Source organism: Ranitomeya variabilis, chromosome 5 (genome assembly GCF_051348905.1).
Source record: "Ranitomeya variabilis isolate aRanVar5 chromosome 5, aRanVar5.hap1, whole genome shotgun sequence".
NCBI classification, from domain to species: domain Eukaryota; kingdom Metazoa; phylum Chordata; class Amphibia; order Anura; family Dendrobatidae; genus Ranitomeya; species Ranitomeya variabilis.
Genome location: NC_135236.1, coordinates 343,765,334 through 343,909,512, shown reverse-complemented (window position 1 = coordinate 343,909,512; position 144,179 = coordinate 343,765,334). Strand labels below are relative to the sequence as shown.

At 44.3% G+C, this 144,179-nt stretch overlaps 1 protein-coding gene across 1 annotated transcript; it reads right to left on the bottom strand.

The window, feature by feature from the left end:
* Window positions 1-37,733: 37,733 nt before the first annotated feature.
* On the bottom strand, window positions 37,734-122,624 carry LOC143775011 (protein kinase C delta type-like). The gene is made up of 6 exons (XM_077262827.1): window positions 122,390-122,624; window positions 89,703-89,962; window positions 38,992-39,242; window positions 38,735-38,797; window positions 38,016-38,567; window positions 37,734-37,889 (listed from the first exon to the last, which is right to left on the bottom strand). The coding sequence occupies exons 1-6, from the start codon at window positions 122,622-122,624 to the stop codon at window positions 37,865-37,867; spliced, it is 1,386 nt and encodes a 461-aa protein (XP_077118942.1). The 3' UTR covers window positions 37,734-37,864.
* Window positions 122,625-144,179: the final 21,555 nt, after the last annotated feature.

The window sequence follows — 144,179 nt, the reverse complement described above, 5'->3', positions numbered from 1 at the left end:
TGTACCCAATTGGGACAGTAACTACACTCTCTAATGTTAAAACCTACCTAGTATGATTAGTGGCAGAGAGTCACAGGGTAATATACCAAAAAAAGAACATGGACCGCACCTCCAAAAATTCATAAGTTGATCTAATGCCACCAGGCAAAATATGCATTACTGAACATGAGGTTCTTACTTTAACATTCTGATCAGACTATATGAAGCCGACTGCCATATTATGGTGAACCTCTCAGTGGGTCCCTATCGCCTAAAAAGAGCAGCTGACAACCGCCGCAGCAACAATGCACCAGCAGGGTGGACAGCCTGGTGCCTCACAGCGCCCAAGCTGCAAGACTGAGTCCCCATGATTCCAGACCATATCGCCCCACCAATACAAAACCACAGCTCCCTCACCTTCCTCAAGCTAACAAGTGAGAGCAAAACTAGGCTGGACCCCTTTCTTTGGAGTCTCCTGCTAATTTAAAATCACTTGTGCCAAATGGGAGGAGTGCTGGTCCAAGATAGGAGAAAGAACATGCTATACACCAAAAAAAAGAACATGGACCGCACCTCCAAAAATTCATACGTTGATCTAATGCCACTAAGCAAAATATATATTACTGATCATGAGCTTCTTAGTTTAACACTCTGATCAAACTGCATGAAGCCCACTGCCACATCACGGCGAATCTCTCAGTGGGTCCCTATCGCCTTAACGGAGTGGCGGCGTGTGCTGACCACAGCGACAATACAACAACAGGGCGGACAGTCTGGAGCACAAGTAACCTAATTTATCTACCGTATTTTTCTGACCATAAGACGCACTTTTTTCCCTCCAAATTTGGGAGGAAAGTGTGGGTGCGTCTTATGGTAGGGATGTAGCATGTGGGGAGGGGGGCAGCAGCGAGTGGGATCGCACTGTTATCCCACTTCAGGAGGCAGAAAAATGTCCCCACTGCCCGGAATCAGCGCTGGGGAAACCGTGTGGTCCTGATGATTAAGTGCAGTGAATATTCATTAGCTACTCCCCGCCCACAGCTGAGGGAGCAGCAAATGAATACTGCACTTAAGCAGAGACACACATGGTTTCCTCAGCGTTGATTGCTGCAGCAGCTGGGGAGATCCGTGTGTCCGGGGGAGGAGGAGGAGGAGGCAGCAGCAGCAGGGTCCGGGGGAGAGGAGATCGCTGGTACCTTCCTGGGCTGGAGCTGAGTGCTGTGCAGTGTGCACAAGGAGGACCTGTGATGATGTCAGAAGTGGGTGGGCTGGAGCATCACATGGCAGCACAGAGCCCTCCCTCTTCTTGACATCATCACAGGTCCTTCAGACTCCAACACTAGAATCTGCTGGCTTCCATTACCTGTGCTGTGGAAAGGCAACAAGAGGGAGGGCTCTGTGTGTGCAGCCATGGGATGCTTTTACCTCACTACAGGCTGGCTGCCACAATTAAGAGGTTAGTCTTTCCAAAACACAATAAAGCACTCTGCCACTCCTTTAGTGAACTATAACTCCCAGCATGTCATAGGATCTTCAGGACATGCTGCGAGTTATAGTTCTCCCATGGAATTTTAAAGCATCACTCCAGTGTTATTTTGCAGTGCTGGAGTGGTGCTTTCAATATAAGCCCTGCGCCCCCATTCTTATACTCACCCTCCAGTGTCTTCATATAGTACTTCACAGACACCACACTGGTCCCGCAGCTTCCAACATAATAACATACTATTATATATAATAACACCACATATAATAGTATGTTATTAAATATTTTACCACATTTTTTGCTTCAAATATTTTTTTCCCTATTTTCCACCTCTAAAACCTGGGTGCGCCTTATAGTCCGGTGCGTCTTATAGTCTGAAAAATACGGTAATTGGTGCAGAAAAGTTAATTGGTGCAAAAAATCTGCAGCTTTCTAAACTCACCAAATACTCATCAAAGGAACTTAGGCTACATTTATACATCCGTGTGATACATCTGAGTACTGTCCAATGTTTTTTCATCTGACAGCACTTTGTACCATAGAGTACAATGGATGTATTCACTCTTCCGTTAATTCCATACATTTTGTACATAGTTATGTAAGATGCCCAAACCAGATAGTTGTGGGCGAGCTTCAGACCCCACTTACTTTGGCATCCTACAGACAACTTGTGTCCCAATCCTGGTGTGCTACTGTGTATGAGGTGCATCTCACTTACTTCAGGGCCGCAGGCCTCTCCTGACTCCCTGAATCCTTCTTCTGGAACTAGGGCAGCAATCAATCCAGGAAACACAAGACTCTTAACAACAACCAAACTTTTACTTGGTGAATAGCAGTATTTACAGATATAGATATAGAGGATAAGGCCCAATTTGTTATCATCTTTCCCACTGGTACCAGGCACAACTTCAGCCCTGGCTCTTGGTGTAGGTAGAACATCCCTTTTACTATCTCTTCTAGTTCTAGGGGATCTTCTTCTTTTCTAGAAGTTTATTGGATTCCATCTCACTCCACCTCCAGAGGTTTGAGTCCAGTTTCTCCTGCAGTTTCAAAAAAGGAGTATGCCCCTGGGCCCCGACGTCTATCTGGGGGCTCTCAGGCTGGCAAAGGGGACTCATGCAGAGGGGTTCTCTAGCAATTCACTGGTTCTGGGTTCATGCTGTCCCTAGCAGTCCCTGTCCTGGACCTATCTCTTGTCAATACTGAGCACTCACTGACCTGTCACATAATGTCTTTGACACCAACTTTCAGTTTCCCCTCCCAAACTGGGCCAGCAATTATAGTTAACCCTGTCTAAGCTAACTTCAGCCCCAGTGAGAATTATCCTTTTACAACATACATGAACATCAAATACCTTGAACCTCTTTAGAGTGTTAGGGAGCAAACCATCAGTCCCACCACTCCTACCATCCCCCACACTTTAATTATGGTCATACGCAACCATGTCAGACCTTAAAAGAATAATTAGTTTGCAGGTAAGACATTATAGAACTCTATAAAATATTATAAAATATCAGACTGCAGGCTGGTCCTGACATCTTATTCCTTATGTAGCCCCAGCCCTTCTTTGCTATGGGCCCGGAACTGCAAGTGTGAAAGTCCATAACCATAAGACTTTTAATAGCACTAGTCCTTCTCAGTAAGGACCCTGGAAACAAAGTGTCCAAGCTCATTTTTATCAACAGAGATCGCAGATTCATACACTCGTAGTTTTCTTTAAAACACAGCCCAGGAAAGGCACAGTCTCTGCTATTGAGAATATCAAACCCTCAAAAAGCACCAGCAACTGCTATTCCAGCAGAAAAAGGCACAGCAAAATAAAAAATTAAAAAAACACTAGTGACAAACAAACTAGACTGCTTCAGGCCTGCTCGGCCCAAATGGAATTCAGGAAGCAATCTTTAAAACTTCCTATGGTCAACATCAGAAACGGTCAACTAAAATGTCAGGAACAGTCCTCTGTTAGGATGGGGCACTCTGACCCCAGTAGGGAATTTACTACAAATGCCTCCCCAGTCCAGTCTGAGGTAGCTCCCTGTCAAACTTCAAGATTCAGGAAGCAGTGAACATTGAGTCCCGAGTTACTTCTACCTTCAAGGCTTTCCTTCTATCATCCATGAAGGCAGCCCAGGCAGTGGGGATGGTGGTCTTCACCATTTCCAGGGCTGGGTGGGGGTCCTCCTGTCCTATCATAACGCTCCCACAGCCCCCCTGGGTAGGGCTATAGCTAGTGACACTAAACTTCTGCACCATCTGCCCTGCTGTACCCTTGATATTCTTCAGTGACACTGAAGTCATGAGGGCCACACCTCCAGCTCAGGTGTCCAGTAAGCTGAATGTCAGCATCTTGCTAAGAGGCTCAGCTGGTGCACAGCCCATTGAGGAGTTTTGTCTAGCACCTTCCAGGTCTTCTGGTTACCCGTCGGGGGTTACCTTCCCCTAACTAGGATGCCTGGTCCCCAGTACCTGCACCATTTCCAGTCCCTTGGCGGGCCTTTCTCGGGGCCCTTCACTCAAGGACATCATGATCCCTTTCCAGGATGTCCTCATAAGTGTAGGGATGCACCAACCGCATACCAACCTTTTCCTGCTCCACACTTCATGAACTCCACCACCTCAGCTGGACATTGATTATGGAATCTGGAAGGCAGATACTTGTTTTTGATCGTGTTGCGACTCACATACACTTCCTGCCTGTTCACTACTCTTCCAGGAACCCGAATCCCTTCCGGATGCCAAATGCAGTGACCCGTCCCCATGTTTGGACTTGTTCCATTGCCTCCCATTGGGCACTGTTGGATGCCTCTAGCCATCTCCTCAGATACTGGTCCATCCATATCCTGTGAGCCAGCAAATTCCGTCTCTGGCAACTGTATTTTTAGAAACCGCGGGAAATATTAAAGGGGCGACAGTCGGCAGGGTACTAAGGCTATGCTTCTCAGTGTTCCTTCAATTTTTGCAGGGGGCTCGCTCATTAGTCAGTCTTACCTTCAGCCCCTCTCTCTTGGGCCCATGCGCTCTCATCCCTACTTCAGGCACCTCCATGATTGGGACCAAAGTGATCAAGTGGTCAAGGACACTACACTCCTCAGGAAATGTCATGTCCACACCGCCAGCCAGGTTTTCTTCCTCAGCCGAGGGACACTTTCCTTCAGGTATCTGGCTCCAGCAGAGCACCTGAATGCTGTATATCAGCCCTGAAAGGTGATGGCTGCATCTTTTATCGGTCAAACCTGATGACAAGTTCCCTTTAATAAATATCAAGGTTGTGTGCTGTTCCGTGTAAGTTATGCTCTTCAGTTTCTATGTATTATTTTTATGCTGTGTATGGTATGGAATTTGCTGCCACCTAATGGCATTTTTCCGTATGGCAACTTGTTATTCATTTAATTTTATGGGCACGCCTTTCACATCCGGTTCAAGGGTCATGTCTTCTTCTTCCTGCTGGCAGCCATTTCATCTTAGTCTGCTTGTTGTTGTGAGAGGACATGCTTGAACAGGGCTTAGGAAGGCATCAGTCTTTCGACCTCTTGCTGCTCACTCGCTGTCACAAATACACTTGCTGTACTTGGCTCAATTCTGGAGAAGTTACTGTATAACCATCGTATGCTGTATGTCCAGATTTAGATATAAACAAGTCTGGGTTGCACAATCCCTGGTGTGCATCATCTCTCCGGACGCTGAACAGCATTGGTCCTGTCTGCCCTGCATAGAGGAAACGGAAGGTACAAATCTCTCACAACACCTATTAGTCAACCACACCTCTATTTGCCTCATGTGGGGACAGAACAGGTTGACCCCTCGACTTTGTCCAAGTTTATAATTTTGTCCCTCTGTGTATTTGAGTTTGACATCTCTGAACTAAATGAAAAACATACATTTTCTCATCTCAATTGTTTATTTTAATTTGTTAAAGTTAGAAAAATAATTGAACAACTCAAAATGTGCAAAAATACATTTTTAACATTTTAAAAAATTATCATTGACCAATATAGCCATCGTCCATTTCAATAAAAGTCATAAGCTTTCTATCCATGGAGTATGTCAGTTTTTTAGCTGGGTCTGGAGGGTATTTAAGTGTTATAAATACTACCCCAGTGCCCAGTCAGTGGGGGTGGCCTCACTCCAAACACTTGTATCTACCGAGGCCGCACCCCAACTAGAGATGAGGCCATCCAGTGGGCAGGGCAGACTAGAGGGCGTAGCCTCGCTTCAAACAAGCGTATGGAGAAAAGCCATGCCCACTGAATGGGTTCTGGCTGGAAGTATGTATAAAGCATACATACCCTTCGGTCCCAGTTCAGAAGCAGGTGAATCCCCACAGTGCACAGTGCATGCGTTGGAGCGATTCATATGTCTGCATTCACACAGAGTGACTGCAGAATTATCAGTTTGGACCGCGATATAGAAGGGTTAATAGTTTGCCTTTAAGTGCCTTTTGCCTTTAAGTGTTAGAATTACTAAAATCTGGTGATGCAGTAGTCTGATGGTCTCCTCTTCAAGAAGACTATACTTCTTATCATGTATGTTCTCAATAGTCAGCCACAACATGTTCTGGGTGCGTGGTAAATAAAGTATGACCCTGGGTGATGGTGGGGGCTACTTGACTTACATTGAAATGCATTTGTTGTAAATGGTATAAAACATTGCTTTGTTTCTTGATACATCAGATAAAAGTGAATATCACACAGAACAATGTGTGTGATTCTTTTGTCTCCAAGCGCTTGTCAATTAAGGGCGTAATTCCACAATTAGGCCTCACTGGTGATCTGGCTATCTGACTCTGGGTCAGAGAGAAAACAGCTACAACAGTTTGGCGCCCAAAGTGGGGCCGTGGTAACCAGCCTATTCAGAATCTGTATGTGGGAGCTTCCTGAGAGATTGGACACGCAAAACACAGCTGCAGCAAGGTAAGAAATTTTATTCTAACACTGTTTTGCATTTGCAATCTCTTTTGGATTTCTCCATACCTCTGGGTAAAAGGCTGCGAACACGGTTTAAAAGAACCCACATCACCAGTGAGTTTTGTGTTTTGTCTGTTTATGTCCGTATGAGAGTTGAATAATAGAGAAATAAGATCTCATCTGTAATATTTGTCAATATACTAATTGGTTGTGTATTTGTATAAGTGTGAAGTACAGAGCTGGGATAGACTCTGTGCAGTGTTGTTATTTTGGTCATTTTGGATTGGCAGTACGTTATATGAAGCTGTATTTGGTATAGGGCCGCGGTTTTTGTTATTTGGCCTTAAAGTGCTTTCAGAGTGTCAGTAGACACTGCTGCAGGTTTTTATAGAGTTGTGTTAATTCCAAAGTGCAAAATAGGCAGGCTGTGTGAACCTTGTATGTATGTCTATGAGAACCTCTGAATGAGATGAGAGGTGAGTAATTGAGTATAAGGGATAAATAAATAAGTCCCTGATTGATGAGGGGTTCCGTTAGGTGTGGTCCTCTGTATGTGACAAAGGACATTATTCAACTCAATTTGAGCTGAATCAGGTGGAGTGATTGAGATAAGGGATTTTTAATTCTGTTTTGGGAAGAAAAGGAAAGGGAAAAAAAATCCCTGAATGAGCACGTATGAATGAATTAGGAGAACAATTTGGACCATTCTGTCAAGACTGCAGAGGAGTTTTAATTGTACTGAGTCAAGGGGCAGAGCCCTACAGAATTTGTTCATGGACTCCTAATATTGTTACCTTTCCAGTTCTTGTGCAAGGCCCAGGACGGGTGCGTTACAGATTTTTCAATCTACATCTGAGATTAAATGAATCGAGTAATGATATAGCTTGTATTATATGTGGCATGACATTGGAAAGTTTCCTGGATTAATTTGGCCAGAGAAGTGCAAGGCATGGCTTCTCACATTATACAGTTATTTGCCCTTACAGTGAAGTTCTGTGGTTTCCAGAGGAGGATGAGGGTTTGAGGAAACAGATTCTGATTCTGATTAAAAATCTAAGAACTGCTGCATTCTGTTTCTGTGTATAAAAACACCAAGCTTTTTAGATTTTAAGATCTCTACTGAATACCTGATAGGAGGGGTGAGTCGAACCCCTGCGCGATTTGCTTGTGATTTCTCCTCTCTGTCCTTATCAGTCCTGAGTGCCCGAGGAGGGGGGGTGGAGCTGCGCTCAAATATTCTGTCCTTCGTTTAGTACACGCTGAGAGATTTGTACTTTGGAAGCAATAGTACTGTATGTATTGAAGTAGAAAGAAATATTGTAAGTTGAAGTTGGAAGTTGAAAGTGAAAATAACTGTGCCTAGTCTTAGAAGGAAACTTGTAAGTGATTGAAAGATTGGTAAAAGATTCACCTGCTTCAAGTTGAGTGATTGATATATAGCAAATTGAGGATCAACAGAGGAGGTAGCCAACTGCATGGCTGATGTAGTAGGTGAGAGTCTTCCTGCTACAGTCAGCTTACGGCACATAGGCGGTGTAACCTTGCCGTTCCATGGAGCTGTGCTAGCCAGCTGATCTACCGAGTGGTAGGTGGTGTAACCTGCTCGCTAAATCCTTTAAATCTACCGAGTGGTAGGTGGTGTAACCTGCTCGTTGTTGTTTGAGCGGATAAGTTGAAGCCATGGGCAACTTATTCTGTGTGCAGTCAGGGCCCCCAATGGGATCCAGAACCGCTATGCAGATTGTAAAAGACAGAGAAGGAAAGGAAGCAGTGAAAGATGTTGGACCAATATTGAAAAAGGCAAAAATGCCAGAGTGTGGATGTTTGGATGTACAAAAATGGCACAGTTTCAGAGAAGAGAATAGAGGTTGGATAAAAGACAAGGGGAGAGAGCAACAAGTGAATAAATGGTGTCGTGTGGCAGAGGAAATACAACAGTATGGAAGTAGAGAGACTACAGTGGGGCACAAGGTGTATTATGACTGTTTTGATGCACAAAAGTCTATGACTGTTAGCGCCCCACCTCTGTATAACCAGAGACCGAGACAAGAGAGATGGACTTGTAAACACTGTGGTCAGCCAAACCCAGACTGGAGAAACTCTTGTATGACCTGTGCTGCAACCCGACCTAAGCCAATTGCATTAAATCCTGTCCGGACAAGGTCACATGTAGTGACAGAGGAAGCTGACTCAGTAGTGGGAGCATTGACCTTTAGGGAAGAAGCTGACAGTATTTCTGAGGGAGAGGAAAATGTAGAACAGCATGTCACCCCAATAGATCATCATCCAGTCATCTCCTCCACCAGACCCAACACCAGAGAAGCATCCACATCAAGACATAGAAGGGTGACTAGAGTGAGACAGATACAGGAATATTATCCCTGGAGCCCCTCTGACCAGCTGGCTATGCTAAAGCAGTTGCCTAATCCTGAAACCCAACCTTTCCCATTTTACAGACAAATAAAGGAAATACAGCGGGCATATAAGTGCACCTGGGCAGACCTAGAGAGCTTGATGAGTTCAAAAGCAGGTGACGTACTAGGACACATAATTAAGACACATACAGATGTGGCAAAAGATCAAGCATGGTGCATGGATGATAAATCTGCACGGTCTGGGGAGACATACTGTGAATCACTAAAACAATGGGCGACAGTAAAACAATCAGAACAATCTGTACTCCAGACTGACGTAACACAGCAAAAAGGAGAGAGTGTAGAGATGTACTTTGGACGGTTACAGCTAAAATGGGCAGACATGGGGTATAGTCCAATAAATCCACTTCATGTTAGAATACTGGTAAATACATTTATTGACGGCATGACCAAAGGCTTACGAGACGCAGTACAGACAGCTAGACCTGAATGGAGAAATGTAGATCCAAAAGACCTCCTGAAGGTAGCTAAAGGAGTTGAACAAACCAGGACCAAAAAACGACCTGTCATGTATGCTGGAGCACAGGGAAAACAGTGGGGATATAGAAAAGGACCCAGGGACTTAGAAACAGTAAAATGTTACAACTGTGGAGAAAATGGGCACTACGCCAACCATTGTATAAACCCTACAAAGGAAACTAAGCAGACCAATCCTCCACCTCCTTCAGACTAGGAAACTGGCAACCCAGTGACAAGTGTGTGCCCTGTACTTGTCCCCTCCGGACCTGGTCCTGCCTTAATGACCACCATAACAATGCCGGGAGGGAAGGAGGCAGAATTTTTGATTGACACTGGGGCAGCCGGGACTGTGGTACACAAGGACTTGATAATGCCAGACATGATTACTAACGAGACTGTGGAATGTGTGGGGGTGGAAGGACAAGTGACAGAAGCCCTAATGACTAAACAAATGAGACTAAAATTACGGGACAGCCAAGAGGTGCTTACAAAACTTATTGTTAGTGACAATACCCCTATGAACCTGCTGGGAGCAGATGTACTGAGCGCTATCCAGGCCACCATACAGTACTCTCCTGAGGGTATTACAGTCACAAGTCCCCTCTCAGACAAGCACTTATGTAAGATTGCAGCAATGGTGTATATGACAAAAACAGTGAAAGTAACACCTGACACCAAAATGTCTGAGGATGGGGAAATGAATCAGGTACCAGAAACAGTTTGGGCAAAGGAGAAAACTGATGTGGGTCGGCTGCCCATTCCGCCTGTCATGATTAAATTGAAAGAAGGAACCACTCCTCCTTGCTTAAAGCAATACCCCTTGAGCCTAGCTAAATCAATGGCCCTGACCAGTACGTTAAGGCAGGGGTTCTGGTGCAAAGATCTTCCCCCTGCAACACCCCTTTGTATCCCATTAAGAAAAAAGGACCCAAGGGTTCCCCTAGCGCTTACAGAATGGTTCATGACTTAAGAGCTATTAATGAGGTTACAGAGAGCATGACTTCAAATGTCCCTAACCCACACACCTTACTGTCACAGATTCCAGCGACATCAAAATGTTTCACAGTCATTGATTTGGCAAATGCATTCTTCTCTGTACCGCTGCACTCTGACTGTCAGTATGTTTTTTCTATCACTCACGAAGGTAAACAATACTGTTGGACGGTCCTCCCACAAGGGGGAAAGAACTCCCCAACCATCTATTCAACAGCGATGGCAGGGATTCTTGAGCAGTGGCAATCACCTCATCCACAGACTGTACTATTGCAGTACGTGGATGACCTCTTGCTCTGCTGCCCGGATCAGACATCCTGCAAGGAAGCTACTGTTTCCTTGCTGTGTTTTTTGGCAGAGAAGGGTTGCAAGGTCTCACGTGACAAATTACAGTATTGCAACCAAAAGGTGACATTTTTAGGACATTGTATTGCGGAAGGTACAGGACACCTGATGGAAGACAGGAAACAGGCAATACTGAATCTCCCTTTACCCAGGTCACACCAGCATCTACGCACTTTCCTAGGTTTGGTGACCTATTGTAGGCCTTGGATAAGGTCTGCTTCACAAATGATGCAACCACTCTATGACTGTTTGTCATCAGACCCCTACAATCTCACTCAAGAAGCAATTGATTCCTTCTATTCTCTCAAACTGCTCATTGTGTCAGCCCCGGCCCTAGGCATTCCCAACTATGATCAGCCATTTTTCTTGTTTTGCACAGAGCAGGGAGGACATGCTACCGCAGTACTGACACAACAACATGGAGAGAAACAGAGACCGATAGCTTACTACTCAGCACAATTAGACCCTGTGATCAGAGGGTCTCCTACGTGTGTCCGTGCAGTAGGAGCAGCTGCACTACTACTAGGAAAGGCATGTGAGATCACACTGACTTTTCCTTTGACAATTTATTCCCCACATGACATCCATGCCATTCTTGTACAAGTTCAACCAAAACATTTGTCGATGGCTAGACAACTCAGACTTGAATGTGCTCTACTGATTCCTGAATATGTCACCCTCAAAAGATGTAATGTTCTGAATCCAGCCACCCTCCTGCCTGTGGATTCAGAAAAGGGGGAATTGGTGACAGTTTTAGCAAGTGAAGAAGAGTACTTTGACATGACACACGAACATGACTGCATAGAACTGATGAGTCAGGAGACAGTGGGTTTTGCACATGTTCATGAAAGACCTGTTTCTAATGCAGATTTTGAGTTTTTTGTAGATGGCTCCAGATACCACCAGGATGGGCAATTCTACACTGGATATGCAGTAGCATCCTCACATGAGTTAATCCGAGCTGAACCACTCTTTCCTCACATGTCGGCACAGGAGGCAGAGTTGAAGGCACCCACTGAGGCGTGTAGAGCTGCTGCAGGTAAAGTCGCTAATATTTACACAGATTCGAATTATGCATGGGAAATAGCCCATGATTATGGCCCTATCTGGAGAAGCAGACATGGAAGGGCAGCAGGGGCTGACTGGCCCAGGTGGCAAAGAGGCAAATGCCCCCCGGGCCGCTCCCCCAGCTGCTGTTCAGGGCCGGCTGCCTGGTGGTGGCTACAGCCACACCGCAAATTGTGCGCAGCCATGTCTGCTGTACTGTGACGTGGCCGGCAGCAGACACAGCCGCATCACAGTCAGCGCACACGTCTGCGCTGGGGCCAGGAGCTATGCTTGGCTGTCACCTTGACAGCTGTGCAGCTACTGCTCCCTTCATGTTCTCTATACTTCCAGGTTAGGTGTTGGGCATGCGCGATGGCATCCTCACGCACGCGCCGACATGACCCAGATGCTAGAAGCAGAGAGGCACTGCAGGGGAGCGACTGGTGAGGTAAGTATGAAGAACTTTTTTGTTTTCTTTATAAAATAAATTTAATGGTGGGTAACTGCAAGTGATGAAGTGGGAGGTGTAAGGAGACTGCACATGATGGAATTTGGGGGTTAAAGGAGACTGCACATGATGGAGTGAGGGGGTAAGTGGGGCTGCACATGATGAAGGTTGAGTGGGGCTGTACATGATGGAGTGGGGCTGCACATGATAGTTTAGTGGATAAAGGAGACTGCAAATGATGAAGTGGGGAGAGTGGGGCTGTATGATGGAATGGGGCTGCACATGATGATGTGGGGGTAAGGGGGATTGTGCATGATGAAGGGGGAGTGGGGCTGCACATTAAGTGGGGGGTAAGGGGGACTGCACATGATGAAGTGGGGGGTAAGGGGGACTGCACATGCTGAAGTGGGGGTTAAAGGGGGCTGCACATGATGAAGTGGGGGGTAAGGTGATCTGCACATGAAGTGGGGGGTAATGGGGACTGCACATGATAAAGTGGAGTGTAAGATGGACTGCACATGAAGTGGGGGGTAAGGGTGACTGCACATGCTGAAGTGGGGGGTAAGGGGACTGCACATGATGAAGTGGGAGAACGGGACTGCAGGACTGCACATGATGAAGTGTGTCTGATGTGGGACTGCTCATGATGAAATGGAAGGGGGATAGGGGGCTGCAAATGATGAAGGGGCACTGCAGATGAAGTGAGGGGGTGATAGGGGACTGCAATGAATGAAGTAAGGGGACTTCAAATTAAAGTGGGGGGACTGCAAAATGATAAATTCAGTGTGAGGGACAGGGGACAGCAATTTAATTGAAGGTGGGGGTGGGGAGAGCAAATGATCAATTGAAGAGGGGGTGGGGAGAGCAAATGATGATCTAGGGGAAGAACAAATAATTCATTTTAAGGGTGGGGGAGTAAATGATGTATTGAATGTGGGGTAGAGCAGTTGATAATGAATAGAGGGTGAGAGAGAAAGACATGACAATGAATTGGGGCGGGAGGGGCATGTAACTATAATGAATCGGAGTTAGGGTACCGTCTCACTATACGATTTACCAACGATCACGACCTGCGATACGACCTGGCCGTGATCGTTGGAAAGTCGTTGTGTGGGAGCTGTCACACAGACCGCTCTCCAGCGACCAACGATGCCGAAGGCCCCGGGTAACCAGGGTAAACATCGGGTTACTAAGCGCAGGGCCGCGCTTAGTAACCCGATGTTTACCGTGGTTACCAGCGTAAAAGTAAAAAAAAAAAAACCGTACATACTCACCATCTGATGTCCGTCAGGTCCCTTGCCGTCTGCTTCCCGCTCTGACTGAGTGCCGCAGTAAAGTGAAAGCAGATCACAGCGGCGACGTCACCGCTGTGATCTGCTCTCACTTTCCGGTCGTGCTGCGTGTCAGACACTGCGAGATCGTAACTATATCGCTAGAACGTCACAAATCGTGCCGTCGTAGCGATGAAAATGCCACTGTGTGACGGTACCCATAGGGTTAGAGTGGTAGGTACATAGTGGGGGGCGTTGAGGATGAAGTGACTGATAATGAATTGGGGGAAAGAGTACAGGTGCTAATTAATTTATATATTAAATGGGGAAAGTGGCTATTTATAGTTAGTGGGTGCACAGTGGTGGATTATAATTTATATTTGGAATGGTCGGTTAATAATAATAATTATAATAATTTTATTTCTATAGTGCCAACACTTTACATTTTAGAAGGGACTTGTACAGACAATGGACATTAAGCATAACAATAAACACATAGATCAACAGATACCAAAAGGAATGAGGGCCCTGCTCGCAAGCTTACAATCTATGAGGTTGCATAATAACCAATTATATATTGTTTGTGGGTGCTCCTCTGTATTCAGATGTCTAGTGTACACCATGTTCCAAATTATTATGCAAATTGGATTTAAGTGTCATTAAGATTTAATTGTTTTGTTTTTCAAATAAACTCGTGGATGGTATTGTGTCTCAGGGCTCAATGGATCACTAAAATCAATCTTAAACACATGTGATCATTAGTTTTCCAGGTGATTCTAATTAAAGGAAAACTACTTAAAAATGATGTTCCACATTATTAAGCAGACCACAGTTTTCAAAGCAATATGGGAAATAAAAAGGATCTCTCTGCTGCTGAAAAGCATTAAATAGTGCAATGCCTTGGTCAAGGTATGAAAACATTAGATATTTCATGAAAACTTAAGAGTGATCATCATACTGTGAAGAGATTTGTGACTGAAACAGAGCACAGACAGAGTTCATGCAGATAAAGGCATAATGAGGAAGGTTTCTGCCAGACAAATTCATTGGATAAAGAGTGCAGCTGCCAAAATACCATTACAAAGCAGCAAACAGTTATTTGAAGCTGCTGGTGCCTCTGGAGTCCCTCGAACCTCAAGGTGTAGGATCCTTCAAAGGCTTGCTGTGGTGCATAAACCTACTATTCGGCCACCCCTAAACGGTGTTCACAAGCAGAAACAGTTGCAGTGGGCCCAGACACACATGAAGACTGATTTCCAAACAGTCTTGTTTACTGATGAGTGTCGAGCAACCCTGGGTGGTCCAGATGGATAGAGTAGTGGATGGTTGGTGGATGGCCACCATGTCCCAATAAGGCTGCAACGTCAGCAAGGAGATGGAGGAGTCATGTTTTGGGCCAAAATCATGGGGAAACAGCTTGTAGGGCCCTTTAAGGTTCCTGAAGGTGTGAAAAGGACCTCGGCAAAGTATATAGAGTTTCTGACTGACAACTTTCTTCCATGGTATAAAAATCAGAATTGTGCCTTCAGGAGCAAAATCATCTTCATGCATGTCAATGCACCATCTCATGCTGCAAAGAATCCCTCTGAGTCATTGGCTGCTATGGGCATAAAAGGAGATAAACTCATGGTATTGCCACCATCTTCCCCTGACCTCAACCCTATACAGAACCTTTGGAGTATCATCAAGCAAAAGATCTATGAGGGTGGGAGGCAGTTCACATCAAAACAGCAGCTCTGGGAGGCTATTCTGACTTCATGCAAAGAAATACAAGCAGAAACTCTCCAAATACTCACAAGTTCAATGGAGGCGAGAATTGTGAAGGTGATAACAAAGAAGGGTTCCTATGGTAACATGTGACTTGGCCTGTTAGGATGTTTTGGGGTTAAATAGCTTTTTTGTTCAGTGAATGTGACCTCCTCATGCTGCAAATTCCACAAATGAGCATTTTCAGTTCTTTAAAACAGATCAAATATTTAGAAATTCTACTGTGCCTAATAATTTGGAACAGTGCATTTTGAGTTTTTATTCATTTTGGAGATCATACTGTTATCATTGGGAGGTTTCTTCAATAAAATTCGATGTATAATCTAACAGGTGATGACTTTTATTAGACTGTCATTTGCACCGACCATTTAGGAAAATCCGAGAAAAATATAATTTGCATAATAATTTGGAACATGGTGTAGAAGAAAGGGAAAAAGTGGGGAATGTGGTCTGGAGGCCGTGCTCTAGGTAACTGTGTTATTTTATGCAGAGACGAGTCCTGGCTGGAAGAAGTGATGGCAGTCTGAGCTGGATGAAAATGAAACGCAAAGATGAAGGACTTCAGCTAGAGACGTCACTAGTGAGTCAGTGTATTACCTGTACACTGACACTATACACTGTATACTATATACAAAGCTCCTGTGTATAATGTCACTGGCAGTGGTGATCACTGTATTACCTGTACACTGACACCTTATACAGATCTCCTGTGCATAATGTCACCAGTGATCACTGTAGTATCTTTACACTGACCATAAATACAGAGTTCCTGTATACAATGGCACTTAGTATTGTGCTTTTTTAAAATTAATGATCAGTATTGTAGTATACAAGTAGTAAAAGGTGTACACTCCCTGACAGAAGTAATGTCGCTTATCCATGTTATGTAAATAAAAGCTTATAACCAGATGTTAAATTCATCCATTGGTTGTATAAATTATTCTTTTGAAAGCTGAAACCTTCCAAAATGTGGTTTAGGTTAAGAAAATAAATTGACATCAATGCAGAAATATTGATTAGTTAATGGACACAGAATGGTCAGATTTTAGCAAGACAAAAGTTTTGTCGCCTGGTCATATAATGCACCCAATCCTAATTTACATCCTCACCTGTGCTCAGTAAATGATCGGTTATTGTTATGGACCTGGTGGTTAGGTGCACCAGGAATGACCTGATAGTTAAACATGGAATCGGGACGAGCTCTGGGGAAGTGGGAACTCTGCTGACCGCAAACCCTACTCCTATCAACACAACTAGAAATAGCCGTGGAGCGTGCCTGACTCTGCCTAGACGCCTCTTCACAGCCTAAGAGCTAACTACCCCTAAAGAAAGGAAACAAAGCCTCACTTGCCTCAGAGAAATTTCCCCAAAGGTAAAAGCAGCCCCCCACAAGTATTGACTGTGAGTTAAGAGGAAATCACAAACACAGGATGAAATAGGCTTTAGCAAAGGGAGGCCAGTCTAACTAAACAGATTGAGGATAGAAAAAGGGATCTTTGCGGTCAACACAAAAAACTACAAAACCACGCAGCGTGTGAAAAAATTACCCCCGCACCAACTCACGGTGCGGTGGTGCCACTCTGCACCCCCAGATCTTCCAGCTAGCCAGGCAGTTTCATGATAGCAAGCTGGACTAGAACTTAGCAAGAAAAACCATATGTAACAAATGAACAAGCAGGAACTTAGCTTCGCTGGAGTAGACAGGTCCTCAGAAAGATCCAGGAGAGATCTGAACCAGTACTAGAACATTGACAGCTGGCATCAAGTAACGATCTGAGTGGAGTTAAATAGAGCAGCCAGCCTGGGACCAAACGAGGTCAGCTGAGGAAGGAACCTCAGAACCAGCAGCTCCACTCACAGCCACCAGAGGGAGTCCATGGGCCGAACTCGCCGAAGTACCATTCACAACCACAGGAGGGAGTCCGAGAACAGAATTCACAACAGGTTATTTAGTGTGTGTGTATAAAAAGAAACCCAGCACCCCAGACCTTCACTTGAACTGCAACTTAAGCTCTGACAACATGCCAAAAATCCACCCTGCGACCAAAGCCTGGATTATCAAGAGGCTGAAGACCAGATCCACTGCAGAGGTGGTGGGCACCTTTAATGTGTCTCAGCATCAAGTACAAAGAATTTAAAAAAAGATTTGAAGAGACTGGAGAGGTGTTTGACTAGCCCAGGTCCGGCAGACCCCGCAAGACAACTGCTCAGGAGGAACATTTGTTGGTTAGAAAATCCAAAGCAACCCCCTCTTCCACAGCAGCAGAGCTCCAACAGGTCTGGTCACCTCAAGTCCCTGTGTCAACTAGAACAGTTTGTAGGATTCTGTCTCAAAATGGCCTCCATGGTGGAATCAGTGCCCAGAAGCCAGCACTAAACAAGAGGCAAATAAAAAACCGTGTGGCATCTGCAAACTCCCACAGCCTGCTAAATAGATGGACACTGGAAAAGTGGCAGAAGGTGGATTTCTTTTCAGTAGAATTACACCACAGCTGCCACAAACACTGCAGGAGACCTACTGGAGCCCGTATGGATCCAAAATACACCCAGAAGACAGTTAAATTTGGTGGTGGAAAGATCATGGTCTGGGGTTACATTCAGTATGGGATTATGCGAAACATTTGCAAGGGGTTAGGCAATATCAATAGCCTAAAATATCAAGAAGTATTAGCTACCTCTTATATTCCAAATCATAAAAGAGGTCATTCTGCAGCAGGATGGTGCTCCATCTCATACATCCATCTCTACAACAAAGTTCCTCCAGGCAAAAAAGATCAAGGTGCTCAAGGACTGGCCAGCCCAGTCACCAGACATGAACATCATTGAGCATGTTTGGGCTAGGATGAAAGAGGAAGCTTGGAAGACAAAACCAAAGAATCTAGAGGAGCACCACAACTTCATTCACCAATGTTATGCAAAACATATTTGTATTTTAAGTTAATTATTTGTCTGTGGGCAACAAAAATTTTGTCTTGCCAAAATCTGACCATTCTGTGTCCATTAACTGATCAATATTTCTGCTTTAATAACAATTTATTTTCTTAACCTAAACCACATTTTGGAGGGTGTCAGCTTTCAAAAGAATAACTTATACAACCAATGGATGAATTTAACGTCAGGTTATAAGCTTTTATTTACATAACAAGAATAAGCGACATAACTTGTGTCAGGGAGTGTATGGTGGCATCATTGGTCTTTGTATAGAGTTTAGTTTCATGTAGAGGTAATGGTGATATTATAATATTATGTATTCTCTGTGTAGTGGTGATAGTACTAGGCACTGTGTAGCTGAATTGTGTGTATGTTTGTAAGTAAGCTCCGTTATGGCACCATATCTAAGCAGTAAGCTTGGTTCTGGTACTCTATCAATGTAGTAATCTAGATTATGGTACTGTATGTATGTCGTAATCTCAGTTCTGCTCCAGTTTCTATGTAGCAGACTTGGTTCCATGTAGTAGACGTATTAAGCTCGGTTCTGTTCCCTTATCTCTGTAGTAAGCTCGGTTCTGCTCCCTTATCTCTCTAGTAAGCTCGGTTCTGCTCCCTTATCTCTGTAGTATGCTAGGTTCTGCTCCCATATCTCTGTAGTAAGTTTGGTTCTGCTCCCATATCTCTGTAGTAAGCTCAATTCTGTTCCCATATCTCTGCAGTAAGCTCGGTTCTGCTCCCATTTCTCTGCACTAAGCTCGGTTCTGCTCCCATATCTCTGTAGTAAGCTTGGTTCTGCTCCCATATCTTTGCAGTAAGCTCGGTTCTGCTCCCATATCTCTGTATTAAGCTCGGTTCTGTTCACCTATCTCTGTAGTAAGCTTGGTTCTGCTCCCTTATCTCTGTAGTAAGCTCGTTTCTGCTGCCATATCTCTGTAGTAAGCCCTGTTCTGCTCCCATATCTCTGCAGTAAGCTCGGTTCTGCTCCCATATCCTTGCAGTAAGCTTGGTTCTGCTCCCATATCTCTGTAGTAAGCTCGGTTCTGCTCCCATATCTTTGCAGTAAGCTCGGTTCGGCTCCCATATCTCTGAATCTAGTAAGTTCGGTTCTGCTCCCATATCTCTGTAGTAAGCTCCGTTCTGTTCCCATATCTCTGGAGTAAGCTCGATTCTGCTCCTATATCTATGCAGCAAGCTCCGTTCAGTTTCCATATCTGTGTACCAGTCTGTTTTTAAAGCCTGTTACCTCTGCTACTTTAATGCAGTGGCCAGATATAAGCAGGGAAAAGGAGGACCACCGCAACTCGAGGGCCACTGCCTTGTGATTGCCCCCCAGGCTGAAAATTGCCAGCCAGCCCCTGAAGGGCAGAAACCAAAAGACTGTTGGATCTGCACACACAGCCCAGTATCTGCAAGGACTATGCCATACTTAGCCTTACCTCTGGAGCCATGACAGGTACTAACCCCACACTGCATACACAATGAGACTTGGACTCAATCTAGGTTTTGGGGAAAAGATGTGCCCCGTGATATATCTGCCTCATTGGCTATAATCGAATGGACCGCTAATCCCTGGTTCCAGTTTAATATAACACGGCCTAAGGTACAAATGTGGTGGCGGGAGTATGATTCAGACGTTGGAAATGTGGTCGCCAGGAGGAGGACTGAAGTCCCTCATTCAGACCCCATTCCCAACGATGGATTATGATTCAGTCTTCAAAACGCTGGAGCAAATACCTGTGGTGAAGACAATAATTGTCTCCGCATATACACTCATGATCAAACACGAGTTAACAAGACAGTATACCAAGATGGTGTTGAAGGCTGTAAAGCAGCTATGAGTGAAACACTAAGGAAAGAAAGAGGTAAATGTACATATGGTATAAGCAGAAAACAAATGAATAATACTTGGTGTGCCCATAAACCTATGTTGGGACTTTTGAGTTTATACCAATGTATACAGACCCCTGGTCACGTTTGTGTTCTCCCAGAAGGAGTATTCTTAGTGTGCGGACATCATGCATACAGATGGGTGAGCCCAGACATAAGAGGGATTTGCACTCTTGCCAAACTAACACCAGCCACCTTCATAGTTCCGCATAGTAAAATAGACACAGCAGCCGTCCCAATTCACACCTTGTACAGAAGGGCTGCAGACAATAAGCCCCGCTCAAGCGGTAGACCGCATTTAGTAGAAATGGGAATAACAAATAAAATATTCAGTAGTATACTAATATACCCCTTCATAACACAAATGTGGGATAAATTAGTGGAGGCTACTGACTACCTGGACGATCAGATTTTCCAGATTCTTGAGGTTCTTAATGAAACTAATACAATACAATTAATCATAGTTACTAACCAACATACTATAGTACTCGATTACCTGACAGCAAAGGAAGGAGGAATGTGTCAAATAATTGGTCCCACCTGTTGCAATTATATTGACCCTGCTGGCAATCTCCAGATCAGGGCCAGTATAGATAAAATAAGTGAACTTAGAGACCAATGGTTAAACCAACACAGTGCAAACAGAGACTCCTGGTGGGGGAACACATTTTCCTTTTTAAATCCAGCAAATTGGTTTAATGGCCTAGCAGGATGGATTTCTGGCATTATACAGACTTGTATGCAAATTTTGTTGCTTTGCTTATTGTTTTATGTTGCCGTAAAAGCGCTAATATATGTATTACCTAAGCTATGGAATAATGTATGTGTAGAAAAAAAATCTAAGGCTGAACCTTCTGTAGTGTATCATAGGCCCCGTATAGCCACTGCTGACGGGGGAGTTGAGTGTCCACACTGAGGGTGGATGGGCGAAGCAGGTAGGTAGTCCCCTTGTGGGTACTAGACCCATGAGACAGTAGCTCCTTTGTGGACATCAGCTAACCCCGTAGCAAAGGTTATACCATTTACAAAAGGGGAAAATTGATATAGAAGGGTTAATAGTTAGCCTTTAAGTGCCTTTTGCCTTTAAGTGTTAGAATTACTAGAATCTGTTGACGCAGTAGTCTGATGGTCTCCTCTTCAAGGAGACTATACTTCTTATCATGTATGTTCTCAATAGTCAGCCACAACATGTTCTGGGTGCGTGGTAAATAAAGTATGACCCTGGGTGATGGTGGGGGCTACTTGACTTACATTGAAATGCAGTTGTTGTAAATGGTATAAAACATTGCTTTGTTTCTTGATACATCAGATAAAAGTGAATATCACACAGAACAACGTGTGTGATTCTTTTGTCTCCAAGCGCTTGTCAATTAAGGGCGTAATTCCACAATTAGGCCTCACTGGTGATCTGGTTATCTGACTCTGGGTCAGAGCGAAAACAGCTACAACAACCGGACAACCACTTTGAAACCTTTGCAGGCTAGCCAAGCAGCAGAGTACTTCAATGCATGTGATGGAGAATTGTCCTGCACAAAAAAATCATGGTTTTCTTGAACTAGCTCATCTGTAATAATACCAACCCATAGCACCTCCACCATGCTGGTATCTGACTTGAAGTTGAGGTCTGTGACCGTTTTTAATCCAGTCCATCCATCTTGTCGGTCGGAGTCACTTTCTTTTCATCAGTCCATAAAACCTTAGAAAATTTGTTTTCAGATGTTTTTGAGCCCAGTCTTGACATTGCAACGTATGTGTCTTGTTCAGTGGTGGTGAGTTTTCAGCCTTCTCTACCCATGCCTCTGAGCACTGAACGTCTTGTACTTCTGTGCACTTCAGGCATGTTGCTGTTCTGGAATATCACAGCACTGGAGGATAATGGGTTTCATTCTATTCAAATCTTTGGCAGACAATGTTTGTTTTTTTTCTCAACAAATATTGTGCAACCCTATTGACTCTTCACAACAAAACTTTTGATTGTTCTATGATCACGCCACAATATCCTGACAATTTCAAGAGCGCTGCATCCCTCTGTAAGACGTTTAAACATTTTTCATTTTCCAAAGTGAGTTAAATCTTTTTTTGGCTCATATACTGGAAGATAACAATTCTGCACACACTGATAAAGGGTGTTGCTATCCTTACGCCATATCATCCCTCATTGCGCAAATACACATCACCTGGTATGCATCAAACCAATAAGCATTCAAGTTAATAAAGCTCGGAGGTTGGAAAATCTGCATAAAATGATGATATGATCAAAATACTCACTTGCCTAATAATTGTGCACACTGGTTAGACTATCACCACTGTGCTTTCCTGCCTCGTATTGGGTAAACTAGTTTGAATTCAACCTTGCTATGTCTGTGGAACGCAGAAGCACTACTCTTTCACATGATGTACAAAAAAACAGGATTTATCAGATTAAGGCTACCTTTTTCCATTACACTGTAGTATTGATTTGTTGCTAATTTGTCAAGTAGATGTGCTTCAGTAGTTGACGGGGATCGGAATGGGCACTTTAGCTGGACTGTGCAGCCCTTTACACAGCAAGTTGTGATGACCTGTGTTTTCTAGCACCTCTTTATCATAGTGCAATTGTAACAAAATAATATTATTCACGTTTTAATATTTTGGCTGATTATTGTAGATGCAGTAATTTATTCATTTTAGTTAACAATAATCTTGAACAAATTTTGGTTTTGGTAAAAATTTGTGAAATGTATGCCAAAATGCTACTTTTTTAGAGGTGTGCATTTCACATACAATGGCTTGCAAAAGTATTTTCTCTCTTTGGCATTTTTTCTTGTTTTACTACCTCACAACCTGGAATTTCACTGTGTCTTTTAGGGTTTGCATCACTTCATGTAAAGAATAACTTTGAACATTTGGTTTTCTTTTTATTGTGAAGCAAACAACAAATAGGACAAAATAATTGAGTATAAGTATTCTCCTCCCTAAAGTCAGTACTTTGTAGTGCCTAATTTTGCTGCAATTACAGCTGCAAGTCTCTTTGGATAAGTCTGTATCAGCTTTCCACATTTTGATACTGTCATTTTTGCCCTTTCCTCAAGGCAAAACTGCTCCAGGTCCTTCAAGTCCATCAAGTTAGATGGTTTCCTCAGGTGAATAGCAATCTTCAAGCCTGACCACAGATTCTCAACTGGATTAAGGTTTGGGATTTGACTAGGCCTGTCATGACTCTGTTGTCGGGTGTCCATGAACCAGGGGCTCCTTCCCTGTCCCTAACGCTAAGGGCGCCCTAGCTCAACACTGTTCCCCAGGTTACTTCTTATGGTGATAATCCTGGGGCCATATACCTTGCCTTAGCTCCTGAATCCGCTCTCAGTCTGTACCATTCTCCCACCCAGGGAACAGGGGACTAGTAGACTAGTACTATACCATGGTACACCAACCAGACTAACAAAGTAATATGAACAGAGGTAACAAAAATACCAAACATACAAATATACTCAAACATATAACAGAAGAATGCACCGGTGAGTGAAGGATGGGGTTAATCCAAAGTAGAAAAAGATAGGGAATTATCACACACTCAAAACCTAGCAACAGTGACTGATAAACCCAACAATAGCCTTCTAAAATAACCAACAACAACCTCCAGCCATACAGCACAAGCTTGTTCTGACAATGAGTGCTAACCAGGGCCCAGATTATATAGGAAATGGGAGTGCCTAACAATACACAGCTGAAAGTCTTAGCTCCAGGAGCTCTCAACAGAGCAGATTAACCTCTGTACTGCCAAAAGAAATTTACATAGTTTAATAATAAGGTGAAATGCTTCTAAACAGTGCAGGGGTAGGAGAAATCGGACGCTGTGGTCTTCTGGCTCCTCTATGTCATGGTAAACCTGTGACAAGGCCACTCCAAAACATTTACACATTTCCCCTAGAGTATTGCTGTATGCTTTGGGTCATTGTCTTGTTCGAAAGTGAACTTGCATCACAGTCTCAAATCACTGACAGACTGAAACAGGTTCTGGTCAAGATATCACTATATTTCACAACACCCATCTTCCCCCTGACTTGAACCATTTTTCCTGTTCCTGCTGCTGAAAACATCCCCACAGCATGATGCTGCCACCACCATGTTTCACTTTGGAAATAGTGTTGCTGGTGTGAGGAGCTATTTTGGTTTGGCATGTTAACCTTGGCACATTATGGTGCCAGTTTTTCGAATCGTTTTTGGCAGAATTTTGACTTAAAACATTTTTAAAAAATAGCAAAAAATTTAAGCAACTCATGGTTGAGCAAAAAACGATGCAATATTTGGTGTTATTGCAACAGTCCTGGTGGGCTCTATCAACTAGTGATGAGTGAGCACTAAAATGCTTGGGTACTCATTACTCGAGTTGCGCAAATTGTAATGCTCGGGTGCTCGACCTGAGTGACAGGTATAATGGAAGTCAATGGGAAACGCAAGCATTTTTCCGGTGCCACTCCGGAGATCTGGAGGGGGTCTAAAAATTGCTGACAATGATGGAAACAGTGCTGAAATGGTATGGGAAAAAACACTGGAAGTCTCTCTGAATTCCAGGTCTATTTGTAGAGGGCTATGAGGCGATGAAAAAATAATTTTTTATATAAAATTGTTTTTATTGTATAAAATCGCCAAAACATAAAAAAGATATGAATGAGGTATCGCTGTAATTGTACTAACTCGAAGAATAAAACTGCTTTATCAATTTTAACAAATGCAGAATAAAGTATAAACGTCCCCCCCAAAAGAAATTCATGAATTGCTGGTTTTTGTTCATTGTGCCTAACAAAAATGGGAATAAAAAGCGATCAAAAAATGTAATGTGCTCGAAAATAGTACCAATAAAAATCTCAACTCGTCCTGCAAAAAACAACACCTCACATGACTCTGTGGATGAAAATATGGAAAAATTATAGCTCTCAAAATGTGGTGATGCAAAAACTATTTTTTGCAATAAAAAGCGTCTATTAGCGTGTGACAGCTGCTAAACATAAAAACCCGCTATAAAATCCCACTATAAATAGTAAATCAAACCCCCCCTTATCATCGCCTTAGTTAGGGAAAAATAATAAAATAAAAAAAGTATTTATTTCCATTTTCTCATTAGGGTTAGGGTTGGGGCTAAAGTTAGGGTTAGGGTTGGGGCTAAAGTTAGAGTTGGGGCTAAAGTTAGGGTTAGGGTTGGTGCTAAAGTTAGGGTTAGGGTTGGGACTAGAGTTGAGGTTAGGGTTTGGATTACGTTTACAGCTGGGTTAGGGGTGTGTCAGGATTAGGGGTGTGGTTAGGGTTATGGTTAGGGTTGTGATTAGGGTTAGGGGTGTGTTGGGGTTAGGGGTGTCTTGGGGTTGGTATTAAGGTTAGGGGTGTGTTTGGGTTAGGGGTGTGGTCAGGGTTAGGGGTATGGTTAGGGTTATGGTTAGGGTTGTGATTAGGGTTAGGGGTGTGTTGGAGTTAGGGGTGTGTTTTGTTTAGGAGTGTGGTTAGGGTTATGGTTAGGGTTGGGATTAGGGTTTGGGGTGTGTTGGGTTAGAGTTTTTTGGGAGTTAGGGGTGTGGTTAGGGTTGGGATTAGGGTTAGGGGTGTGTTTGGGTTAGGGTTGGAGTTAGAATTAGGGGGTTTCCACTGTTTAGGCACATCAGGGGCTCTGCAAATGCAATGTGATGCCTGCAGATATTCCACCAAAGTCTGCATTCCAAAATGCCACTTCTTCCCTTCCGAGCCCCGACTTGTGCCCAAAAAGTATTTTTCTCCCACATATGGGGTATCAGCGAACTCAGGACAAATTGGACAACTTTTGGGGTCTAATTTCTCCTGTTACCATTGAGAAAATACAAAACTGGGAGCTAAAAAAATCATTTTTGTGGAAAAAAAAGATTTTTGATTTTCACGGCTCTGCGTTATAAATTGTAGTGAAACACTGGGGGTTCAAGGTGCTCACCACACATCTAGATAAGTTCTTTAGGTGGTCTAGTTTCCAAAATAGGGTCACTTGTGGGGGGTTTCCACTGTTCAGGCACATCAGGGGCTCTCCAAACACAACATGGCATCTGATCTCAATTCCAGCCAATTCTGCGTTGAAAAAGTCAAACGGTGCTCCTTCCCTTCCGAGCTCTGCCATGCACCCAAACAGTTGTTTACCCCCACACATATGGGGTATCAGTGTACTCAGGACAAATGGCACAACAACTTGTGGGGTCAAATTTCTCCTGTTACCCTTAGGGAAAAAAATTGGGGGCGAAAAAATCATTTTTGTGAAAAAAATATGATTTTTTATTTTTACGGCTCTACATTATAAACTTCTGTGAGCATAGTGCTCACCACACATCTACATAAGTTCTTTAGGTGGTCTAGTTTCCAAAATGGGGTCACTTGTAGGGGTTTCCACTGTTTAGGCACATCCGAGTTCTCCAAACATGACATGGTGTCCTATCTCAATTCCAGTCAATTTTGCATTGAAAAGTCAAATGGGGCTCCCTCCCTTCCGAGCTCTGCCATGTGCCCAAACAGTTGTTTACCTCCACATATCGGGTATCGGTGTACTCAGGACAAATTGTACAACAACTTTTGTTGTCCAATTTCACCTATTACTCTTGGTAAAATAAAACAAATTGGATACGAAATAATGTTTTTGTAAAAAAAAGTTAAATGTTCAATTTTTAAAAAAATTTCAAAAATTCCTGTGAAGCACCTGAAGGGTTAATAAACTTCTTAAATGTGGTTTTGAGCACCTTGAGGGGTGCAGTTTTTAGAATGGTGTAACTTTTTGGTATTTTCTATCATATAGACCCCTCAAAGTGACTTCAAATGTGATGTGGTCCCTAAAAAAATGGAGTTGTTAAAATGAAAAATCGCTGGTCAACTTTTAACCCTTATAACTCCCTAACAAAAAAAAATGTTGTTCCAAAATCATGCTGATGTAAAGAAGACATGTGGGAAATGTTACTTATTAAGTATTTTGTGTAACATACAGTTATATGAAAAAGTTTGGGCACCCCTATTAATCTTAAGCTTAATGTTTTATTTTAAAAAAAATTTTTGCAACAGCTATTTCAGTTTCATATATCTAATAACTGTTGGACACAGTAATGTTTCTGCCTTGAAATAAGGTTCATTGTACTAACAGAAAATGTGCAATCTGCATTCAAACAAAATTTGACAGGTGCATAAGTATGGGCACCCTTATCATTTTCTTGTTTTAAATACTCCTACCTAGTTTTTACTGACTTACTAAAGCACTTTTTTCGGTTTTGTAACCTCATTGAGCTTTGAACTTCATAGCCAGGTGTATGCAATCATGAGAAAAGCTACTTAAAGTGGCCACTTGCAAGTTGTTCTCCTGTTTGAATCTCCTCTGAAGAGTGGCATCATGGGCTCCTCAAAACAACTGTCAAATGATCTGAAAACAAAGATTATTCAACATAGTTGTTCAGGGGGAGGACACAAAAAGCTGTCTAAGAGATTTAACCTGTCAATTTCCACTGTGAGGAACATCGTAAGGAAATGGAAGAACACAGGTACAGTTCTTGTTAAGGCCAGAAGTGGCAGGCCAAAAAAACATCAGAAAGGCAGAGAAGAAGAATGGTGAGATCAGTCAAGGAGAATCCTCAGACCACCTCCAGAGAGCTGCAGCATCAACTTGCTGCAGATGGTATCACTGTGCATCGGTCAACTATACAACGCACTTTGCACAAGGAGAAGCTGTATGGGAGAGTGATGCGAAATAAGTCGTTTCTGCAAGCACGCCACAAACAGAGTCGGCTGAGGTATGCAAAAGCACATTTGGAGAAGCCAATTTCTTTTTGGAAGAAGGTCCTGTGGACTGATGAAACCAAGATTGAGTTGTTTGGTCATACAAAAAGGCGTTATGCATGGCGGCAAAAAAAACACAGCATTCCAAGAAAAACACTTGCTACCCACAGTAAAATTTGGTGGAGGTTCCATCATGCTTTGGGGCTGTGTGGCCAATGCCGGCACCGGGAATCTTGTTAAAGTTGAGGGACGCATGGATTCCTCTCAGTATCAGCAGATTCTTGACAATAATGTTCATGAATCAGTGACAAAGTTGAAGTTACGCAGGGGATGGATCTTTCAGCAAGACAATGATCCAAAACACTGCTCCAAATCTACTCAGGCATTCATGCAGAGGAACAATTGCACTGTTCTGGAATGGCCATCCCAGTCCTCAGACCTGAATATCATTGAACATCTGTGGGATCATTTGAAGAGGACTGTCCATGCTCGGCGACCATCAAACTTAACTGAACTGGAATTGTTTTGTAAAGAGGAATGGTCAAAAATACCTTCATCCAGGATCCAGGAACTCATTAAAAGCTACAGGAAGCGACTAGAGGCTGTTATGCTTGCAAAAGGAGGATCTACTAAATATTAATGTCACTTTTCTGGTGAGGTGCCCATACTTATGCACCTGTCAAATTTTGTTTGAATGCAGATTGCACATTTTCTGTTAGTACAATAAACCTCGTTTCAAGGCACAAACATTACTGTGTCCAACAGTTATTAGATATATGAAACTGAAATAGCTGTTGCAAAAAAACCTATTTTTATAAAACATTACGCTTAAGATTAATGGGGTGCCCAAACTTTTTCATATAACTGTATCTCTGTGATTTAAGGACATGAAAATCCAAAGTTGGAAAATTGCAAAATTTTTGCCAAATTTCCGTATTTTTCACAAACAAAATGCAAGTAATATTAAAGAAAATGTACCACTATCATGAAGTGCAGTATGTCATGAGAAAACAATGGATCCAATGAAGAGTTCCAGAGTTATAACCTCATAAAGGGACAGTGGTCAGAATTGTTAAAATTTGCCCGGTCATTAACATGCAAACCACTCTTGTGGGTTAAGGGGTTAATGTAGCAGTATCAAGAACTGTTACTTAATCAATCCTGCTGGGGAATATAGTGGCAATCAAGGGACTGTAAGAGAGAACAACGCAAATAGGGTCTTATCCGATATACACAATAAGGTATTAGTTTAGATTAGACTAACCTGATGTATCCATAGAAAAGGAATGGAATGTGAGCATCAACTGCAGCGGATCTACGGGTCAGTCAGTAACCATTAGACATGAAATAAAGAGATATTTTTGGATGGTTTCCGTGCTGCTTGATGAAGTTGAGACATATAATCCTGTGAAATAAGTGAAAGGTAGTGGTTTATTCAAGTAGCTAAGGAAGATCTGGGTAGGTTCTGAGAAACCGCTGAACCACGAACTTGACCATGTCCAAGCTTGGTACATGTGGAAGGTTGCCAAGTTACAGAGTTGCCACCTGGTTATGGCCATTGTCACACACGAGCATACCAAATTGTAGGTTCAGGGGTGAGAGCCACAGATCAGTCTGGTCTGTTAAACCTTTCAACAATATCCCTTCGCAGTATGCGGTTTAAGCAGATTAACTCAGCAGAGCTTATTGCCGTTTGGCCGCGGCAATGCTCCAATGCTTTCAGCTTGAGACTGATGTTGACGTTTCTGAGATGGAGGGTAAGGAGGAGGGTAAATGGATGCAGGAATTGCTGTAGAAGGTGGGAGAAACCCTGACTGAACCAGGGCCCGCAACCTTTGGTGTCAGTAGCACGTGTACCGTCCCAGGGTTCGACTGGGTCCCTGCTTCCACAATGTTCACCCAGTGTGCTGTCAGGCAAAGGTAGAGTCCCTGGCCACAAGCACTTGTCCAGGTGTCCTTGGTTAAGCGGACTTTCCCAGTAACAGCATTAGTCAGGCAATAGCTGCTGATATGGGACACATGCTTGTGTAAGGTTGGGGCGGCATACCGGGAGAAATAGTGGCGGCTGGAGACCGAGTAGCAAGGGATGGCCACCGCCATGACATTGCAGAAAGCTTGCATCTACACAAGCCTAAATGGTAACATTTCCAGGGCAAGCAGTTTGAAAATGTGGCCATTTAGTATTATAGCCTGTTGGTGGATGGCCAACCATTTACGCTTGCATTCCAAGGACTGGGGTATGGACAACTGAATGCTGGACTAGGATGAGGACATGGACGTGGTTGCTGACGGTGGTGGCAACTGTGCAATGACAGCTGCACAGTGGGAGGTATCTTCGTCTACGTCATGGGCAGTGGATTAGTGTGCCCTTGTCACCCGCAGACACTGTGTCTGGACTCTGGTGTTCAGCCAAGTAGTCAGGTGCTTTGCTTGCATGTGCTTGATCATGCTGGTGGTGGTCAGGTTGATAGTTGTGCTTTCCCTGCCATTCCTTGCATGGATGATGATGCAAATGGCCCTTTTTGGGTTAACTGGACTGTCTATAAAAAAAACACCAGACTCGGGAAACACCTAACCCTTGGATTGGTAACTTCATCCATGTTGGTGCACTGTGGAACAGTCGCCCACCTTGTGTCTCTGGCCACCCCACTCCCTATTCCTGCTTGTAGTTGTGCTGCAGATCCCTCCCCCTGTGCACTACTTTCCTCGCTCTGCATGTCACCTTCACAGGTTGGGTCAGTAACTTAATTGTCCACCACCTCGTCTTCCACTTCTGCACCCTGGTCCACCTCTTGTGACATTAATTGCATTTTCCCAATATTGCCTTCCTGTGAGTGTGGCTGCTCCAATATTTTGGCATCACTACATGCGACCTCATCATGGCCTGCTTGAAATGGGCAGGTCAAGAGGCCAGAATCTATAAATGGAAATGTGAAAAGCTCTTTGGAATATCCAAGTGTGGGATCACTTGTCTCCGGGCACTCGGCATGGGAGGAAGGAGGATCATGGTAAGGATTATGAGTTTGAGTCTGGACCATGTGAAAGACAAGGGTGGTGCTGACAAAGTGCCTGGAAGCATTATTTTCTTTCCATCAAACAACTTTTTCACACTAATCTGGCTTCAAGAGTGGTGTTCCGCGCCCCACTTCAAATTGGGACAGGAAGCTAGATCGACATGATGTGTGTGTGTTTATTGTGCTCCCGCAGCAGGCACAGTTTCACCTTGCCCACGGCCTCAGCCTCTGCTCTCACCATTAGCATCATGTCCACTTCCCCTTCACTTACCACACGCCTTGCCCATTTTAAATTACTTATGATATTTCCCTGTTGAGAAAACGTTGCAGTATTACAATGACAGGAAAATTTGCCCACTTTAGATGGACCTCTGAGACTGCAGTATCAAAATAGTGATGCTGTTTCTAACCAAACAAGTATCGTTTTTGTGTTTTGAGGCACAACTGGAGCTCGATGAATGCCATATACAATTTCACTGCTGAAAAAAATTGCAGTACTACAATCACAGGAAAATTAGCCCACCTTAGATGGACTCTTAAGCTGCAGGTTTAATATAACAATGCTATTTCTAACCAAACAATTTTTTTGTGTGTTTTGAGACACAACTAGAGCACTATAAATGCCATATAAAAATTAACTGCTGGATAAAATTGCAGTATTACAATTACAGGAAAATTAGCCCACTTCAGATGGACTTCTTAGACTGCAGCATCAATATAGCAATGCTATTTCTAACCAAACAAGCTTTTTGTGTATTTTGAGGCACAACTGGAGCACAATAAATGACATATAATATTTCACTGCTGAAAAAAATTGCAGTATTACAATCACAGGAAAATTTGCCCACTTGAGACGGACTTCTTAAGCTGCAGTATAACTAAAACAAGGCTATTTCTAACCATGCAGGTTTTTTGTGTATTTTGAGGCACAACTGGAGCATGATAAATGTCGTACAAAATTTCAATGCTGAAAAAATTCCAGTATTACATTGGCAGAAAAATTAGCCTACTACATAGCAATGCTATTTCTATCCAAGCAAGAATTTTTTTGTTTTGAGGAACAACTGGAGCATACTAAATGCTGCATAAAATTTAACTGCTGAAAAATTGCTATATTACAATCGCACGAAAATTGGCCCATCTCATATGGACTTCTCAAGCTGCTGTATCAATATAGCAATGCCATTTCTAAACAAGCTATTTTTTCTTTGTTTTGAGGCACAACTGGAGCACGATAAAAGCCGTATAAAATTTAAATGCTGAAAAATATTTCAGTATTCTATTGCAAGATAATTTGCACACCTCAGATCTACTGGTTACACTGCAGGAGCAATATAGGGATACTATTGAGATCCAAGCAAGTCTGGCTGTATGCTTTTGATGCATAACTGCTGCAGTAAAAACGGTGTATAATATTTCACTGCTCGGGATAATTTGTGGGATTAGGAGCAAAAAGAATAATATTAGCCCTGAGAAGGGGTTTTGGTATGAGTTGCAGGCTGCAGCATAAAGGATGTACAATTCACCCTATCTTGTCCTACATGATCTCTTCAGCACAATCTCTCCCTTAGTGCTGCTGAAAACAGTATTACTATTGATTATTATTAGCCCTAAGAAGGGCTGTTGTACTTGAAAGAAATGTAAATGTGGTTGAATCCCTGGCTAAGATGGAGCTATAATTCTGTCCCTCTTTCACCAGAACCTCTCCATGCTCTGCTTATTTCCGTGGTAAAGTTTGAAAAGCATAGCATCACAGGTCTTAAATAGATCTGATGGTGCTATGCAGCCAGGCAATCACAGTAATGTCACAACAAAGATGGCTACAGCATTATAGTGACTGGAAGGCAATCCCCACATGATTTTTGGCTGTCTAGAAAGCGCCAAACATGCAGGGCATGGACTTGAGCTCCCGCTTGAGCATTAAAAAAATAATCGCTGCGTAACAATAATCCGAGCAGACTGATGCTCAAGCGAGTAACGAGTAGTTACAAGGACGCTCATTCATCACTACTACCAACTCATGGGCGGACATACCGCCTGTTCAACCTGTGCAGCTGCACAGGGGCCCGGAGGCTCCAGGGGGCCCATGCAGGCAGGGCCAGCATTAGGGGAAGGCAGCTGCCTAGGTCCTCGCTCCCCCAGGGGCCCCCAGCTAGCGGCACATCACGCAGCTGCTATGGGGCCCCTGTGAGGCAGGGGGGCCCGCCTGCCGCCAGTGCTGACTCCCCCGCCGCATTTAACTATACCGGCGTCTGCCGGTACAGTTCAAAGCAATGATGGAGGAGAGAGCGTCAGCTGATGCTCCCTCTCTCATCATTCTCCGCTCTGCCTCTGACAGACACTGCCGCGCACTCACTGTGTGCCGGCAGGATCAGGAACTGGAAGCAGCGCGGGCACGAGGAGAGGTGAGGAGTGTGCTGTGTTGTTTGTTGTTTTTTTTTACTCTATAACAGTGAGTACTGGACTGTGGGGCCATTCTTGGGGGGAGAGCTGCGCTGTATACTATGAGGCAGTGTGCTGTATACTATGAGGCTGCACTGTATACCATGAGACTGTATGCTGTATACCATGAGGATGTGTGCTGTATACCATGAGGCTGCGCTGTATACTATGAGGCAGTGCTGTATACCATGAGGCTGTGTGCTGTATACTACGAGGCTGCGCTGTATACTATGCGGGCAGTGCTGTATACTATGAGGCTGCACTGTATACTACGAGGCTGCGCTGTATACTATGCGGGCAGTGCTGTATACTATGAGGCTGTGCTGTATACTATGCGGGCAGTGCTGTATACTATGAGGCTGCGCTGTATACTATGAGGCTGTTATGTATACTATGAGGCTGCGCTTTATACTATGCGGGCAGTGCTGTATACTATGCGGGCTATGCTGTATACTATGTGGGCTGTGTTGTATACTAAGGTGGGTACATTATGCGTTATATGCTATGGGGGAGGCTGTGTTATATACTATGGGGGGTGCATTATATTCTATGGGGAAGGCTGTGTTACATACTATGGGGGGCTGCATTATATTCTATGGGGCTACATTATATTCTATGGGGAGGTGGACTGTATTATATTCTATGGGGGGCTACATTATATTCTATGGGGGGCTGTATTAGATTTTATGAGGGAGGATTGCATCATACTCTTTGATGGGGCTACATTATATTCTATGGGGAGGTGGGCTGTATTATATTCTATGGGGGGGTTGTATGTTTGGTATTTTTCATTACCCCTGTTCGTATTGGTTGGTATATTACGGTACACTATTAATCACCTCCTTCCTGGGTGCGGTAAGGGTGCAGACTGAGGGTGGAGCTAAGGCAAGGTATGTGGCCACAGCATCTTCATCATCAGAAGTAACCTGGGGAACAGGACAAGCTATGGGCCCCTAGTGTTAGGGACAGGGAATGAGCCCCTGGTCCCAGGACACCCGACAACAGAGTTGTGACAAATACACTCCTCAGTCCTCCAAATAGTATAGTACACTAATTTTAGTCCTCAATATTGTATAATGCACCCCCCATAGTCCTTCATGTAGTACAATCGACCCCATAGTTCTTCATATAGTATAATGCATTCCCCATAGCCTTCCATACAGTATAATGCAGGTTCCATATAGTGCATATAGTATAATGCACTCCCCATAGTACGATAGAGTGTAATGCAGCCCCCATAAAGGATAATGCACTCCATAGTCATTGATAGAGTATGATGGAGCCCCCTCAGAGTATAATGCATCCCCCCTCAGAGTATAATGCAGCCACTACATAGAGTATAATGTAGGCACCCCATAGAGCAGTGTTCCCCAACTCTGGTCCTCAAGAGCCACCAACAGGTCATGTTTTCAGGATTTCCTTAATATTGAAGAGGTAATAATTGCATCACCTGCACAGGCAATAATTCCATCACTTGTGCAATACTAAGGAAAACCTGAAAACATGACCTGTTGGTGGCTCTTGAGGACCGGAGTTGGGGAACACTGCCATAGCGTATAATGCAGCCACCCCATAGAGTATCATGTAGCCCAACTGTCCTGCAGTATTATGGCTGCACGTACTCACTAATATATGAAAAAAAATACAATACTCACCTCTCCTCCTAGTTCCCCCGCTGCTGCAGAGCGTCTCAGCAGCTCCACTGCCCGGCATAGCATGGTGCGCGATTAATTGACGTCATCACATACCCACTGCGTCAGACATAGAGGGGAATGATGGGAGAGGGAGCTTCAGATGACGCTCTCTCCTCTATCATTGCTTTCAACTGTATCGGCATCCCCTGACCCACAGATCCCTTAGTGGCCTCATGGTGTGCCGGTATTAGCGGCTGCGTGGTATGCCGCTATTAACGGTATACCACTGGCTGGGGGCCCCTGGAGGAGTGAGGGTACTAGGCAGATGCCAAGTCTGCCTACCCCTAATGCTGACCATGGATCTATGAGAGCTTTATGGCACCTCTGTAACAGTGGTAATGTGAGGGGATGTGTCATTACACCATGTACTGTTCAGGGTGTATGAAAACTTAGTGATGTCCCCTGTAGGAGCGATAATGGCGGCCATTTTGATTGTCATCCTTAATTTCCAGATACAGATCACTAGGAAATGACACAAAAGCTGTTACTATCACATCTCTTGCTGTGGACGCCTCTCTGCAGGGGATTCTCCTTCTTCATTAATCTTTTCTGGAGGATGTAATCAGACTGGCTGTCTATGATATGGGGGTCTGGTTTAGGAAACCCATTCTTCTCTGTCCAGTTAGGAAGTTCTGAGGTAATAGAGGACGGAGCGGCTCAGTGTTCTCATTTATTAGCGGAAATGGAGAAAGGCCTCAGAGTCTCCTGCTCTGGACCTGACACTCCCAGGAATCAGGGCAATTAGCTGATTTATCCCCATAGGATATAATGATATCGGGGCTCATCCAGCTTTGTCTCATGTGTGATATTGATCCCCAAACTCCAGTCCTCACGGCCCCAACACATCATGGTGTCAGGATTTCCTTCATTTTGCACTGAGGATGGAATTATTATCGAGGCCTCAGAAGCTGCCGCAGGTTCTCTCCCCCGAGAAATACGAAGGAAATCCTGACACCATGATGTGTTGGGGCCGTGAGGCCTGGAGTGTGGGGGACACTGCTGTATGCGCCCACCAGACATAGGGGGCAGTATAATAATGACTACATGGCCGAGCAATGGAGTAAAGACAACACAAAGGTATAGGGGTAAAAAGAAGATTTTATTTATAGATGAGGTTATTATATATTATATATCATGTATGTGTGTAAATTATTCATCTATCACACTAAACCTATCTATGGGCCGTATTGGTCCAGAGGAAGGCGAAAACCCCCTGTGAGGAATCGGCCAATTATCCTCATATCAGGGGGGGAAATTCCTTCCTGACCCCAAATAAAGTACGGTGGTCAGAATAAATCCCAGGATCAAGGGCTGATAGCTAATGTGTATACGTTAGTTTAATTTAAAACATATATATTATTTAAAATTATTATTATATTATTATTATATAAATGTTTATTGTATAAAAATATAAAAGTAATTTCTATTTTTCGGCTAATTTACGTTTATATTTGTGGCGACTATATTATTGTAAATCCAAAATATTATATTATTATTTTACATAAATTATATATTTTTTATTATAAACATAAGAAGCTACTTATTTATTCTATTTTACTAAACCTATCTATGGGGCGTGTTGGTCCAGAGGAAGGCGAAAACCCCCTGTGAGGAATCGGCCAATTATCCTCATATCAGGGGGGAAAATTCCTTCCTGACCCCAAATAAAGTATGGCGGTCAGAATAAATCCCAGGATCAAGGGCTGATAATGAACCGATGAGATTAAAGTAAAAAAATGTGTTGTATTATTTTCTTCCTACTAATCTGGTAGCATGTTTGGACTAATTTATGTCTATATTTGGTTAGGAAACATTTTTTTCAACTAATAATATTTTATTTTGTATCTTTTTTATGCTCTAAAAGTGTACACTTACTTATTAACCTATGACACTAAATATATGTATCGGCCGTGTTGATCCAGAGGAAGGCGAAAACCCCCTGTGAGGAATCGGCCAATTATCCTCATATCAGGGGGAAAAATTCCTTCCTGACCCCAAATATGGCGATCAGAATGAATCCCAAGATCAAAGGCTGATACCTGACCTGTGTAATGTACCTAACCTGTGTAATGTACCTAACCTGTGTAATATACCTGTCATGTAAAATAATATGTATGTTTCTTTACTTGGACTAATTATTATTTATAGGAACTATTTTTTCTTTTAAAGTAAGAACATTTTATTTTATTATAACTTTTTTTGTACTACTAGTGTGTGATTCTACTTATTAATCTATTATACTAAACCTATTTAAGGCCGTGTAGATCCAGAGGAAGGCGAAAACCCCCTATGAGGAATGGGCCAATTGTCCTCATAATAAGGGAAAAAATTCCTTCCTGACCCCAAATATGGCGATCAGATTAAATCCCAGGATCAGAAGCCGATCTATGTCCTACATCTATGTGCTGATATGTACTGTGTGCTATGTGTATGCCTGTAGTGATGATGTAGTGTGGGGACCTGCACTGACCATGTAGTGTGGGTGATGTGTGATGGGTGCGATACTTACCAGGCCTGTGCTAAGGTGAGTTCAGGGATAATGGCCGCTCCTTACATGCTGCTGCTCAGCGGACCCAGGACTGAAAGGTGCGACTATTGTTCCTGAACTCACCAGATGGAAACTTAGCACAGGCCGCTCCTGGGGTAGAAGATCTTTGGGCTGGAGGGATGTTAGATGCCAGCCCAGGAGGTCAAGGGTCTGGGGCAGCAATGGCAGTGGTCCAGCATGAAGATGGTATAGAGAGAGATGATGTTGAAGGGCAGCCGATGTGACATACAGCAGCAGAGACATGAGGCACAGGTCGGGAGGCATGAAGTTCTGGGCAGTTGGCACAGGCTCATCCTGCAAGACATAAGAGGAAGACAGGAAATCTTCTATCTACCGGATCTTCTGTTATAATAGGGGAATGGTCTTTATAATGAACCATTCTGCTATATAACATCAGATACAATGTACTGACATAATATGTGTCCTGTGTGTACATCACATCGGTCACTCACCAGATGGTCGTGAATTCTTTCACAGTCCAGATCTTTTCATCCACCTAAGAAAAATAGAAACATAAAGTCACTGTCAGAAAAAGTGAAAAAAGGTAAGATGGATGATGATGATTATCACAATGGGAGAACAGCACCTGATGAGTGTTATCCCCAGAGGAGGAGATACTTACCGGGTCCAGCTTGGTGACACGTACGTAAATCCGGCCACGGGGTGAAGGACTGTGTGCTCCGGCCACTGCAGATGGTGGTTCTCCAGAACTGGCCTGAATGGTGTAAATGGTGGCTCTACTCTCCTTTCCTCCAGATCCTCCCAGCCGATGGTGGTAAAGAATGGATGCTCTCGGATGTTCCCGCTCACACCCAGGCGTGTCTGAGGGTCTTTGCGCAGCAGCTTCTTGATGAGATGTTTCACGTCAGCATCAAGCCAAGTTGGAAATTTTGGCTTCTCGTTGATGATGGATTTGAAAGCCATTTGCTTGATGGGGCCGTTGTAAAATGGATATCGCCCTGCTGCCATCCTGGACACCACAATCCCCAGGCTCCACCAGTCCACTGCTGCGCCGTACCGCTTTCTACGATGCACCTCAGGGGCCATGTAATGGAAAGTGCCCGTCACTCCAGAGATGTTTTTGGAGGAGGAGACGCCATCTTGGGCAAGCCCAAGGTCGATGATACGGATGTGGCCATCTGCATCCAACATGATGTTATCCGGCTTTATGTCACTGCAATGAAAGAAGAAAACAAAATATGAAATCTGTCCAGTGATACAAGAGATGGAAAATGGGTCACTACAAAATACGGCAGAATAGGCGGCAGGACACCAGGGAAGCCAGGGGCCATATCTACAGCTTGTAAAGGAGACAGAGAGAAGGAGGAAAGTTCTGCTTACCGGTGGACGATGTTGTGTCCGTGGAGGAACTGGAGGCCACTTACCATCTCTGCTGTGTAGAATCTGATGGAGAGAACAGAGTGCAGAATCAATGTCATGAAATCCTTCTCTGGCAATCCCCAAATACCATGGGACCCCACCTCCTGCTTCCAGCACCCTAAATATATGCCCTGCCAGTGCTCCCCTAGCTGCACCCCGACCTCAGGTTTTTTCCCTTTCTCTTAGTTCTCTTTTAGGTACATTCTCTGCTTTCTCACCTCACATTGCCGATGTTCAGGCAGCCGCACATCCTGATCAAATCCTCCAGGCTGCCACCGGACAGGTACTCCATGATGAAATATGCCCTGTGCTGAGACTGGTGTGCGGCATAGAGGTGGCACAGGAATGGGCAGTGTCTGGCCGCCAGGAGTATCCGCCGCTCTCTCAAAATGGTGTCCTCGTTGTCCCTTTTGGTGATCATTTTGATGGCCACGTTGATGTTACTGCCGGGGACAGATGCCAGGACCACCTGAAAAACACAAATGGAGAATACTTAGAAGGTGTCTGCAGGGGTGGAAGGATCTCAATTTTGTAGTCCACAAGGCGCATGAGAAAACTGAGTGATCGCTTAGTCTGCTGGTGACCAGGACCATGTAGAGGAGCAGATCTATCTATCAGAACAATGCACTGCCTGCTCCATGGATGGGCTATGGAGAGGTCTTAATAAATATTCGTCATTTTAATATTTAGTTCATAAAACAATAATACACATGAAAATATTCAACTTTGTAATACATTTTATCAGCCAAATCGGCTTCTTTCTCCGCCAGGACTGATTTTTTATTTTCAAAATTCTATGTACCTGGGTAAACTCTGTATTTAGTGAAGACAGATTGTTACATTACTGAGGGGAGATGACAGTTGGTGCTGATAATATTCTATGCAGAAGGGAGGGGGAGGAGGAGGGAGGAGTTTTGCATTTAGCCCCTCCTCTCCACTACATAGAATATTATCGGCACCAACTGTCATCTCCTCTCAGTAATGTAACAATCTGTCTTCACTAAATACAGAGTTTACCCAGAAATTGAGAATATAGAATATGAAAAATCAGTCTTGGTGGAGAAAGAAGATTTATCTGATTAGAATTATTACAAAGCTGCTTATTTTCATGTTTGCTATTGATTTATGAAATAAAAATTAAAATGACGACTTTTTAAAGGGTTTTCCTCTGTTACCATATGGAAATAAACAGAGTAAGCATTAGTAGAGGCATTGAATTGGCATTAGTATGGTCCAAATATCATTGATTATCTAGATTTAATAAAAACACAGAGACAAATGTATGTACAATATGGCAGCCTGATAGGAGAAAAAAATAATGTCCCCTGCCCTCCACAGCTGTGACCCCTGAGATGAACCCTCCAGTATAGAAGAATACCAGGTTATAGCAGCACTAGCCCTAACTATGGTGATGTCTTATACCTCATCTCACAGAAGGACACTACAATGAGCAATAACAAAGCAAGACATGGCTGATAACAGACAACAATTCATGGGGATATATGACAAATCTCAGATTTCAAATAAATAAATATGTAGGCCTTACTTCGCCAAAGGCGCCTCTACCTAGGACCTGGTGGATGTTGAAGCGGCTGATGTTAAGTCTGGCATAGGGGCCGGATGATCCAGGGTCTCCGCTGCATCCAGGTGTTGGCTCCTCCAATCCGCTGTTGTCTTGTCTCCTTTTCTTCTTTAATCCGGTCACGCTGTCCTCTTCCCTCTTCCTCTTCTCCTCGCGCCACTTCTCCTCGCTCCTCTTCTCGCTCACTTCTCCTCGTCCAGTAGTCGCCATTCTCTGTAATTTCTTCCCGCCTGTAGACCTCGGTCCAATCACTTCAGCCGACAGTTGAAAGTAAACGGCAGTTGGTCGTGTGCAGGTGACCAGAGGTCAGAGGTGACGGAACCCTCAGGTTCTCCTCAGGTGGCTCCTGCCAGGCAGCGGCTCCTGTCCCTGCTCTGCCCTATACACTGTGATGTGGGCATCATGGGTGACAGTTTAGAGTCCAGAGGAATGGCACAGAACTTCATGGCGACTTCCAGTGGTTTATATATTAGATTATTAATCCCTCTATGTGTTTCATCATCGTTCCATTTTATAACTTACATTATTTTTGTATTGTAAAGTTAATATTTTTATTAGTTTTTCTATGTTTCTTATCACATATTTCCTCCATGTCCCATTTCCCTTTAACATTTCTCCCAAGAGTCTATTCCACCAAAGTGGTGCGCACCTATTACCCCCAGTGCCACCCAGCCGGCTCTACTGCACCCCATGGACAGAATACACGGAGCTGTAAACTCTTCCTGAGCTTTTATATTCTCTGTATAACCAACACTTTCTACCAATTATTACCTCTTACCAGGAATATGGTGATATTGGGGCAGTATATAATAAAGCCATCAGTGCTATATATAATACAGGTTGTACCGTTCCAAATAACCCATCACATGTGATTTACAGTAATCCCACCACAACCCATGGGAAGGACGGGTCACTGCTGCTCATCTCTGGGGTCACCGAAATCTTCTTCTTCCTCTTTATAATATCGCTTTATTTACATGTAACACAAAGAAAACAATTAAAACCCCTATAAATGAAAATGACCCTGTTATTACGGCTTCTTTGTGCTATTGTGTCACAGTCACAGGCAGTGAATACACCGTACCATTTACTGCTGCAGTCAGCGATTAGTTATATACTGGCGGATTGTCACCGTTATTGTAATGCAGGTCCTGTCGCCCTAAATCTATAAACATTAATCCCCCAACATGTTTCGCCCGCTCTCAGGCATCATCAGGAGAATGGGGATTAAAGGAGTAAGATGTCACCGCTCACTCCCATATTATTTATGGTGCAGACGACTTATGACGTCACATCCACACAGACATGTGAAGACATAGCACAATCAGCAGGTGTCCTAGTCTCATAAACAGGACAGGACACAATTATTGACAATTATGAACACACCTGAGAGGGCTACCTTCAGGGGAATGTCATTAAATTAGACATATGACATCAGACACCATTTAATGGGTGATCTATCACGCCCGATGTCCAGGTGGGAAAATCTACATTGGTCTCTTTGCTAGAGAACTTCACGTATGTATCAAGGAACATGTAAGAGACATGGACAAATCTAGGACAGAGGATGATCTTGAACAATTTAAAACCCTACTAAGATATTTTCAACAATTACATCATAGGGATTCAAGTCTTCTCAGAGTTCTTTTGGGACCGAGAAGTGGTGATCTCAAGAAAACTCTCGCTTACGGTGAGAGCAAGTGGACTTTTAGATTGGGTACCGACCAGGCTTAATGAAAATCTGGGATTTGGTTCCTTTTTAGAAATATGGAGGCATCTTTTGGGAGGTGGGTTTGTGTTTTTTTATTGATTTTAACTCATATTTGTTTGCTCTGCAGTATACAGCCATGAAGGCTGGATTTTAATCCACCTATCTATATCCATGTATGTGATGATTTCTACTTTGTGAACATTTTTCATCCTATAAAGAGATGGAGAATTGGGGGAGGAAAGTCTTCCTACAAACAAGCTTGTTTTTCTCTGCTATTGTACTCCGTGGATCTGTTGCAGAATATATGAACTCTAGAAATGGTCTCTGGCTAGACTGTGAATTCTTTATTATTTTTTTCTATGAGACATTATGGAGCCTTGATAGACTGTTCAACAGCCGGGATTGTGAACCTCTTTATGGACTTGATTTAATTATGATACAGTAGATGCTTGTGGACAATTAGGTTACGGATTTTATCATTTGATTTAATGAATTGATAATTGATATTATTAGCTTTCTACAAAATTATTTTCTCTATTATATGGCCATATGGTATGTTGACACATTTAGACATATTTTTATCTGTGTTATTGGGGACCATACTTTTCACTTTATACTTTTCCCTATTGTTGCTCTGCCTTTTTCACATCTTTTAACCCTTTGTAACTTACCTCTACATCAATTTCACTTGTGCAATTTAGGCAGGGCCTTATGCTTTGCATACACTTATTATTATATAATTATATATTTTTACCCCTTTTTATACTTTCTCTTATGATCTCCTAACTTTCCTGCTTTGGTAGTGATAATATGCTCAGATTTTTAAGTGTTAATTTCTATTAATAAAATTGATTTTATGGTTGAACATATTCTTTGATCCCCTTTACTTTACTTTAATTACACCTATTGGGGGTTTTTGTGTTCATAATGCTTTTTGAATTTGGACCTGTTATTTTTGATATTTATCTTGGGAAACTTCTTGTTTAACTACTGAAATATGTGATCAGTAAATGCACTCAATACTTGGTCGGGGCTCCTTTTGCATCAATTACTGCATCAATGCGTCGTGGCATGGAGGCGATCAGCCTGTGGCACTGCTGAGGTGTTATGGAAGCCCGGGTTGCTTTGATAGCAGCCTTCATCTCATCTGCATTGTTGGGTCTGGTGTCTCATCTTCCTCTTTACAATACCCCATAAATTCTCTATGGGGTTAAGGTCAGGCGAGTTTGCTGACCAATTAAGCACAGTGATACTGTTGTTTATAAACCAGGTATTGGTACTTTTGGCAGTGTGGACAGGTGCCAAGTCCTGCTGGAGAATGACATTTCCATCTCCAAAGTGCTCTAAAATGTCCTCGTAGATGGATGCGCTGACTTTGGTCTTGATAAAATGCAGTGGACCTACACCAGCAGATGACATGGCTCCCCAAACCATCACTGATTGTAGAAACTTCACACTAGACCTCCATCAGCTTGGATTGTGGCCTCTCCGCTCTCCCTCCAGACTCTGGGACCTTGATTTCCAAATGAAATGCAAAATTTACTTTCATCTGAAAACAACACCTTGGACCACTGACAACAGTCCAGTTCTTCTTCTCCTTGGCCCAGGTAAGACGCTTCTGTCATTATCTATTGGCCATGAGTGGCTTGTCACAAGGAATGCGACACTTGTTGCCCATGTCCTGGATACGTCTGCGTGTGGCGGCTCTTGAAGCAATGACTCCAGCAGCAGTCCACTCCTTGTGAATCTCCCACAAATTTTTAAATGGCCTTTTCTGAACAATCCTTTCAAGGCTGCGGTTATCCCGGTTGCTTGTGCACCTTTTTCTACCACACTTTTTCCTTCCACTCAACCTTCCATTATTATGCTTGGATACAGCACTCTGTGAACATTAGCTTCTATGACAACAGCCTTTAGTGGCTTACCCTCCTTGTGGAGTGTGTCAATGACTGCCTTCTGGACATCTTTCAAGTCAGCAGTCTTCCCCATGATTGTGGAGCTACTGAAACAGACTAAGGGACCTTTTAAAATGCCTTTGCAGGTGTTTTTTTTGTTAATTATTCTAATTTACTGAGATAATGACTCTGTTTTGTAATGACTCTACATAATATATGAGTTTAATTTTTTGTATTGAAGAACTGAAATAAATAAACTTTTTGATGTTGCACATCCCTGGAATCAGGGTTTCTAGCTCTTTATTATGCTGCTCTCAAATTACATAAAAAAAACTACTGAAAAATTCCCTCTACGGGTGCATGTCTTTAAATATGTGTAACTTGTTCTGTGTGTAATATTTAATTTTTTTAGATTTTTACATAGAAAAGCATTTTTGGGGATTTTTTTCCCATATTTTTGTAGATTGGTGATAGAGAGACAGAGGCATGGGCGGACATACCGCCAGTTCAACCTGTGCAGCTGCACAGGGGCCCGAAGGCTCCAGTTGGCCCCTGCAGGCAGGGCCGGCATTAGGGGCAGGCAGCTGCCTAGGTCCTCGCTCCCCCAGGGGCCCCCAGCTAGCGGCACATCACGCAGCTGCTATGGGGCCCCTGTGAGGCAGGGGGGCCCGCCTGCCACCAGCGCCGACTCCCCCGCCGCATTTAACTATACCGGCATCTGCCGGTACAGTTCAAAGCAATGATGGAGGAGAGAGCGTCAGCTGACGCTCCTTCTCTCATCATTCCCCGCTCTGTCTCTGACAGACACTGCCGCGCACTCAGTGTGCCGGCAGGAGCAGGAACTGGAAGCAGCGTGGGCACGAGGAGAGGTGAGGAGTGTGCTGTGTTGTTTGTTGTTTTTTTTACTCTATAACAGTGAGTACTGGACTGTGGGGCCATTCTGGGGGGGAGAGCTGCGCTGTATACTATGAGACAGTGTGCTGTATACTATGAGGCTGCGCTGTATACCATGAGGCTGTGTGCTGTATACCATGAGGCTGTGTGCTGTATACCATGAGGCTGTGCTGTATACTATGAGGCAGTGCTGTACACCATGAGGCTGTGTGCTGTATACCATGAGGCTACACTGTATACTATGAGGCTGCGCTGTATACTATGAGGCTGTGCTGTATACTATGAGGCTGTTCTGTATACTATGAGGCTGCGCTGTATACTTTGCGGGCAGTGCTGTATACTATGAGGCTGCGCTGTATACTATAAGGCTGTTCTGTATACTATTAGGCTGTGCTGTATACTATGCGGGCAGTGCTGTATACTATGCGGGCAGTGCTGTATACTATGCGGGCAGTGCTGTATACTATGCGGGCTGTGTTGTATACTAAGGTGGGTACATTATATATTATATTCTAAGGGGGAGGCTGTGTTATATACTATGGGGGTGCATTATATTCTATGGGGAAGGCTGTGTTATATACTATGGGGGGCTGCATTATATTCTATGGGGGCTACATTATATTCTATGGGGAGGTGGGCTGTATTATATTCTATGGGGGGCTGCATTATATTCTATGGGGGGCTGTATTAGATTTTATGAGGGAGGATTGCATCATACTCTTTGATGGGGCTACATTATATTCTATGGGGAGGTGGGCTGTATTATATTCTATGGGGGGCTGTATTATATTTATATTCTATGAGGGGTGATTGCATCATACTTTATGAGGGGGCTACATTATACTATATGAGGGTGGCTGCATTATATTCCATGGGGGTTACATCATACTCTGTGGGGTGGCTGCATTATGCTCGATGGGGTGGCTGCATTATACTATATGTGGGCTGCATTATACTGTATCAAGGACTATGGGGAATACATTATACTATATGAAGAACTATGGGGTGCATTATACTGTGGGAAGTGAATTATAGGACTGAGGAGTGTATTATACTATATGGAGGATTATGCGGTGTGTATTTTACAATATGGAGGACTGTGGTGCACATTATAATATATTGAGGACTATGAGGTGTATTATACTAAACAAGTAAAATGCTGCCTATTCATCGATTGATTGGATTGGTTATGCCCCAACAGAAATCATTGTTCTCAGCAGCACATCGCCGGTGTAAACTGTAGGTGTGCTGCTGGTAACATGATACTGTATGGTGATCTGTTAGTGATCTATTAATGATTGTTCTGTTCCCATCATTCTTCCTCAGACGGTTTAAAGAGGCTGGGAAACAAGCGTTGAACAACTTCAGTATTGTCGATCACATTCCTTTAGTGGCCTGAACTCAGCGCTTGTAAATACAACAGAAATGCTTCTGTGTGATGTGCAATATGTTAGGATTTGAGGCCCCATTTTAAACTTTGCCTAGGGCCCCACTTTGCCTAAAACCGTCCCTGCCTGCAGGGTGGCTAATAATGAGGGCAATCTGGCCAGTTTATCCGGCTCCGGGGGGCATCATGGGATTGCAGCTCCGCTGCCTGCAAGAAAAAAAGGCAGCGGAGCTGCAGGGAATGGATCCATCCTGCTTCCTGCCACACAGTAGCCGCTGAATGACATCATCATTTAGCGCCACGGCTGTGTGAGACAGGAAGCTGCTGGCGATGGTGTGAGCAGAGGTGAGGTATGTGTGTGCAGAGAGGTGAATGGTGCTGTGTGTGTGTGTAGGTGGTGGAGAGGGCAATGATGGGGGTGACGGGGCCGAAGGCAATGATTGGGTTGATGGAGAGGTCAATGATAGGGGTGGTGGGGCAGGAGGAAATGATGGTGGCAGTGGAAAGGACAATGATGGGGGTGGTGGGGAGGAGGCAATGATGGAGGTGGTGGAATGGGCAATGATATGGGGTGGTGGGGGAGAAAGCAATAATGGAGGTGGTGAAGAGGTCAATCATGGGGGGGAGGAGAGGGCAATAATGGGATGCGGGGGATTTATAATGGGTTTAAGAACAGTGGGAGGTGGAGGAAGACATTATTATCGATTATTATGTCTAACACAGTCCCTTAGTATAAAGTGTACTCACTTATGTATAGCACAGTCCCTTAGCTTTGTCGCCTTAAAAGGAGGGGGGCCCAGGCACATTTCCTGCACAGGGGCCCCAAGCTGTCTGTGTCCGCCCCTGTACCAACTGAAAGTGAGAAGATTTTAGGCAGGAGGGAGCATGACCAAGTTCTGCTCTTAAGTTCATCATAATTTATCCTACAAACGTGTGATAGAAAGGTATTATATTCTCTGACTGAGTACATTTTTGCGGTGAGGCATGGTGGTTGAAATATCTGCCAAATTAAGAGGCAAATCTTATTGAATTTGGTGCATATTATTTCAGCGCATCTTTCTTCCAGATTTAATGGTGTCTATGTTCTTTCACTTGTAGCTGGAGGTGAATTCTAATGTTTGTACAACTCTGCCTGGAAGAATTACTTTGAAGCCTTCATTGTATATTCATTGTTTGTTATATAACAGCCTGTGAATGTTTTTGCTAATAACCTCATTCACACTGATGAAATCACTTTCTCTTTTACTGTAGCTGAGAAATATGATGAGCACCAGTGTAAAGTGCAAAACAGAGAAATATATAATTTAAGGTCATTATTTAAGACCCCCCAAAATAAATGTCAAACCCATATCTGTCATATCATATCTGCATTCCAACTTGACTGTTATGTATACATATACTAAATAATAAAGATAATATTGATTTATTGATTTCAGTTTAAATACATAGAGAGGAGTTTTCTAGGTCAATATATAGTTCAATATATAACAGAAGATTCTGTACATTTTTATTGTCATTTTTGTCTTCCAATTTCTCACCACCCAAACAGCAAATCAGTAATAAAGCTTAATAGAAGTTATAAAAAACATGTGAGCCGACAAGTTCTCAAAAATTAACTGACTACCTTTTCTGCAAATATTGGTTGGTCATGGACAATATTTCACATTAAATTTTGAAACTTGCCAATAAATTGGTTTCAGACACAGCATTTTTTTTTGCATTTTTGCAGCACTTTTTCTGGATTATTTTGCCACTTTTTCCATGGCAAAACTGTTGTAGTCAGGGAATTAGTATATGCCTTCTTTTTTTCTTTTTTTCATAGGCTTTCTATGGAGAAAAATGTATAAACAAAATATATATGTGTCATAGAAAATATTAAAATCTCTATGCCCCTAGTGGAGGGGGCACTCACCCACCCTCCTTACCCCTCACACAGATTTGCAGTGATGAAGCAAATAGCTGACAGTCTGAGTCTCTTGTCATAGACTGTACAATAGATATAAGGAGCTAGGAAATCTAATATACAGTTATATGAAAAAGTTTGGGCACCCCTATTAATCTTAAGCTTAATGTTTTATAAAAATTGGTTTTTTTGCAACAGCTATTTCAGTTTCATATATCTAATAACTGTTGGACACAGTAATGTTTCTGTGTTGAAATGAAGTTTATTGTACTAACAGAAAATGTGCAATCTGCATTCAAACAAAATTTGACAGGTGTATAAGTATGGGCACCCTTATCATTTTCTTGTTTTAAATACTCCTACCTACTTTTTACTGACTTACTAAAGCACTTTTTTTGGTTTTGTAGCCTCATTGAGCTTTGAACTTCATAGCCAGGTGTATGCAATCATGAGAAAAGCTACTTAAGGCCTGTTTCCCATGTCAGTGGCTCTGGTACGTGTGGTGACAGTTTTCTCTCTTACCGGAGACACTGACTCACGTAGACACATTAAAATCACATAGGGGTGGAGCCGCATATTCATCACTGTAATGAGCGGTACCACTCATACAGGACAAGCAGCGGCGCTGAGAGGAAGCATCGAGGGAGCTGGGTGAGTATTTTCATGCCAGCGGGTAGGCGCACAGGGGGTGGGAGGGGGGAGGTGACAAGGAACTTGATTTTAAAGACAAAAATAATAAAAAAACATTTATTTTTCATTCCTTCTCTCCAGCGAAAGCTGCTGGAGAGAAGGCATGAATGGCGGCTTCAGCACCACGCTGGGGACAGCGCTTACAGCCTCAAAATTTTGCACAGTCACAAGTCTGGACCCCGAGAGCGTCATAGGCTATGTTGTGAGGCGAAATTTTAACCCCGCGCTTTCCAATTCACCAAACAATTTTGCCCCTATCTACATAATGGGGAAAAAGTGAAAGGAAAAGTGTTGGAGGCAAATTGACAGCTGCCGGATGTGAACAAGGGGGACAAAGAGTATATACTGTACAGTTGCTAAGGTGGGGCCCCGACATGGGATACTCACCACACACGGGGATATGAACACACACATATACAAAATGCGCCACACACTAACACGTGCTTGAACACATATACCACCCTCAGTACACATTTCACCACACATACACCAACCTCGCTACATAAAAGTCGAAACACAAAAGTCACCACTCAAAACTCGCCACGTGCAAAATTCACCACATGCAAAACTCACCACATGCAAAACTACAAAACTAGGCTCACGCAAAACTCACCACACGTGCAAAACTCACCTCATGGAAAGCTCGTCACATGCAAAACTTGCACACTCGGAAAAATTGCCACATGCACAAAAGTTGCAACACATACAAAAGTTGCCTCACACAAAACATACTCAAAACACACCACACATAAAACTCACCACGCGCAAAACTCGCCATGCGCAAAACTTGCTGCACACAACTTGCTACACTAACCTGTCACATGCAACTCAACACACAAAAAGTTGCTACACGCATGTCGCCACACAAAACTCATCTCACAAAAGTCGCTACATGCATGTCGCCACACGCAACTCAACACACACAACTTGACACATGAAACTCGCCCTAAAACACACACAAGTTTGGTATTATCCTTCAAAAATAAAAATCTGATTAACAAATGTACCATATAGGAAATACGGCAGCTGTCAGTCACATGACCTGTCTATTATGTGTATGTGTGAGCTTTTATAACACTGCCAGGGGGGAGGGCTTCCTGTTGGCTGGGGATTTATCAGGCTGCCAATTTAGCTTACAAATACTGAGGTAAAAATACTGACCAAATAACGTGTGAGCGAGGTCTAATACAGAAGGAGATGACACATAGATATATACTATATTATTATTATTTATTGTTATAGCGCCATTTATTCCATGGCGCTTTACATGTGAGGAGGGGTATACATAATAAAAACAAGTACAATAATCTTAAACAATACAAGTCATAACTGGTACAGGAGGAGAGAGGACCCTGCCCGCGAAGGCTCACAATCTACAAGGGATGGGTGAGAATACAGTATACCACCCTCAGTACACATTTCACCACACATACACCAACCTCGCTACATAAAAGTCGAAACACAAAAGTCGCCACTCAAAACTATACATACACAGGAGGAGATGACATACAGGTAAATACTATATACAGGGGAGATATGTCAAAAAAGAAGAAAGAAAGAACCACTCTCAAAGACTGCACACCACAATATGGTAATAAATATAACAAGGCAAACTTTTATTAATGTACTAATAAAACCATTTAAAACCAGTGAAATACAAAAAATACCCATACTGATCCCTGTAAACAATTGTCAAGAAGGGGAGCACGTACCCAGATGATATAAAGGCAATATGTCATATACAATAAAGAATCAATACAATAATCCGGATACAGTGCAAGAAATATATTCTGCCCTACATGGTATAACCTCTTACAAACCACACAAACCTCCCAAATGAAAAAATCTGAACAATGCTGATTGAGGTCAGAGTGGAAAAAAGACTTTGTCCAAACAAGGGGCTAAGGGTACCGTCACACAGTGCCATTTTCATCGCTACGACGGCACGATCCGTGACGTCGCAGCGTCGTATGATTATCGCTCCAGCGTCGTAGACTGCGGTCACACTTTGCAATCACGGCACTGGAGCGATGCCGAAGTCCCCGGGTAACCAGGGTAAACATCGGGTTACTAAGCGCAGGGCCGCGCTTAGTAACCCGATGTTTACCCTGGTTACCAGCGTAAACGTAAAAAAACCAAACAGTACATACTTACATTCCGGTGTCTGTCCCCGGCGCTGTGCTTCTCTGCACTGTGTAAGCACCATAGCCGGAAAGCAGAGCGGTGACGTCACCGCTGTGCTCGCTTTCCGGCCGGCAGGCGCTCACAGTGCAGAGAAGCTGAGACGCCGGAGGACTGACACCGGAATGTAAGTATGTACTGTTTGTTTTTTTTACGTTTACGCTGGTAACCAGGGTAAACATCGGGTTACTAAGCGCGGCCCTGCGCTTAGTTACCCGATGTTTACCCTGGTTACAAGCGAACACATCGCTGGATCGGTGTCACACACAATGATCCAGCGATGTCAGCGGGTGATCAAGCGACGAAAGAAAGTTCCAAACGATCTGCTACGACGTACGATTCTCAGCAGGGTCCCTGATCGCTGCTGCGTGTCAGACACTGCGATATCGTAACGATATCGCTAGAACGTCACGAATCGTGCCGTCATAGCGATGAAAATTTCACTGTGTGACGGTACCCTAAGTAGTCAATAAAATGCAATCAATATATATGTGCCAACAAGGCTGTGGGACCACTGATGTGAGAAAATGATATGGAACCCAAGGTGCCTGAACGTAGTACACACATGCACTTAGCGTTCTGTGTGTAGGACTATAATTACCGCATACCAGGAACGTACGCAGGAGGTCTCAGATCCAGCCATGAAGACAGCATGAGGCAAACAAGGGTAATGCCACAAGCAGACAAAGTGTGAAGAGGCAGGGATAAGTATAAGTATGGGGAAGAACCCCACGCGTATCGCCGTTACAAGGACGGCTTCATCAGGGGAAGGGTGTTCAAAACGCAATCAATAGAAGTTTAAATACCTTGTAGTAAGATCAGGAATGAGCGAGGCACGCCGGAAAACCGGAACCGGAAATGACACACTGGCAGGGCGGAAGACGTCTCTGCCAGTACTGCACAGTGCGCATGCGCATGAATCCTCTAGCGCAGCACATTGTGCACAAAATGCCAGATCAGAATAGATGAAAGCCAATAAGAATGAAAGAAATGGAACTTGCACTAAAAATACCGGTATACAATGAAAGATGCCCAAAGGCAACAAATGGGACAGGGTGGCAACAATCACACACATACACACACATGAGGATAACGGGGTAGACACAAAACACCCACAATAAAAAAGAACAAAAAGAATATATAGGACAACCTGATTAAATTGATTCAACTGCTTAATGCATTGGTTTATTTGAAAAAAACTAAATGGTTAGAAGAAAACCTGAAAAAATATATATATGTGCGTGAACAAAGAGAAACATACTTAAATCTTCGCTTTCAATTTTAGACCTTTGTTTCTCATTCACTGGTAATGGAGCGAAAGAATATGTATATATTTTTTCAGGTTTTCTTCTAACCATTTAGTTTTTTTCAATTAAAATCCTCATGTTATCCTCATGTGTGTGTGTACATACTCTTCCGCCCTGCCAGTGTGTCATTTCCGGTTCCGGTTTTCCGGCGTGCCTCGCTCATTCCTGATCTTACTACAAGGTATTTAAACTTCTATTGATTGCGTTTTGAACACCCTTCCCCTGATGAAGCCGTCCTTGTAACGGCGATACGCGTGGGGTTCTTCCTCATACTCATCCCTGCCTCTTCACACTTTGTCCGCTTGTGGCATTACCCTTGTTTGCCTCGTGCTGTCTTCATGGCTGGATCTGAGACCTCCTGCGTACGTTCCTGGTATGCGGTAATTATAGTCCTACACACAGAACGCTAAGTGCATGTGTGTACTACATTCAGGCACCTTGGGTTCCATATCATTTTCTCACATCAGTGGTCCCACAGCCTTGTTGGCACATAGATATTGATTGCATATTTTCTTATTGACTACTTAGCCCCTTGTTTGGACAAAGTCTTTTTTCCACTCTGACCTCAATCAGCATTGTTCAGATTTTTTCATTTGGGAGGTTTGTGTGGTTTGTAAGAGGTTATACCATGTAGGGCAGAATATATTTCTTGCACTGTATCCGGATTATTGTATTGATTCTTTATTGTATATGACATATTGCCTTTATATCATCTGGGTACGTGCTCCCCTTCTTGACAATTGTTTACAGGGATCAGTATGGGTATTTTTGTATTTCACTGGTTTTAAATGGTTTTATTAGTACATTAATAAAAGTTTGCCTTGTTATATTTATTACATATTGTGGTGTGCAGTCTTTGAGAGTGGTTCTTTCTTTCTTCTTTTTTGACATATGACGCTACCACTCTTTTTGCACCCCTGTATATCTAATGTTTATGATTAGTAGTGCGCTGGTGTGCTCATTTTGTCATATACAGGGGAGATGACACACAGGTATATACTATATACAGGAGCAGAAGACACACAGGTATATACTATATACAGTAGGAGATGACTTACAGGTATATACTATATATAGGAGGAGATGACATACAGGCATATACTATATACAGGAGGAGATGACATACAGGTATATACTATATACAGGAGGAGATGACACACAGATATATACTATATACAGGAGGAAATGACATACAGGTATATACTATATAAAAGAGGAGATGACACATAGGTATATACAGGAGGAGATGACATACAGCAGGTATATGCTATATACAGGGGAGATGACATACAGGTATATACCATATATAGGAGGAGATGACATACAGGTATATACTATATACAGAAGAGATGACATACAGGTATATACTATATACAGGAGGAGATGACACATAGGTATATACAATATACAGAAGGAGATTACATACAGCAGGTATATACTATATACAGGGGAGATGATATACAGGTATATACTATATACAGGAGGAGATGACATACAGGTATATACTATATACAGGAGATGACATACAGGTGTATACTATATGTAAGGGAGATGACAAACATGTATATACTGAAGGGAAAATGAGAGGTGTGAGGTCAAAATGAGAGGTGTGAGGTGAAAATGACAAGGTGTGAGTGCAAAATGAGAGGAGTGAGGGAAAATAGTGCAGTGATCGGAAAATGACAGATGTGAGGTCGAAATGACAAGTGTTAGGGGGGAATGAGAGGAGTGAGGGGGAAAATAAGAGGAGTGAGGGGGGAAATGAGAGATGTGAGAGGGAAAATGAGAGGCGTGATGGGAAAATGAGAGAAGTGAGGTGCTATAACTAACCACAGATATTTACTATGCCGAGGCAACGCCGGGCTCTTCAGCTGGTTACATATAGTTGTGAAGTGACAATCCTAATTAGAATGCAGGCAGCTCCTTTTTGAAGAAGAGGACCCCTGCAGTACTAACAAGGATGTTAGTACTCTGTGCATAGACAATGAGTTATAGATTGGACAGGAAATTGAGACAGAAAATGTCTTGTCAGAGGGTTGGATAACAAAGGTACATTTGTTTACGAATAGATACAGAAGTGCAAGAAGCTATTGTTCTCACTAGACTTGGGGTCTCCGAAATAAAATTATGAATATGGTGGCTGGTGTAGATCCAATAGTGATGGGACATACATTTTCAGCTTCAGGATATATTGGGGAAGAAAATGCATATTTTTTGATAATTGTAGCCCCTGCCTATAAGCCACAAATCAATTATGAGCAGATCCATGATAACAGCCATGTCATTTTTGGTCTCTGGGGAAAGGTAAAATCCTGACAAAAAAAATATGGCAGCAATCTCAAACTTCTGCAATCAGCAGGAGTGAAGTTGAGCATTTGATAAAATCCTAAAGGTTCGAGGACGTCCCAAAACCTGGTGTTAGTGGGGTAGGAACTCAGGTGCTAATTAAAAATCAAGACAAATTATGATCTGTGTTCATGTAGAGATACATATCAGTGCATGCATGATTACTGTTCGCTGGACATTTTCAATCAAAGAGCTCTCCTTCACTTGGCCATTCTTACTCAAGAGTCTTACTCACTTTATTTTAACTGTAATACTGTATATACTGTATTGTTTTGTACCATTTGTAAAATCTTTTGTATATTTTTCTTATAACACTGACTGTCCTTTGTATTTAATATTAACTTGAATAGTTGTGTTCAGTTTGTACTCTAACCTGTTCTCTAACCTGCGTCCCGAAGCCTTATGCTACCAGAACCAGGCCTCCAGTCAGCATATATAAAACATGAATGGTGGTGGCAGCGAGTTATCATGGAGTTCTCATTGACTGTATTGCCGAGAGGATATAAATATATTCCATAAGCTGGAATTGGAGGTATATACAGTACAGACCAAAAGTTTGGACACACCTTCTCATTTAAAGATTTTTCTGTATTTTCATGACTATGAAAATTGTAAATTCACACTGAAGGCATCAAAACTATGAATTAACACATGTGGAATTATATACTTAACAAAAAAGTGTGAAACAACTGAAAATATGTCTTATATTCTAGGTTCTTCAAAGTAGCCACCTTTTGCTTTGATGACTGCTTTGCACACTCTTGGCATTCTCTTGATCAGCTTCAAGAGGTAGTCCCCGGGAATTGTTTTCACTTCACATGTGTGCCCTGTCAGGTTTAATAAGTGGGATTTCTTGCCTTATAAATGGGGTTGGGACCATCAGTTGTGTTGCGCAGAAGTCCGGTGGATACACAGCTGATAGTCCTACTGAATAGACTGTTAGAATTTGTATTATGACAAGAAAAAAGCAGCTAAGTAAAGAAAAACGAGTAGCCATCATTACTTTAAGAAATGAAGGTCAGTCAGTCCGAAAAATTGGGAAAACTTTGAAAGTGTCCCCAAGTGCAATTGCAAAAACCATCAAGCGCTACAAAGAAATTGGCTCACATGAGGACCGCCCCAGGAAAGGAAGACCAAGAGTCAACTCTGCTTCTGAGGATAAGTTTATCCGACTCACCAGCCTCAGAAATCGCAGGTTAACAGCAGCTCAGATTAGAGACCAGGTCAATGCCACACAGAGTTCTAGCAGCAGACACATCTCTACAACAACTGTTAAGAGGAGACTTTGTGCAGCAGGCCTTCATAGTAAAATAGCTGCTAGGAAACCACTGCTAAGGACAGGCAACAAGCAGAAGAGACTTGTTTGGGCTAAAGAACACATGGAATGGACATTAGACCAGTGGAAATCTGTGCTTTGGTCTGATGAGTCCAAATTTGAGATCTTAGGTTCCAACCACCGTGTCTTTGTGCGATGCAGAAAAGGATGGACTCTACTTGCCTGGTTCCCACCGTGAAGCATGGAGGAGGAGGTGTGATGGTGTGAGGGTGCTTTGCTGGTGACACTGTTGGGGGTTTATTAAAAATTGAAGGCATACTGAACCAGCTTGGCTACCACAGCATCTTACAGCGGCATGCTATTTCATCTGGTTTGCGTTTAGTTGGACCATCATTTATTTTTCAACAAGACAATGACCCCAAACACACCTCCAGGCTGTGTAAGGGCTATTTGACCAAGAAGGAGAGTGATGGGGTGCTACGCCAGATGACCTGGCCTCCACAGTCACCAGACCTGAACCCAATTGAGATGGTTTGGGGTGAGCTGGACCGCAGAGTGAAGGCAAAAGGGCCAACAAGTGCTAAGCATCTCTGGGAACTCCTTCAAGATTGTTGGAAGACCATTTCCGGTGACTACCTCTTGAAGCTCATCAAGAGAATGCCATGTGCAAAGCAGTCATCAAAGCAAAAGGTGGCTACTTTGAAGAACCTAGAATATAAGACATATTTTCAGTTGTTTCACACTTTTTTGTTAAGTATATAATTCCACATGCGTTAATTCATAGTTTTGATGCCTTCAGTGTGAATTTACAATTTTCATAGTCATGAAAATACAGAAAAATCTTTAAATGAGAAGGTGTGTCCAAACTTTTGGTCTGTACTGTATATCACACGCTCACTGTTAATTTTCTGATAAACGGCCTATTAGCGGAGACAGCCTGGGCCTACTTCGTTGATCATTGGTCGTAATTGTCCAGATGATATGGGGCAGCAGAGAGCTGTTCACTGCAAGGATAATAGTGGATGGATCAACGCAACCTCCCAGGCTGCGATCTTTGACAAACTGGTGGCAGCATTGGGATTCTGCGTGGTCTCTCTGTTTTCCCTTCTTTGACAGTTGGTGGCAGCAGTGGAATTTTGAGTGGGGTCTCTGGTGCCCAATCTTTGACAATAAGTATTAAAAAATGCCATAAAATGCATTTTTGTAGTGCATGCAATTCATGTAGCTTAAAAGCAGATCTCACATCAAACTTCAAAATACTGACCAGAGTTGATGCAAATAGATTCATAGGACCAAGTCCATCCTCCACGTCAATTATTCTGTGGCAGCTGGACAGGATCCCTGAGATGCTTTTTACCTGATGGCCTTCCACAGCTCTTCCTTTGATTGGTTGGCTTGGCAAAACATCATCTTTGCTGCTTGATGCACATGGAAAGTCTCGGCAGGCCCGCTACTCAAAAGAAGAGCCATCAGGTAAGAAATTGTTCTTAGGGCTCAAATCCAGCAACCACAGATTCCTGACATACAGTAAGCAGATCTTATGGCTCACATCCTGTGACCACAGATTCCTGACATTGGTGGTTATTACGGATCACATTCAGCGACCCTAGGTTCCTGAGATTCCTGACATACCAGATTCTTAATATCAAGTCGCATCAACTTTCATATTAAATAATCTCTTAGGCCTTTTCATAGTGATTTATGGATCACTCATAAAATGCTCATCTCATCTTATTGAACAATTATAAAAAAAAAATGTGTAAAAAGCCAATCAAGAAAGGAAAGTTTGAGACAGAGAGACTCATTGCCAAAGAAAGTAAAAATAATTCAAAAATATTCTTCAACTACATAAACAGTAAGAAACCTACTGTCTCCTTCCCCATAATCCTGTAGAATGTAAGCCCGCAAGGGCAGGGTCCTCGCCCCTCTGTATCAGTCCGTCATTGTTAGTTTGTTTACTGTAAGTGATATCTGTAACTTGTATGTAACCCCTCCTCATGTATAGCACCATGGAATCAATGGTGCTATATAAATAAATAATAATAATAATAATAATAATAATAATAAACTCAAAAATGATAGTGCTGGCCCCTTCAAAAATACTCTGGGTCAAATGGTGGAAGAGTATGATGGAAAGGCCAATCCAGTATTATACAATACAGTATTTATACAAGAAAATCCCATGACAGATGACATGATTACAGCTATTATCCAGGGAGATAGTGGATTATATCCGCGCTGCCAGACAACTCAGAATACAAAATACGGTTAAAGGATGATGGTGGTTTATTCTACGTGTTTCAAAGTCATCAGGACTTCTTCTTCAGGAAATACCACAAAGACAGTTGATTGTCTTTGTGGTATTTCCTGAAGAAGAAGTCCTGATGACTTCGAAATGCATAGAATAAACCACCATCACCCTTTAACCGTATTTTGTATTCTGAGTTGAGTGGCAGTGCGGATATAATCCACTATCTCCCTGGATAATAGCTGTAATTAGGTCACTTGCCAACCCGTGGATCTGCGGCAGCTGACATACAAGCCTTGTTTCTACATCAGGTGAGCAGCTTTTGATCAAAATTGCACATTGTATAACGTGGGATAAGACCCTATCTGTGCTCCTTGTTTTCCTGCAGTTTGCACTACTAGATGACACGATTAGAGATACCAGAAATTCTTCATTAAATGTCACCTACTTAAACCAGCAGGATTTATAGCACCACCTTAAAATCACTGAAGTAGACAAACCCCGGGCCTAGATGACATACTCACCATCCAATAATGCAGGAATTATGTACCATGATAGATTGACCATTATTTTATTTTTAATAGTCACTGATTCCATAATAACTAATGTAGATCTGTACCACAGAACTAGAACATAGCAAATGTGGTGCCAATATTCAAAAATGTGACAAAATCTGAGCTTGGAAATTATAGTCAAGTAAGTTTAAAATCCTTTTTCGCAAAAATGCTACCCTGGAGTATCTCAATAAGAATAGCCTTATGACCCAACATGGGTTTATGAGGGATCGGTCCTGTCAAACTAATCTGGTCAGATCAAAATGAGAATCATGGGACTAGGGAAAAATATCTAACTGGGTTAAACAACTGGATCAGTGATAGGAAGCGAAGAATGTTTATTAATGGAAGACACTCAGGTTGGGTCATAGTTAACAGTAGGGTACCACAGGGGTCAGTATTGGGCCCTCTTCTTTTTAACGTATTTATTAATGACCTTGTAGGGGAAATACAGAGTAGAATTACAATATTTGCAGATGATACTAAACTCTGCAGGCTAAATAAGTTGGAGGCTTGGGCTGAGAAATGGCAATTGAAGTTTAATCTAGATAAATATTAGGTTATGGAGGAAATAAAATGTATAATTATATACTAAATAATTGTAAAACACTGGGTAAGACCATCACTTAAAAAGCCTTGCGTGTATGAGTGGATGCAAACTCAAATTTAGTGACCAATGCCAGACAGCTGCTGCAAAAACAAATTAAATAATGGGATGAATTAAAATAGGCATACATGCTAATGATGAGAACAAAGATTTGCTTCTCAACAAGTCACTAGTGTGGCCACACTTAAGGTACCTTCACACGAAACGACTTTGTAACGATATCGCTTGCGATCCATGACGTTGCAGCATCCTTGCTAGCGATATCGTTTAGTTTGACACGCAGCAGCGATCAGGATCCTGCTGTGATGTCGCTGGTCGCTGAATAAAGTCCAGAACTTTATTTGGTCGTTCGATCGCCGTGTATCGTTGTGTTTGAAAGCAAAAGCAACGATACCAGCGATGTTTTACACTGGTAACCAGGTAAACATCGGGTTACCAAGCGCAGGGCCGCGCTTAGTAACCCGATGTTTACCCTGGTTACCAGCGTAAAAGTAAAAAAAACAAACAGTACATGCTCACCTGCGCGTCCCCCAGCGTCTGCTTCCTGACACTTACTGAGCGCCGGCCCTAAAGTGAAAGTGAAAGCACAGCGGTGACGTCACCGCTGTGCTGTTAGGGCCGGAGCTCAGTCAGTGTCAGGAAGCAGACGCTGGGGGACGCGCAGGTGAGCATGTACTGTTTGTTTTTTTTACTTTTACGCTGGTAACCAGGGTAAACATCGGGTTACTAAGCGCGGCCCTGCGCTTAGCAACCCGATGTTTACCCTGGTTACCCGGGGACCTCGGCATCGTTGGTCGCTGGAGAGCGGTCTGTGTGACAGCTCCCCAGCGATCAAACAGCGACGCTGCAGCGATCGGCATCGTTGTCGCTATCGCTGCAGCGTCGCTTCGTGTGAAGGTACCTTTAGAATGCTGTATGCTATTTGCTAGTGATGAGAACAAAATTTTGCTTCTTAACAAGTCACAAGTGCGGCCACACTTAGAATACTGTGTGCTATTTTGATCTCCAGTGTATAAGAAGGATGCAGTTGAAGTTGAGCGAGTGAAGAGACGAGAAACCAAGACAATTAAGGGAATGGTTGAACTGCAAAAGCATGTTCTTGGTGATATTAAGTTTACAAAAATGAAGGCTAATGGGCAATGTTATTACAATGTACAAATACTGTATATAAGGGGAACCATCAAACAAGAAGTATGCCGCCACCTACTAGATGACATTGTGGTCTTCTGCCCTGACTGGGGTAGTCATCTATCAACGGTGCAGGCAGTTCTGGATGCGCTGAGGAATGCGGGGTTCACCATAAACCCCAAAAAATGTGCCATAGGAAAGGAAGAGGCCAAATACCTAGGCTATGTCGTCGGGAGGGGAGAGATCAGGCCCCAGATAAACAAAATTGAAGCGATCCAGAAATGGCCACAACCACTTTCCAAGGAGCAAGTGAGAGTGTTTCTTGGAATTATGGGTTACTACCAACAGTTTATCTCAAGGTTTGCCATGATTGCCACGTCGTTGACGGACCTCCTTCAAGGCACAAGATCGACGTTGATTTAATGGTCTGTTGAGACTGAGATAGCTGAAGCAGGCTCTGTGTAAACATCCGGTTCTAGTTGCTCTAGACTTCAGCAAGGAGTTCATGGTCCAGGCAGATGCGTCAGAAGTCAACTTGGGAGCCGTGGTGTCTCAGGAAGTGAATGGGGAGGAGCATCCCCTCCTTTATCTGAGTCAGAAGCTCTCTTCATGTGAGAGAAACTATGCCATCATTGAGAAAGAGTGCTTGGCCATAAAATTGGCCATAGATACCCTGAGGTTCTTTCTGCTAGGCCGTAGGTTTAAGCTGGTATCTGCCCATGCCCCTCTGAGATGGTTGAGGAAAAGAAGGGTAAAAATGCTCGGGTGACTAAATGGTTCTTAGACCTTCACTTTTCGCGTCTAGCATAGACCAGGAAAGTTGTACGGGAATGCAGATGCCCTGTCCAGACTCCCCTGCTTAGCAAGTGAAGGTGCCAAAACCCCCAGCTTTGGGCAGAGGGAGGGAATATGTGACAGAGTCACTGTTAAGTTAATAGAGGGGAGATATGTGGCACTGCGCTTAATGGCATCAGTGATATGAAACCAAGGTATTTTTCCCCAGCACACTACGTGTTGTGAGAGTTAAGTTAAGGTTGCATAATGGGCTGGTTTCATGTGGACCTTCATAGAACAGGTGGGAGGAGGTCCACTTTATCTCCATCTGCAGAGCTGCCAGGACCTGTGCGATGTCATGATCATGTGGTCAGACACATGATGGAAAAAGTCACCTGGTCTGGGGTATAAGTACATGGGTTCTACAGTCTGTGTTCAGCAAGCTTGGAGAGAGGAGTCTCCAGAGGCTTTGTGTCTTGTAGAGGACAGACTGAACCTGCGGTGCTCCAGAGCAGGGTGACACCCGCAACATATGGAATGTGTTGCAGCATTTTGGCCTGAAAGGCTGAGTCTATTTTCCCTCGTGTTGGTTTATGCCATTTTATAATAAAACCAACCCAGGATTTAAAGAGATGGCGTGTGAGCTGAACATATTAGGCTATAGGTTGAAATCGATGGACTTAATCCCTTGCTGATATTTGCAGTATACATACATCATGAAAGAGAATGAGTTCCTGACCAATTCAATATATATACAACCCCTGGCAAAAATTATGGAATCCCCAGCCTTGGAGGATGTTCATTCAGATGTTTAATTTTGTAGAAAAAAAAGCAGATCACAGACATGACACAAAACTAAAGTCATTTCCAATGGCAACTTTCTGGTTTTAAGAAACACTAAAAGAAATCAAGAACAAAAAATGTGGTAGTCAGTAATGGTTACTTTTTTTTAACCAAGCATAGGGAAAAAATTATGGAATCACTCAATTTTGAGGAAATGATTATGGAATCATGAAAAACAAACAAACAAAAAAACACTCCAAAACATCACTAGTATTTTGTTGCACCACCTCTGGCTTTTATAACAGCTTGCACTCTCTGAGGCATGGACGCAATGAGTGTCAAACAGTACTCTTCAATCTGGCTCCAACTTTCTCTGATTGCTGTTGCCAGATCAGCTTTGCAGGTTGGAGCCTTGTCATTGACCATTTTCTTCAACTTCCACCAAAGATTTTCAATTGGATTGAGATCCGGACTATTTGCAGGCCATGACATTGACCGTATGTGTTTTTTTCAAGGAATGTTTTCACAGTTTTTGCTCTATGGCAGGATGCATTATCATCTTGAAAATTATTTCATCATCCCCAAACATCCTTTCAATTGATGGTATAAGAAAAGTGTCCAAAATAACAACATAAACTTGTGCATTTATTGAAGATGTAATGACAGCCATCTCCCCAGTGCCTTTACCTGACATTTCAGCCCCATATCATCAATGACTGTGGAAATTTGCATGTTCTCTTCAGGCAGTCATCTTTATAAATCTCATTGGAACTGCACCAAACAAAAGTTCCAGCATCATCACCTTGCCCAATGCAGATTCGCGATTCAATATGACTTTCATCCAGCCATCCACAGTCCACTATTGCTTTTCCTAAGCCCATTCGTTCCTCATTTGTTTTGTTGTGCATTTCCTGTTTTGGAGACAAATTGCTTTAAGTTTCCGGTCTTGATGCTTTGATGTCTTCCTGGGTCTACCAGCATGTTTGCCTTTAACAACCTTCCCATGTTGTTTATATTTGGTCCAGATTTTAGACACAGCTGACTGTGAACAACCAACATCTCTTGCAACATTGAGTGATGATTTACCCTCTTTTAAGGGTTTGATAATCCTCTCCTTTGTTTCAATTTGCATCTCCTGTGTTGAAGCCATGATTCATGTCGGTCCACTTGGTGCAACAGCTCTTCAGGGTGTGATCACTCCTTTTTAGATGCAGACTAATGAGCAGATCTAATTTGATACAGGTGTTATTTTGGGGTATGAAAATTTACAGGGTGATTCCATAATTATTTCCTCAGAATTGGGTGATTCCATAATTTTCCCCCTATGTTTGGTTAAAAAAAGTAACCATTACTGACTACCACATTTTTTGTTCTTAATTTCTTTTAGTGTTTCTTAAAGCCGGAAAGTTGGCATTTGAAATGACTTTAGTTTTGTGCCATGTCTGTGATCTGCTTTTTTTCTACAAAATTAAACAACTACCGTATACACTCGAGTATAAGCCGACCCAAGTATAAGCCGACCCCCCTAATTTTGCCACAAAAAACTGGGAAAACTTATTGACTCGAGTATAAGCCTAGGGTGGAATATGCAGCAGCTACCGGTAAATGTCAAAAATAAAAATAGATACCAATAAAAGTAAAATTAATTGAGACATCAGTAGGTTAAGTGTTTTTGAATATCCATATTGAATCAGGAGCCCCATATAATGCTCCATACAGTTCATGATGGGCCCATAAGATGCTCCATATTAAAATATACCCCATATAATGCTGCACAAAGGTTAATAATGGCCCCATAAGATGCTCCATAGAAACATTTGCCCCATATAATGCTGCATAAAGGTTGATGGCCCCATAAGATGCTCCACACATTATGGCCCCATAAGATGCTCCACACATTATGGCCCCATGAGATGCTCTATACATTATGGCTCCATGAGATGCTCCATACATTATGGCCCCATAAGATGCCCCATACATTATGGCCCCATGAGATGCTCCATACATTATGGCCCCATAAGATGCTCCACACATTATGGCCCCATAAGATGCTCCACACAATATGGCCCCATAAGATGCTCCACACATTATGGCCCCATAAGATGCTCCACACATTATGGCCCCATGAGATGCTCCACACATTAGGGGCCCCATGAGATTCTCCACACATTATGGCCTCATGAGATGCTCAATACATTGTGGCCCCATAAGATGCTCCACACATTATGGCTCCATGAGATGCTCCACACATTAGGGGCCCCATGAGATGCTCCACACATTAGGGGCCCCATGAGATGCTCCACACATTATGGCCCCATGAGATGCTCCACACATTTGCCCCATTTGCTGTTGCTGCGATTAAAATAAAAAAAATCACATACTCACCTCTCTTCGCTCAGGCCCCGGCACTTGTGATAGTCACCTTCCTCGTTCCATCGCTGCGCGCTGCTCTGTCTTCCATCCTCTGCACTGACTGTTCAGGCAGAGGGCGGCGCGCATACTAATCACGTCATCGCGCCCTCTGACCTGAACAGTCACAGCCAGAGGACAGAAGACAGAGCAGCGTGCAACGGTGGAACGTGGAAGGTGACTATCGCGCAATGCTCACCTCCCCTGAAATACTCACCTGCTCCCGGCGCGGTCCCTGGCAGCGTCTCACTGTCAGATGGTCTCCGAGAGCCGGCGGCATCTTCCTGTGTTCAGCGGTCACATACCACTCATTACAGTAATGAATATGCGTGCATATACATTACTGTAATGAGCGGTACCACGTGACTGCTGAACACAGGAAGAGCTGCCCGCAGACCATCGGACATGCAAGGACAGCGCCAGGAGCAGGTGAGTATGTGATAGCCGCCGCTCCCCCTCACCCGCCGATCCCACGCCGACACTGACTCGAGTTTAAGCCGAGAGGGTCACTTTCAGCCCAAAAAAGTGGGCTGAAAATCTCGGCTTATACTAGAGTATATACGGTAAATGAACATCCTCCAAGGCCGTTGATTCCATAATTTTTGCCAGGGGTTGTATATCATTGCGATCACCCATGCACAGCAGGCTGTGCACGGGTGATGGCCGATGGGTAGTCAGCGTACATCACAGCTGACACCCGGCTCTCACTGCCAGGAGCAGTGCCCACTCTGCTCCAGGCAGTTTAAACCTTTAAATGCTGCAATCAATATCAATCGCAGCATTTAGGAGGCAGGGAGAGAGAGGAAGTTCCCTCTCACCTCCGATCGGCACCCTGTGACGTCATCGCGATTACCCGATGTTTGCCATGGTTAGCTCCTGCATTGCAATGCTATATAACTGTAATCAGACTGCTGAGAGTGAAAGTCCCACAAAAAAGTAAAAATTAATTGTAAAAATATGTTTTTTAAAATCACAAAAAAACTATATATTGAACCCATAAATAAATATTTTTATGCAAAAAACAAAAAAACAAAAAAGTAAACATATTTGGTATCTCTGTGTCCAGAACGACCCAGCCTATAAAACTGTCACACTAGTTAACCCCTTCAGTGAACACAGTAAAAAAATGAAATAAAATCGAGCCAAAAAAGTTGTTTAATCGCACCGCCGAAGACAAAGTGTAATAAAACACAATCAAAAAGGCGAATGTAACTAAAATTATTACCACTGAAAACGTCATCTTCTCCCGCAAAAATCAAGCCACCGTACAGCTACCATATTTTTTTGGACTATAAGATGCACTTTTTTCCTCGGAAAATTTGGTCCTGCGTCTTATAGTCCAGTTGTACTGGCTCTGGCTGTGGTGGGGAGATGAGGGAGCTGCATCGGCATAGCAGCGGGTCACAGAGGCAGGAGCCTGCTGCTGGGCTAACTTCTGTGGCAGCTGCTAAAGAGAAATGAATATTCACTGTACTATACACTCATTTCTCTTTAATAGCATCCTGGTATGATAAGCCCCCAACCCCTGGTATGCATGGCCCCATACTTATCCTGGTATGATTGCCCCAACCACATCCTGGCATCCATGACCCCATCAGAAAATGATTAAAAAAACCCAAACCATTACACTTACCTTCCTCACATTATCTTGTTCCGATGCCAGCAGCTGCTTTATGCTTGTAAGCAGCACATGGCATGGAAGTCATGCACTGTTTACAAACCGAAGGGTAGCTGCTAGAAAACTCACTGCTCTGGAAGCCTGGACTTTGTGCATGGAGAGCAGTGAGTATTTATTGCTGTTTAATAGCGAGCACAGTGTCAGCCGGAGCCTTCCTGCAGCTGCCGGCGGTCACATGTCCCCGCTACTAAAGGGAATAAATATTCACCGCATTCCACGCTCATGGGAGTGGAATGCGATGAATATTCATTACTCTTATGTAGCGGCACATGTGACCACTGGCAGCAGCAGGAAGGCTCCAGCTGACACAGTGCTTGCTATTAAAGAGCAATGAATACTCACTGCACTCCATGCACACAGTCCCAAAGTGCAGAGCAGTGAGTATTTCAGCAGCTGCCCTTTGGCTTGCAAGCAACACATGACATCCCTGCCGTGTGCTGCTTGCAAACATAAAGCAGATGCTGGCATCGGAAAAAGACACTGCGAGGGAGCGCCGGGAAGGTAAGTGTAATGGTTTGGGGGTTTTATTGTTTTCTGATTGGGCCATGCATGTCAGAATTGAGGTGGGGGCCAATTATACCAAGATAAGGATGAGGCCATGTATACCTGGACAGGGATGGGGCCAATCATACCAGGCTAAGGATGGGACCCTGCATACCAGGATAGGGATGGGGCCATTCATACTAGGATGAGATGGGGGCCCTGCGTACCAGGATAGGGATGAGGGCGATCATTCCAGCCAGGATAGGGATGAGGGGAGCCATTTCTACCAGGGTAGAGATAAGGGGCCATGCCTACAAGGCTAGAGATAAGGGGGACATGCATACCAGGCTAGGGATGAGGAGGCATGCATACCAGGATAGGGATAAGGGGGACATTTGTAATAGTATGCAGGTACTGAGTGTGTCACCACTAGTGTTGAGCATTCCGATACTGCAAATATTGGGTATCGGCCGATATTCGCTGTATCGGAATTCCGATACTGAGTTCCGATATTTTTGCGATATCGGAAATCGGAATCGGAAGTTCCTATAGTGAAATTATGCAGTAAAATGAAGTGTGAGCGGTGCGTGGGCGGAGACTGCGTGTGCGCGTGTGCGGGCGGTGTCTGTGCATGACCGTGTGTGCCGGGGCTCTATGCGGCATGCGGGGTGTCTCTGTGCGGCGTGTGGGGTGTCTCTGTGCGGGGTCTCTGTGCGGCGTCTCTGTGCGGCGAGCGGGGGTCTCTGTGCGGCATGCGGGGGTCTCTGTGCGGCGTGCGGGGTGTCTCTACGGCGTGCGGGGTGTCTCAGTGCAGGCATCGTCCGATGGGACTACAAGTCCCAACGGACGATGCCTGCTACACTGACAGTGATTGACACATTAACCAATGATGGGACAGTAGCAGTCCCATCATCCGGCTAATGTGTTGAATGAAAAAAAAAAATACTCCCTACATGCTACATACATACTACATACATACATGCTACATACGTGCTACATACATGCTACATACATACATGCTACATACATACTACATACATACATGCTACATACATACTACATACATACAGTTAGGTCCATATATATTTGGACAGAGACAACATTTTTTTTGGTTATAGACATTACCACAATGAATTTTAAACAAAACAATTCAGATACAGTTGAAGTTCAGACTTTCAGCTTTCATTTGAGGGTATCCATATTAAAATTGGATGAAGGGTTTAGGAGTTTCAGCTCCTTAACGTGTGCCACCCTGTTTTTAAAGGGACCAAAAGTAATTGGACAATTGACTCCAAGGCTATTTCATGGACGGGTGTGGGCAATCCCTTCGTTATATCATTCTCAATTAAGCAGATAAAAGGCCTGGAGTTGATTTGAGATGTGGTGCTTGCATTTGGAAGGTTTTGCTGTGAAGTAAACATACGGTCAAAGGAGGACTCCATGCAGGTGAAACAAGCCACCCTAAAGCTGTGAAAACAGAAAAAATCCATCCGAGAAATTGCTACAATATTAGGAGTGGCAAAGTCTACAGTTTGGTACATCCTGAGAAAGAAATAAAGCACTGGTGAACTCATCAATGCAAAAAGACCTGGGCGCCCACGGAAGACAACAGTGGTGGATGATCGCAGAATAATCTCCATGGCGAAGAGAAACCCCTTCACAACAGCCAACCAAGTGAACAACACTCTCCAGGAGGTAGGCGTATCAATATCCAAATCTACCATAAAGAGAAGACTGCATGAAAGTAAATACAGAGGGTTCACTGCACGGTGCAAGCCACTCATAAGCATCAAGAAGAAAAAGGCTAGACTGGACTTTGCTAAAAAACATCTAAAAAAGCCAGCACAGTTCTGGAAGAACATTCTTTGGACAGATGAAACCAAGATCAACCTCTACCAGAACGATGGAAAGAGAAAAGTATGGCGAAGGAGTGGTACAGCTCATGATCCAAAGCATACCACATCATCTGTAAAACCCGGCGGAGGCAGTGTGATGGCTTGGGCATGCATGGCTGCCAGTGGCACTGGGTCACTAGTGTTTATGGATGATGTGACACAGGACAGAAGCAGCCAAATGAATTCTGAGGTATTCAGAGACATACTGTGTGCTCAGATCCAGCCAAATGCAGCCAAACTGATTGGTCATTGCTTCATACTACAGATGGACAATGACCCAAAACATAAAGGCAAAGCAACCCAGGAGTTTATTAAAGCAAAGAAGTGGAATATTCTTGAATGGCCAACTCAGTCTCCTGATCTCAACCCAATTGAGCATGCATTTCACTTGGTAAAGACTAAACTTCAGAAAGAAAGGCCCACAAACAAACAGCAACTGAAAACCACCGCAGTGAAGGCCTGGCAGAGCATCAAAAAGGAGGAAACACAGCGTCTGGTGATGTCCATGAGTTCAAGACTGCAGGCAGTCATTGCCAACAAAGGGTTTTCAACCAAGTACTAGAAATGAACATTTTATTTAAAACTATTTAATCTGTCCAATTACTTTTGGTCCCTTTAAAAACAGGGTGGCACATGTTAAGGAGCTGAGACTCCTAAACCCTTCATCCAATTTTAATGTGGATACCCTCAAATGAAAGCTGAAAGTCTGAACTTCAACTGCAGCTGAATTGTTTTGTTTAAAATTCATTGCGGTAATGTCTATAGCCAAAATTAGAAAAATGTTGTCTCTGTCCAAATATATATGGACCTAACTGTACATGCTACATACATGCTACATACATACATGCTACATACATACATGCTACATACATACATGCTACATACATACATGCTACATACATGCTACATACATACGTTGTGGGACACTCGTGGATTTCTGCGGACAGGGAGTATATTGGTTGTTTGTTTTTTTCATATTTTTTACAGATGACACTGGCTTCGGGGAACAAAGTGACAAGTAATGGTGAGTAATGGTGAGTATGTAATCTATGTTTAATGTACTGTATGTCTATATGTATGTCATGTATGTAATGTATGAATGTATTGTATGTATGTAGTATGTATGTATGTATGTAGCATGTATGTAGCATGTATGTAGTATGTATGTATGTAGCATGTATGTAGCATGTATGTAGCATGTATGTAGCATGTATGTACGTAGCATGTACGTATCATGTACGTATCATGTACGTAGCATGTATGTAGCATGTATGTAGCATGTATGTAGTATGTATGTAACATGTATGTATGTAGCATGTATGTATGTAGCATGTATGTATGTAGCATGTATGTATGTATGTAGCATGTATGTATATATGTAGCATGTATGTAGGGAGTATTTTTTTTTTCATTCAACACATTAGCCGGATGATGGGACTACTACTGTCCCATCATTGGCTAATGTGTCAATCACTGTCAGTGTAGCAGGCATCGTCCGATGGGACTTGTAGTCCCATCGGACGATGCCTGCACACACGCACAGAGCCCTGGCATGCCGCACAGAGACCCTCCCATGCTGCACAGAGACACCCCCCCCCCGCACAGAGACCCCCCCACGCCGCACAGAGACACCCCCCCACACCGCACAGAGACCCCCCCACGCCGCACAGAGACCACCCCATGCCGCACAGAGACCCCCCCACAGAGACACCCCCCATGCCGCACAGAGACACCCCCCCATGCTGCACAGAGACACCCCCTCCATGCCGCAGAGACACCTCCCCCACGCCGCACAGACACCCCCCACACGCCGCACAGAGACCCCCCCACACCGCATAGAGCCTGGGCAGCCCACATACAGCCCCAGCACACCGCATACAGCCCCGGAAGGCACGTACACATCCCTGGCAGGCCCACACAGACCCCGCCCGCACACACAGACACTCACAGTGTCCGCCCACGCACCGCCCACGCTCTTCCCCCCTCCGGAACAGCATATAGAAGCACAGAAAGGGCTTATTTAAATTCCGATATTTGTGTCCCATTGACTTGCATTGGTATCGGGTATCGGTATAGGCGATATCCGATATTTTTTGGATATCGGCCGATCCAATCCGATACCGATACTTTTGAATATCGGAAGGTATCGCTCAACACTAGTCACCACGGAACAGACAGACCAACAGTTGAGGGGTTTAATAACAGGAATCAGGTTCTCCTCGCAGGGAGGAAGCAGTACAATATAACTAGCAATAAAACAGTGCAAAAATATGGGAGTCAAACAGTGTAACAGAATTAAGCAGGATTTCTTGAGAAAAAGAACATTTATCAGTCTGATGAGGACTTGCTTGAAGGGTCTTCTCCAACGTAGGCGCTGAGAACAATGACACTTGTCGTCCCTCTGTTGTCCGTGGGCTGAGTAGTCTCTAGGAGCCCGCTGCCTGGGGTTTCGGGAGTTAATGTGATAAGCACAGGCTCTGAGTCTTTAGCTTTTACAGCACAGCCTATCCCGGGAAAACGATGGTCAGTCTATTATTAAGGCTCTCACCAGGAATCAAGGGCTCTGCACTGATACCGTGGGTACCAGAAGTCACAGTCTCTGTACTGATACCATGGGTACCAGGGAGTCACAGTCTCTGTACGGGTCTCAAAGCACCCCTCTCCAGTCACAGCAGTCTTACTGGGCAATCTCCCTGTATTTGTCCTCTGACCGGGAGCTCTCTCTCTCGGTGCGCAGCTGCGCCTTGCTCTAACCGCTGCTCACGCTGCTCCCGCTGCTCTGCTCCTTGCACGTGTGCCTTTCCCACTCTCTGCCCGGCTTCCTTCCTGTCCCAGTCTCTAAGTCTGCCCCCTGGGGAACCTGTAGCACAGCTCAATGGTTCCATTCCAGGCACAGAGCCGAGAAGGTAATCGCCCCTGGACTCTTCTTGTGCTTCACCTCCTTACATTTGCACACCAGGATATGAAAGAGGGAGCCATGCATACCAGGATAGAGATGAGGGCACCATGTGTATCAGGATGAGGATGAGGGGACCATATATACCAGGATAGGGGATATTAAGTACAGAACTGACCACATTTTTTGCTTAATTTTTTTTTCCTAATTTCCTCGTTTAAAACCTAGGTGCGTCTTATGGTCTCGCAGGGAAATCCTTTCACCTCACTGATGTCATAGCAAGCGTGAGAAAGTTATCATGCTTGTGGTGCCATCAGAAAGGTCCTGGCAGTTCACAGCCAATGAACTCAGTTCAACTTACTAACATCACCGCGAGTGTCATTAGAACTTTTCCCACAGTGCTCACGCTGACGTCCGCTTCAAAATTCTCCTAAAAAAATTCAGTGTAAGGCTGGCTGCAGATGAGAGTACTAAAAATTAAGTGGGGTCACCTCCACAAATCGCGGACATGACTGACTCCAAGTGGAGCGCTTTGTGCCTTTCCGGATATAGTGCAGGAGCTGCCAGCTATGTACATGCAGTATTCTGATCCGTACCTCTGAACAAAGTAGTGCATGTTGCAACTTTTTTTCTCACAGTTTTAGAGGACTATCTACATGCAGATACTAAGTTAATTTATTTGGGGGTAAAAGCATCTTTTGACACGACAGGTTCCTTTTAAATCCAACACCACGGTCATTTTTGCTGTTTTCGGACAAGAAAATGAACAGAACATGCAACTTTATGAGGAGTTTTGAGCCTTTTAAGAGGAGCTACCGGCAAGCTTAGGAAGCTCACCAAGTCCAGTGAGGTATGTGGTGAGGTGAATATTCCAACCTGGATTCTCCAAATGTCTTAGAGGGTTCAGTGATGTTCAATGGAGCAGATCTGTATTCCTCCGGCTAGGGCTGTAGTCCTTTAAGCTGGCATCCTGTAGAAACTCTCAAATCTGTATTCATGGTGTCTTGGCTGCTGTTCTATAGAGTTTCTCTGCAGAAGAATAAAGGTGCCTTTTTTTACCCAGATCTGTCCTTCATGCCATCAAACACAGGTCAGCAAGAAGATGGGATAAAGACAACTCTCATTGTTTGAGTATTTATTCAATTTGCATAATTAGTTTGTCCTTCATTGTTTGCAGGTCAACAAGCTACATGGACTTATACAATGGGTAATCACATATTAGCAAACATTAATTGTTCAATGACCCTGAGTTCCTGTCCTCCAAGGATAGCAGCACAGTAAACTATAGGAGCTGATATAATAGGTAAACAGCAGCCATTCAACAATTCACAAACATCAATTCAATCTACAACAAGTCAGTGTCTGGACACTGGACTCACATGAGCAATAGTCTATGTCTCCTGACCTACTGAAAAATACATGTGGCCTAATTAAGAATTAATGCTGTGTTGTCACACTCTTCAAAACTCTTCAAGTATGTTTTGAATACTCTTTCTATGCATTTAAATAGAATATTAACTTTTCTACTGTATACATAGGGTGAGTTTTCCAGGCTTTTTTTCCAATGAGGTTTTGAAAACTATACTACAAAATGACATTTCCTTGATTTCTTTGAGACACTTCAGTGACAACAACCAACAAATAGGCTGCCAAACACCATGTGTGGAAAACCAATTCAAAAACATATTCAAAATTTCTTCAAAAACACTTCAGAGAAAAACAAAATGCTTAACTCTCCCCCCACCAACACCACAAAAACAGTGTTTCCTGAAGTAAAAAGCTTGTGGATTTTACTGCCTCTCAAAACTCTGTGCCAACCTTAGCTTAAGAGTATGTACACATGGTGTCACTTAAACACTGGCACAGCCACTGAATTTATCCAGGCAAAGTCATTTCAGGAAAACAGCAGTGGTTGTTTTTCTGATGTGGCTTAACCAGCAGTTTTGCTGTCAGTATTGTGGTGGTTTCAGTGCCAGTGGTTTTCACTCTGTACCGTATAGAAAGAGGGCAGATTTCCAGCTTCCCTGAAGATGTTAAAAGAAGTGACATCAGTCATATGCACAGCAATGTCATCTTTGCATTGCTGAGCATTATGCTCATGTTATGAGGCACTTTTGTGACAGATTTTCAGGCAGTTTCTGGGTGTAATCAGCCTAAAAGAGATGCCATGTGCACATACCCTAAGTGTTTGTGCAACCGACTGTATTATTGGTCCAATTGCAATCCTGTAAGACATCTGATCACATTCGGACAATTGCTATTCAATGGCACCATGCACATGTCCTTTTTTTTCATTTTACTGAGGAAAAAATCGCAGCATGTAAGATTCACATCTGTAAATTAGATTGCACTTGTCGAGGCAGCGATGCAAGTTGATGGGTCAATCAAAAAATCGGGCCATACTTGGATGGCATCTGAGAGCAGTCTGATTTTCATGGACTGACAGAATGGAGATGGAGAATTTTTTTTTTAATAAGAAAAATCGGATCACAATGATCAAACTCTGATCAAACACTTTCACTCTTTCCAAAATTTTAATGTTCAGAAATTCACATTATTTTCTTGTCATAAATATTCAAGTTCATGACCTTTAGCTTTACCTTTGGTTGTCAGTGTCAGGATATACTGGAAACCCCAGAATGGGGACCTTAGCTTAAAAAACCCACAATAATGTGTTTTCTACATCTCCTGGTAGAAAGTATAAATATATGCATATATCATTTCGCTAATTACCTCATTACATCTCAGTGATGTATTGCACATTGTCAGTGGGATAAGACACCTTTAACACATCATATATTTCCATAATATCTTTTTTATATTTACTTACCCAACTCTTTTCTCAAGAAACACCTTTCACACATTTCAAGTTCTTCTTGTTCTCAGATTTGTTGCATGAAAGCTTTTTAACAGCATTTCTGTTACTTGATAAAGTAACAACAATTTGCAGTTGCCTGCAGCCGAAATCAGCATTAAATCTTACATAAGACATATTTAATAATGCAGCATTTCAGTGACACTTCTTAGATAACAAAAAGAACTTTATACAGAAGTTCAAGTTGAAAATATGAAAAACCTTTTGTAATAATCTATAATATATAATATTACCAGAACGAAATTCACATTTGCATGGTCATTGGTCAATTATTATGCAAGTTATATGTGATACAGCACGCAAGAAGCAACATGTCAGCAATGAACATGTGACAGCTTTTGACATGTGGTTGTAAAAAGTCGATAGACTAAGTAGACTGTAACAGCCATACTTTCCCAATACAGTAGGCATTTATTCTGCTTTCTCCATTACAAAAAATGTTCCATTATGTATTGAAAGATTAATGTATCTCTACTGCGATATAGTGATTGCATGATTGATAATGCAATTGTCAGGGTACTGGTCCATTACTAGCCCTAAAAAAACCATGGATTTTAAATTGTGTTCTTTTTGCCTTAGTCTGTTTCTGTATAATATACAGTATATTATGGAGATTCAGCTCATCATGTGAAATCCATATGCAGTCCGGAACACAGATAGCATCTCTGCTAGAACCCAGTAATATTGAAGAAAGAGATGGAGTGGAGACACGAGGCTCAGTGGGTACTCTTGTCTGCTGGGCTGGCTTTCCTTAGAAAGACCGCATGGACCAGGGCTCATCCCACTGAACCCCTGTACTCGTTCCCCATGGGCAGAATACTACTCAGTCATACAGAACACAGAAGACATGGTGAGTGTAACACATTGTGGTAATACTTTATTTGATTACCAACAGTCACTAACATATAATACAGTCAAAGCAATACACAAGATGTTGCAAATAACAGAGTCTCACCCTTCCAATCTACGAGATCGGAGCTTCCAGGACCAACTACCCTAACCAGCAGCACTCTGCTTTTGGTGGGCACCCAAACAGAGGAGGTAGAGGCAAGCTTAGGAGGCTGACAGAGTACATTGAGGTATGTGGACAGGTGACCTGATTGACCCAACTTAGTTTCTCCAAACGTCTCCTTGGGTTCAATGATGGGCAGTGGAGAAAATCTATATTCCTCTGATTGGAGCCATGGTGCTTTGGCTGTTGTCGTATAGAGCCTCTCTGGAGAAGGAGAAAGGTCCCTTTTTCATACCCAGAGCTGTGATTCAGGGCATTATCCACAGGTTTGGTGGAAGGTGGGAGGAGGTAATCCCTCATTGTTTGAGTGTTTAATTAGCATACATATTTTGTTCTTCAAAGTTTATAAAATAACAAACTGCAAGGGCTGATATAATAGGTAGTCAGCTGGCATACAATAAATTAACAAACATTGATTGTTCAATTTTCTGTGTCTATGTCCTCCAAGGTTAATAGAATAATAAGCTGCAAGGTCTGATGCAATAGGTCATCAGCAGGCATTCAAAATATCAACATGCAACAAGTCAACCTACAAGAAGAGTCAAGGCTCATATGAACAATGGTACATGTCCCTGGATAATACGTCTGGCATAATTAAGAACGAACGTGGTATAATCACAGATGGGTAGTTCACAGGAGACTTTGTATAGTAAGTACAAAAGATCCTGGTCTCCTCCATATCAGGCTGCGTAGATGCAAAATGCTTCACTATATTCCCCAGCAGGATTGATGAAATAACAGTCCTTGATGTTGCTACGTTAAACTAATTGCTTTTTTCAGGACTAATTTAAATAGGTTCTATTCTCTAATAATAATGTTCTTACTTGCAATTTGTGTAGGGTGATTTGTCGCAGTAGGGATAGCATATTACAGCCATTTAGTCAGGGTTTATTGCCTTATAAATTATAGTTCTTGCTTCTGCTTTTTTCCATGCAGTCATTGACCAATTTATGTTTTTTACGGTGATCTGTAGTCAGAAATTCATCAAAGCTGGCAGTGTTGCTTATGAGTCGCAAGCCAGGGCCTAGGGGTACTCGGTACTGGGTCTAGTCATTGTTAAAGGGGAGGTCACGGTGGCAGCGAAGGGAAACAGTCTTTAAAGGGATTTTGTGAATAAAGTTTGTTCGTGACGCCACCTGTGGTTCTCGGTCAGGGGTGATGACACTGCTTAAACGGGTCCTCTGGGGTGATGGTACAGCAGCAAGATGGTATCACTTTCCACAGGTGAAGCTGGGTCCCCCAGGGCTCCTAGGTGTGCTGGGCAGGGATGGTGTCGTGGATGCTGGTAAATAAATGAAGGACAGAGGGTTGTAATGACTTTACCTGGTTTACTGGTTGAACCAGGCCACAGTCCAGGGTACCAGCAACAGGTGGTGATGTGGTCCGGCTGGCTGGAGGCAATGGTGGATCCCTCTCCCAGGTGAGGTCCGTTAGCCTTCCTGCCTGTGCTCGAATGTGAGGTCCTTGCTGCCTGTGGCTCCCTGACAAACTCCTCTCTCTCCTGTCCTGGGACAGTTACCTGTATGATGGGCAGTGTGAGCCTTTTTATAGGGTCTCTATCACGACCCGAGCTCTTCGTGTACTGCTGCACCTTCAGGTGTGGGTGCGGGAAAATTACATAAAGTCCTTTACCCTCCGGTTCTGCTGTGCGACCTGGAGTACAACACAGCCTTGGGCTCCCGGTGCCCTGATTCTACGCTTCGGCACAGAGGGTGCCCGGTCACAGTTCCCCTCTAAGCAAGTTTTCTGACACTGGAGACTACATTGCAACACTAAATGCTTTTGGGAATCTTCACATTTCATGATGCTTTGAACACAGTAAAGGCACCCAGTGCCAGAGAGGCAGCTAAACAACCCCCAATTATATTTTAACCACCACCATATTTGACTGTAGCTGCTGTGTTCTTTGATTTGTAGGCCTCATTCCATTTACAGTAAATAGTAGATGGATGTGATTTATCAAAAAGCTCCATCTTTGTCTCATCTGTCCAAAAGACACCTGCTGGCCCTCTAAAAATAGTAGGAGCCGCCATTGGCTCTCTATAAATTGTGAGGCCCGCCTGCTGGCCCTCCAAGTTTCAAACTTTACAGTATTAATATGAAAAAGAAAATGGATAAATTATATTGCAGTAGCAATAAATGGCTATGCAAAGCACAGCTGGCTGCTGACCCTCCAAAAATGCTTAGTGACTGAGAACCGGCTCCTAACCCTCTAAAACTGTTGAGTGAAGACTGGCTGCTGGCCCTCTAACAATAGTGAGGACCGACTGCTGGCCCTCTAACAATAGTATGGGTCGCCTGATAGCCCTCTACAATAGTGTGCCTGATGTCCGTGAAAAAAAAAATTGTGACTTTCAGAGTCCCTACTTCATAAATTAAACAGGATGTGTCTGATCATGTCTCACACACCACATGGCCAGATAAGGTAATTAATAAAATGTTAAAATTACGTTTACTGGTGAATGTTTTTTTCCACTTGAAATCAATGCAAATGTGCAAAAACGCAGCAAAAAACACTATGTGTGAATATAGCTCAAGGTGTGGAGAATAATTTTTTTTCTCTTATTTATGTTGCCTTATATACAAGTCATTATCCTGGAAAGAATGTTTCTTAAAGAAGTTGTCCACTACTATAACTGTTTTTTTTTTTCATAAATCTTGCTATTATGTGCCACTGAAAACATCCACTGTGTTTATTTTAGCAATATTACCTTTTATCATGCGGTAGCAGCACATCTTCAGTGCTGGATCCAGCTCTCATGGGGTTAATCAACAACTTCCTTTCTCATGACTTATTGTGCTCTAATACTACAAGTTCCATGATGCATTGCACTGGCCTCTAAGCTCGAACCTAGCACACCCACTCCAAAACACACCCAAACCCCTCCCTCATCTCTCTCTATCTTCAAAAAGATTTGTGATGTCATTTCTGTCCAACCTCCTCTTTTACATTTGTCCAAACCACACTCCATTACAGATAGATAGATAGATGGATAGATGGATATAGGATGGATAGATAGATACATACAGAGCTATATCTATATATTTATCTATATCTATTTCCATAGATATGTCCATATCCATGTTTCTAAACCCCTTCACCCCTGGAGCTATTTTAGTTTTCGTTTATCGCTCCCCTTCTTTCCAGAGCCATAATTTTCCTTCAATATGGCCATGTGGGGGCTTATCTTTTGCGGGACAAGTTCTTGAACGACACCATTGGTTTTACCATGTCGTGTAACAGAAAATGTGGAAAAAAATCAAAGTGCGATGAAATTGCAAAAAAGTGCAATCCTACACTTGTTTTTTGCTTGGCTTTTTTGCTAGGTTCACTAAATGCTAAGGCTGTGTGCACACGCGGATTTGATTGCAGATCCGCAGCGTTTTTTGCCGCACGGAATTGCATCAAATCCGCAGTGTAGTGCACAACCAATGTAAGTCTATGGGAGCCACAGACTTGTTGTGAACATGCGGAAAAAGCTGCACCGAAACGCAGCTTTTTTTTTTCCGCAGCACGTCACTTCTTTTGTGTGGAACTGCAGCGTTTATGTACCAATAGACTTGCATTGTGTCAGGCACATCCGCAGCAAAACCGCAGATGTAAAAAAGATCTGCAGTTTTGCTGCGGATGTGGGTCCGAGAAACGCTGCAGTTCGGGAGGAGGGAAGTATGTGGGCGGAGTGTGGGCGGTGACTGTGTGCATGTATGTGTGTGCGGGCGGGGTCTGCGGGCTGTTCGGGTATGTGCGGGACTGTTCGGATATGTGCGGGACTGTTCAGGTGTGTGCGGGACTGTCAGGGTGTGTGTGGGTCTGTGCGGGGGGTCTTTGGGGGTGTGTGTGTGCAGGCATCATCCGATGGGACTACAAGTACGCAGCATCCAATCTGCAGCTAATCCGGATGTAATTCGGACAGTGGACAAACATCCTACACTATCCATACATCTGTCAATAGATATATCTATCCATAGATATATCTATCCAGATATATCTATAGATAGATATATGAATAGATAGATGTATGCATCTATAGATCTATTTATATGTAGATCTATCTATCATCTATCTGTCTAGCTATCTGTGTGTGTAATGGAGTGTGGGTTGGACAAATGTAAAAGAGGAGGTTGGACAATAATGACATCACAAATCTTTTTTTTTGTTCAATAATACTTCTTTATTTAGCTTTCAAAAACGCATACAAAAAAAGCATAAAAACCGTGCAAAAACCGCACCAAAAACTGAATCAAAACTGCACCAAAACTGTATCAAAGCCTCGCAAAAACATCATCAAAACAGCGCAAAAAACACACCAAAAACTGCATCAAAAACGCATCAAAACTGCACCAAAACCTGAATCAAAATCGCGCAAAAAATGCACCAAAAACTGCATGAAAACCTCTCAAAAACCGCACCAAAAACTGCATCAAAAATGCATCAAAACTGCACCAAAAACTGCACCAAAACTGCAACAAAACCGCGCAAAAACCACACCAAAAACTGCATCAAAACCGTGCAAAAAACGCACCAAAAACCGGACCAAAAACTGCATCAAAAACGCATTAAAACTGCACCAAAACTTGAATAAAAATCGCGCAAAAACCACACCAAAAACTGCATCAAAACTGCACCAAAATCTGAATGAAAATCACGCAGAAACCACACCACACCAAAAACTGCATCAAAACGGCACCAAAACCTGAATAAAAATTGTGCAAAAACCGCACCAAAAACTGCATCAAAACTGCACAAAAACCTGAATCAAAATCGCGCAGAAACCACACCAAAAACTGCATCAAAACTGCACAAAAAACACACCAAAAATCAAATCAAAACCACGCAAACACCGCACCAAAACTGCATCAAAAACGCATCAAAGCTGCACCAAAACCTGAATCAAAACCGCACCAAAAACTGCATAAAAAACGCCTCAAAACTGCACCAAAACCTGAATCAAAATCGCTCAAAAAACACACCAAAAACTGCATCAAAACCACGCAAAAACCGCACCAAAAACTGCATCAAAAACGCCTCAAAACTGCACCAAAACCTGAATCAAAATCGCTCAAAAAACACACCAAAAACTGCATAAAAAAAGCCTCAAAACTGCACCAAAACCTAAATCAAAATCGCGCAAAAACTGCATCAAAACCGCGCAAAAACCGCACCAAAAACTGCATCAAAAATGCATCAAAACTACACCAAAAGCTGAATCAAAATCACACCAAAAACTGCATCAAAAACGCATCAAAACTGCACTAAAAACTGCATCGAAACCGCACCAAAAACTGCATCAAAACCACACAAAAAATGCACCAAAAATGGACCAAAATCTGCATCAAAAACACATCAAAACTGCCCCAAAGCCTGAATAAACATCACGCAAAAAACGCACCAAAACTGCATAAAAAAAGCATCAAAACTGCACTAAAACCTGAATCAGAATCGCGCAAAAATCGCACCAAAAACTGCATCAAAACCATGCAAGAAACGCGCAAAAGCGCATTAAAAACGCAGCTGTGTTTTCTGCCAGGAGATGCAGATTTTGTGCAGAAAATTCTGCACCCAAATCTGCAATGTGTGCACACAGCCTAAAACTGACCTGTCATTATGATTCTCCAGGTCATTACGAGTTCATATGAAGGAACAGATGAATGGCCTCGGGGAGACCAAAACATCCAACACTGCGGAGACACCATCACGTGTTTCTCAACGCAGTGATCCAGAACACTGCCCCTATCCCTTATGGGAAATATGCAAACGCATGTAAAGTAAGCTGCGGAGACACCATCACATGTTTCTCAACGCAAGCAATGAATAGCCAGGCCTTTCTCCGGGAAGGAACAACCACGGGAAGGGCAGCATCCAATAAAGGAGAATATCCAATAAAGGAAGACCACCTATGCCAAGCATGGTATCCATCCACAAACAGCTGTTTCGGGGTTTTTGCCCCTCATCAGTGTGGAGTAGGAAACTGGCTATTAGGAGCAGTGCCTGGTGAAAGGCTATGAAGGAACAGATGAATGGCCTCGGGGAGACCAAAACATCCAACACTGCGGAGACACCATCACGTGTTTCTCAACGCAGTGATCCAGAACACTGCCCCCATCCCTTATGGGAAATATGCAAACGCATGTAAAGTAAGCTGCGGAGACACCATCACATGTTTCTCAATGCAAGCAATGAATAGCCAGGCCTTTCTCCGGGAAGGAACAACCACGGGAAGGGCAGCATCCAATAAAGGAGAATATCCAATAAAGGAAGACCACCTATGCCAAGCATGGTATCCATCCACAAACAGCTGTTTCGGGGTTTTTGCCCCTCATCAGTGTGGAGTAGGAAACTGGCTATTAGGAGCAGTGCCTGGTGAAAGGCTATGAAGGAACAGATGAATGGCCTCGGGTAGACCAAAACATCCAACACTGCGGAGACACCATCACGTGTTTCTCAACGCAGTGATCCAGAACACTGCCCCCATCCCTTATGGGAAATATGCAAACGCATGTAAAGTAAGCTGCGGAGACACCATCACATGTTTCTCAACGCAAGCAATGAATAGCCAGGCCTTTCTCCGGGAAGGAACAACCACGGGAAGGGCAGCATCCAATAAAGGAGAATATCCAATAAAGGAAGACCACCTATGCCAAGCATGGTATCCATCCACAAACAGCTGTTTCAGGGTTTTTGCCCCTCATCAGTGTGGAGTAGGAAACTGGATATTAGGAGCAGTGCCTGGTGAAAGGCTATGAAGGAACAGATGAATGGCCTCGGGGAGACCAAAACATCCAACACTGCGGAGACACCATCACGTGTTTCTCAACGCAGTGATCCAGAACACTGCCCCCATCCCATAAGGGATGGGGGCAGTGTTCTGGATCACTGCGTTGAGAAACACGTGATGGTGTCTCCGCAGTGTTGGATGTTTTGGTCTCCCCGAGGCCATTCATCTGTTCCTTCATAGCCTTTCACCAGGCACTGCTCCTAATAGCCAGTTTCCTACTCCACACTGATGAGGGGCAAAAACCCCGAAACAGCTGTTTGTGGATGGATACCATGCTTGGCATAGGTGGTCTTCCTTTATTGGATATTCTCCTTTATTGGATGCTGCCCTTCCCGTGGTTGTTCCTTCCCGGAGAAAGGCCTGGCTATTCATTGCTTGCGTTGAGAAACATGTGATGGTGTCTCCGCAGCTTACTTTACATTACGAGTTCATAGACACCAAACATGTCTAGGTTACTTTTTATCTAAGTGGTGAAAAAAAATTCCAAACTTTGCTAAAAATAAATAAATAATTGCGCCATTTTCCGATACCCATAGCGTCCCCATTTTTCATGATCTGGGGTCGGGTGAGGGCTTATATTTTGAGTGCCGAGCTGACGTTTTTAATGATACTACTTTTGTGCAGATACGTCCTTTTGATTGCCCGTTATTGCATTTTAATGCAATGTCTCAGTGACCAAAAAAACATAATTTTGGCTTTTGGTTTTTTTTTCTCGCTACGCCGTATAGCGATCATGTAAACTTTTTTTTTAATTGAAAACAGCTGACATGTTAAGGCTTTGAAGTGGGTTCACCGCCGGAGCCCACCTCAAAGCGGGGGATACTGCCAGCTGACGTACTATTCCATCAGCTGGCAGAAAGGGGTTAATGAACAATATGTTTCAGTTAAAAAAAATGGCGTGGGCTCCCGTGCAATTTTCTGCACCAGAGGGGGAAAGCCGACGTCCCTGGGCCAATATTTGTAGCCTGGGAAGGGGGTAATACCCATGGCCCCTCTCTAGGCTATGAATATCAGCCCGCAGCTGTGTGCGTAGCCTTTACTGGCTATTAAAATAGGGGGACCCCCCCAAAAAAAATGACGTGGGGTCCCCTTATATTTTATAGCCAGAAAGGCTACGCAGACGGCCATGGTTATTGGCCCCCCAGCTACAAATACCAGCCCCCAGCCGCCCCAGAAATGGCGTATCTGTAAGATGCTCCAATTCCGGCACTTAGCCCCTCTCTTCCCACTCCCGAGTAGCTGTGGGATATGGTGTAATAAGGGAATAATGTCACTGCAGATAGAGGTAGATACAGAAACACTGTCTCTTTAAATCTTCTACTGGTTTATTAAAAGTACTACATACTGTAAATCAGTGCAACATTAGCAAAAACAAACACGGCCTTCCTGGCCTAACAGAAAAACAAAATCATAAAGTATGGCACAGTCCTTGTTAATACAGGAATATGCCCCCTTAAGATACAAGCAATAAAAAGTTCAGCTTTCCTTAACATGAAAACACAGCACCAGGCCCACCCCCACTCTGAATGTTCTAGGAAGCTTTAAATACCTATGACCCAGAAATTCAGTACAGTGTCATGTTGCCATGGATCCCATCACATCCGCCGACCGCACACAGCCGGGTGGCCGAAAGCCGGAACCACGTGGGGCCCCACGTGATCCGAGAGACAGCGCAACACTGAGTCGGACGGCGGTGGACGGAACGAGACCACAGCTCATGCGTACTGTAGTAAATAATCACGAGGGAGCCATACTTACTACTGGCAAATTGCGGGTATAAATCTATTCAAGGCAAATAATCCTTAAGGACTCAAAAGTATCGCCCAAATCAGCTCAATTATGTATCCCATAGACACTCAAGTAAATTTAAACATGGTTACATATAGAAAGCACTAGACTATGCCAAAAATTGCAACCTAGTTTTCAAAATGCATATTGGTATATACAGATGTATCAGGATCCCATACATCAGGGGTCCCCAACCTGTAGCTCGGGAGCCACATGTGGCTCGCGGCCCCATGAATTGTGGCTCGCGGCTGTCTGCCACCTTGATGTATTAGCTCCAGGTCTAGCAAACAGGTATGAAGAGCACATCTCAAAATGGTGAATATTGTGAGCAGCTCTGCACAGAAGAGCAGATTTTGGATGTACATATGTTTAGAGATAATTTAACTATGGTAAGCTGGAGACAGGATGATACTGCCTATCAGAAAAGACATTTGAAGCTGGATGAGACAGTGTGTTGGGAGAATTTTGAATGGGGGAATTGTTGGAACCCCTGGATCTTGGTAAACTGCTTCAGGGTGATTTATGTGGAAAAGCTTTCATTATCATTATACCAGTAAAGGGCTCTTTGGTTGCCATAACTTTGAGGTGAGTGGGAACTAGATGTGGTTCACGACCCTCTCTCAGAGCTGAATGTGGCTCTCAAGGTCAGAAAGGTTGGGCACCACTGCCATACATAGATATACAACTATAGAGGTCACAAACAGTAAAATACACATACAGTATAATTATAACATAATCATACAAAAAATATATAATAACAATAGGACAAATATATTCGGATCCCATATACAAGAACATATGCAATGTCATAAACACCACAGCATGAAAACATGAATATTGGAGAAATACATCCACTAATCACAGGTGAACATAGTAACATATAATCCGCTTAGTGCTTATTCTGGCCATTTAATTACCATCATACAAAGGGCGGTACGGGATGACATTATCACCAAGAAGCTGGCTTCGGCACTACTTGTTAATGAACCTACTATAGCTACGCTGTACCTCCTCCCAAAAATCCATAAGGACATTAAGTCACCGCCCGTACGTCCTATTGTGTCAGGGAGGGGAAACTTTCTAGAACATGTTAATCGATGGATTGATTTCCACCTCCAGCCTCTCGTATCTGCTCTTCCATCATATCTCAAGGATACAGGGGAGTTGCTCCGTAAGGTCGATGGCCTGTGCCTTGAGGGTGAATTTCTACTGGTTTCAGCAGATGTGGAGTCCCTATAAACGAATATTAAACATAAAGATGGAATTGCTGCAGTTACATTTTTCTTGGAAACATCTACGTTGTCTATTGGTCTCAGGGGACTCCTGCAGGAACTACTGGAGTTCCCCCTCACACACAACTTCTTAACTTCTTTGTATTTAAAGGGTCTTTCTACCTACAGCTCCAGGGAACAGCCATGGGGGCGGCCTTTACGCCAGCCTATGCCAACCTGTTTCTGGGGCTGTGGGTGAGGGACCTCTTTTTGTCAGACCGGCTGGTGTCAATAGACCGTGTCTCTTTGTGAATACGGTATATCGACGATATCTTGTTTGTCTGGGGGCACGGCCATCGACCTTCAACAATTTATAGGGTGTCTCAACAGCAATGACCTTAACATTACACTCACTTGTGAATGGGATGTTTCCAAGATTAATTTTTTGGATGTTATGATTAGTAAGGATCACAGTGAGAATATTAATAAGGATATTTTTCGGAAGGCAACTTCCACTAACACACTATTACATGCCTCCTCCTGCCATCCCCACCATATGGTTTCATCTATACCTGTGGGACAGTTCCTCCATCTTTGCTGCATTTGTTCAACCGATATTGACTTCAAGAAGCGGGCGGAGGAACTTAGGACATGGTTTCTTGAATGTGGATATAGCAGACATATTATTAAGAAGGCATACCACAGGGCAAAACACTCTACTCGTAATTGTCTGCTATACAAACCACAGGAATATGGGAGAAGTGGTGGGGAGGGCCAACTCAGATTTATCACCACCTTTCACCCACAATCTGATAGGGTGAGATCTGCATTGACTAAGGCTTGGCCAATTTTACAAGTGGACCCTATCATTGGGAAGTTTCTTCCGAAATGGCCACTAACCACATTCAGACGTGCTAGAAATTTACGTGATTATCTGACAAGAAATCATTATACAGGACAAGGACCAAAGACGTTGTTGGATATGGTCCCGGTTGGGGGTGGTTGTGTCCCATGTGGTCGTTGTGTCGCATGTCCCAATGTGGACAGATGTAATTCTTTCTCTAACTCTGATGATAAGAGGAGTTTCAAAATCAAGAAGCGAATTACTTGTACCACCAAATATGTTATATATTATGCGACATGCCCATGTAGACTTATCTACATTGGTATGACAACGAGACAATTTAAAGTCTGTACTAGGGAGCATGTCCTGGGGATCCATGCGGCTGCGACTCACGAGGATATGACCACCCTCAAGATGGAGGAACTTTTGGAGCAGGTTGCACTCAATCAGCAAAGGCTTCAGCAAGAGATGCTGCAGTTTCAAAGGACGCAGCAAGAGGTTCTGCAGCAGCAGCAGAGGCAGCAAGAGGTGCTGCAGTGGAAGCTAGCAGAGATTCAACATGGTAAAGAGGAGACCCCTAAGATGAGGGGTGATCAGTAGAGTCATGAAGAGACCCCAAAGGTAAGGGGTGATCATTGGGTGTACTAGTATTCCTATGTAGAGTCTCGATCTGCCAGGTCTCAGGCAAATGACTTGTTGCAGTTGGTGGAAGAATGGCTCCAGCCTGAGTTTTTTCCCCATTCAAGAAAATGGAAAGAATCGTGGATGACCGGTTGGTGAGGGTTCTGCCAGCCGCCATGAAGCATTGGGTCAGGCTAAGAGACGTAGGCATTCTGGAACTGCTGATAGAGTTGATTGAGCAGTATAAACTCTCTCAGGACATTGTACCTGTGCCCGGGCATGAGGCTAGCAACTGTTCGGTGACATCTGAGCCCATGGTCTGCGGGAACTCTCACCATGAGTCTATGTGTGCCCAGCCAGTTTGTACCATCACTACGGGCACTGTTAGCAACAAACCACGATTGTGCCAGGTACTCGTGAACGGGTGCCGAACAGAGGCTCTCCTGGACACAGAGAGTAAAGTGACTCTGGTCTATAGGTCCCTTGTTGCCGGGGACAACACCAAAGGACAGAAAGTGGAGGTGATGGGTATCCACGGGGAAATCCGTGAGTACCCGACCGCGAAGGCCAATTATTCCACACCATGTGGGGACTTTAAACAGGTGGTGGGAGTGGCAAAGACCCTTCCATATGGGACTGTGTTGGGAAGAGACTTGACCCTGTTTTGGTCCCTGTGGGAGACCAGGGTCAACCCTCTCATGGAAATGTTGTACTGGGTGAAGAAACCAAAAGATGTTGAGATACCTGCCATAGCGGTCGCCAACCTAGGGATAGAGTGCCACACCTCAGGAGTGCCCCATGGTCGCCACTCATAGCAAGGTAGGATTTTTGCTATACACAGGCTGTAACGCTTGCACCCTGACTAGGTGACACGAGCGTGGGATTGTGGCCTCACTGTGCCACAAACCAGACTACCTTGGTGTTCGCTGGAGCCTCTGATGGTGAGGTCAGGCTTGTGCGGCAAGTAGCTGCCAGGTACCACTCCAGGGCGGTGTCTGGCTGTAGCATCTGTTCCCACTGGGGAACGGAAGTCTATTAACAGGTGCGAGCAAGTACAGACGAACACGACTGGTACTCTGGCAGGCACGGCAGGCACTCTGGCAGGCAGGTGGGCACACTGAAGGAACCGGGATGGTAACGGGTAGGGCAGGAACACAGGCAGGTACGAGTAGGGAACAGATAGGAACCAGTTCAGACTGGAGGGACAGTAACTGTTAGGAACCAGTTCAGACTGGATTGACAGGAACTGCTTCAGGACACACGTGAACACAGGCGAATAAGAGTAGGATAAGGGAGCAGGTAGGAACTAGTACAGACTAAAGGAGCAAAATCGCGGGATGCAAAGCAGAACAGAACCACAGGAGGCAGAGCAGAGCAGAACCACAGGAGGCAGAGCAGAACCGCAGGAGGTGGAGCAGGGCAGAACTGCAGGAGGCAGAGCAGGGCAGAACTGCAGGAGGCAGAGCAGGGGAGAACCACAAGGTGCGCAGCAGAGCAGAACAGAATAGAGCAGTGCCCCAGGTTGCTGTGAGCAGAGCCGCAAGTTGCAACGAAAAGAGCAGAGAGACGAAGAGCCACAGGAGGTGGTAGGCAAAACAGAAGGAGTGAACACAAGGGTATGCACAGCTGAGTGGGAAATCCAAACAGACAAAGATACAAACAGGTACAGATATAGACCAGAGTACAGACAGGGACAAACACTTGAACAAGTACAGGACAAGGTTTTGGGCCTGGGTATGAAGCCCCCAGGGTGGCAGAGACAGGACAGGACTGGCAGTTGCTCAGGCATCTGCCAGTGGGTGCAGATGCCTTAAGTACCTGATGCCATCTAGCAATAGCCTGTGGATATATTAGGAGAGTGCACACAGTCTTTATAAGAATCAGGAAGTGCCAGGGCCGCTGCCCTAAGCATACAGCCAGGAAGTATGCAGCAAGAAAGGACATGAGGCCCACAACAAGGAGCCGGCAGAGGACAGCACTCACAGCATGGCCTAGAGTAGTAAGAGGGGAGATGAGAAGCCATGCAGTGATGCCAGCAGGGATGTTACAGTACCCCCCTTTACACCCCTTCTTCTTCAAGCCCGCTAACATGATCAGCAGGAGGAGTATAGGACCACACACAGTCCAACCCAACAGGACATCTTTAGGGAAGAATGAGGCAGGCGTAACATCAGGAGTCCTGGAGTGCCAAGTCTCTCTCTGCCTGATGCTGTCAGCTCCCACCATGGAAAATGCAACAATCAGAACCTTTTCTTCCTGGGTGGAAGAAAGCAGAGACATGAGAACTTCCATTTTGGTATCTTCACCAACCAGCCACATGGAAGCTGAAGGTGCCCTCACTGGATCCATTTTCTGCCCGTTATCCAGAAAAAAAGTTTCCTAGTGGCAGGGATGTTCCTGGGTACTGGTTACTGGTAAAGTCATTGGAAATGAGTGGAGAGAACGCATAAACAAGGAAGAAAAAGACTAGACCAATAACGGTATGCACACCCATAGAATATACAAAATATCAAAAACTTTTATTACACCTCAAAAGGACAAGTACACAATAAAACCATTTAAAAAGGCCTGAATACAGAACCATAGGCCGCCACCCCTGAATACATGTTACAAAAAAATAATAATAACACACATAGATAAAGTGCTTAATATTAAATATATACAATGTCTCCTGTTTATGCAGATAGTATTTCAAATCACAAGATAATACATGCCGCCCACAACCAATGAACATACACTGACCAGTAATCAATTTGCTGAGATTCTATAGACAGAACATATCAGTATAGAGTTTTAAATGAGCATGCTCACTGTCCTGTTCAATGTAAAGAATATAAAGGCATAAAGTGTTAAACGGGCATGCTCTTTGCCCAGAATAGTGATCACAAAATAATACATGCCCCAGCTAATGGTAATACACTGACCAGTCATCAATTTACTGAGACTCTATAGACGGAACATGAAAGTATGAAGTTTTGAATGAGCGTGCTCACTGTCCTGTTCAATATAGATAGAATAAAGGCATGAAGTGTTAAATGAGCATGCTCTTTACCCAGTGTATCGATAGTGTGAATTAGACTATCTGAATATGGGCATAGACTATACGCCCAAGACCTTAATCAGGCACATTTTTTCATTATCTGCGCAGGAGTGCAACGCTTATTTATATTTATACGAGTGGAGAGAACGCCACCTCCTCCTGGTTGGTGAAAAGTAGGGACACGAAAGCCTCCGTTTTGTCAACTTTATCCGCCGGCCACATAGAAACAGGAGGCACCTTCACAGGATCCGTCTTCTGCCCGTTGTTCAGAGGAAATAATTCTAGAGGCAGGGATGTTCCTGAGAACTGGTCACTGGTATAGTCGTTGGAGAAGTGTGGAGAGAATGCCACTGCTTCCCCTTCTTTGGAGACGTCAGCACACCTTGACTCGACGACTAGCAGACCAGATGAAAAATAAGACTACACTGCTGACTGACTTTGAAGTATGGGAACCAGACACTTCTCGAAACTTGGTTGTTTCAAATAAAGCACCTTGCTGGGTCTTCCGACCTGAACAGGTAGTAAAGTTCTTGGCTCAGAATGACCCATAGGCATACCAGACGGCATGTGGAAGACTAATTTCTTCTTATATAAGGCTCTGACATGGAACTGTAATTGTCCCTGCAAGACTAGACTGCTCTTAAGTAGGGCTCGGGCATCACTAGACAACACCCTCACTGGATTCTGGAGCTGTAGAACGGAGATCACACACAGACTCCGTATGGCTGGCGGCTTTAACATACCAAAGCTTCCAGAAGGCAAAGAGACAGTCATAGATTTTAGTGGGGAGGAAGTACTCTCGCCAAGGGCAGCCTTTCCTACTGGCCCAAGGTTCTGGAGTTTAAGATTCTAAGGGAAGAGACCGTCAGGATGTTCCTCACAACTGCGGTGATAACACATTACCTTCTTACGACTGGATTTTTACATATAGTTACATAGTTATTAAGGTTGAAGGAAGACTTTAAGTCCATCTAGTTCAACCCATAGCCTAGCATACCCTAACATGTTGATCCAGGGGAAGGCAAAAAAAACCCATGTGGTAAGAGTAAGCTCCATCATGGGGAAAAAAAATTCCTTCCCGACTCCACATACGGCAAAAGACTAGTTCCCTGGATCAACGCCTTATCAAGGAATCTAATATATATACCCTGTAATATTATACTTTTCCAGAAAAGTATCCAGTCCCCTCTTAAATTGAAGCAATGAGTCACTCATTACAACATCATACGGCAGAGAGTTCCATAGTCTCACTGCTCTTACAGTAAAGAATCCGCGTCTGTTATTATGCTTAAACCTTTTTTCCTCTAGACGTAGAGGATGCCCCCTTGTCCCTCTCACCGGTCTATGATTAAAAAGATCATCAGAAAGGTCTTTGTACTGTCCCCTCATATATTTATACATTAACATAAGATCACCCCTTAGTCTTCGTTTTTCCAAACTAAATAGCCCCAAGTGCAATAACCTATCTTGGTATGGCAGACCCCCCAGTCCTCTAATAACCTTGGTTGCTCTTCTCTGCACCCGCTCCAGTTCAGCTATGTCTTTCTTATACACCGGACAATATAGCAAGCACCGCTCCAAGAACTCCTTAGGATCCCATGGTACCTTGGCGGAGCAGTTGGGAGGAGCTTTTCATAAGTCGCAAGTTGATTAAATATCTCATCTGAGACTATGATTCAATCTGGTGCAGCGATAGTCAGGATTTCAGATCGGGTAAAAAACAGTTTGGTTGCTCATACTGGCAAGAAAAAAGTTCATCTTCTTCTGAGAGCGAAGGCCCATGAGACTAAGTGGGACCATGGCGTGAGCAAACTGTAACGCTCGCACCCTGACTGGGTGACGCAAGTGTGGGACTGTGGCCCCACTGTGCCACACACCAGACTACCCTGGAAGGGGTGTGACTAAGCAGCTACCTTGGTGTTTGCTGGAGCCTCTGATTGTGAGGTCAGGCTTGTGCTGGAGACAGCTGCCCGGTACCACTCCAGGGCGGCGTCTGGCTGTGGCAGCTGATCCCATAAGGGAACGGAAGTCTATTAACTGGTGCGAGCAAGTATGGATGAGCACAACTGGTACTCTGGTGGCTGGCATGCGGGCACGGCTGGCACTCTGGCAGGCGGGCACGGCTGGCACTCTGGCAGGCTGGCACAGCTAGCACTCTGGTAGGCAGGCAGGCACGGCTGGCACACTGAAGGAACCAGGATGGTAACAGGTAAGGCAGTAACACAGGCAGGTACGAGTAGGATAAGGGAGCAGGAGGGAACCAGTACAGACTAATGGAGCAGGGCAGAACCACAGGAGACAGCAGAGTATGGCAGAGCCGCAAGGTGCGCAGCAGAGCAGAGCCACAGGTTGCAGCAAGCAGAGCAGGAAGGCGTAGAGCCACAGGTTGTGGTGAGCAGAGCAGAGCAATAAGTTGCGGTGAGCAGAGCAGAGAGGCGCAGAGCCGAAGGACACGGCAGGCAAAGCAGAAGGAGTGGACACAAGGGTATACACAGCTGAGTGGGAGAGACAAACAGACAAGGACACAAACAGGTACATATATAGACCAAAGTACAGACAGGGACAGACATGGGAACAAGTACAGGACAAGGGTTTAGGCCTGGGTATTAAGCCCCCAGGGTGACAGAGACATGACAGGACCTGGCAGCTCAGTAGCAAGACACTATCTGAGGGAGAAAGTTGCTCAGTCATCTGCCAGTGGGTGGAGATGCCTTAAGTACCTGATGCCTCCTAGAAATAGGCTGGGGACATATTATGAGAGTGCACACAGTCTGTAAAAGAATCAGGAAGTGCCGGGGCCGCCACCCTAAGCACCCTGCCAGGAAGTATGCAGCAAGCAAGGAAATGAGGCCCACAGCAAGGAGCCAGCAGAGGACATGACTCACAGCATAGCTTGGAGTGGTGAGTAAGAGGGGAGATGGAAAGCCATTCAGTGATGCCGGCGATCGGATGTTACACAGGTGATCTGATCATCGCCTGTGTGTAGCAGAGGCGATCAAAGTACTGAAGCTTCTAGTTTCCCATAGAGACTGGTCAAGCATGCAAAAAGTAAAAAAAGTTTTAAAAAATATATCCCCTTTTCCTCATAGGTTGTAAGCTTGCGAGCAGGGCCCTCATTCCTACTGGTATCTGTTTTGAACTGTGATTTCTGTTATGCTGTAATGTCTATTGTCTGTACAAGTCCCCTCTATAATTTGTAAAGCGCTGCGGAATATGTTGGCGCTATATAAATAAAAATTATTATTATATTATTATTATTATTATAAACAAATATATATATACTGTGTATACAACCAGACAACCCCCACATGTACTCAGCCTGGCTAATAGCTGTAAATCATGCTGCTGAGGCGATGAAAACTTAATCTTTGAGCAGCTATAAATACTCGGAGGTCACCCGAGGTGCCCGGGAAAACCCGAGCAACGAGTACACTCGCTCATCACTAGTTAAATCCTATGAAAAGTACAAAAACAAGCCCTCACATGGCCATATTAACTGAAAAATAAAAAAGTTATGGCTCTGGGAGGAAGGAGAGCAAAAAACAAAAATGCAAAGACGGAAAATGGCCAGGGGTTAAGATGCAAGTGATGAAAAAATGTAATTATGCTTTGTTCAGTATCATGATTAAGCATCATGTGCTGAATGAAATACACACATTTACACAGGAACTGAGGTTATTGATGGTTGTGTGAGGAATGTTCTGCCAAGTTGAATACACTTAAACATGTGCTTGATGAGAAATAAATCTAAAGATGCTGGAGGCCATAGTATAATATTTAGGCCACGCAGGCTGCTCTTTGTCTAATATTAAAATTTGTTTGGTGATCTGAAACATTTAAGTGGGACAAACATGGAAAAGAATAGGAAATCAGGAAGGGGCAAACACTTTTTTACATAACTGTAAAGTATAATGTCCCACACACACCCAATATAGTATGGTCACCCTCTTGTTATATCCTCTAAGCCCCTCTTTTAATGTACCCATAGCAAGCCCCTCTTGTGATGTCCCCTATGCCAGGCCCCTCTTGTAATGTCCCCACAGCCAGCCCCTCTTCTAATTTTTCCACAATCAGCCCCTTATGTCCCCATAGCAAGCCCCTTTTGGAATGTTCCTTCAAGCCTTCTTATGTCTTTCAGATGCATATACAATTACCGTATACAATTGAGTTTGTGGAAGGAGTGACCGTCGGGGTGCAGGCAGAGAAAGGGGTGAGTGGTGTCAGTAACTGACTCTGCTCCCCTGTGTGCCCACTCCTGGCCATCACTGTGCAGAATGCCTGCAGTCGGAGGACGGTGATGGGCAGCCGCAGGCATTCAAAAATGTCAGGGAGGGAGTTTTCCTCTAAAATGCGCCTCCATGGGTTGGCAGAAGGTAGCGTCTTAGTCAGCTGCCTATTCTGCCTACCCCTTGTCCCGGCCTTGGGTGTGCGTAGCTGTAAAAAAGTTGGACAGTTTTAGCCTGTGCTCAAGTCAGGAAATTAAATCTATGCTTCCTATGGGCAGGTGTGAAATATTTTCTGGCTTAAAAATGTATTAAATCTTAAAGTCATTGGTGGAGTTGCTATGAATTGATTTATTTTGACTGCTGAACGGGAACCTTTTACCTGAAGTAATTTGCTGGTCTGTCGATTAGCTAGCCTCGTGCAATGTCACAAATCACTGATGTGGCTGAGGGACTTGGTCCTGTGAATTGCTTTCCTTCAACTTTATCCATTGGCTATGCCACATAACAGTACTCTACATTCACTATTTCAACTTTGGGTGGTCATGGCACTAGAATCGATCCACTCCTCATTTTCCTTTCTCCACCAACATCCCTACACATTTTCTTTCAAACAAAATATTAAAGTCTCTAATATATTCTCTTTTACATCTTTATTTTGCACTGCAAACACAATATTACTGGCTTCCAATAAAAGCAAAATAAAAAAATGTGGCGTTTTTCGCATGGCATTCCCATAATGAATGGAATGATTGCACCAATATGCAGCCACTGCTTCATTCACTTGGGGCATTTCAGAACTGTGTGTTCTAGGGAGCAGTGGGGCTCCCAGGGGTCTTGTGGATATGTGGTAACTTGCAATCTTTAGAATAATTCTTTAACTTGTAATTTAACACAATACAAGTCATTGAAAATGTTTAATGCATCACTACATCATAACATGTGGTAAATGAACATTTGGGACATCTGTAGGACATACTGGTCACTTGTAAGAATACAGTAGTTTATATCATAAATAACTTTGTGCAGACTCCAAGTTTGATAACTTTAGAGAATTCCAGTCCATCCACTTGTCTTTCACTAGTCTCTATACTTAAATGGGTCCTGAATAGTGATGGGCGAGCACTAAAATGCTTGGGTGCTCGTTGCTGGGGTTGAGCAAATTGGAATGGTCGGATGCTTAACCTGAGCAACAAGCCCAATGTAAGTCTATGGGAGACCCGAGCATTTTTTCCGGCGGCCCCCCCGGCAGTCTGCAAAGGGACTACAAATTACGGAAATCAATGGGAACCATGCTCAAATGACATGGGAACAGCATGGAGAGACCCCTGGAAGCATTTCTGACTCCCAGGTCACTGTGAACAATTGTCAGAGTCTTATGCCACTTTTACAGACTCACTATAAAACATACAAAAACTAAACCAAAATGGATTTTCCTGGGAAATATGTTAAGGAGCATCTTTTTCAGGGTAATGACTTGTATATAAGGCAAAATAAATAACCCAAAAAAATGCTCACACGCCTTGGGCTATGTTCAAACGTAGCATTTTTGATACGTTTTTTAACTTTAGCATTGCTTTCAACCAAATCAAATGCATTCACTGGGAAATGTCATGTTAACATTTTACAACCTTATCTGACCATATGGTGTGTGACACATCATCAGACATATCCTGTTTCAATTATGAAAGAGGGACTCTGAAAGTCACAAAGCCTTTTTTTTATAGGGCCATCAGGCAGCCTTTACTATTCTTAAAGGGCCAGCAGTCGGCCCTCACTATTCTTAGCCATCAGCCAGCTATGCTTTGTTGTTCCCATTATTAAACAGTGGGTCTCCTATACTGTTATTGCGTATGCAGTGAGTGTCAGGGCTGCCCAAAATTTGGACGCACCGCAATACCCCTTTGAAGAGACGTACAGGAGGGCCTGGGTAGGTCTCCCATACAGTTTGCCTATGCAGTGAATGCAAAGCCTGCCAAAAATTTGGAGGCACTCCAATGTTCCTTGGAAGAGATGTGGAGGAGGGCCTCATAAAAAAAGTTCCCATTAGAAAGGAGCGGGTCTCCTATACTTGTAATGCCCATACACTAAGTGTATGTGCTGACAAACATTTACTCCTGGGGTGTATACATGAACATACTGTATAGCAAATTTTTTTGACGGGCATCATAAACACTCTTTAAAAAAATTATGTGGGTGTTGCATCACAGACCATGGTCACCCTGGTGATATGGTGGTGGAGGATGAGGATGAGGAGAAGGAGGAGGACAACAGCAAATAGCCAAAATAAAATCAGCAAGCATATACCCATGTGTGGGTGTGAAGAGGTGCATGGGTATAGACCCCCCAAAAAAACACTGCATTTGAGTTTACGTTACTCTGCTATCATTTGGTGGTGTTGAAAACTCTGGCCCAATCCAGTCCTTGTTCATTTTTATAAGCGTCAGCCTGTCAGCTGTAAGGTCTTTGGAACTCCTAAAGTGAACCCTCAGATCCATGACAACGAACCTCCCAAGGGTGAGTTAACCAGATTGACCACCCCCTATACAGGGAGCGTTAGGGGCAGGCCCGAGGGAGACTATTGCCGCAGAAGCTGGTACCTGGGGACAGGAAGTAGGAGATACAAAACGGGAATGGTAAAGCGCGGGACAGGCAGACCGGGAAAAGACGCAAGGCAGACTGGCATAGGAAAATACACAGAGAAGGCTGGAAATGACCGAGGCACGAGGCAACCTGGATATGGCGGGGTCACAGAGGAAACTGGGCAGGGCAGAGACACAAGGCTGACAGGATACGGTGGAGACACAGGACAGGGCAATGACACAAGGAAGGCAAGATACGATGGAGACCGAGAACAAGCTGGACTGGAACGGGACACAGGACAGACTGCGCTGAGACAAGAGAGGACCTGGGTCATAAGAAGCACAAATGACAATCAGGCAAGAGCAGAGGGTGGGATAACCATACACTGCATGCTGTAGGAGTTCCGGGTCAGGATCCTCCAAGGTCACAGAGTGGAGGTACGGCACGTCTGCATACCAGAACGAGGAAGTGCGCGTGCGCAGAGGGAGTTGGAGTGAGAGGTGTGCACGCGCACCCAACGAGCCCCAGGAACCAAAGGTGAATCAGGAAGAGGAGCGATAGGAGGATGCGCGCCTACAGCAGGAGCACGCCGGAGCGGGTAAGTATGGCGCCGAGAGGAGGAGAGAGAGCGGCACGCGCGACAGCAGGTGCGGCGGCGTGGAGCGGCGCCGTGACATCAGCATTTTCAGTTGACAGGCAGATGCGCTTATCAGTTATATTTCCACCAGCAGCACTAAAAACCCACTCTGACAAAACACAAGCTGCAGGGTAGGCCAGGACCTCCAAGGAGTAGAGAGTCAGTTCATGCCACGTGTCCAGCTTGGATACCCAATAATTATAAGGCACAAAGAAATCACAGAGGACTTTGGTACGGTCAGCAAGGTACTCTCTCAGCATCTTTCCAAACTTTGCACTCCTACTGACAGCACCCCGCGCTTCAGGGCCTGTGCGATGGGAGGGTCTGAGAAAACTCTCCCAGAACTTTGACAGTGTTTCCCTGCCTCTGCTGGATTGGATTTGCATCTCTCTCGCCTGTATTCCTTGGCTGTCCAACGATCTGTGACCTCTGCTGCCAGCAATTTCAGATGGGAATTTTTTGAATAATTTTGCAACAAGGGCCTTCTGGTACTGCCCTTTTTTAGTAAGCCTGTCTACCTAGGGAATAAGAGATAGAAAGTTCTCCCTGTAGCATGGGTCTAGAAGTGTCACCAACCAGTAATGACTGTCACCCAAAATTTTGAAAATGCGAGGGTCACGGGAAAGGCAGCGTAACATAAACTCAGCCATGTGTGCCAGACTGCTAAACAGGTAAGACTTCCATGCCCTCAACCAGAGGACGACTGACGATGCTCTCCTCCTCCTTTTCCTCCTCCCTGTCCTCAGGCCATCCATGCTGAACAGACGGTATGACAGTTGTCAATTCCTACAACAAACCACGGAGTATGAATCCACCCAATTTGGTAAAAAAATCGTAACAACTCTTTATTAGAAATATATATAACACAGAGATCAAACACTTGACAAACATGGAACACTAATAGTACATGTGTGGCGATTGCCAGTGATTGGCCAGGACAGGTGAGAGCCATCAAAATGAATATTATATATCTGTATACCAACATATACATATGTATATGTTGGTATACAGATATACATAGTGATTTACCAGGTAAAGGTGGTTCCCATCAGCACTATGCACTTTAAAGATACATAATATTCATTTTGATGGCTCTCACCTGTCCTGGCCAATCACTGGCTTTTCCTGTCTCCCTGGTGCTACTTCGAGTGTGTTCAGTTCGCCACACATGTACTATTAGTGTTCCATGTTTGTCAAGTGTTTGATCTCTGTGTTATATATATTTCTAATAAAGAGTTGTTACGATTTTTTTACCAAATTGGGTGGATTCATACTCCGTGGTTTGTTGTAGGAATTGATTAGTGGTGGAGTTTTGCCCCGTTATCTGTCATTTGTCCCTAATAGGGTGCACCCCTATGATAGGTTTGCATAGATATGCATCAGTGGCATTTGTATTTAGGTATGACAGTTGTGCAGGTAGTACCATCTATAGCACATGAAATTAGCTCCTCCTCCTCTTCCTCATTGTCACCCAATCCATGTTGGGCTGTGTGTAATCACCCTGTATGGTTCCTTGCTCCATCTCATCGTGCTCTGCCTGTAATGCATCCTCTTTGATTGTGAGCAGAGAGCATTTCAGAACACAGAGAAGCGGGATGGTGATGCTAATTATGGCATCATCAGCGCCCTCTATCTTGGTGGAGTCCTCAAAGATTTGGAGGTTGGTACATATGTCTGTCATCCATGTCCACTCCTGACGTCTTATGTGTGGAGTCTGAACTGAATACCAACAGGCTTGTTGATGCTGGTAGTCAACAACTGCCTTCTTCTGCTCACAAATCCTTTCCAACATCTGCAGTGTAGAGTTCCAACATGTGGGGTTATCACACCAGTTGGTGAGCCAGAAGCTGCAAACGCTGCTAAAGCACAGCAAGGGCGGCGGAAGGTGTAGCTGACTTTCTAAAATGGACACACAGGCGTTGTACTTTGGCAAGCAGATCCGGCAGCTCTGGGTAGGTTTTGAGAAACTGCTGAACCACGAGGTTAAGCACATGGTCCAGGCATGGTACATGTGTGAGCTCGCCACGCCTCACAGCTGCCACCAGGTCCCAGCCATTGTCACACATGACCATGCCTGGCTGTAGGTTCAGTGGTGTCAGCCACAGATCTGCCTGCTCTTTCAGAGCTGTCCACAACTCTTCAGCATTGTGCGGTTTGTCACCTAAGCAAATTAGCTTCAGCATAGCCTGTTGCTGTTTGGCTGAGGCAGTGCTGCAGTCCTTCTAGCTTGTGACTGATGTGGTCATTTTGGAGAAGGAGGCTGAAGAGGAGGAGGAAGACGAAGTGCAGGAGCTGTAGACTGTGGGGGCAACTCTGTTTGACCTAGGGCCCCCAATCCTCGGCATTGGGAGGATGTGTTCCATCCCAAGGTCCAACTAGGTCCCGGTTTCCACTATGTTAACCCAGTGTGCCATCAGTGAGATGTACCGTCCCTGCCCACAAGCACTTGTCCACGTGTCCTTGGTTAGGTGGACTTTCCCAGTAACTGCATTGTTGAGGGCATGGCTAATGTTGTGGGACACGTGCTTGTGTAATGCGGGGATGGCACACCGGGAAAAATAGTGCCGGCTGGGGACTGAGTACCGAGGGACAGCTGCCGCCATCAGGTTGTGGAAGGCTTCCATCTCCACGATCCTAAAAGGTAACATTTTGAGCTCCAGCAGTCGTGAATTGTGGGAATTTAGTAGTGTGGCCTGTGGGGCGTTGGCTTCGTATTTGCACTTGCGTTCCAAGGACTGGGGTATGGACAACTGAACGCTGTGCTGGGACAAGGACGCAAATGTGCTTGCTGATGGTGCTAGTTCAGTGTGTGCAACGACAGGTGCAGGGAAGGAGGCATCTTTGCATGCAGCATGGACAGGGCATTGGCTTGTATGCACAACAGCGGAAGAAGCAGTGGTGTCATCCACAGACACTGTTCCTGGACCCTGGGGTTCGGCCCACAAAGTCAGGTGCTTTGCTGCCATGTGTCTGATCATGCTGGTGGTGGTCAAGCTGAAAGTTTTGTTACCCCTGCTGATGCTGGCTTGGCAGTTGGTGCAAATGGCCTTTTTGGGGTTATCGGCAGAGTCTTTAAAAAGCAGCCAGACTCGGGAAGGCCTAACAGTTGTACTGGCAACTTCCGTCATGTTGGTGTTGTGGGGAACAGTTGCCTTCTGTCTACGGCCACCACACTGCTTCTTCCTGCCTGTTGGGGTGCTATGCCTCTCTCCTCCTGTGTGCTGCTGTCCTCGCTCTGCATGTCCTCCTGCCAGGTTGTGTCAGTTACTATATCATCCACCAACTCATCTTCCACTTCCGCACGCTGGTCCACCTCCTGACTTTATGGCAATTGAGTCTCATCATCGTCAACCTCTTGTGACACGTTCCCACCGTCGCCTTTGTGTGACCATGGCTGCTAAAATATTTGGGCATCACTATATGCGATCTCTACTTGCCCCGCTTCAAGCTTCAAGAATCTATAAATGGAAAAGTGAACAACTATTCGGAGTGTTCAGTTGAGGGATCAGTTGTCTCCGGGCACTCGGCATGGTGGGAGGAAGGAGGATCAGGGTGATTAATATGCAACCCTTACTCACGGCTACTGAGACTTGACCATGTGGAAAACAGGGTGGTGGTAGCAAAGTGATTGGAAGCATTATCCGCTATCCAACCAACAACCTTTTGACACTGCCATGGGTCCTTGTGCCACTGATCACTAATTGCAACTGCTGTATGAAGAAGATGCATATTACGCAGCTGTGGAGATGTTTGTATGTCAACATTTAATGTGAAAAATGTGCTTAAATCATCTAATGAAGATTTGTTTCTACGCAATAAATTATTTTTGATGTAAAACTAAAGTTCCTTGGCTGGAAAAACAGATTAATAATATTGCACAGAAAAATGGAAACTATGGTGATAGTGAGAAGAGTTCAGGGAGGGTTATTCAACCCCTCAAAGAGTATAAGATGTGAGGCTTAATAAATCATATCCTGTGAATTTCCTATATGCAGTACTTGGCATTGGCATTTCTTTTTTTTTTTTTTTTTTTTAGCAAAGTTTAGAATTTTATTTTCACCACTTAGATAAAAAATAACCTAGATAACCTAGACATGTTTGGTGTCTATGAACTCATAATGACGTGGAGAATGACAGTGGCAGGTCAGTTTTAGCATTTAATGAACCTAGCAACAAAGCCAAACAAAAAACAAGTGTGGGATTGCACTTTTTTTGCAATTTCACCACATATGGAATTTTTTTCCCGTTTTCTAGAACAAGACATGGTAAAACCAATTGTGTCGTTCAATAGTACAACTTGTCCCGCAAAAAATAAGCCCTCACATGGCCATATTGACGAAAAACAAAAAAGTTATGGCTCTGGGAAGGAGGAGAGCGAAAAAGGGCTGCGTCTTGAAGGGGTTAAAAGATTCACACAAATTTGAACACTTTTCGATTCACAAAGAGACAGATATCAGTACTGCAGAACATGTAAGAGATTACAGTACAGTTATAGATAGAGACTTTCTGTTCTTTCTGTTGAAGTTGTTTACTTTTCCTGGCTTTTCCATCTGGCCTAGACCAACATGACAACTTTTCCAGCCACAACTCATCTGCAGATATTATAGTAAACACACACTAGTGATAGGCGAGCACTAAAATGCTCGGGTGCTCGTTGCTTGGGTTAAGCAATTTGTAATACTCGGGTACTCAGACAGAACAAAGACCCCAATGTAAGTCTATGAGAAACCCGAGCATCTTTACTGCGATCACCCTCGGGGGTCCTTTTAAGGTCTAAAAATGTCTGAAAATGATGGAAATGTAACACCCCAGGTAACCGGCTGTTACAGTGATGTTGCCTTTCTTTCAGGGAGGGTGATGTCATGCCTGGAAGCAAGGAAGATCCCTTTAACAGGTAGTACACCTACGTGCAACATATTCTGATTCCAGGTCAGAAGGGGGAGCTCTGAACCCGGTTTCAGGGGAGCTTCCCCCAGAGATATATATTCTGGCTTGGAGGAGGAGTTAGTTAGTTGGTCCAGGGAGACCAGAGGAGAAGGCTGTTTTGAGCAGAGAGTGAAGGAGAGAGCAGTGTGAGGAGAGCTGGGGCCATGCAGCCACGTGTGGTGCTGCAGCTCCAGGCCAGAGAGGAAAAGCAGGAACATTGCATTGATAGCAAGTGCCTGAGGGGAAAAGCACAGGAGAACAAAGGAGCTGCAAGGGAGCTGCGGTTGCGCTCCTTCCAAGCTGAAGAGCAGGCACCGGGAGTCCGAGGCTGTGTAGTACTTTATGTCCCACAGCAGAACCAGAGGACAGTAGATTTTAAGTCGACTGTCCGCACCCAAACCTGAAGGTACAGCAACACACAGAGCCCGAGTCCTGATAGAGACTCTATAAAAAGGCTCAAGTCACCTACCATGCAGGTACTGTCCCTGACAGGAAAGAGAGGACCTTGATAGAAGCTACAGGCAGCAATGAACTCCCTTAAAAGTGTGAGACGAAAGGCTTACGAACCTTACCTGGGAAAGGGATCTGTTGTGAATTCCGTCTGGGCTCCCTCTGGTGGCCTTTAGCGATACTGTGGGTCTGGAGCTGGGCTCAGCTGCCTCATTTCCTGCTATGCTGGTTCCTATTTAACTCCACCTGGACCTTTACTTGTTGCCTGCTGTCGTTGTATTCAGTACTGGTTCTGACCTCTCCTGGATTTTCCTGGTGACCTGTCTATTTCTGAGAAGCTAAGTCTTGCTACTTCTTTTTGCTCATTGTTTCCTTGAAAATGTTTCTCAGTATATGATGTGTTCAGTCCAGCTTGCTTATATGTGATTTGTCGCTTGCTGGTAGCTCTGGGGAGCAGAGTGCGCCCCTCACATCGTGAGTCGGTGTGGGGGTTCTTGTACTTTCTGCGTGGATAGTTTTTGATAGTTTTTGTACCGACCGCACAGATCCCTGCTATCTTCTGTCTATTTAGCGTTGCGGGCCTCATTTGCTTAAACCTGTTTTTCATTCCTACGTTTGTATTTTCCCCTTAACTCACCGTTATTATTTGTGGGGGGCTGCCTAAACTTTGGGGTTATTTCTCTGAGGCAAGTGAGGCTTTGCTTTCTCTCTAGGGGTAGCTAGTTTCTCAGGCTGTGAAGAGGCGTCTAGGTTTTTAGGTAACGCTCCACGGCTGCTTTTAGTGTGTGTGGATAGGATCAGGATTGCGGTCGGTATAGTTCCCACATCCCCAGAGCTTGTCCTACTATTCAGGTTTACCTATCAGGTCAGTTTGGTGATCCTACCACCGGATCATAACAGTACAGCAGGCCAATAAAGAGTTAATGCATCGCAAAAGAGGGATAAGAGAAATCCTGAGTTCATTTTTTTTTTTCCTCTGCAGTGTGTCTAGCCTCTCTCCTCCCCTTAATCTCTGGGTGGTTCAGAATTCAGCTGCAGCTATGGACCTTCAGAGTCTGTCTTCTAGTGTGGATCATCTCACTGCTAGGGTACAAGGCATTCAGGATTATGTAGTCCGCAGCCCTATGTCAGAGCCTAAGATACCTATTCCTGAGCTGTTCTCCGGAGACAGATCTAGGTTTTTGAACTTTAAAAATAATTGCAAATTATTCCTTTCTCTGAGACCTCGTTCCTCTGGTGATCCGGTTCAGCAAGTTAAAATTATTATTTCTTTGTTGCGTGGTGACCCTCAAGATTGGGCATTCTCTCTGGCGCCGGGAGATCCTGCATTGCAAAATGTGGATGCGTTTTTTCCGGTGCTTGGAGTGCTTTATGAGGAACCTAATCAGGTAGACCAAGCAGAAAAGGTTTTGCTGGCTCTCTCCCAGGGTCAGGATGAAGCAGAGGTTTTCTGTCAGAAGTTTAGGAAATGGTCTGTGCTCACTCAATGGAATGAGTGTGCCCTGGCAGCGATTTTCAGAAAGGGTCTTTCTGAAGCTATTATGGATGTTATGGTGGGGTTCCCCACGCCTGCGGGTCTGAGTGAGTCAATGTCTTTGGCCATTCAGATTGATCGGCGCTTACGGGAGCGCAAACCAGTGCACCATCTGGCGGTATTTTCTGAGCAGAAGCCTGAGTCTATGCAATGTGACAGGATTCTGACCAGAATTGAACGGCAAAATCACAGACGTCAGAATGGGTTGTGCTTTTACTGTGGTGATTCTGCTCATGTTATCTCAAATTGTCCTAAGCGCATAAAAAACTTCGCTAAGTCTGTCACCATTGGTACTGTACAGCCTAAATTCATTTTGTCTGTTACTTTGATTTGCTCTCTGTCATCCTACTCAGTTATGGCTTTTGTGGATTCAGGTGCTGCCCTAAATTTGATGGATTTGTCTTTTGCCAGGCGCTGTGGTTTTATCTTGGAGCCTTTGCAATTCCCTATTCCACTAAAGGGAATTGATGCCACGCCATTGGCCAAGAATAAACCTCAGTACTGGGCTCAAGTGACCATGTGCATGACTCCTGCACATCAGGAGGTGATTCGCTTTCTTGTGTTACATAATTTGCATGATGTTGTCGTGTTAGGTCTGCCATGGCTGCAGGCTCATAATCCAGTCCTGGATTGGAAAGCAATGTCTGTGTCAAGTTGGGGTTGCCAGGGGATTCATGGCGATGCTCCTTTGGTGTCTATTGCTTCTTTTACTCCTTCTGAAGTCCCTGAATTTTTGTCGGACTACCAGGATGTATTTGATGAGCCCAAGTCCAGTGCCCTACCTCCTCATAGGGATTGTGATTGCGCCATAAATTTGATTCCTGGTAGTAAGTTCCCTAAGGGACGACTTTTTAATTTGTCTGTACCAGAACATGCCGCTATGCGGAGTTATATCAAGGAGTCTTTGGAGAAGGGGCATATTTGCCCGTCCTCGTCCCCTTTGGGTGCGGGGGTCTTTTTTGTGGCCAAGAAGGATGGTTCTCTGAGACCCTGTATAGATTATCGCCTTCTAAATAACATCACGGTCAAATTTCAGTATCCTTTGCCACTGTTGTCCGATCTGTTTGCTCGGATTAGGGGGGCCAGTTGGTTCACCAAGATAGATCTTCGTGGAGCGTATAATCTTGTGCGTATAAAGCAGGGCGATGAATGGAAAACAGCATTCAATACGCCCGAAGGCCATTTTGAGTACTTGGTGATGCCTTTTGGGCTTTCTATTGCCCCTTCTGTGTTCCAGTCCTTCATGCACGATATCTTCCAAGAATATCTGGATAGGTTTATGATTGTGTACCTAGATGATATTTTGGTCTTTTCTGATGATTGGGAATCTCATGTAAAGCAGGTCAGGATGGTATTTCAGGTCCTGCGAGCCAATGCCTTGTTTGTGAAGGGCTCTAAATGTCTCTTCAGAGTCCAGAAGGTTTCCTTTTTGGGCTCTATTTTTTCTCCTTCCACCATTGAGATGGATCCAGTCAACGTCCAGGCTATTTATGACTGGACTCAACCTACATCGGTAAAGAGTCTTCAGAAGTTCTTGGGTTTTGCTAATTTTTACCGTCGCTTCATCACTAATTTTTCCAGTGTGGTTAAGCCTTTGACGGATTTGACCAAGAAGGGTTCTGATGTGACGAATTGGTCTCCTGCGGCCGTGGAGGCCTTTCAGGAGCTCAAACGTCGGTTCTCTTCAGCTCCTGTCTTACGTCAGCCGGATGTCTCTTTGCCCTTCCAGGTCGAGGTTGATGCTTCTGAGATTGGAGCTGGGGCTGTCTTGTCACGGAGAAGCTCTGATGGCTCTGTGATGAGGCCATGTGCTTTCTTTTCAAGAAAGTTTTCGCCTGCCGAGCGGAATTATGATGTTGGTAATCGGGAGTTGTTGGCAATGAAATGGGCATTTGAGGAGTGGCGACATTGGCTTGAGGGAGCCAAACATCGTGTGGTGGTCTTGACGGATCACAAGAATTTGACTTATCTCGAGTCTGCTAAACGGCTAAATCCTAGACAGGCTCAATGGTCGCTGTTTTTCTCCCGTTTCGATTTCGTGGTTTCATACCTTCCGGGTTCGAAGAATGTGAAGGCTGATGCTCTTTCTAGGAGCTTTGTGCCTGACTCTCCAGGAGTGTCTGAACCGGTTGGTGTCCTCAGAGAGGGGGTGATTTTGTCTGCCATCTCCCCTGATTTACGACGGGTACTGCAGGAATTTCAGGCCAATAGACCTGACCGTTGTCCACCGGAGAGACTGTTTGTCCCGGATAGATGGACCAGTAGAGTCATTTCCGAGGTTCATTCTTCGGTGTTGGCGGGTCATCCTGGGATTTTTGGTACCAGGGATTTGGTGGCTAGGTCCTTTTGGTGGCCTTCCTTGTCGCGGGATGTGCGTTCCTTTGTGCAGTCCTGTAGGATTTGTGCTCGGGCCAAGCCTTGCTATTCTCGTGCCAGTGGATTGCTTTTGCCTTTACCTGTCCCGAAGAGGCCCTGGACGCATATTTCCATGGATTTTATTTCGGATCTTCCAGTCTCTCAGAAGATGTCTGTTATCTGGGTGGTTTGTGATTGTTTTTCTAAAATGGTCCATTTGGTGCCCTTGCCTAAGCTGCCTTCCTCCTCCGATTTGGTTCCACTGTTTTTTCAGAATGTGGTTCGTTTGCATGGTATTCCTGAGAATATTGTGTCTGACAGAGGATCCCAGTTTGTGTCCAGATTTTGGCGGTCCTTTTGTGCTAAGATGGGCATTGAATTATCTTTTTCATCGGCCTTCCATCCTCAGACGAATGGCCAAACCGAACGAACTAATCAGACCTTGGAGACTTATCTGAGATGTTTTGTTTCTGCGGATCAGGATGATTGGGTGACTTTTTTGCCATTGGCTGAGTTCACCCTCAATAATCGGGCTAGTTCTGCTACTTTGGTTTCGCCTTTTTATTGCAATTCTGGTTTTCATCCTCGTTTTTCCTCAGGTCAGGTTGAGCCTTCTGACTGTCCTGGGGTGGATTCTGTGGTGGATAGGTTGCAGCAGATTTGGAACCACGTGGTGGACAATTTGACGTTGTCACAAGAGAAGGCTCAGCGTTTTGCTAACCGCCGTCGCTGTGTGGGTCCCCGACTTCGTGTGGGGGATTTGGTATGGTTGTCTTCTCGTTATGTTCCGATGAAGGTTTCCTCTCCTAAGTTCAAGCCTCGTTTCATCGGTCCTTATAAGATTTTGGAAATCCTCAACCCTGTGTCATTTCGTTTGGACCTCCCAGCATCATTTGCCATTCACAATGTGTTCCATAGGTCATTGTTGCGGAGATATGTGGTGCCTGTGGTTCCTTCTGTTGACCCTCCTGCTCCGGTCTTGGTCGAGGGAGAATTGGAGTATGTGGTGGAGAAGATCTTGGATTCTTGTGTTTCGAGACGGAAGCTTCAGTACTTAGTTAAATGGAAGGGCTATGGTCAGGAGGATAATTGCTGGGTTGTCGCCTCTGATGTCTGTTGTGAACTCTATTTCTGGGCTCCCTCTAGTGGTCACAAGCGGTACTGTGTAGTGTTGTCTTTCTGCAGGTTGGCTTCATCAGCTGGTTCGTTATCCTTGGTTGGTTTTCTATTTAGCCCACCTGGATACTCAGTTCCTTGCCTGCTATCAATGTATTCAGTGCTCTTCAGATTCCGTGTGTCTACCTTGCTCCCAGTCTCTCCAAGACAAGCTAAGTTTTTGTTTGATCATTTTTTGATTATCAGTGTTCATTATGTTTTTTGTCCAGCTCGCTAAAATGTGATTTCTTCGCTTGCTGGTTGCTCTAGGGGACTGAGTTTCTCCCCCCAGACCGTTAGTTGGTGTGGGGGTTCTTGAAATCTCAGAGTGGATATTTTGTAAGGGTTTTTTACTGACCGCATAGATTCCCTTTTCTATTTTCTGCTATCTAGTATTAGTGGGCCTCATTTGCTGAATCTGCTTTCACCCCTGTGTATGTGCCTTCCTCTTACCTCACCGTTATTATTTGTTGGGGGCTTCTATATCTTTGGGGATTATTTCTCTGGAGGCAAGAGAGGTCTTTCTTTCTCTCTAGGGGTAGTTAGTTCCTTAGGCTGGCTCGAGACGTCTAGGAATTCAGGCACGTTCACCGGCTACTTCTAGTGTGTTTGGTTAGGTTCAGATTTGCGGTCAGTCCAGCTTGCCACCTCCCTAGAGCTTGTCCTATGTTTGTTACTTAGCTGGAGTAATTTGTGATCCTCAACCACTAAGGATCATAACAGTATAGCAGGCCTTAAAGTGTTTAATGCATCGCAGAAGTGGGATAAAAAGAAGACCTGAATACATTTTTTTTTTTTTCCTCCTCCCGCTATTCCTTTGCTGCAGTCTGTTTAGCTTCTTTCATCCCCTTGAACTCTGGGTGGTTTTGAGCTCAGCTGCAGACATGGATGTTCAGACTCTGACTTCTAGTGTGGATCATCTTGCTGCACGGGTGCAAAGTATTCAGGATTTTGTTATTCATAGCCCTATGTCAGAACCAAAGATACCCATTCTTGAGTTGTTTTCTGGAGATAGATCTAGGTTTCAGAATTTTAAGAATAATTGTAAGTTATTTCTATCTCTGAGACCTCGTTCCTCTGGTGATTCTGCTCGGCAAGTAAAGATTGTTATCTCCTTGTTACGTGGCGACCCTCAGGATTGGGCCTTCTCTCTGGCGCCAGGAGATCCTGCATTGCTTAATGTGGATGCGTTTTTTCTGGCTCTTGGACTGCTTTATGAGGAGCCTAATCTTGAGAATCAGGCAGAAAAAGCGTTGCTGGCCCTTTCTCAAGGGCAGGATGAAGCAGAGGTGTATTGTCAAAAATTTCAGAAATGGTCAGTGCTTACTCAATGGAATGAGTGTGCCCTGGCTGCAAATTTCAGAGAAGGTCTTTCTGAAGCCATTAAGGATGTTATGGTGGGGTTCCCCACCCCTACAAGTCTGATTGATTCTATGGCTTTAGCCATTCAGGTTGATCGGCGTTTGCGGGAGCGCAGATCTGCTCATCCTTTGGCGGTATTTTCTGAACAGAGACCTGAGTCTATGCAATGTGATTGAACTCTGACCAGAATTGAGCGACAAAGTCATAGACGTCAAAATGGGTTGTGCTTTTACTGTGGTGATTCTGCTCATGTTATCTCAGCATGCTCTAAACGCTTAAAAAAGGTCGCTAAACCTGTCACCATTGGTACTATACAGCCTAAGTTTATTTTGTCTGTTACTTTGATTTGTTCTTTGTCGTCCTACTCGGTTATGGCCTTTGTGGATTCGGGTGCTGCCCTGAATCTGATGGATTTGTCATTTGCCAGGCGCTGTGGTTTTGTCATGGAGCCTTTGGAATTTCCTATTCCTCTGAGGGGAATTGATGCTACGCCATTGGCTGAGAATAAACCTCAGTATTGGACGCAAATGACCATGTGCATGACTCCCGTACATCAGGAGGTGATTCGCTTTCTTGTTCTGCATAATTTACATGATGTTGTCGTTTTGGGTCTGCCATGGTTGTAGGCTCATAATCCAGTTTTAGATTGGAAAGCTATGTCTGTGTCTAGTTGGGGTTGTCAGGGAATTCATGGCGATACTCCATTGGTGTCTATTGCTTCTTCCACTCCTTCTGAGGTCCCTGAGTTTTTGTCTGACTACCAGGATGTATTTGATGAGCCCAGGTCCGGTGCCCTGCCCCCTCATAGGGATTGTGACTGTGCTATAAATTTAATTCCTGGTAGTAAATTCCCTAAGGGACGACTTTTTAATTTGTCTATACCAGAGCATGCCGCGATGCGGAGTTATATAAAGGAGTCTTTGGAGAAGGGACATATTCGCCCATCCTCTTCCCCTCTTGGTGCAGGATTCTTTTTTGTGGCCAAGAAGGACGGTTCTTTGAGACCGTGTATAGATTATCGCCTTCTGAATAAAATTACAGTCAAATTTCAGTATCCTTTGCCACTATTATCTGATTTGTTTGCTCGGATTAAGGGTGCCAGTTGGTTCACCAAGATAGATCTCCGTGGTGCGTATAATCTTGTGCGCATTAAGCAGGGAGATGAATGGAAAACAGCATTTAATACGCCCGAAGGCCATTTTGAGTACTTGGTGATGCCTTTTGGACTCTCTAATGCTCCTTCTGTGTTTCAGTCCTTCATGCATGACATTTTCCATGAATATCTGGATAAATTTATGATTGTTTATCTGGATGACATTTTGGTCTTTTCTGATGATTGGGAGTCCCATGTGAAGCAGGTCAGGATGGTGTTTCAGGTCCTGCGTGCCAATGCTTTATTTGTGAAGGGCTCAAAATGCCTCTTCGGAGTACAGAAGGTCTCCTTTTTGGGTTTTATTTTTTCTCATTCTGCTGTGGAGATGGACCCAGTCAAGGTCCAGGCTATTCATGACTGGACTCAGCCCACGTCTGTTAAGAGTCTTCAGAAGTTCTTGGGTTTTGCTAATTTTTACCGTCGTTTCATCGCTAATTTTTCTAGCGTGGTTAAACCTTTGACGGATTTGACCAGGAAGGGCTCTGATGTGACTAATTGGTCTCCTGCGGCCGTGGAGGCCTTTCGGGAGATTAAGCACCGGTTTTCTTCAGCTCCGGTCTTATGTCAGCCAGATGTCTCTCTCCCCTTTCAGGTCGAGGTTGATGCTTCCGAGATTGGAGCAGGGGCTGTTTTGTCACAGAGAAGTTCTGAGGGCTCTGTGATGAAGCCGTGTGCTTTCTTTTCAAGAAAGTTTTCGCCTGCCGAGCGAAATTATGATGTTGGTAATCGGGAGTTGTTGGCTATGAAGTGGGCATTTGAGGAGTGGCGTCATTGGCTCGAGGGAGCTAGACATCGTGTGGTGGTCCTGACTGATCACAAAAATCTGATTTACCTCGAGTCGGCCAAGCGCCTTAATCCTAGACAGGCTCGTTGGTCGTTGTTTTTCTCCCGTTTCAACTTCGTGGTCTCATACCTGCCTGGTTCGAAGAACGTGAAAGCTGATGCACTTTCTAGGAGCTTTGTGCCTGACTCTCCGGGAGTTTCTGAGCCGGCTGGTATTCTTAGAGAGGGAGTGATTTTGTCTGCCATTTCTCCAGATTTGCGACGAGTGCTGCAGAAATTTCAGGCGGATAGACCTGACCGTTGTCCACCAGAGAGACTGTTTGTCCCGGATAGATGGACCAGCAAAGTTATTTCTGAAGTTCATTCTTTGGTGTTGGCGGGTCATCCTGGGATTTTTGGTACCAGAGATTTGGTGGCTAGGTCTTTCTGGTGGCCTTCCTTGTCGCGGGATGTGCGTTCCTTTGTGCAGTCTTGTGGGATTTGTGCTCGGGCTAAGCCTTGCTGTTCTCGTGCCAGCGGGTTGCTTTTGCCTTTGCCGGTCCCGAAAAGGCCTTGGACGCACATCTCCATGGATTTTATTTCGGATCTGCCAGTATCTCAGAGAATGTCTGTCATCTGGGTGGTGTGTGATCGTTTTTCCAAGATGGTCCATTTGGTGCCCTTGCCTAAGCTGCCTTCCTCCTCTGATTTGGTTCCTCTATTTTTTCAGAATGTGGTTCGCTTGCACGGCATTCCTGAAAATATTGTGTCTGATAGAGGATCCCAGTTTGTGTCCAGGTTTTGGCGAACTTTTTGTGCTAAGATGGGCATTGATTTGTCTTTTTCGTCGGCCTTCCATCCTCAGACTAATGGCCAAACCGAGCGAACTAATCAGACGTTGGAGACTTATTTGAGATGTTTTGTTTCTGCTGATCAGGATGATTGGGTGACTTTTTTGCCATTGGCCGAGTTTGCCCTTAATAATCGGGCTAGTTCTGCTACCTTGGTTTCGCCTTTTTTCTGCAATTCTGGTTTCCATCCTCGTTTTTCCTCGGGTCAGGTTGAGTCTTCTGACTGTCCTGGGGTGGATTCTGTGGTGGATAGGTTGCAGCAGATTTGGAGCCATGTGGTGGACAATCTGAAATTGCCGCCGCGGTGTGGGTCCCCGACTTCGTGTTGGGGATTTGGTGTGGCTGTCTTCTCGGTATGTTCCTATGAAGGTCTCGTCTCCTAAGTTTAAGCCTCGCTTCATCGGTCCTTATAAGATCTTGGAAATCCTTAACCCGGTGTCTTTTCGTTTGGATCTCTCGGCATCGTTTGCCATCCATAATGTGTTCCATAGGTCTTTGTTGCGGAGGTATGTGGTACCTGTGGTTCCTTCTGTTGAGCCTCCTGCTCCGGTGCTGGTTGAGGGCGAATTGGAGTACGTGGTGGAGAAGATTTTGGATTCTCGTATCTCTAGACGGAGACTTCAGTATCTGGTTAAGTGGAAGGGCTATGGTCAGGAGAATAATTCCTGGGTTGTCGCCTCTGATGTTCATGCGGCCGATTTGGTTCGCGCCTTCCACGCAGCTCGTCCTGATCGCCCTGGGGGTCTTGATGAGGGTTCGGTGACCCCTCCTCAAGGGGGGGGTACTGTTGTGAACTCTATTTCTGGGCTCACTCTAGTGGTCACAAGCGGTACTGTGTAGTGTTGTCTTTCTGCAGGTTGGCTTCATCAGCTGGTTCGTTATCCTTGGTTGGTTTTCTATTTAGCCCACCTGGATACTCAGTTCCTTGCCTGCTATCAATGTATTCAGTGCTCTTCAGATTCCGTGTGTCTACCTTGCTCCCAGTCTCTCCAAGACAAGCTAAGTTTTTGTTTGATCATTTTTTGATTATCAGTGTTCATTATGTTTTTTGTCCAGCTCGCTAAAATGTGATTTCTTCGCTTGCTGGTTGCTCTAGGTGACTGAGTTTCTCCTCCCACACCGTTAGTTGGTGTGGGGGTTCTTGAAATCTCAGAGTGGATATTTTGTAAGGGTTTTTTACTGACCGCATAGATTCCCTTTTCTATTTTCTGCTATCTAGTATTAGTGGGCCTCATTTGCTGAATCTGCTTTCACCCCTGTGTATGTGCCTTCCTCTTACCTCACCGTTATTATTTGTTGGGGGCTTCTATATCTTTGGGGATTATTTCTCTGGAGGCAAGAGAGGTCTTTCTTTCTCTCTAGGGGTAGTTAGTTCCTTAGGCTGGCTCGAGACGTCTAGGAATTCAGGCACGTTCACTGGCTACTTCTAGTGTGTTTGGTTAGGTTCAGATTTGCGGTCAGTCCAGCTTGCCACCTCCCTAGAGCTTGTCCTATGTTTGTTACTTAGCTGGAGTAATTTGTGATCCTCAACCACTAAGGATCATAACAGATGTCCATGCGGCCGATTTGGTTCGTGCCTTTCATTCGGCTCGTCCTGATCGGCCTGGGGGCTCTGGTGAGGGTTCGGTGACCCCTCCTCAAGGGGGGGGTACTGTTGTGAATTCCGTCTGGGCTCCCTCTGGTGGCCTTTAGCGATACGGGGGGTCTGGAGCTGGGCTCAGCTGCCTCATTTCCTGCTATGCTGGTTCCTATTTAACTCCACCTGGACCTTTACTTGTTGCCTGCTGTCGTTGTATTCAGTACTGGTTCTGACCTCTCCTGGATTTTCCTGGTGACCTGTCTATTTGTTTGAAGCTAAGTCTTGCTACTTCTTTTTGCTCATTGTTTCCTTGAAAATGTTTCTCAGTATATGATGTGTTCAGTCCAGCTTGCTTATATGTGATTTGTCGCTTGCTGGTAGCTCTGGGGAGCAGAGTGCGCCCCTCACATCGTGAGTCGGTGTGGGGGTTCTTGTACTTTCTGCGTGGATAGTTTTTGATAGTTTTTGTACCGACCGCACAGATCCCTGCTATCTTCTGTCTATTTAGCGTTGCGGGCCTCATTTGCTTAAACCTGTTTTTCATTCCTACGTTTGTATTTTCCCCTTAACTCACCGTTATTATTTGTGGGGGGCTGCCTAAACTTTGGGGTTATTTCTCTGAGGCAAGTGAGGCTTTGCTTTCTCTCTAGGGGTAGCTAGTTTCTCAGGCTGTGAAGAGGCGTCTAGGTTTTTAGGTAACGCTCCACGGCTGCCTTTAGTGTGTGTGGATAGGATCAGGATTGCGGTCGGTATAGTTCCCACATCCCCGGAGCTTGTCCTACTATTCAGGTTTACCTATCAGGTCAGTTTGGTGATCCTACCACCGGATCATAACAGGGATCTGTAATTGCTTCCAGGGGGACCGGACCTTACCTACACCTGTTGCTGGTACTCTGGACTGTGGCTGTCTACCGTCAGTAAACCAGGTAAGGAGACTGCAAACCTGTGTCCTCCGTTTATTTTCTGACATCACACCATCCTTGCCAACCACATAGGGAGCCCTGGGGACCCAGCTTCACCTGTAGGAAGCCATACCATCTCTGCTGCCATAACATCACCCCAGAGGACCCCTTTAAGCAGCGTCGGTTACCCCTGACCAAGTACTACAGGTGGCATCACAAACTTTTATTATTTCACAAACCCCTTTAAAGACCGTCTCTTTTACTTGGGCGCCCAGGGCCATGGACCGGGTCACCGCCACCGTGACACATCTCTTTAAGTACTGGACCTGGTACAGAGTACCCCACGGCCCTGGTGGGCATTCCAGAAACACTGCTCAAATGACACGGGAACATCATGGCAAATGTCCCTGGAAGCATTTCTGACTCCTAGGTCAAAGCTGTAAACAACGTTGTCAGAGTTTCACGCCATTTTTACAGGTGCACCAAAAAACATACAAAACCGAAACCAAAATGGATTTTGCTGGGAAATATGTTAAGGTACATCCCTTCCAGGGTAATGACTTGTATATAAGGCAAAATAATTAACTCCAAACAAAAATTTTCCTCCATCACTTGAGCTATGTTCGTACGCAGCGTTTTTGATGCGTTTTTCAACTTTAGCATTGCTTTCAACCAATACAAATGCATTCACTGGGTAATGTCAGTGTAACATTTAACAACCCTAGCTGGCCACCTGTTATGTGACACATAAGCAGACACATCTTGTTTCGTTTATGGAGGAACTCTTAAAGTCACAGAGCCTATTTTTAGAGGGGCATCAAGCGGCTTTAATCTTCTTAAAGGGCCATTATTATACAGTGGGTCTCTTATACTGTTATTGCCTATGCAGTGAGTGGCTGGGCTGCCAAAAATTAGGACGCACCCCAGTACCCCTTTCACAAGACGTACAGGAGGGCATCCTTAAAAAAAAGGTAGCATTGAATGCAACGCCTGGCCTGCCCCAAAGTTGAATGCAGTCCAATAAATGTTTCAGCAGACGTACTTGAGGGCCTCATTACCAAATTGTTCCCATTAGAAAAAAGTGTGTCTCACATACTGTTTGCTTATGCACTGAATGCAAGGCCTTCCCTGCACCAATGTTACATGCACCCCAATAACTGTTTCAGCAGACGTACTTGAGGGCTTTATGACATAATTGTTCCCATTGGAAGAAATTGTGTCTCCCATACTGTTTGCTTATGCACTGAATGCAAGGCCTGGCCTGCCCCAATGTTACATGCACCCCAATAAGCCTTTCAGCAGATGTACTTTACAGCCTCATGACAAAATTGTTCCCATTAGAAGAAAGTGTGTCTCCCACACTGTTTTCTTATGCATTGAATGCAAGGCCGCCCTGCACCAAAGATACATGCACCCCAATAACTATTTCAGCAGACGTACTTGAGGACCTCAGGAAAATAATGTTCCCATTAGATAAAAGTGTGTCTCCCATACTGTTTGCTTATGCAGTGAATGCAAGGCCTGCCCTGTACCAATGTTACATGCACTCCAATAACCCTTTGAAACCACGTACTGGATTATTTTTTTTTATTATTGCCATAAATTTTGTCCATGAAGTGAATGAAAGGACTGGCCATAATTTGCACGAACCACAACCCCCCTTGGAAGAAACGTGGAGGAAGGTTTCATTAAAAAAAAATTCACATTACAAAGGAGCAGTTCATCTATAGTTGGAATGCCCATACAATAAGTGTGTGGGCTGACAGACATTTCCCCCTGGGGCATACACATCAACATAGTGTGTACATTTTTTTTTTTTAAGGGCATCATAAACACTTTGGAAAACAGTAACGTGGTTTCCTACACAGTTGCAGCTGGGAAGGTGCAGGTTTTTAGTAAAAATATGATGAACGAATCATTGGATGAAGTGATCAGGAAAAGGGGCATGGTGACTGCAGGAATGGGAACGTACAGGATTAATAACAGCGGTGGCTATGGGAGGTATGACATCCAAGATACAGCCTACAATGATTAGTCGTTTAGCCACCCCACTACCAATTACCCGACTGTGTTTCATGCCCTTCATAAGATCGGTGTAACAGATACGCGTGCGAAGCTTGGCATAGAAAATGCCCGTAAAAAATATGTTGCCAAAGATGCATGTGTCCGTATAAAGGGCAAAGTGCAACATGGCCGTTAGATGCTCAATTAGAGAAAGCAGATCAGTGTTGGAGGAAAAGCAAACAAACTGATGGATGCTCATGAAAAACTAAGTTTAAAGAGGAGTACACCGTCCCTAACTATCAACACATCTGTGGCACAAGGTTCTTCCTCTTCCCCCATACATATTACCAATAATATCAAAATGTCACAGCCAAAAATTATTTGTTCTAGTGTAACGAACACTGCTAAAGGAATGCCACTAAACGTAGATAACCACTACCCTGGGAAACACCATATTTCCTCTTTACAAGGTATGGACGATGATGGTATTGATGATGACTTGGAACTTTACCACATCCCCACCAAGAAGATGAAGATCACAGCTGCAAGCAATGTTCAAAAAAGGACGTGAATGTCTGGAAATTTATTTTCTCTTGGGCAAACTTTACCTCTAATGTGGTACAGAATGGTGCGTGCACAGCTCTCATGTCTACTCAGCGTGAGATGGTTGAAAGATCATTGATGTATTCTGTTTTGTCCATGTTCACTTTTTGAAAAGAAAAGAAGGATGAAATAGTGGGAAGACGTGTGATTTTGGTCAGTAAGGAGGTGATGTCAGGTACAGATAGGTAGATCTTTGTGTCATCGGCGTACTGATGATATTGCAAACTGTGCCATTACATGAGTTGTCACAGGCCAAAGGTGTAGATGGAGAAGAGTAGGATTCCTAGAACTTAGCCTTGGGGAAAACCGAAAAACTGGGGTCAAGGTGAGGAGGTGGTGTGGGAGATGAAGACACTGAATGTCCCCGTAACAGTCTGGTTGTCTTTTAAAGACAAAAAGGCCATTTGCACCACCGGCCATGCCCGCATCAACAGGGGTAGCAAAACTGCCAGCCTAACCACCCCCAGCATGATCAGGCACATGGCAGCAAAGCACCTGACTTTGTTGGCCGAACACCAGGCTCCATGATCAGTGTCTGCGGGTGACACCACTGCTTCTTCCACTGTTGTGCTTGCAAGCCAATGCCTTGTCCATGGTGCATGCAAAGATGCCTCCTGCCCTGCATCTGTAGTTGCACACAAACTCAACTAGCACCATCAACAAACACGTCCACGTCCTTGTCCCAGTGCAGCGTTCAGTTATCCACACCCCAGTCCTTGGAACGCAAGCGGAAATACGCAGCCAAACCACACAGGCCACAGTACTAAATGCACACATTTCTCATCTGCTTGCGCTTGAAATAGAGACGGAAGCATTACACAACCTGATGGTGGTGATTATCACAAGGTACTCGGTCCCCAGCCACCACAATTTCTCCCGGTCTGCCGGCATGGCATTGCACAAGCATGCACGTGTCCCACAACAGTACCAAGGCCCTCAACAATGCTGTTACTGGGAAAGTGCCCCTAACCACCAACACATGGACAAGTGCTTGTGGGCAGGGATGGTAGATCTCGCTGACGGCACACTGAGTTAGTATAGAGGAAGCCATGACCCAGTCGGACATTGGGAGGCAATGTCATAGATGTATGGAGACAGGTTGTGGAAGGATTTGTATGTCAAAGTTAAGGTTTTGAACTGTAGCCTCTGGGCAATAGGAAGGCAGTGAAGGGCCTGGTACAGAGGAGAGACTGGGGAATAACGGAGTGACAGTTGGATTACTCGGGCAGCAGAGTGTAGGATAGATTGGAGTGGTGCAACAGTGCTAGTGGGGAGGCCAGAGAGTAGAAGGTTGCAATAGTCGAGGCGGGAGATAATGAGGGCGTGCACAAACGTTTTAGCAGTTTCTTGGAATGTACGGATCCGGGAAATGTTTTTGAGTTGTAGTGGGCAGGATGAGGCAAGGGCTTGGATATGTAGCTTGAAGGAGAGGGCAGAGTCAAGCATCACCCTGAGGCACCAAACATGCAACACTATTTGTCCCGGTGTGCCGTCCCGACATTACACAGGCACGTGTCCCACAACAATACCCATGCCCTCCACAATGCTGTTACTGGGAAAGTCTACCTAACCATAGACACGTGGACAAGTGCTTGTGGGCAGGGATGTTACATTTCGCTTACGGAACACTGGGTTAACATAGTGTAAGCCGGGAACCAGTCCAACCCTCGTACGGTGTACGTCCTCCCAATCCCGAATATTGCGGGTCCTACGTCAATCTGGGTTGCCCCCACAGTCTACAGCTCCTGCACCTCCTCCTCAGCCTCCATCTCCGAAAGCAGCAAACCAGTCACAAGCTGGAAGCACTGCAGCACTGCCTCATCCAAGCAACAAAAGGCTGTGTGAAGCTAATATGCTTAGGTGACAAACCGCACAATGCTGAAGAGTTGTGGACATCTCTGAAAGAGCAGTCAAAACTATGGCTGACACTGCTGAACCTACAGCCAAGCATGGTTGACAATGGCTGGAATCTGGTGGCTGCTCTGAGGCGAGGCGAGCTGACAAACGTGCCATGCCTGGCCTATGTGCTTAACCTCATTGTTCAATGCTTTATGAAAAGTGACAAGGAGCTGTCGGATCTGCTAGGGAACGTACGACACCCAGCGTACCCATTTTAGAAAGTCAGCTAGAGCTTCATCCGCCCTTGCCATGCTTCAGTAGCGTTTGCAGCTTCTGGCTCACCGACTGGTGTGTGATGTCCCCACATGTTGGAACTCTACACTGCAGATGTTGGAATGGATTTGTGAGCAGAAGAGGGCAGTTGGTGACTACCAGCATCAACAAGGCCGTTGGTATTCAGTTCTGACTTCACACATAAGATCTCTTTAGCTGACATGGATGTCAGACATATGTATCATCCTCCAAAACCAAGATGGTGAGTGGCAATGACACGATAATTAACGTCTCCATCCTGCTTCTCTGTGTACTAATAATAATATTTATATTTATTTATATAGCGCCAACATATTTACAGCTTAACCGTTTCAAACACAACAGTCCTAAGTAACAACCATAACAATAATACAATAATTAAAGTAAAATAAAATGACCCTGCTTGTGACAGCTTACAATCTACACTAAGTAACAACAATAACAATAATTAAACCCCCAAAAAAACGATCCTGCTCGTCACAACTTACAATCTACAATGAGGTGGGGGAGATAAAAACTACAGGGGTGCATTTACAATGATGTATTTATAATTATGTATTTGCAATGATAGTACTGAGGTTAGTCAAAAGTTGTGGAGGCTGGAGGACAAGGAGGAGAGCATGGTCAGTCGTTCTCTTGGTGAGGACACGGAAGTATTGACTGTTATCAGTCTTGCACGCATGGCTGAGTTTATGTTACTCTGCCTTTTCCGTCACTCTTGTGTTCTCAAAATTTTGGGTGACAGCCAATACTGATTGGTGACACTTCTAGACACACGCTACAAGGAGAACTTTATATCTCTTATTCCAGGGGCAGACAGGTGTAATAAAACGTTGGAGGACCAGAGGGCCCTTCTTACGGAATTATTAAAAAAAATTCCCATCTGAAAGCGCTGGCAGCAGAGGTCACAGACACAGTTCGTTGGCAAAGAAAGGAGTACAGGTAAGAGACACAACTCCAATACATCAGAGGCAGTGGAACACTGGCAAAGTTCTGGGAGAGTTTTCTCAGACCCTCCCATCGCCCTGGTCCTGAGGCACGGGGGACTCCTCCAAGGAGTGCAAAGTTTGGGAAGATGCTGAGGGAGTACCTTGCTGACCATACCAACGTCCTCTGTCATTCCTCTGTGCCTTATAATTATTGGTTAGCAAAGCTGAACACGTGGCATGAACTGTCTCTCTCTACTGTGTGCTGTACTCACGATCATGGAGCACACAGAGCCTCGCTCTATGGAGGTCACTGGGTACACGGCGCCTCACTCTCTGGCAGTACCATTTTTAGAGGTGGGAGCCCATGGGAACAGTCCTTTACAGAGCCAGTGCTTTAAGGATGGAGCACGCTGCTCAGCCTCCTATGCACTGCTTGTCCACGCCAGAAATTTCTGCTGTCATGCCTGCTTTCTCTTAAGCTGGCCCCCCTGCCTCTAGGTCACTGGATCTGTCAGCTGCAGTTCATCGCAGCGCCGGTGCTTCGGGTACGTAGTGCACTGCCCCCCTTGCTGCTCACACGCTGCTTTGCGTGTTTTTTCCCTCAGCTTCTGGCCAGGTTCCCTGTCTAAACATGCCTCCTCTTCTTGGGTAATGTCCGTTCCCCTATTCCTTCCCCGGGAAACAGGGGACACAGCCATGACAGTTCTGGACCCGGTAAATATAGGAAAACTGACTGAACAGCAATCCAGTCTGAACTGGTGCATAACCAAAAAAAGTCTTACATAGCAAATAGATAATGGCTGCACTCTATCTTACTGTGCTAAAGCAAGGAAATGTGCAATACATGAAATGTGAATAGCATACTGGCTTGTGAAATCTATGAAAAAACACATGAGATGCTTAGCACAAGATTTGGCCAAAAATTATGAGCCCATCCACCAAACGTCAAGGTAATCTCAGATCGGATGGGTAACTAACCTGTTTGCCTAGTGTGAACACTTACCTATGGCTAATATCATGGCAAAGCCTGCATTTATAGGAAGGTCAGACCCAACTGTGTTTGGATGTAATTAAAAATCACAGCATGGTGAAGGGCAGGGCGTTCAAGTCAGAAAAAACAGTACATAGTAAATATAGGAAAACTGACTGAACAGCAATCCAGTCTGAACTGGTGCATAAGCAAAACAAGTCTTACATAGCAAATAGATAATGGCTGCACTCAATTTTACTGTGCTAAAGCAAGGAAATGTGCAATACATGAAATGTGAATAGCATACTGGCTTGTGAAATCTATGAAAAAACACATGAGATGCTTAGCACAAGATTTGGCCAAAAATTGTGAGCCCATCCACCAAACGTCAAGGTAATCTCAGATCGGATGGGTAACTAACCTGTCTGCCTAGTGTGAACACTTACCTATGGCTAATAACATGGTAAAGCCTGCATTTATAGGAAGGTCAGACCCAACTGTGTTTGGATGTAATTAAAAATCACAGCATGGTGAAGGGCGGGGCGTTCAAGTCAGAAAAAACAGTACATAGTAAATATAGGAAAACTGACTGAACAGCAATCCAGTATGAACTGGTGCATAACCAAAAAAAGTCTTACATAGCAAATAGATAATGGCTGCACTCAATTTTACTGTGCTAAAGCAAGGAAATGTGCAATACATGAAATGTGAATAGCATACTGGCTTGTGAAATCTATGAAAAAACACATGATATGCTTAGCACAAGATCTGGCCAAAAATTGTGAGCCCATCCACCATACGTCAAGGTAATCTCAGATCGGATGGGTAACTAACCTGTCTGCCTAGTGTGAACACTTACCTATGGCTAATAACATGGTAAAGCCTGCATTTATAGGAAGGTCAGACCCAACTGTGTTTGGATGTAATTAAAAATCACAGCATGGTGAAGGGCGGGGCGTTCAAGTCAGAAAAAACAGCACATAGTAAATATAGGAAAACTGACTGAACAGCAATCCTTTCTGAACCCGACACAGCACAGGTACCCACAGCCCCCTCATCCTGAGTCCGTACATATCTGGCCAATCAGTTCTTTAATGCAAGCATCATAGAAGGCATGTTCTAATTTTCAAAAGCAAAGTGTACATTATATCCGGAACTGTTTCACTTTGAAGGACTTTGTGGCTCATATCAATCCACAAGATGACACTAGTCTCATACTTCAAAATTTCGGTGGTAAATCATTTCCCCACAGATAGGTTGTGTATGTTCTGTCTTCTGTTACATCCTTTGGGTGATAATTATTCATATTTGCTTCACAATATATTCATCTTCTTCAAGGCTTTGGAATATAATGTTGTAACAGTAAAAGCAAGTTGGAGAAGTGTGTTAACTCAAATGTGAAAGCAATTGCCATCTTGACTATTTCTCTATTGCATGTGAGGCTAACCACCTCATTGATCTTATTTTGTTTCTATTAATTCACCATGCTGGTAAAGTAGAGGTGAGATTAGAGATCTACATAATATCTGTGGACTGCAGTCAACATGACACTGTGACAAAACCCACTGGGATCTAGCTACCAATTTGACATAGTTTGTGCACAGCTGAACAGAGTTGCGAGAAAAAAAACATTTTGATTCAATAACATGTTGGATGGATTGTCTAGTGGATACACCCATATAGTAGAAGTCACATCTTCGACCACCACATTCTCCAATTGACACCTCTTGAAATACAGACGAAATTTCTAAATATCTAGCTTCTGTTCTAGAAACTGCAGGGGCTCCTTTTTGACGTCCTCGTCCAACAAGTTCAGAATTAGTAGGTGATGTATTGTCAGAATCCGGCCAAGGAACACAAGGCTTCAGTAGTTGCGAGTCCTGGCCGAATGCTCTTCCACGTGCTCTTGCTCTGGATCTTCCAGTCATGATTTAATCTAGAAGATTTCGCCTTCATAATCCAGAGGCAGAGTACAACACCACCCAAGCATTCACCCTCTGCTCCTCAGACTTTCTATCTGCGCAGTGACTGCTTCTAGGCAGAAGATGATGATGGTGGTAGTAGTTGGTGCCTTTAAGACACAGTCATGAAGCCACCATAACAACTTGAAACATAACTATTTTTACCGAGATACCACACACTGTTCAATATGTGGCCTGGGTTTTTATTCCCCCCCCCCCCAAAATGCCACAGTTTGTAGGCCACAGATACCTCTGGCGTTTGACTGAGATACCACACTGTTCAATATGTGGCCTGTATATTTATGTTTTACTGCTAAATAGTGTTTAGCGCTAGGGTAACACACAGCAAAAAAAGGTGAATGGAAGCCTCAAAAGCACACTTTGTAGCCCATGGATAGATAAGGCGTATCACGGAGATACCACACTGTAATATATGTGGCTTGTATTTTTTTTTTTGTTACCCCAAAATAGTGTATAGACCTAGGGTAGCAAACAATTAAAAAAGTGGAATGTAGGCCTGGAAAGAAACTATTTGGAGAACACATATAGACCAGTTACTCTGACGGCGATAACAGACTGTTGAATACGTGCCCTGTATTTTTTTATTTTTTTACCCCAAAATAGTGTATAGACCTAGGGTAGCAAACAGCCAAAAAAGTGTAATGTAGGCCTGAAAAGCAACTATTTGGTGAGTACAGATAGACCAGGAGTCTGACGGAGATAACAGACTGTTCAGTACGTGCCCTGTATTGTTTAATTTTATACCCCAAAATATTGTTTAGAGTTAGGGTAACACACAGCAAAAAAAGGTGAATGGAAGCCTCAAAAGCACACTTTGTAGCCCACAGATAGATGAGGCGAGTCACGGAAATACAACACTGTAATATATGTGTCTTGTATTTTTTTATTGTTTACCCCAAAATAGTGTTTAGAGCTAGGGTAACACACAGAAAAAAAGGTGAATGGAAGCCTCAAAAGCACACTTTACAGCCCACAGATAGATGAGGCGTGTCACAGAGATACCACACTGTAATATATGTGGCTTGTATTTTTTATTTTTTACCCCAAAGTATTGTTTAGAGCTAGGGTAACACACAGCAAAAAAAGGTGAGTGGAAGCCTCAAAAGCACACTTTGTAGCCCACAGATAGATGAGGCGAGTCACAGAGATACCACACTGTAGTATATGTGGCTTGTATTTTTTTATTTTTTACCCCAAAATAGTGTTTAAAGCTAGGGTAACACACAGCAAAAAAAGGTGAATGGAAGCCTCAAAAGCACACTTTGTTGCCCACAGATAGATGCGGCATGTCACGGAAATACCACACTGTAATTTATGTGGCTTGTATTTTTTAATTTTTTACCCCAAAATAGTGTTTAGAGCTACGGTAGCAGATAGCCAAAAAAGTGGAATGTAGGTCTGAAAAGCAACTATTTGGAGGGCACAGATAGACCAGGAGTATGACAGAGATAGAACACTGATACATATGTGGCCTGGATTTTTTGGGGCCCACCAAAATTGTGTCAATAAGTAGACTATGACACTAAAAAAAAATGTTGGAGTACTAAAATTGTAAAATATTTAGCGCAATGATATGTGATGTGTTTGGCGGACAAAACACAGTGATAAATTTAAGAACTATATCTAAATATTTTTTGGCCAGATAAAGATTTTTTGGGCAGCAAAATGGTGTTCAAAAATGTTGTAAGACACTCCAAAAAATACTACAGTACAAAAAAAAGGGCAGAATTTTCTGCACACTCATATGTGATGCCTGGGACAAAAAAGGCAGTTTGAACTTGCTAGATTTTCACACTGTTGTATTAAAATGACCTGGCTGTAGTCTGCAGTGTGACCAAGCAAATAAATGTAGAAAAAAAAGGGGCTCTGGATTGCTTTGTAATAAAATTAGCAGGATTCAGGTGCCCCAAAAAATTATTCCTAGCCACAGATACCAGCAGCTAGGTATATATATATATAACACATCGGGTATTCTAGAATATGTATGCGTAGTGTATAGCACAGCCCACATAGTATATTGCACAGCCACGCAGTACATTGCGCAGCCCACGCAGTACATTGCGCAGCCCACACAGTACATTGCGCAGCCAACGCAGTACATTGCGCAGCCAACGCATTACATTGCGCAGCCAACGCAGTACATTGCGCAGCCCACGCAGTACATTGCGCAGCCTACGTAGTACATTGCGCAGCCCACGTAGTACATTGCGCAGCCCATGTAGTACATTGCGCAGCCCACGTTGTACATTGCGCAGCCCACGTTGTACATTGCGCAGCCTACGTAGTATATTGCGCAGCCCACGTAGTATATTGCGCAGCCCACGTAGTATATTGTATTGCGCAGCCCACGTTGTATATTGCGCAGCCCACATAGTATATAGCGCAGCCCACGTAGTATATTGCGCAGCCCACGTAGTATATTGCGCAGCCCACGTAGTATATTGCGCAGCCCACATTGTATATTGCGCAGCCCACGTTGTATATTGCGCAGCCCACGTATATAGCAATGTGGGCATGATATCCCTGTTAAAAAAAAAGAATTAAAATAAAAAATAGTTATATACTCACCTTCCGTTGGCCCCCGAATCCAGGAAGCGGTTACCGACGCTTGGGATCCATCGAAACTCCGCCGAGTCGGTCGAGCTGGCCGCCATCTTCCGTTCCCAGGATGCATTGCGAAATTACCCAGAAGACTTAGCAGTCTCATGAGACCGCTAAGTCTTCTGGGTAATTTCGCAATGCATCGCCGGGAACGGAAGATGGCGGCCGGCACGAGCGGCTGGCGGACTACGGAGTGTGAGTATAGCAGATTTTTTTTACTATTTTTAACATTACATTTTTTTTACTATTGATGCCGCATAGGCATCGTCAATAGTAAAAAATTGGGGACACACAGGGTTAATAGCAGTGGTTACGGAGTGCGTTACCCGTGGCATAACGCGGTCCGTTACCGCCGGCATTAACCCTGTGTGGGCGGTGACCGGAGGGGAGTATGCGGGCGCCGGGCACTGAGTGCGGGGAGTAAGGACTGGCCATTTTCTTCCGGACTGTGCGCGTCGCTGATTGGTCGTGGCAATGGTCGTGGGCGTTTTGCCACGACCAATCAGCGACTTGGATTCCATGACAGACAGAGGCCGCGACCAATGAATATCCGTGACAGAAAGAAAGACAGAAGGACAGACAGACAGACAGAAATGACCCTTAGACAATTATATAGTAGATAATATGCAGCAGCAGACAGTAATGGAGATCTATATACTCACATACAGTGCCTGCATGCCTTGCACTGATGTGGATATGCGCACATAGACTCCCCTGCCTACCTAGCACTGCAATCAATATACCCCCTAATTAGCCCTAAAAAGGACTGTTGGTTTATCAGGATTTGTAGATTCTGTGATGGTAGACCCACACTAACTAATAAAAGAACAAATCTGACCCGATCTCAGCAGCAGCTCTCCCTACACTAGCTGAGTCCGGAGCAGAATGCGCCGAGCAGGGCGCCGTCATGTCTCTTATAGACCTGATGATGCTGTGCGGCCAGCCAATCACTGTAATACCACAACAAAGATGGCTGCGGTATTACAGTGCATGGCAGACAATCCCTGCATGTTCATTGGCACTCTAAAGAGCGCAAAAATTGCAGGGCGGAGACCCGAGCTCCCGACGAATAATCCCGGAAAATGCTCGGTGCTTGCCGAGTACACCGAGTACTGTGATACTCAGGCGAGTACCGAGTAGTGGCGAGCATGCTCACTCATCAGTAATCCTGACCTCACCATACCTAATGGTTCCTGCGTGAGTTGGGATAACCCTATCCACAGGCAAGACGATGGTAACTCAGAGCTATGCTTCCTAAAAGTCTATCTAGCGCAACATGTTCCTCCTAAATAACGGGGGAAGGGCAGAGAGTGAACTACCTACAAAAGGGAAAATTTGCTGAAAAAAGTAAAGATCCCAGAGTAACTGTCATTTTTCCACCCCTCAGGGTGTCTGGGATGCAGTTACTGACAGCTCAGCAATCCAATCTGCTACAGGGGCGTTCTGAAGCTGTCATTAAATTGCTTTACAGTTCAGTCATCCAGTCTAATGCAGGGGCGAATTGAGCTATCAATGTGCTGATTGCCAGCTTGACCGTCCAATCTGATGACTGGGAGGCCAGGCTGCCCAACTGGGCTGCTATTCCCAGACCTCTACCATGTGTACATTCAGCTACTGTGTGGTTTGTCTCTCTATGCCTTATGTTCTGTTTGTTAATATTTCATTGCCTGACCTTGGGCCTCGTTCTGATCATCTGTCTCTTTAACGCCTTTTGCTCTGATCTGCTATCCTCCTGGACTTCTGACGTCGGAATGTTACCTGACTACACCTTTGTCTCTTCCTGTCATGCTCTATCACTCAACTGATGCAGGAGAGGAGTTCCACCCGTTTATTCTGCTTATGACATACCTTCCTGGCATTTGACCTCAGACTCCTCACTATTCCATCTCACGGCCTGGCTTTCAGAAATGCCATCTGGACCAATACTCTGGGACCAGGGGGCAGATGACTCAGGATCTGGCTAAGGAATGCTAGAGTTTGAAGTCATCACAATATCAGTTGCAGGATAAGATAATTAATTTTATGAAGACCTTCTATAGTTCTCCACAGCCGGCAGTGGCTGTGATGTCAGTACCCTCTGATGTTCAGTTGATCTCTCCCGAACCTGTAATGGCCCTCCCTGAGGAAAAGACCAGTGTACAGTGTTCAGGGAGAGCTGTAGGCTGTTTTTTATCCTATGCCCCAATTTTCAGGGGGAGGAGTTCCAGTGGGTGGTGACAGTTTAGGTCTGATATATAAATTTTCTTACCAGATTTGGACTCTCACGAGGAACATGTCCATGTTGTGTTACAAAGGTTGAGGGAGAACTCTTTGCTTGCTAATTTAGAGAAATGTGTTTTTTCTGATCAGAAAAATTCAGTCTTGGGGTTTATCTTGTCACCAGAAGGGGTGAAAAAAACAAAAGTACAAAACCAAAGGAGTCCTATTCCTTGAAAAAGCCACGTCCAAGCGAAACGTGCGTTGGAGCTAGCAGGATATTATTGGGTATGGATTATATTATGTTATAGGGTATTTTTTCTGTCCCATTCTTTTTGCCTTTTTTTTACTTTTTGAATGCATGTTTGCAAACATATGTAGGCTATATGTAATGGGATATATATACTTTTTGTATTATTATATTTAATTATTATTCTGTCCATAAGCCCACTCCAATTATTGCACTGGGGTTTTTTTTTGTATTGTTCTGTTGTATCTTTTCCCCTTTTCTCATATGTATTTTAATATTAATGAATAAATTTATATATTTTACCATATTGGTTTGGTACTTTTTTTTGAGTAGGTGTAGTTAATATTATGTGGTGATATTTGATATACATTCATATCCTATTGATTGCGCAGTTGTATTTGTTGTCACCAGAAGGGTTTAAGATGGACCCTGGGAAGGTGCAGGCCATAATTGACTGAGTTCAACCTCATGATCTTAAGGCTTTGCAGCATTTTCTGGGATTTGCTAATTATTATAGGAAATTTCTCAAAGGATTTTCTCAAATTGCTAAACTTCTTACTGACCTTACACCTAAGAGGGCGAATCTCAAGGTTTGATCATCGGGTGCTATCAGGCCTTTCAAAAAATTAAACGAGTATTTCATGTCTGCTCCCATTCTGATCCAACCTGATATCCAAGAATCATTCATTGTGTAGGTGGATGCTACGGAGGTTGGAGTAGGGGCAATTTTAACGCAGGGGCCCAAACCTACGTCGATGTGCTTTTGTTCTAAACAATTTTTGTCTGCGGAAAGAAATTATGATGTTGGGAATCGGGAGTGACTTTCTGTCAAATTGGCCATTAAGGAGTGGAAGCATTTTTTGGAGGGGGCGATTCATCCAGTTACTGTGGTCACTGATCACAAGAATTTAGCTTACATTCAATCAGCTAAAAAGTTAACTCATAAACAGGCCAGATAGTCCTTGTTTTTCTCTAGGTTTAACTTTGTTGATTACATTCAGGCCAGGGTCTAAGAATGTGAAAGCTGATGCATTATCTCGTAGTCTCAATTCAGTTTTTCCTCCATAACTTCTGTCCTCCATTACTTCACAGGGTATTGGGGTTTCTATGGTAACCTCAGAATTGGAAGAGGTGATCCATAAAGTCCAGTTGTTGGCTCCTTCCACTACTCCAGGGTGCAAATTATTTGTGCTTGTGTAACTAAGATTGTGGGTGTTACAGGAATTTCATGATTCCATCTTGAGTGGTCATCCTGGGGTTACTGCTACAAGGAACGCCATTGCTAGACTTTTTTCTTTTCAGTCGAGTGGAACCTCACCATTTTTATGTACTTATGATTTTTATCACTATTTTGGTCAATTTTCTGGGATTAGTTCTGAATGTATGAGGTCACCGTACAGAGACTTGGGGAAGCCTTGAGGGAGGTTCAATAGAATATTGGGACTGCTCAGATTTGCCAAAAATGGAAGGCCAATGGAAGACATTCGGTAGGTCCTGTTTTCAAGATTGGCTTGGAGTATGAGGTTCAGAGGGTTGTGGATTCTCATAAGGATTGAAACTCCCTCCAATACCTCATCCACTGGAGGGGACATGGACAAGAAGAGAAATCCTGTGTCCAGCTTGAGATGTGAAGGTGATCAGTTAGTCAGGACCTTCCGTGTAAAGTTTCCTGGGAACCTGGGTGTCCGGTGGCCCCCTAAAAGAGGTGGTACTGTCATAGTTCCACCCCTCAGTGTGTCTGGGATGCAGTTACTGACAGCTCAGCTGGAAATGACAGCAGGGGGACAGACTATGAAGCCGCACCCGAAAGGTTATAGGGAAGACAAATGAAAACACCTGTGTTATGCTAAACAGACAGGAGAATAGCAGAACCTAAACACTGAGAAAAAGATGTGTGTGCAGTATCTCAGTGGACAGAGAAGCTGACCACAACACACAGACTCAAGGGTTTGAACCCAGGAGCTTGACTCTACAATCTCAAGCTGGTCTCCACTATATTGAGAATCCAGCTGTTTGACAAGATTCTGGCCCAGGCAGGGAAAAAAGATGGAGAGCCTTCCCTTACCCAAGGAATGGTGTCACCAAGATGCCCTCTGAGGAGGGAACCCGAACATGAATACTCTGTTTTTCTTCCACCGGTCTTCCCATTTTTGTTGCTTCTCCAGCCATATCTTCTACTCTGAATGGATCTCCTGTACACAGAGATGGACAAATTAGGAAGCCACTTTTTGCTATTTCCAACTTTATCTAGGATGTCATCCATCATCGGGCCAAATAGATACTCCATAGGGACATAGGGCTTTATGGGCTGCAATGGCGAGGACTACTTACCTAGCTTCCAACATTATTAAGCTTGCCAATGCGCCAGCTAGGAATCCTGCTGCTCCCTGCATGGATGAGATAGTGGCCAAGATTATCTCTATTGCCACTTTATCCTTAGCTGACTATACAGTTGGTGTAGCCAGACCATTTTGGACCTAGCTGTACAAATCGTTGAGATATCTGGCTTTTGGGCACCTGCAAAGGATTCCCAGGCATTACTCAAGTAATCATCTGCCTTCCTATCTAGGGGATCTTTAACTACTCTCATGTCCTCAGAGGGCAATGTGGATTTTTTAGATGACACGTCTCTTTTACACGTCTAAACCCAATTGAGCATCTTTGGAGAGACCTGAAAATGGCTGTCCACCAATGTTCACCATCCAACCTGACTGGAGAGGATCTGCAAGGAAGAATGGCAGAGGATCCCCAAATCCAGGTGTGAAAAGTTCAGACTAGTTATCTGTTCAGTCAGTTTACCATTACTTGCTATGTACTATTTTTTTCTGACTTGAACACCCCGCCCTTCACCATGCTGTGATTTTAATTACATCCAAACACATTTGGTTCCGACCTTCCGATAAATACAGGCTTTACCATGACATTAGCCAGAGGTAAGTGTTCACACTAGGCAGTTAGGTCAGGGACCCATCCGATTCGTGAGATTACTTTGACATTGGTGGATGGGCTCACATTTTTTGGCCAAATTTTGTGCTAAACATCTCATGTGTTTTTTCATAGATTTCACAAGCCATTATGATATTCACATTTCATGTATCACACATTCATTTGCTTTAGTACAATTGAGTGCAGCCATTTATCTATTTGCTATGTAAGTTGTTTTTGGTTATGCACCAGTTCAGACTAGTTCTCTGTTCAGTCAGTTTACCATTACTCAGCCGCATTTTAATGCAGGACCAGCCTGACACAGTGCCTCCCTCCAATTGGATGCCTCCTCTGGACTCCCTGGAAGTTAATCATTATTTCAGGGTCAGAAGTCAGTCACGCTAATTATCAGGGCACACCTATTTCAGCATGCCCCATGCATGCGCAGACCCAGGATGACACATAGGGTAGTAGACGTATGGAAATACTGATGCTGCTCACGTCCACATGCCAGGTAGAGCCTCCAATAGACTTGCTGCTGCACTGCCAGTACCTCTGCTCCAGAGCAGCACGCACACATCTCTCAGGCGACCGGGCCAGGCCTGAATAAGGAAACTTCTTATCTTCAATCTTTGTTCCACAACTGGACACTCCGAATATAGATCCCCCTCAAGGACAGCGAACCAACTGATGCATAGGAGCGGTTCCACCTTTTTATTCTGTAGGTTTTCTGTCCTTGATGGGTGGACCCTCTCTTTCTGAAATGCATGCTGAGAAGTGTGTGACAGCTGCTAATCATCAAAATTAGGGTTGAGCGAAACAGATCGGCCAATTTCAAAAGTCGCGGACTTTTGGCAAAGTCGGGTTTCGTTTTTTATATATATATATATATATATATATATATATATATATATATATATATAATTGAGACACATACAGTCATATGAAAAAGTTTGGGCACCCCTATTAATCTTAAGCTTAATGTTTTATAAAAAATGGTTTATTTTGCAACAGCTATTTCAGTTTCATATATCTAATAACTGTTGGACACAGTAATGTTTCTGCCTTGAAATGAGGTTTATTGTACTAACAGAAAATGTGCAATCTGCATTCAAACAAAATTTGACAGGTGCATAAGTATGGGCACCCTTATCATTTTCTTGTTTTAAATACTCCTACCTACTTTTTACTGACTTACTAAAGCACTTTTTTTGGTTTTGTAGCCTCATTGGGCTTTGAACTTCATAGCTAGGTGTATGCAATCATGAGAAAAGCTACTTAAAGTGGCCACTTGCAAGTTGTTCTCCTGTTTGAATCTCCACCGAAGAGTGGCATCATGGGCTCCTCAAAACAACTGTCAAATGATCTGAAAACAAAGATTATTCAACATAGTTGTTCAGGGGAAGAATACAAAAAGCTGTCTCAGAGATTTAACCTGTCAATTTCCACTGTGAGGAACATAGGAAATGGAAGAACACAGGTACAGTTCTTGTTAAGGCCAGAAGTGGCAGGCTAAGAAAAACATCAGAAAGGCAGAGAAGAAGAATGGTGAGATCAGTCAAGGACAATCCTCAGGCCACCTCCAGAGATCTGCAGCATCAACTTGCTGCAGATGGTGTCACTGTGCATCGGTCAACTATACAACGCACTTTGCACAAGGAGAAGCTGTATGGGAGAGTGATGCGAAAGAAGCCGTTTCTGCAAGCACGCCACAAACAGAGTCGGCTGAGGTATGCAAAAGCACATTTGGAGAAGCCAATTTCTTTTTGGAAGAAGGTCCTGTGGACTCATGAAACCAAGATTGAGTTGTTTGGTAATACAAAAAGGCGTTATGCATGGCGGCAAAAAAAAAACACAGTGCGTTGTATAGTTGACCGATGCACAGTGACACCATCTGCAGCAAGTTGATGCTGCAGCTCTTGGCCACTCTCTTCCCACTCCCGTGTAGCGGTGGGATATGGGGTAATGAAGGGTTAATGTCACCTTGCTATTGTAAGGTGACATTAAGCCAGATTAATAATGGAGAGGCGTCAATTATGACACCTATCCATTATTAATCCAATTGTATGAAATGGTTAAAAAAAACACACACACAATATTGCAAAGTATTTTAATGAAATAAACACACAAGTTGTTGTAATATTTTATTGCTCTCTCAATCCACCTGAAGACCCTCGTTCTGTAACAAATTAAAAATAATAAACCAACAATATACATACCTTCCGTAGATCTGTAACGTCCCACGATGTAAATCCATCTGAAGGGGTTAAAATATTTTACAGGCAGGAGCTCTGCTATAATGCAGCTGTGCTCCTGCCTGTAAACCCCGGGGAATTAAGGTAATGTAGGTCAATGACCTATAGTTACCTTCAGTCGCCCTCTGCTGGATGTCCTCATATGACGTCGAGCGTGGGAAAAAGTTCCCGTGGACCCTCTCCAGGCTATTAATATCTGCCCTCAGTCACTGCCTTTACCACTCTGGCGGAGAAAATTGCGCGGGAGCCCACGCCAATTTTTTCCGCGATTTAACCCTTAAATTTAATAACTACAGCGCCGAAATTTTGCACATACACACTACTAACATTAGTAGTGTGGAATATGCAAAAAAAAGGGGGATATGACATGGTTTACTGTATGTAAACCATGTCTCATATCATGTCGGGTTTAGGCAGGAGAAATGAAAAGCCGGCAATTGAATTACCGGCTTTAGGGTTAGGGGTAGGGTTAGGGGTAGGGTTAGGGTTTGGATCCCTTTATCACCTTGATGGTGGGGGGGGTGGCTTATCAGTGTGTATTCTTGTTTTTTTCTATTGAAACGCATGCGTTTAAAACGCAACCAAACACATGTGCTTAGAAACGCATGCGTTTACATAGACAGCAATACGTTTTTTTGCCGCAAAAAAAGCATGCGTTTTTTTGCGGAAAAAAAACGCCTCTAGAAATTACTACATGTTGCATTTCTGCAACAAAACGCAAGCATAGAAAAGACGCATGCGTCGTCAAACGCGGCAAAACGCATACAAAAAAACGCATGCGTTTTTAATGTTAAATATAGGGAAAAAACGCATGCGTTTTTTTGCGCTAAAACGCAGCGGCAAAAAACGCAAATGTGAAACCAGTCTTCCTCAGTGTCCTCCCAATTCAGTTCTGCTATGGTTAGGCATTCCTTAGTCTGTTTCGCCCCAGACAAGAGAGTTTCCTGCCCTTCAGTATTGTGCTTTGTGATGTCCCAGCGCTGTCCTGCTCCAAGCTCACTGCTTCTGGATTCTTCCCCAGCCACCGCTTTGCCCCGGTGCTGGGGACATCTGCCCAAGCTATAAGCTGCCACATTCTAGGGCTACCTGTGCCCGCGTACAGTCTTCTTTCCTCCTTTCCTACTGCTTTGCTGACCTCTGCTTTTCTGGCCTGATGCTGTGGATGGCTGGGCTCTCTCTTCTTGGTCAAACAACGTTACGTGGTAGCTGCTATTGTCCTGGGCACTTAAGCCCGTGTGGACTGTCTGGGCGCTCAGGTCCTTCTGAACTGAATCAGGAAATATACCTTCTCTAACTGAAGCTGACCCCTCTTACATTAACTAGTAATATGTACACTGATCCACAACCATGCGAACCTAGGTGTACCAAAATGCCCCCATCTAGTGGCCAAAATTCAGTACTACATTGTCCTTATATAACAGGCACACCAAATAGCAATATATATGCATTTAGCAGATTAACAATATAACATTATATGTATATGCTGTATATCGTGAACAATACATGGTAATACACCTGCTCGTGTTGCAGTACCATTATATAAGAGGTGGTAATACACTTAACCGTGTAGCAATACCATTATATGTTAACCTATACACAAACACGGAAAACATATTTTACCATACCCCCTATACTACAAATAAAGATGACCAAGGTGTAAGCCTTGTCAAGAAACAAAAGAATTTTACAAGCATGACAGTAAAAAAAAGTACTTACCAGTGATTGTTATTGTTGATAAAGCGCTATCCTGTAGTGTCAGGCTGTTAGGCTGTCAGATTGTCAGACCTAACTTGCACATAGCATGACAACAGTCTACATGGATATAGTATAGACTGCCGGTATTGGGGGTTGCCCTCTATAAAAATAATAAAGCCTATACTCACCTCCCATGCTGACTGTTCCAGCGGTGTCGGCACTCGCGGTCCCGGGGCTGTAATGCCTGGCGCTCAATCTGCGCTGTCTTCACTGTCTCGGCCTTCGGACAAACTGAACATGAAGAGGAAGTCTGGGCTGCAGCTGATCATTGGCATTCAAAAGTACAAATTGTCCCGCAAATAAACAAGTCCTCACATGCCCATTTTGACAGAAAAATGAAAAAGTTATGGCTCTGGGAAGAAGGGGAGCAAAAAACGAAACCGCAAAAATGAAAATTCCTCCTGCCATGAAGGAGTTAAACAAAGGCAAACCCAAAGAGAAATAGAAGCCATGGCAACTAAACATAAAAGATACATTTTATTGAGAAAAATAATCACATAATAAATCTTGAAAAGCAAAAGGAGAAAGTGGCAAGAGAGCATACCATCACTACAGGAAACAAAGGTAAAAGCTATACCAAATTGATATTTAGTTAAAAGGTATCGTAACAGAGTCACTGGTGAAGTGATGGAGGGGAAATATGTGTCACTGCACATGACGGTGTCAGTGATGTACAACCAAAGTAATTTCCTCCAGCACACTATGTGTTGAGAGGATTAAATGAGAGTAATCTTATGGGCTTGCTTTAGTGGACCTCCATAGAGCAGGTTGGAGGGGTTCCACTGTATCTCCCCCAGCAGAGTCCCGACAGGACCTGTGTCATGTCAGGCTCATGTGAATAGTCACTTGATGGAGGAGTCACAAGGTCTGGGCTTAAATGGCTGGAGACCAGAGCTTTCAGTGTTCAGTCTGGGCCTGGAGAGAGAGCACGCTGGGAAAGTGTGTGTTAAGCCTGAATCGTGGGCAATGCCGCCTGGGAGAGGGCTGATCCCCGCTAGGAAAAGGACTGTGTTTCTTTTTGTTTCTTTGCTCTGCTGTTTGCCCAGAGTGCTGTGTTTACTTTCCCAAACTTGGTTTATGCTGTCTACAATAAACCAAGCCTTTTCTTAAAGAGACAGTGTTCCAGTCATACCTCTGTGTCCAGCCGAGTGAGTCGCTCTACCACAGGTGGTGTTAGATGTGCAAGCAGCGAAAATGTGTGGAGGTCTCAAGCCAGCGTAGATGTCAGGCAAGATGGAGGATCTGCTCAAACATCTGCTACAAGCACAGCAGCAACAACAGTTACAACATCAGCAGCAATTACAGCAGCAACAGATGGCACAACAGGAGACCTGTTAGTTGCTTATACAAAAAATGCATCAGCAGCATCAGCAACACCAGCAGCAGAGTGACTTACTGGCAGAGGCGGTTCGTGGAAGGCCGACAGCCCCTCATCCAAATCCAGGGATGACATGTACGTCCAGAAGATGGTAGGAGGATCCTTGCAAAAAATGACCCTGGGTGATAATGTGGAGGCCTTTTTGATTGTGTTCAAGTGGGTGGCGGAGCGTGAGAAGCTACCACCAGAGCATTGGGCAGAGGTACTGGACCACTATTTGAAAAATTGAAAGTTTGGCATGTGCAGGAGTGACTATGTCAGTCAGAGCACAAAGGGTTCACCATTGGGCCTATTGTGGGGACAAACCGCCTCCATCCCAAATGTTTGACCTACTGCATCTGTTGCACAAATGGATGCAGCCAGAATCCTGAACTCCCAACCAGATGGTCGAGCGCGTTGTCATGGACAGGTTTTGCACTCACGATGCAGACTTGGGTGGCCCAGGGAGATCCCAAAATGTAGACGAACTGGTGGGCCTAGTGGAACAGTTCCAGGTGGTAGAGAGGTCCCTAAGGAATCCAGGGGGTGGTGCATCATCATACTGGGGTGCCCAGCGAGAACCTGAGCCCCATAAGAGGGGTAATAAAGCTACCACTGGGGGAGTCGTAGATCCCAAAGGGTCACTGTGGGGTTGTCAAAGGCCACGGGTAAAGACTGGCTTTGCTGGAGATGTCGTGGTCCTTGACATATAGCCGCCCATTGTCCTTTGTCCTCCAAAGAGATGGACTGCTCCTACTATGCCTACCCCACCTTCAGTGTGGATTATCAGTCTGGTGAGGGGTCACAGGCATGTCCCGTGTCAATAAATGGTGAGCTGGTGACAGGACTCTTAGATTCAGGGAGCTTGGTGACCCTGATAAAGGGCCACACTTCCCCATCAGTTGAACCCGGGGAAACACGTGGGTGTACAATGTATCAACGGGGATGTTAAAGACTATCCCGTCTCCAGAGTGTCAGTTAAAACAAGCTAGGGTACGGAGCCCCATGAGGTCGGGGTGTTTGAAAGTTTGCTGCACCCCATGATAATTGGGAGAGACTTCAGCCTTTTCTGGGACTTGTGGGGGAAGGCGGAGATATCAAAGGACACAGACAGGAGCCAGCTCAACCATGTTGAAATCCTATCACAGTCGAAGATCGATGAGTTCCTCTTGTGTGTCCTGGCTGGTGACGAGGATGAGATGGTGACCAGTGAGACTGATATTCCTGAACTGGGGGTTTCTGGAGGGAATTTTGGGACTGCCAAAATCCAGGACTTGACCTTGAAAAATGTACAGGAAAATGTGACTGTGATAAATGGGGTAACCAAAGAGCAGGGGGCCGACACCAGGTTCCCGTACTTTGCAGTCAATGGGGAGTTGCTATATAGGGTCACTAAATAGAGAGGGGAAGTATTAGAGCAGTTGTTAGTCCTGGGACCCTATAGACGTAGGGTATTAGATCTGCCCATGTTCATATCTTCGGGAGCACTTAGGTGTAGATAAGACCCAAGAATGAGTCCCTCAGAGGTTTTACTTGCTTGGGTGTCACAGGGACATTGCTAAGTTCTGACAATCCTGCCCTACCTGTCAGCTAACTGCCCCCATATCTCACTTCTGCAGTCCCCTAGTTCCGTTACCCATAATCAAGGTCCCATTTGACTGGATTGCCATGGACCTGGTTGAGCCCTTAATTAAGTATGCCAGGGGTCATCAATACATCCTGGTGGTCTATGTTATGGGCTATGTTATGTGGTACTCGGAAGTGGCACCCCTGATAAACTCCTCCGCCTGGACTACAGCAAGAGAACTAGTCCATATTTTCTCATGGATGGGCCTGCCAAAGGAGATCCTGATGGACCAGGGGCACTGTTTACATCCAAGGTAGTGAGGGAGTTGTGCGAGGCCCTCCAGATTACCCAACTTAGGATGTCGGTGCACCATCCGCAGACAAACGGCCTGGTGGAGAGGTTTAAAAAGACCTTGAAGTACTGTATATACTGAAGAAGGCCGTGGAGCAGGATGGCCGAGATTTGGATTGCCTCCTACCATACCTACTATTCTACATCAGGGAAGTCCCACAGGCCTCTACGGGGTTCTCACCGTTTGCACTGTTATACGGACAGCACCCCCGGGACTTCTAGATGTTGTAAAGGAGACTTGGGAAGCAGAAGTTACACCCCAATGGAGCATCATCGAGCATGTGGCCCAAATACATGACCAAATGGCAAGAGTGATGCCGATTGTTAAGGAGAGTCTCATTCAAGCACAAGAAGCCCAAGTGAGGGTCTACAACGGGCCGCAAGGTTGAGACAGTTTAGATCTGGGGACCTGGTGCTTGTGTTGATCCCCACCATGGAAAGAAAATTGTTGGCCAAGTGGCAAGGGCCATGCGAGGTGGTTGAGATGTTGAGTGATGTCAACTATAAGGTCCACCAACCAGGGAGAAGGAAGCCATACAAAGTGTACCACATTAACCTGCTGAAACCGTGGCAAGACAGGGATCTGGTAGAAGTAACGTGCCTAGGGGCCCATCCTGAAGCCAAGGTCGAGGATGTCACAGTGGCAGAAACACTGTTGCTGGCCCAGAAACAACAGTGCCGTGAGCTGTTTCAGCAAAACCGAGACCTGTTTTCGGAGTTACCAGGATGTACGCAGGTGGTGGAGCATGAGATCCTGACTGAACCACATATGAGAGTGAACCAAAGGCCGTATCGGATTCCTGAAGCTCACTGTGAAGTGATTTCCCAGAAGGTGAAGAGAAAGTTGAGCCTAGGTGTCTTCAAGGAGTCAATGAGCGCCTGGTTCAGCCCTATTGTCATGGTGCCCGAAGCCAAATGGAGAGTGGCACTTCTGTAATGATTACAGGAAGCTCAATGAGGTGTCCAAGTTTGACGCATATCCGATGCCCCAGGTGGATGAGCTTATTGAGAGGCTAGGGTCAACCAGGTACATCACCACCCTTGACCTAACGAAGGGGTACTGGCAAATTCTCCTGTCTCCAAGTGCCAAGGAGAATTCAGCCTTCTCTACACCTGATGGGTGCTTACAATATAGTCGGATGCCGTTCGGACTACAAAGAGTCCCAGCTACCTTCCAGAGGACTATGGACCAGATACAAGTCCAACACAAGAAGTACACCGCCGCTTATTTGAACGACATCATGATCTTCAGCCTTGAATTGGGGATGCTACCTGCGGAATGTCCAGGCGGTACTCGATGCACTAAGGAAAGTGGCGTTATCCATAAACCCAAAGATGTGCACCCTTGAGAAAGAGGAGGCGAAGAACTTGGGCTACTTCATTGGAAGGGGTAAGATAAAGACAAAGTGGAGGCAATCCAAAAGTGGCCACAGCCAGTCTCCAAAAGGCAGGTTAGGGCGTTTCTGTGAATTGTGGGATATTATCGGCGATTTATCCCGAACTTCACCATGATAGCTGCCCCCCTGACTGATCTTCTCAAGGGCACAAAGTCAACGATGGTCAAATGGTCCTCTGAAGTGGAGATGGCATTCCAGGAAGTGAAGATCGTCCTGTGCTGACAGCCAGTCTTGGTCGCACCAGACTTCATGAAGGAGTTTGTGCTCCAGATGGATGCCTACTATGTCGGTTTAGGAACTGTGCTGTCCCAGGTAATAGATGGCGATGAACACCCAGTCCTATACCTGAGCAGGAAACTCTCTTCCTGTCAGAAAAACTATGCCATCATGGAGAAAGCGTGCTTGGCCATCAAGTGGACAATCGACACCCTAAGATATTACCTCTTAGGCAGAATGTTCAGGCTAATATCTGATCATGCGCCTCTGAAATGGATGAAGGAAAAGAAGGGGAAGAATGCCTGAGTAACTAGGTGGTTTCTGGTGCACCAGGACTTCACTTTCCATGTGGAGCACAGGCCAGGGAGGTTCCATGGGAACGCAGATGCCCTGTCCATAGTCCCCTGCTTAGCCAGTGAAGGTGCCAAAACTTCCAGCTTTAGGCAGAGGGGGGAATATGTGACAGAGTCAACGGTAAAGTGATGGAGGGGAGATACATGTCACTGCTCATGCTGGCGTCAGTGATATAAAACCAGAGTACTTTTCTCCAGCACACTACATGTTGAGAGGATTAAATGAGAGTTATGTTATGGGCTGGTTTTAGTGGATGTCCATAGAGCTGGTGGGAGGGGGTCCACTGTATCTCCACCTGCAGTGTCCTGACAGGGACCTGTGTGATGTCAGGATCATATGATCAGTCACATGATGATGAGTCACAAGGTTTTGGCTTAAATGGCTGAAGGCCAGAGCTTTCAGTGTTCAGTGTGGGCCTGGAGAGATAGCACTCCAGGAAAGTATGTGCTAACCCTGAACCGTGGGCATTGCTGCTTGTGAGTTGGCTGACTTCCGCTAGGAAACGGACTGTGTTTCTTAGTTTTGCTGTTTTGCCCAGAGGGCTGTGTTTAATTTCCCAAGTTTGGTTTAAGCTGTCTACAATAAACCAAACCTTTTGTTAAAGAGGCAGTGTTCCAATCATATCTCTGGGACCAGCCAAGTGAGCAGCTGTACCACAGTATATATACAGCCATGCATGGAAACCAAGGCACAGGTGGGCAGAATGGCATACCGAGATTTATTATGGCACAAACTCCAAGATAAAAGTAACAATATAGGCACCAGGGAGAGATCCTAGAATAATGAAAATAAACTCACAATAGCCACCACATGGGGTAAAAGATACTATTATGGGTGGTCAGAAATTATGTAATAACAGTGATAATCCAGAATGTAACAAACAAGCAAACAGGCAGAATGAAGGAACGACTTTACATTAGTAGATGCCAAAGTACATGTGGGTACAGCCTTACAATCATAAATACCTGCAGGATTTAGTCCACAATATATTTCATGAAACAACTAGGTGAAATAGTACCCTAATTCATGTGAGTTACCCTGTAGGATCAATAAACTGTAACACACATGGTTGAAAATTCGGATCCCAAAACAAAATACCACAATGAGCACACAGATGAATAATGTTCCCTTATACTGTGCAAGCTGAGAGTAATAGAAGAGATAACGCGAAAACGCGTTTCATGTTAGCTTCTTTGGGTGGTAAATTTATAAAGATAAGGCATAGGACACTCCTTTATATCTGTTAACTTACCTAGGCAGAGTTCGCAACAATGCGGCGCTTCAGGTGGCAAGACACGAGCCGGAAACCACTGAGCCGGCATCCAACATCACATATCCTTGCAACCAGCTGACGCAAAAGCAAGGGGAGCTGGGAGTGTGACATCAATGGACCTGTGTTCGTTTCAACCGTGCAGCGGCATGCCTACAAGAGCACACACGCCACATATGTGCAGAGTGACAAAAGGGAGAAGGACAGTATAAAGGTAAGCAAACAACGTCCAATCCAGGGTGAAGAATTCTAAAAGACAAAGTTTATTCTGCCATCACATTACAACGTTTTGACCTAGGTTAGGTCCTTATCAAGTATACACAGAAACATAGAGGGCTGGCTTATATAGTGTGAAAAACACACACACACCAATCACCTCAGAAACCAAACCCACTCATATTAAATGCATAATTTATAAAAAAAAAAAAAAAAAATCAATACAGGGCACATAATCCCTAGTTGTGATTTACATTAACAACACGTTGTGATTTAAAAACATGGAAAAATAACCCTATTTGGTAGCACACCCATTGTTTACACAGAAATCTCGAGATGATCAACCAATCTAATAATGGCATCTCCATTGTCATTGTTACCAAGATCCAATCCATCCACACTCAATCATGAATATGCAATTAGCACCATAGGGAGAGCCAATAGCAGATTTCTAGCATAAGGGTACTGTCACACAGTGCAATTTTGATCGCTACGACGGCACGATCCAGGATGTCGCAGCGTCGTATGATTATCGCTCCAGCGTCGTAGACTGCGGTCACACTTTGCAATCACGGCGCTGGAGCGATGCCGAAGTCCCCGGGTAACCAGGGTAAACATCGGGTTACTAAGCGCAGGGCCGCGCTTAGTAACCCGATGTTTACCCTGGTTACCAGCGTAAACGTAAAAAAAACAAACAGTACATACTCACATTCCGGTGTCTGTCCCCCGGCGTTCTGCTTCTCTCCACTGTGTAAGCACCATAGCCGGAAAGCACAGCGGTGACGTCACCGCGTCACCGCTGTGCTCGCTTTCCGGCCGGCAGGCGCTCACAGTGCAGAGAAGCTGAGACGCCGGAGGACAGACACCGGAATGTAAGTATGTACTGTTTGTTTTTTTTACGTTTACGCTGGTAACCAGGGTAAACATCGGGTTACTAAGCGCAGCCCTGCGCTTAGTTACCCGATGTTTACCCTTGTTACAAGCGAACACATCGCTGGATCGGTGTCACACACAACGATCCAGCGATGTCAGCGGGTGATCAAGCGACGAAAGAAAGTTCCAAACGATCTGCTACGACGTACGATTCTCAGCAGGGTCCCTGATCGCTGCTGCGTGTCAGACACTGCGATATCGTAACGATATCGCTAGAACGTCACGAATCGTACCGTCGTAGCGATGAAAATTGCACTGTGTGACAGTACGCTAAGTGCGCCAATTTCATAATGAAGAGGCATGACAGAGGTGTATCCTCTCTCACCCAATAATGGAACAGCACCATGCTGTCAAGGAAACACCAGTCCTATCTCTAAAATCTCATCTTACCAAGCCTGCATACTGCTCTAGAACACGCCCCCACCATCGCGCATCACACAGAAGCCACATGATGATGGTCAGTGGTCACATGATCACAATCTTGATGACTCGCGGGCACGGTGCACATGCGCGGAGGGCACACACCGCCGGGCCACACCACACGGTGTTCCCTGTGACCAGAGCACAGGTAATACCCTCATGATGTAGGGGGATCAACCCATCCAGGTACTGATTATTAATTTGCTCCTTAGTATGTAGCGTATGTTCTTATTTATTTTTTGGTTGACAATTTTTTTGGTTGACAATTGATCCAATCACATCTTTCCTGTCATTGGACATTTACATATCTTCTTTGAATCATCTAATGTAGTCCTCTCTGATATTTACATACTCTCCTTTATGATCCAACTTAATAATACATTATATTTTTGTCTATTAAAGGTGCACAAGCCGTATACTTTATGGCCTATTATTATATAGATATGCTTTTACCCTTATGACTTACTGGTCCCAAATTTTAGCTATTTCACTAATTTGGGTGTACAGTGCATTGTACTTTTTCACCTCCACAATTGGCACCTTATGCATCAGTGGATGCTTATTTGTATATTTGATTTGCTTATACTTCCTACTCATACATTGCTCAAAAAATAAAGGGAACACTTAAACAACACAACGTAACTCCAAGTCAATCAGACTTCTGTGAAATCAACTTGTCCAGTTATGAAGCAACATCAATTGTGAATCAATGTCTCCTGCAGTTGTTCAAATGGAACAGACAACAGGTAGAAATGATAGGCAATTAGTAAGACAACCCCTATAAAGGAGTGGTTCAGCAGAGGGTTACCACAAACCATTTATCTGATCTCATCATATTTGGCTGTTGTCTTGGTCACTTTTGTATTTTGTCCATGATCTCACCCGTAGATTATTATTATTATTATTTTTATTATTATTATTTATATAGCACCATTAATTCCATGGTGCTGTACATGAGAAAAGGGGTTACGTACAGGGTTATAGATATTGTGTACAGTAAAAAATTTACCATGACAGACTGGTACAGAGGGGAGAGGACCCTGTCCTTGCAGACTTACATTCTACCAGATCTACTGTATACTAGCATGAATCGGTGCTCAGGTAGTGCAGCTCATTCAGGATGGCACATCAATGCAAGCTGTGGCAAGAAGGGTAGCTGTGTCTGTGAGCACAGTATCCAGAGCATAGAGCAGATACCAGGAGAAAGGCCAGTACACCAGGAGACGTGGAGGGGGCCGTAAGAAGGCAACAACCCAACAGCAGGATCGCTATCTCCTCCTTTGTGCAAGAAGGAACAGGAGGAGCAGTGCCAAAACCCTGCAAAATGACCTCCAGCAGGCCACTAATATCCATGTGTCTGCTCAGGTTCACACTGAGCACATGTGACAGACGTGTCAGAGTTTGGAGAAAGTTCTGCTGCCTGCAACATCTTCCAGCA

Excerpts from the sequence above, each read along its gene's own strand:
- LOC143775011 (XM_077262827.1), bottom strand. The coding sequence starts at position 122,624 with ATGACTGGAAGATCCAGAGCAAGAGCACGTGGAAGAGCATTCGGCCAG. Across the intron at positions 39,243-89,702 it reads AGGTGGCGTTCTCTCCACTC|GTGGTCCTGGCATCTGTCCC; the intron begins GTATAAATATAA and ends TGTGTTTTTCAG. Across the intron at positions 37,890-38,015 it reads GTGTCACCAAGCTGGACCCG|GTGGATGAAAAGATCTGGAC; the intron begins GTAAGTATCTCC and ends TATTTTTCTTAG.